Consider the following 144,179-nt stretch of genomic DNA (forward strand, 5'->3'; position numbering starts at 1 on the left):
AGACTGAAACTCAGAAAGGAGGGACAAAGAGCAAATTAGCAAGTGGCAACAGCAAAAGGAAGCCCCCTAGCAGAGAAATGAGGAAGGGAAACAGACTTCCCCTAATATATATCTGGAAGCAGTGTAAAATAGCAGTCCCTATTTTACAACAAAGATGCAAAGTAAAAAGAAATTTTAAAAAATTTTTAAAGCCTTTATGCAGGTCCCAGTGAGAATTCTTTCAGTGTTGCTACTTAACGTGATACTTATGTTACAATCTCATTCTAACAGGAACTGCACTTCTTTTGTCACAAGGGCAATATATAAAATGTAAATGCAATATATATAAAGATATGTAACGTAAAGACTAAGGCGAGCTTTAACAGCAGGTCTTCTGGTTAGAACTGGGTACCTGATGTTCACTTATGAATAAGAAACAAAAGGAGCATACACTTTCTGAAGTTAATTGTAGGTTGGGCTGATAATGCTGACACCTCTGATTTTTCATTTCAGTCTTTTAACTTCCTTTATCCAGACTGATATTTCCCTTTAGCCATAAACGTAGTGACTCACACCATCTAACTTCAAGCTCTACTAATCTCAGTGCCAGGGATAGGAGGGCCAGATCCCTTCTGTTGCTAATAGACCTCCTAAGAGCTAATTGTTAGGTGACTTGAGGTGTCCTTCAGAAGAACCCGTCTTCCTCCTCCACTGACTCTGTACAGAGCCCCTCCTGACCTACATGCCTAGAGTTCATTTGTGGTTTTGCCTTTTTATTTTCCTCAGAGGTGATTTTTAGCCTAAAACCTAAAATAAACAAGTATATTACTACTACCACCTTCAGTACTTTCAGTGACCCTTTCAGTACCCATTATTATACTCCCATACACTATAGGAATCACTAAACCAGGATCTTGTTCAAACGAAATTCTAATGGCTTTACTGAGAAAAGCCTTTTCCCTGTGGGTTTGCTATATATATTTTTTATTTTGAAAATTTCTTTTTTCAGCCAGATGGTTTATTTTAATTAATTCTTATCACAGAGACATCTTTGTCATAAAGTACTTCTAGAACAGATGAGCAGAATTATATAAGTGCTTTTGTTTACAGGATTACTAAAAGAATTACTGTTTCACAGGGGAAGTGCTGTTGTAATTTTATCTTTCATTTTTCCAACATCCTTGACATTTAAAGACGGTTTTAATATTATTATTATTGAATTGCAAAAAAGAAGGGTGTTGAATTTGTATTGATTTTACATGTGTGCTTACAGTCAGAAAGATGGCATTTCAAAACCTTTTCTAAATATGTTTTCTCTTTTCTAGTAAACAATACAGAATACATTCTATCAATGCCAGTGTTTGACTATAGAAGGAAAAATGTTATCTTGCATCATGAAGTATTAAAGAATTTAAGAATGTATTTGCCTTCCATTTGTCTCTATGGACTACAAACCATGATGCCAAGTTCAGTGAATTTGACTATACAAGCACCGAGTCTTTAAAAACAACCTTTGTACTGAAGGTTATCATTTTCTTTTGCAATGCAAGACATAAAAACATTGAAAAGATAACTCAAATATGTAAGTGTTTGTCACACAAGGTCAAAATCATGCCAAGTTTTGATAGGCTTTGTAATTCTGAAGTTTCGTACTAAACAGAAACAATAATTCAAGGTGATCACTGGAAAAAAAAACAACAGAATGATAATGTGCAAAGGAGTCTGGACATACATTTTGTAGGTTTCATTACAAAACAGTTATTTTTACTTCAGATGCAGTCCTGCCCTGACCTACAGGTAGTTGAGACTTTCTTGATCTAAAGATCAAAATCAAGATCGAAAATTCATTGATGCCTCATTATTTGGGTAGGATTTTTTTTTGATAAACAAATTATTCATTAGAACTAGGCCAAAGCCATCAAAGGAATCTCTATCACTGTAATTTATTATGAGATACAGTACAACTTCAGTATTGGTTTTTTTACTACTTAATGGCTTGAATATATATTGAGAGTGCACAATTTTGTAAGCAAAATAAGCAAATATCTTCCAGAAGGAAAACTGCTAATGCACACTACTCCATGGTCTCTATATGCCAGCATGTATCAGCTTTACAAGAACATTTCCTGAAGCATCCAAATCAATTCACCTTATCCAAGATAATTCAGCAACAACCGCTTACCAGTCCACCAAATAACCAGAAGGTATTAGTTTATTGTGACATGTAAAATAGATACAGCTGATGTGATCTCGCTTGGGATATGTAGTGTACATTATTGTAAATTGCTACCAGACTTAATTGGTGAGAATAGGAAAAAAAAACCCCACCTTACATTAGAATGCATGATGTTTCAAAATACAACGACAGGACAGTTCATTGTAAAGGGAAAAAAAAAAAAAAATCACACGGCAACTCCATTCCCCTTCCCGTGAGCTCATCCTGAATGAAGCTGAGGCCTACCAGTCCGCAGCCACCTGGGGGAAGGCTTTGTTGAGGACAGGGCAGAGCTCGGCGCAGGTGACGGGGCCCGAGGCCGTGGGGGCCATTTCACTGACAGAAAAAGGCGGGAGCTGTGCGGCGGAGGCGCGCGGACCCTTCCCGGGGAGAAGCGGGCACGCGCCGCCTGGGGCACGCCGGGAAGGGCCCGGCGCGTGCGGTGCTGTGAGGAACGGCGGGGCGGGCGCCTGAGGCGTGCGAGGCGGCGCGCCGGGGCTCTGCGGCGCGGACGAGGACGCAGCGGAGACGGGGGTCGGGCCCGGCCGGGCCGGCTGTCAGCCCCAGGTAAGGCACAGCAAGGGCAGCCGGTCGTTCGGCGAAACGCGGCTCTCCTCGGGGGCTGGGGCAGGCCCCGAGGCGGGCGCGGCCTGGCGGCACCCCCGAGCAGTGCCGGCGCGGGCCCAGGTCCGTGGCGAGCGGGGCAGTGCGCATTGTACGGCGGGGCTGCTGCTGGCTGTGGTACTGAGCTGTGAGGAGAGCAGCTCCTGAGGTGCTACCGCTCTGATTTTGTTCTCTAGGAGGTTTTGTTTTGTTGTTTTTCTTAAAAAACAAAATAGTATAACTAATAAAAGCTAAATCGGGTGGTTTTTTGAGGAACAAAGAGGTAGATGGCTATGCAGGTTTTATTTGCAAAGTGATTTCATCTTCTGAAAAAGATTGAGATGCTGTTGAGCGAAATAGCGATTCTGTCATTAGGAGAATTTATTTCATTATTTGGCCCAATGTTACTCATGTGGCATTGTGCATTACTTACTGATGTTGGTGTCAAAGGGTGGTTGTGTGTCCTGGCATCACACTGAGCCTGCTGGCAAGTGTCACGTCACTGTGATGTGTCATGCCAGCACCAAAACCATTCCTAGAGGACGTGGCCTTGTCTCTCCTGCTTTCAATGGTGGTGTTCCACTGAGCCGAGGGCTGGCGTTTAGGGGAAGAGGAGCCTTTTTTTGTAGCCTGGTTGGATGGAGGGCTACAAGAAGTTGAAGTTAGCAGTCTTCATCTTGAACTGTCGCTGTTCAACAAAACCGGACTCTTTACTGGTGTGAACTGACAGTGAAGTAGGAGATTTAAGCAGTTAGAAGATGAAAATAGTTCTGGCCTTATAGATGGCAGTGATTCCTAAGGGCTTAGGTCTGCTGTATTAGTATCCTCTGTTAATGTGACAGTCTGTCAAAGACTTTTTTTTCTTGTTTTGGTCCAATTGCTACGTATTTATGTGGAACAAGGATAACAATCTGATTTAGTATGCATTGTTGGCAAGCACTAAAAATGCAGCTTGTACACCTATTTTTTTTTTTTTAATGTTCCTCTGACTTTAAAGCTCTCAAGAGTCATGTAGAAGGAAGGAACTAGTAGGATGTTTTTGTAGACATGAGGAGAGTATTCTGATTGAGATGGGCCTGCTTTTAAAGGGGGATATTTTACAAAATTTTCTAAGTCTGGAATCAAAAGCAATTGCTTGAAAGGCTGCTGACTAACAGGCTTCATATACATTGCTCTAATCAGTGAGATTGCAAGAGGTGATTAAAGCTCAGTGTTTCTGCGAATTATATTGCCATACTTTGTCAGGCAGACCAACATGCCTGAACTGTGACCAGAGGAGCACGTTCACAGCCAATATCCATAGTTGCATAACATGGCAGACACTGTCTGATCAAAATTTTAAAAGAAGTATAGTCAAGAGCAGATCTGCTCTCGTTTCTAAAGCCCTAATGAGCAATTGTAACTGTTACAGTACATAAAATATTAGGCCCTTTCAGTGAAGCTAATGTCAAAACTAAATATTTAATAATGTATTTGCTTTTTTGCAAAGCTTAAAGAAAGGTATTGCTGAATATAAATCTACAGTGATGAAAGTGCCAATAGTTAGTGTTTTTCAGACAATAAAGGCTAGGTATTATAGACCTGTCCTATTTTTTGTTCTTTTTACAAATACAGCTGGTATAGCTTGCACAAAATGGAGATCGGGTATCCATAGCCTGATCCAATTCCTTTTGAAATCCTTTGCTTGCTGTCTCAGTTTAAGTGGCGATAGGACTTTAAAATCACTTACCATCTAGGTAAGTCCTCTTTGGAGCATTGATTTCCCCAAGATCAATTATTATTTTTTTATTTTTTTAAAGTACCTGGGGACTCAACTTTCTTTTTCTTTTCCATCACCAAAATGGGTATGTAATGAAAGTGAAAATGGGGATGAGGAAGCAGGCTTTAAAAGGAAGCAAATAGAAATGGTTTGTATGACATACAGAAGGGTTTTCAAAGTTTAATAAGTATTTTACAGGAATAAGCAACATAATTCTCAAGTGTGGCTGCACTGCAAGAAAGCTAAGAGATTACTTAATCTTTAATCATTCCCATGTCAATTTAGTAATGCTCCCTCTATGCTGAGGAGACTTCTAGAATAGTACCTCTGCCACAAATTTTCCTTGGAGAACTAGTTGACTAATCAATTTCTTCCTTCAGCACACGTGTCCCTCTGAAAAATTTAGCCACCATATCAGTCAGATTCAGATAGTCGAAGTAACAGGACTTTCTTTTGTGATTAATAATATAGATGACGATTCAGTGAATAAATTGAAGAGTCCTGGAAATCCGCATAAATGAAAAAGAAAAGCCTTATTGTTCTATCAAATAAAGCTAGAGAAACTAGAGTCAAAAAAGCAGGCACCTCACTAATGAAAAAAGTAAAAAGAAATATACAGCTTGACAGTCTCCTGTACGATACGTTTTTAATTCATTTCTTGTTCCGTGGACAAGGTGATAACAGTGTTCCAGTTTAATCCAATAACCTATCTCCAAAATGATCAGTGTTCTTATTTCAAGCCTTGGTTCCTTTCTGCTTTGATTCAGCTCATATGGTTCCTACCCTTTGATTCTGTGCTCACCTCTTCTCCATGCAACTTGACCTTTTGCAGCTTTTCTCCCCCCTCCCATTTGCCACACTCCCTTTCTCCTCTCTCTTTCATCTTTCCATACATATTAACTCAGCAGGATTTTTGCTCTAACCTTAATTTTTCTGCATCCCAAAGCTTCACAGCTAAAAGGTTGCTGCTAATCCTCTTTCTATTTCTCTTTCTGTAGAGTGTATTTTATTCATCTGCTTTCATTTCCAGAAATACTTTGTATACATAGACATTTACTCAGACTTGTGTATTCTCCAGAAGAAACCATTTTTCTAAGCCATTTTTAATGCATTTTGAGGATCACCAGAGGTGACAAATGTAGAACTGTATCTATATGAGGAAAACTCTTATTTTTAGTACAGCATTAAAATTGAGAAAAAATTGCATCCCAGCAATCAGGCAGAAGAAATCATTTCTGTTTACCATAGATGAGAAACAGAGATCCTACTATCATTCCAAATCAGTCACAAAATTAAGTGGACAGCATATGGATGAAAGTGCCAGGTTTTCAGTATGCTAAACTCTATTAGGCTAATTATGCAGGTCAGCTTGCCTGAATTTCGAGGTTGGTTAGAGGGCAAAGGTGCTTAAAACTGTTCTAATGTGGCACAGTTCTAGGGCCAAGAAACACTACCCCTTCATGACAACTTTAAGGTAAAAGGCTTGCAGAAGTCTCCTTTGAACCCACAGGCACTGTAGTTTCATTCACAGTTACAGATGGGCTAGACAGAATAGTCCTTGAGGAAGAACTCTAGGAAAAAGCAAAGTTAGAGCAGAAGTTAGAGCTTTTTGCACAGATGGCCACCTCCATAGTAAAGAGAACAATCCATGGGAGAGGATTAGCTTTGACCTTTTTCAGCATGAAGGGTAATGCTTGAAGAAGGCTAGGAAGGATGTCTCCATGGTACCAAATAGTCTGAATGTTTGCATTTTTTTTAATACTATTAATGAAGAAAGTGTTGCAGAAAATGTTTTCTCTTCTATGGAAACTCACTCTCCTGGAATTCAGAGAATATTTATTGGCACTAACACTTCCTTTTTAGTTAGTTTTTTTTCTTTCAGTTGAATTTATTAACCATTTTGAAAATGACAGACATTAATGATCTGCATAAAATCATACGCTTACTTGCATTAAAACAAACCATCCTGCTAGGATACGGCTGTGTAAATTCTCTGAGATCATAAAATTTAATGCAATAAAATAAATGCAATATAAGTTGTTTTTTAGAAAGTGTTAGAACATGTTCTAAAGAAATGAGTTGTATGGAATCGTGAACCTACTGAAGTGAAAAAGCAAAATTCACATTGATGTCAATGAGATGATGGTTCCATCCCATTCAAAACAGGGATTTCAGCATCCCCTTCAAGTAGGCTTTCTCACTAAATGTTTTGACACTATGGAAGACAAAAAATTACTGTCTTCCATTATTAGGAACTATTTACCAGCTGGTGAAAGATTGGGTTCTTAGCTAATGAAATTCATTCACTTTCCCCGGGGGTAGGAGTGGAAGAAAGAAAAAGGAGAAGGTGGTGGGGGGGAAGGTTTTGTGAAGGACAGTCTGTCAGTCCCATTTGATTGTAAGTGGGACAGACAGGGCATTGCTCTGTGAAGTCTGATGCAAAACACCTGCAGAGTACTTTGTCACAGAAGTCAATTTGCCTGCCAGTTTTCAAAGAAAAGCAATTTGAATTAAAGCTATCAGGTTTTGTATCTCTTCTGATCTTTCCACTTTACTTTTACATTTAAGCATGTGCTTGTAAAACAAAAAGATATCACATGGCAAATTTTAATGTTATCTTAGGAAATAATTCCCCTTTGCATTATTTGCTGTCTATTCTTTTTGCCAAGACTCATATCTAATACCTTTTTCAAAGGCTTTACTTCAGAGGAAATGCTAAATGTCTAATCCCCTATGCCCCTCAAAAGTAGTGGTCCTAATATTAGAAAAAAAAAGTTCCTTCTAATAAGCTCCCATTTGGTAAATGTATACTACTATCTGTACTTCTAGAAAAAAAATAATACTGGCAGAAATAATGAAAATAACCCCAGATGACACACACCCCTGCATAGGAGTACAAGAAAAAGCATTTGTTCCTTAGCTTTGTTTCATTAGGTAAAGATGGTTATAGTCTTCACTTCAGGTTGGATAATTGCAAAGGCTGTTGAAATGTTGTGTTCAGGCTCTTTCTCAACTTTTTTCTAACATCTAGTAAAGATGGTCTTATGATGGGAAATCCATCATGAGAGGATGGAGGAAAGTCTTTTGGGAGAGGGCAGAGGAAACCTTTTAGAGTTTTTGTTGAAAGTTTCTCTACATCTTCTTTCTGTAAGAAAGGAGAGAAGATTGTAGTACCTAAAATATCAGTATCTTTTGGCCAGAAAAATTTTGATTCTCCAATAGATTTTTGTCAGGAGCTCTTCAAGAATATATCTAAAGGCTTTCACATACTGATACCTAGGTGTTTTTCATGTTCTGAGACCAGTGTATATAAACACATATATATTTTTTTCAGTAACCAAATGTTAAGCAAATGTTTGCCACATTTTTCCTATGGACTTTTTACAGGGTTTAAAACATGGGGGCACTGAAAGAAATGTGTGTCTGATATGGCATGAAAATAGCTTTATAAAACTAGGCAGCAGATCTGCATGAGCAGAAGGGAAAGAATCATGGATGTGTAATGCATTGTGAACACTGCCCTTTATTGAAATACTTAATATTAGTGTAGCGCTTAGTCAAAGGTAATGTCTAGAAGTATTGTAATATAAATAGAAATGAATTTAAAGTGGAATATGTGACTAGAAACATTCTGAGATATAGAAGACTAGAATTTGGATCAGTACAGTGATGACTGGGTTTATATCTAGAGATGTGAGCCAGAGTAGACGATTAAACACGAATGTTAGAGAGCTTGGGAGCTGATGGCCAGGTCTGTTCCTACTTTTTAGATTACCCCTTTTTTCCCTTCAGGATACCTTGACCTGCTAAATATAGTAACTTCTTCAGTATATCTGAGAGAGAAATTCTAACTTTGTAGTTATTCCTTCTCAATGAGATTTAAGAGACTTTTTTCCTTTATAATTTTTCTCAGGCTCTGGAAAGCAATTCAGTGCCCTTGTTTGATAGTGTTGTCATTAGTTTTTAGTTTCTCTTTTTCTAACAAGCTATTATATACTCAGTCTTAATGTACGATAGAATAAAACCCCCTCTCTTTTCTTGCTATAAGCTTGGAAATGAAAAATAAGACTAATGGTATTCTAGCCAGGGTATGAAATGTTAGTCTATGCTGGGTTAGAGGTCATTACATAATCTGGTATGCAGCAGGACGTGTTAGATTAGAATAGTATTTTCCTCCCCTTCCCAAAGGATTTCATTTCATAAAGCTCTTGCTTTACCTGTTAAGTCTAGATCATTTAAATGTTATTGCTTTCACCAGCAGCAGGTGGAAAAATGCTCATATTATTCTTCTGATACCCTCTGAACCCATTGAAGCAAATTAAGGATGGCACTGATGATCCGTGGTGGTGTTGAAACCTGCAGAAATTTTTTTTTTTCTTATTTGTCCAGGTGTCTGTTTTACATGAATTTGTGTAAGGTCTGCACAAAATTACACGTTAACCTAAGTATGTTTAGGAATCAAAGTAACAGTGCTTGTGGGAGGACAGTTTTATTTTGTGTGGTGTTTTAGTATTTGAAAAGCCAATCCAGTACACAATGGGCCAGATCCTGATTTCCTGTCTGCTATACAAAAGGCTGCGAGGAAGTCAGTTTTCCCCCTCACGAGAATATGTGGGTACTGGTGTGGGCTATTGATCTAAGGGAGTAAAGACAGTCTAAATGCTGGTGCTCAAAAAGCAGCATAAGATCATGGTGTTTCAATGGCCTAAAAATTGCTGCTTATTAGAAGAAGTCTTGGAGCATCTAAGAGCACTGAGCATCTGTGAGACTGCTGAAATTGGAACTGTCCCAGATGGCCCTGATAGCAGCAGTGGGTGAACGAAGTATATCAATGCCACCTCAAACACATTGATCCAATTACACAGAAGCAAGTGAAGTTCAGATGCAGCATAGATTCTGTATCTGTTGTCACTTACAAACATTTGAAGTTTCATTTTTGCCCTCTTTCTTTTTGAGTCTACTTTTCTGGGGGGGAAAAACTGAACATAAACATATGATCCAGATAACCAGACAGAGCAGTGGAAGAAATCATCTGTATTTAAGTACTCTAGTATGGACTCCTTCCCTTTCAAGGGGTTTGTTTGAATCAACATACATCTGCCTGGAAAAAACAGGATTATGCTATTATATCAGCACTACTGAATGCACCATAACACCTGAGGATATTTCTATAAAGTTGGACAGAGACAGTGTTAAGTGCCTGGATCTCTCAGGCAGTCTTGCTATGCCACCCAAGCCTCTAGGGCATTTCACAGCAGTTTTACAAAAAGAATATTTCCATACGTAGCATACTGACAATTATTTTAATTTGTTTAAATTGCCGTAGCCCTCTGGACAGCTTATTTAAAAGCTACACACACTATTATGTGTTCATTCCCTAAAGGTATTTTTACTGCAGGCACATTTGGCATTGAATTAATTATCATTCTAAAATGTACTTTTAGAGTCAGCCTAGTTTAGCTGGATGAAGAAGCTTTGTGGAAGAAATGGTGATTAGAATTTGGGGTCCATAATGGTTTACAAATGTCAGCTCGGTTAGTCACGTATTGAAAGTGGGCCCACTCTCCTGAAATCAACTGAACTGAATCTTTAAACGCTATTAATTGAAACTGCTTATAGTTGTCCTTAGCATCAGTGGAAGCTCACAAGCTTCTCAAATACATCTACATGTTCTTTCTGTTCATTGCAGAAGGGATTTTTGAGGGTTTTTTTGTTGTTTGTTTGTTTTCTAAATTAATTATTCTTTGCTTTTTTTAATTGATCTTTACTTTTTTTAAAATTTAGCTGGTATCTTTTTCTTAACTGAAATCTGTCCTTTCCCAAGTTCCTATTAAAGTACATGGTGTCTCACAACCTTAAACAAGGGCAATAACACCAAAAATCTCTCATGTTGGAGAGAATTCAATGTAAGCAGTGCGATTCAGAGAGAGACATTTCCTAATCTTGTGGCCAGGTAGAGTCACATCATTACTGTGGCTGAGCTCAGATTCAGAAGCGAGTCACAGCCTGGGCAGCATGCCTCCAGAAGCAGTATGAATTAGGAGGCACTCTGTGTAGTTTATTTAGGACTACGTTCTCAGCACTACGTGCATTTTACTCCTGTATAGAGAAGTGCCTGTCTCTGCTGTTTCAGTATACGGACCTGGAATGGTCAGACACGAATTAGAGAAGAGGATGACAAGGCATCAAGTTGTATTGGCTTTAACTGCTATGGAATTGCACATTCATAGGAAATCCATGCTAACTAGTTTTTCTGTTTTAGTTGAGGATTCCTGGTTTATAACTTTGTAATCTCTGAGTAATTGTCTTAAGATTTTTTTTCATAGGGAGCTTCTAAATGTAATGCTGCATTGGTTCAGTTCTCCTGGGTGCAGTTTTGTAGTTGAAAATTTGGCTTCAATTCTCCTGATCAGCTTCAGAATTTGTAAAGTGAAGCAAGGTTAACATTTAAAACTGAACATAAACACATTGTAAAAAAAGCAGCCAAAGAAAGGTCTGTCTCTGGAAAAATCTTGAGTTGGATTCCCATCATGCTCTAGTCATCTCTATCCTGTCCCACCACGGAAATGTCGGAGCTGCTGAGCTCCACAGTGTATCTTTTCAGAGCTGCTTAGCACAGGTATTTCTGTAATTACTATACATTTGGAATAAATATTTTGTTGAACGGTCCTCAAACTTATACTTCCATCTGTGACGATGATACTGATATCAGGGTGGTGAGCTGTGATGAAATGCCTTTAGAAATGAGGGGTGCCAAAAGTAAGCGTAGAATTTCTTGCTTTCATTTGTGTCTCTTCTTACCTTATTTGTAAGAGAAAATACAGCTGATTTCAATTTCAAGGACAAGATGAATCAGTGGAACCTGTGAAAGGGAAGCTAGAAGGGAACAAAAGAGTGAAAAATACAGTAGTTTTCCACATGGCAAGTTCCCAAATACTTGACTGTTAAAACAGATCAGATGAAATAAAATTCTCATGACAAATTGAGGTTATGCTAAATAGTACAATGAAAACATCAGCCTAGTGTTTGGCAGCAGTCAAAAAAGTGAAGCAAATGTTAGGGACTACTTAAAGCTTTCTCTGAGTCTAAGAACAAAACAGAACAGACTATGATTGGATAAATGCATGGGTCATCCACGTCTTGAGCGAGTGTGCAGCTATGGTTCCTCTCTTTAGAAAGGATTTTTTTTAAAACTGAAAAGATTTCGGAGAAGGGAGTGTGATTGAAGATATGGAATGACTTCCATACATGGTAATGCTGAGCAAGCTGAGACTCTTCAACCGAAAGAAAAAAATTCCATGACTCAAGGGGCATGAAGGACTACAAGGTCGTGACTGAAATGGAGAACATGAATAAAGACCCACATTTGCTTTCTTTTCTAATATGAGAACTAGAGGCTATCAAAGAAAGGTAACGGAAGCCAGATTCAAAACAGACAAAATAAAATAGTTCTTTGCACCATGGCTAGTAGATGTATGGAAATACTTGTTGAATGTTGTGGAATCAAAATGTTCATGTGGGCTCAAGAGACTAGACAGAAAATGAAAGGGATTTGTTGTGGGTTACTAAATGAGCAAACCACAACAGGCCCAGAAGAGTTCCTGAGTCAAAGAAGGGTCAGAGGCTGGAAGGAAGAGGAATATTAAGGAAGGTGTCATATGATTTGTTCTTACTTTTTCCTAGATACCTTCTTGTGGTCCCTGTTGGAGAAAGAATGGAGCCAGATGGATGCTAGGTCTGAATCAATACAGTCATTCTTATTTTCACAAACTATTTATTGTTTGAGGTTGTTTAGGGAGACTAATAGTGGTGAAGATCCATAGCAGTGGCCGAATGTTTTCATTCATGTTTGGAATACTTCAAATCAACACAGTATTTATGGGTTTTCTTCAGGAGTCTAAATGGCAGAAGAGAAATATGAGTTTGGAGAAACTAAATAAGTGAAGAACAGATTTTCTGGGTGGGGTGTTAGAATAATGGAAATACTCTTTGCTGTTTGTGACACTGCATTTCAAATCTTTTTAAGCACATCAGTATTTCTGAATTAGTAGTGATCAGAGCTTTTTTTATACCGATCATCAAATCAGATACACATTATTTCCCATAATAGGTTTTAATTGTATATATAGTTCAAAAATGTGCATTAAATTGTAAATAAATTTCAACCCCAAAGGACCTTACCAAAGAGATCTGAAATACAAACTCCAAAAAATATGTTTTTGTAAATGTTAAAAATTTCAAGTCACAAGGAACTGGTGTGAAAAAAACCTTGCTAGCTCAGTACAGCAGCATTTATTTGAATCACCTATACCTGGGTCTGCATTATGATTTTCTAAAGCTTAAAAAAAACACCAAAAACCCCCAAACAAAAACTCTGAAAACTAACTGTATGTCTCCTTTCTTCCTTAGTGTGAGACTTTACATTTATCATAAAAAATAAAAATTCCAGGCAAGCGATTGATCACATAGTATGCAACAACAAACATTGCTGCAGAATTATTTGCTGTCTTAAAAATTTCATTACAGGCAATGTACCGGAGACAAAGAATTCTAGGATTTAGCAACTAAATTGGGGAAAAGATATATTCTAGAAAAGGTTATCAAACCCACCTTTTTTCTAAATAAAAAAAAAAATTCCAGCTTCTGCAAATAATGATTACAATACATTGTGCTCAGAGGATTTTTTTTTTTTTAAATAAATGAGATTACATCTTCAAAGCCAAAAGATGTGTGCTGCCATGCAGCTCCAGTCTTGTTGCATTAGTGGGGTAGCTGAGAATGTTACTAACCTTGCAACACCAAACACATACTGCTTGGGGAATTTTCAAATGGCCTCTACTTTCATTGTGAAATACTATGTTGTCAAAGCCTTTATTAAATATATATATATACATACATGTATATTTCTATATGCGTGTCCCCATCTGTCAGTTTTGCCTGAGATGGTATATTCAGTGAAAACCAGAAAGACCTTCATGCACAGTAAGTAGCTGTAGTCTGAATGTTAGATCAGCAAAAGGAAGATGGAGCCTGGCCTCAGCTTCCTGCTGTATGTAAGACTGGATTTTATATGTTCTCAGACAGTGATATGTAGGCAACTGTATATCACTCACTTAAGCAAGAGTAGGGACAGTCAAGGCAGATTTGTATTTATTTAATGATTTCTTCTCCTCCCTTGTTGGAAATTTTACCCTGCAAACTGTCTTTCTATAAAAATACAGAAATGATCCATGCTACTATGTTGTGCATGAATCTGTAAAATGTGCAGTGTACCCACCTGCAGCTAGAATGTGACCGGAATTTGGTATAGTAATTCTTCTGTGTCTGAACTGGGCAGTATACATGTACTTTCATTATAAATTCTTCAGCAAACATTTCCCCCGTCCTTCCTTGTCCCCAGTAGTTGTCAGTTATGCATGTAAATACACAGTTTATTCACTTTCCGCTCAGTAACTCCAGAGATATGTACTTGATTCTCTGAGAAGGTAGGGGGATACAATATAAAGATCTAACTTGCTAAGGCTGTGAGTAAGGTATGATTCTAGGAGTGCTCTTCCAGTCCCTTGAAATCAGAATGCTTTTGTGATCAGGAATTGCCTTTATTCTCTGAATGAGAGTCTGTAAGCTGCAACTCTTTAAGATCTGGATTTACTGAAGAACTTGAACCTGGCTGTAAAATAGGAATCCAGAACTCTTTGTAAGTATCTGTTTCCTTTCTCTGGAGTCAGCTGCATCAGAACTAAATTCTAATTCACAGGAAATGGGAATAATCTGAGTATGTGAGTAGCAAATCCTGTGAACTCCAGTGTATCTCATAACTCACCCATTTCTAACGCTTTCATGCCGTGATCAGGACTGGAGGTACTTGTACTACAGATTTGCAGCCTGTTACACGCTTTTGACGATAGATGCCTAGGAACATCCTCGTAGAAAGCTGCTCAAATACAGGTGGTTGTGCTGATGAGCACATGCATCCAGGCAGTGGGATCCTGAGCTCGGTGCTTTCCACTTAAGGAAGATCGAGTTTGTAGACGTCAAGACAGTAGCCAATCACCATATTACTGGGTAGGGGCTATCAGCCCCTCTACAGAAGCTGCATGATTGCGAAGAAAAGAAAAATAGTTGCAGGTATCTTGAGATTGAGGATACCGTAGTTCAAAAGCCCTCTACCACAGACTTCATTTCTAGCACCTGCTCCTCTATTATACAGTAGCAAGGGATATAATGGGTTAGATGTAAACAGTGTCAAGTGCATAAACATGAACCCCAAGTTGTTTATCAGAAATCTCAAGATCGTTGTTGTCAATGGTATTTGTGGTCCCAGGAACCCTGCATTTACCTTAAAAATCAGCCTTTCTGCTAATATGCTAATAGTATCAAGGTTCATAAGATCAGCAAGCAGAAATTCTGATTTACATAGCAAGAGGGGAGGGTCTCAGCTGGGATAATATAACCTAATATTTTGAAGTCTAAGTATTAGTTTCATACTTGTGAGTAATTGCATCCATTTGCTTTCTATGTCAAAACACTCAAATAATTTTCTATGCCTGTTGCCAGTCATTAATTTTTCAGGGAGTGTTCTGTGCTTCTCAACTGGCTGTATCATTAGTCATAAACTTCCCTCTTTACAGCTGGAGTTCTGTTTTGACCTACCAGTAGATGCAGGGTTTGTGGATTTCCCCCCCCCCCCCCTTATCGGTTTTGCTTTTGTTATATTTTGTTCCCAGCCTCTACTGGCTCTTCTCAGTCTCAAGCGGGGAGAGCTAAAGTTACATTGTATGTGCGTGTACTGTTACTAAACTGCCACATTACATTCTATTTCTGCTCCAAGATCAGTATATGAAGTGATTGAGACATTCCCAAGTGAAATCTGGAATAAACGATTTTGTGGTTTTGGCAAAATTTCAACAATGTGTCCTACAACAACATTACATTGATATATAGACAGTCTAATAATGTATGACTAGGTTAAATGTAAAAAAAAAACCCAAAACCCAACACCAAAACAAAACAAAAAAACCCTAAAACCTCAGAAACCTTCTTCTCAACCACTCAAATTTTGAAGCTGAGTACATTGACATTTTAGCAAAGAAACCACTGGGAGATCACTTGGGTCTTTTTGTTTGATGGAGACTTTACAGTCAGCTGAGTTTGTCAGTATACAAAATGTATTCAGACACTATGGTCAGATGGTTTTGCTTATGTTTGAATGAGAATGATTTCTTTTCTTTAGCCATTTGGTGGCTTTTCACTATTATGACTAGAAGTGAAAATAAAACTCTGTTTTCTTATCTGATGGCACAGACCTTTTCATCATAGCTTAATTTGTCTCCCGAGCCTAAGCTTCATTCACAGCTAGCATGTTCAATTTAGCCGTGGGCTGAACCATCTACTTTTTTTTTTTTTTTTTTTTTAATAACTGCTATCAATTCTACCTAAAATGCTCTCATATGTATCATTATGTTTTGACTTGGCTTTTCCCTTTCACTTGCTCTTGAAAGTTATCTTTTAGCTGAGGCTTGGGACCTGTGCCTGTCATTGCCCTCCTGAAAAGATCATCTTTGGTTCACTAGCAGGTGATACCTTATCATGATAATTCAGTCACTTTCATATCAGGTTTTTAAAAAAAACAAACAACAAAAACCCGATAAATAAAACCCCCAAAACCCAAAGAATTTTCTCTTCTCTGTAATTTTCTCATTGGAATAATACAGATAATTACAGACACTCTAGGTGATGTTAATGCAGACAGCTACTTGGCTTTATTTTCTCCTTTTATTCAAAAATATTACATGTTATTATTAAGGCAGGGAAAAAAACCCTGAAGTAAAACAATTAAAATGTAATTTAAATGAAGCAATACTTTTGAGAGTTAGGAATTGTACTGAGCAGCTCATTGTGCTGAGCCAAACTGAATTCAATGACAAAACTTTAATGTAGTGTATGGTTTTAAGTAGCCTTATTGTAGCACAGCACTTTCAGAACAAACTTTGGAAAATGAAGGTTTAAGGTGAAGTTTCATATAAATGTACTTCTGCCTCTCCTTAGCCATGTTAGCAGTGGACAGCAGAAATGCAGCTGCAATTGTAAGCTGTACTTGCAGCTTTAAGTGTAAGGACACTTACCTTAAAAGGATTTAATCATCCTAGAGCTGGCTCTTCATTACAGTGAATTGGCTTTAGAAGAAATGCTTTCACACAGCCAAGATTGCACTGTGCAGAGGCTGTGAGCTGAGGCAGCGCTGTCCTGGACTGATGTCCATGCAACACAGTGTAGCGTCCACAGTGTGGGAAAGCAGACTGAGGTGAGAACAGTGTGTGAAGTACACACACAGCAAACAGATTCCCTATGTAAAGACTGGTGTTTTGCATTTTGACCTATGCTGTGTCCTAGTTTCTGTTCCATGAGAGTCAAATGATGTCTTCAGACTGAAGCGTCTCAAGAAAGACAAAGGAAAAGAAAGGCTAGGCTGTCACAGGAAAAGACTGAAATTCAGTTTCATCCTTTAGCTAAGAGGACCCGAATACCCATGACAATCTGTGAGAAGAATATTTCAACCGCCAGGCCTTACAGTGTTAGAACTGAAGTTTCTCTCAGTCTATCTTTTGGAGATGTTCCATTGTGATATGTTTTTATTTGAATTAACATTGCAGATGTAGTCTAGCTTAGATACTCACCTGGGTTGTTGTTGCAGTGAGTATGTGAGATGAAAGTTGACCTCTGTTAAGAAAGAGTTTGAAAGCTCTTCCTATGCCCTGCTTCAAACCACTGTAAATTATAACTCTTCGGTGATACATGGGGCTACTTGTCCTCTTGGTTACCATTGCCACAAAAGGCAACACTGTGCTGCAGCTGTGTGGATCTAATTTCCCCCAAAGCCGTGTCTAAGTAGACAGTGGGGAAGCAACAGCTCTCCCAGATACTGTCACAGGCTCATTTTTAACAGCACTAACAGAAGAGGGGAGAAGTTTGCAGTGAGCACTAATTGTGCTAAATAGAGTTTCCTCAAACAGGCTTCTGGGAGCTCTGCACAAATATCTTGATGAAAGATATCCCTTGAAAGAGGAAGGAAATGAATCCAGGGCTACTATATTCATTCTGAAGTGTCTTTTCAAACGAACCAAAACTATGTAGCAAACTCAAAATCCTATTAAGAGTAGAGATGACTGAAAAGATATGTTTAGGTGTGTTTATTAAATGAAAAAAAACAACAAACAAACCATGAAAGTTACGAGTAGATATATGTTGCTGTCTTTTCATCCTTGATTAGATGATTCTCTAAGTCCTTGTACTTACTGACTTAAAACTGGATTACTATGTGGAAAGTCTTGTATGCCTTTGTCAGCTGTCCTCAGTCTTCCTCTGTCATCTGAATGCTTGTGGGAACAAAACACCAGAGGGATAAAATGGCAGCAGAGACAAATTTATTGAGGTATCCAATTGTGAGTGCATGCGGAATCCTTCTCCATTTCCCTTGCACGCTGCTCAATGTCATCTTTAAATGCTGAAAGTCTCTCCTTAAGTATAGCACTTTGAATCACCACAGGTGGATTGCGTCTGTCATCTTTCTTGATAAGCGCAGTGATGGAAAACATGGTGTATGTATTGGGGGCAGGGAGTTAGGGTACTTGTGACGCACTGAGGAAAACAATAGTTTTGTGGCATCTTGACAGAAGAAGATAACAAACCAATTTCATATTTGCCAACTGAGAATTATAGGCTTGGCCAGGAGTAATATAAGTATCAACTTTTTAATTTGCTGTGTTTTCAGATTTTCTTTTTTTTTTTTTTGTTTTGTCTCCCAAGGAAAGAGACTTCTAGGCAAACGCTTAAGGACATGTAAGAGAATTACACTTTTAATATTATAGTGCTCATTAATTAATGGCTGCAAGAAGTTACTCTGAGACAATTTTTTAAACTTCCTGAAATGATCGTTAATATTTGATGAGAGGAAGAACACTATCTCCTCAAGTAATGAATTGGTGTGTTACGAAACCATGTATCCGGCACAATTCTTGGGCAAAATGTGTTCATTTCTTCGACTCACACTGCTCCCAAATAACTGTAACCTCCATTTAAAGCTATGTTTTCTACCTGCGCAGTACTAAGCTATTGCCTACTATTTTTTACCACTGCCACACCTTTTTGAAGTGGAAGCTGGCTGGTTTGAAACATCCCCTAATTTTGAAAAGTTGATGATGTTAGGCATGCAGTTGAAGGGATTTGTTTGTTCTAGAACAACTTGGGGAATGAGCCTGGGAGATTGAGCCAGACACCTGAGGCACCAGCATATTGTAGCAGGCAGCTGTCTTCTGTGGATCAGCTAGAGGCAGGACAAAGATCTGCTCGGCTGACTTAGTACCTAAGCACAAATGCCTTTGAAAATATTAGTCCTGTAGCTGTGCATGTTGAATCCTTGCAGTATGTGCTAGCTATTGCATTCATAACCAAATAAGTCTAGATAGAATTATCAAAATATATGGGCTCATTAAGAATCTCAACTGCAAGTCATATGGGTTTGTTTGCTTTTTTTTTTGTGTTGGACTGGTTTGAGTGTGCTGCACAAAAAAAAAAAGCTTGCAGTGACCAGATTCTGCTGCCTCTTTTCACTGTTCAGGGTGGGTTTTCTCTAGTTTTCTGTCTTTTTTTTTTTTTTTAACTTTTCATATTGCTCAGATGGTACTGTAGGGAGGTCTTCAGTCTCTGTCCTCCAGTATCTGCTTCAGTGTTTCACCTTTGTCAGGTATTCCATTGTCTGCCTTATTGTCTATTCCCTTCTCTATATTCTTTGTTACCTGTTGAACCAGCTTTCTTAGTGCTCTTTCTCTGGTTTTCTTCCCTTTTCTATAATGCATAATTCATATTCTGTTTTTTTTTTTAAAAAAAAAAAGACAAAAGAAGTCCATGAACTAAACAAGCATTTTGTTGGTGGATTAGGCAGTATAGCGGTCTTGCACAAAACCTATAGAGAATAGCTGATTCCAGTGATGATATGTGGTAGGAAATGCGGGCATGGACCCAGGTCATAATGTCTTCCTTCAACATTGGCAGCTGAATTTTACCTTTAAGGGATGGTGAAGAAGAAAAAGCATAAAGTATACATACTCTTAATATGTCACTAGTTGACCAAGAGAAATATCCATGCCCCAAATTATCAGTTGAAAAAAGCAGTCAGGTTCTTTTCAGATTCAAGGTGGTATCTGGGTACCCAATGTAGAGAACCTTGAAAAGGTATCCAGTTCAGAAGATTAATCAGTCTGGTTAAGTTGGGCATCTAAATTCTATGCAACCTAGAATCTGTAACTGTTTCCAGAAGAAAGTTGAGTCCACTTTGTTATTTTCAGTAGTTCCAATTCATTCAGGTCTCTCAAAATAAACCTTCATTTTCAGTTAATTCAGTTAAGGTTCACCAGGCAAAAATAAAGAAAAGTATTAATTTATTGTTGTCCTGTTTTAATAACAAGACTTATTTTTTTGTATAAAATACACAAGTAATGACTGTACCAGATAAAAGGCATGAATTTCAGAATACCTGAAAATTATTGTAAGAATGATCTTTAATAATTCTACAAGTTATTTTGAACTAATAAGTTATGGTTGTTTTTTTGTTACTGCATTGGTCTCAGTGGACATAATTAATAGTGAAGTTGTTTTTCATTTTTAACAAGAATATTTTCTAGTGCCCCTGAAAGTGAGAGCATTTTTTATAATTAATAATTCTCTCTGTGTAAAAAAAAAAAAAAAAAATTGGCCACATTCTTTGCATGACTGGAAGGCAGCTGCTAAGCATACTGTGAAGTCGTATCTCAAAAACACCATTCTGAATTAAATTCTAAGCTGGTATAAACAGGCATAACTTCATTAAGTTCAGAGGAATTATGTTTGCCTGCTGTAGTCTTGAAATGGCCTTTATTATCATTCAAGATATTAAGCATAGCAGTAAGTCACTGACTTTCTTGCTTTCGAAAAGCTTTTATAGCTTTTGAATGTACTGTAAACAAGAGTGGGGTAGATTGTCAATTTATGATCTAATGGCACCATTTCAACAGAGGTGTGTTATTAAGCAACACAAAGAATCTTTGAGGCTATGCAACTAACTCTGGAGTCATGTGTCTTTTGTTGTGTGACATGATGCAACTAATATACAGATTCATTTTGCTAATTACATGAATAAAGCAAGTGTGGTGGGGGAGACAAAAGAGTATTTCTCTTTCATTTAAATCTATCACTAACAAATATTCTTTTAGGACTAGTTCTCAGCACTTTAGAAAGAACTGTTTGTTCTCATTGGTGATTTGAAAAGCAAGTTAAGACAAAAAACAATACCTTATCCATTAAGGAAGACGACATCTTCCTCCCCCCGCCCCATCCCTGTCTAAGGGTGTAGATTTATGCTGTCTGTGTGCAAATCAATAACTGGTTACTAAGTCATCCTTGCTTGATGTGGCTTTACTTATCTTTTGAAATTTGGGGTTTTTTTGGGGGGGGAGGGGGGGAGAAGGTGGTTGGAATATTTCAGGGAGAAGAAATAAAATCTTTGTCTTGCCCTGTGCCAGTACCTATTTAGAATGAAACTCATGACTGATTTCCTCCCCCCCCCCACAAATTCCTTGGTGTTGAGTGTTTTCTGTTCTACATGCCTGAGGTGTTACAGGTGTTGTTACCTGGTCTAATGACTGTCTTAAGTTCAGGCACCACACTGAGCTAGCAGAAATCTCATGGAAGACTTTGGACAAGTTCACTCTCTGGTCTCTTGAGGCTGTATATTCACCATGCTACAATCACAGATGGAAAAGTACTAAGTGTTCTGGAAAGCTTCTCTCTGTGATAGTGTCAGCTGAGTCTAGAAATGGCAGCTTCAGTAGCCCCAAAAGAGGCTGTAATTGAGCGGTTTCCAGCCTAATGTGACAGGCTTAAGGGATATGAACAGCCTGATGCATTTTGAACAAATCTTCCTGAGAACTATCAGACTGACCGGTTTCTTGAACCTAACTGTATTCAAACCCCTGGCAGTTCTCCCAGCATCGGTATTCAACATACTATACAGGCAGTCTTCCCTCTTCTCTTTGTACCACTGCAGTAGGACATGATAAAGTTCATGTAGCTGTCATTGTAAATAGATGTGAATTAACATGTAATTGTCCATGTTACGAGTTTATAACATGATAGCCTGATACATAGCCCATTGATGTGAATCTCTCCATTGACTGTAATGGATTTTTGATCAGACCCAACAAAATAAAGAAGGAAGACAAAGATAAGAGAAAAGAGCAAAACACAAAAAGTGAGTGAGTCTAAAGGTAGCAGAAGAGTCTCTGCAGAGGTCTGAGTGCTGAACAATAGAAAACCCTCACTTAGTATCCTGCATGGGTTCACAACTGAAAAATATTTGCGGAGTACATTTAACCAAATGGATTTAAGTATACATAATCCATTTACAAAACATTTACAACTATTGTGTAAATTGAGCTCATTGTTTGTATGGTTGTCTCTGCAATCAAACTGTAATCATGTGTAAACTGTGAGCAACCATGTGCAGTTCATATGCAATTATTTACAAACTGGTTTTGTGAAATCCAATTGTATTACCAGTGATAATGAACTTCAGCGTGTAATAGTTTTTTTTTTTTTAACATCTTTAAAATGCTTCAGTGCCTTTCTTCCTATTTTAAGCCCTTATGAATTTAAAAATATATTAACATATACTACACACTTCAGGATTACCTTTCATTTAGTGATGAAGTTCATGCCACAAAATGCAGTGCCTTGCCATAACCTGCTTTTCCTATGCATACTTGATTACTTCAACTCCAGCTCAAATCTGGAGTTTGTACTGTAATTCAGAGTAGCAACTGTGTGGGCTGACAATACAGTGAGAGAAGCTTTAAGCTATACTACTTTCTTCTCGAGGCTGCTAAAAGGTGTTTATTGTTTGCCTCCTTACCAATCCATAAGCTTTTGAACCTTGAACAGTAAGTCAGCGTAGCTTTGCAGGTGGTGAGAAATGAAAAACAGCATTAATGCTATTTCTTTTAAAATTCCTTTTTCTAGTTTCTCTGGGAAGCAAGTCACAAAAACTTCATGAAGTTGTGAAGCCATATGGAAGTTTCATTAATATACTTTTGAGAGGACCTCATTAGTCTCCACTTTACTGCTTAAAACTTTTATGCCAAATCACCATAGTAATGTATCTCCAGCCCATAAACATACAACAATGCTCTCTGATGGGACTCCTTTACCATAGTTTACCCATGCCTCATAAAAAAGAGCAAAATTTACAGCCTTAGCCTTATGTCAAAATATCATAATTTTCACTGACATTTTGTGTACTGTAGATCAGAATGTGGTAGGCAGGCGTTGGAGTCATAATTTTGGAAAGGATGCTTCTACAGGCATAGATCCTGAGGTTCCTTGAGACTCTGTCTTCTGTAAGCTGCTGAAGCTAGGTTATTGAGCTAGCTTTTTCGTTCCCTCACAACCACCTCTGCTGTAGTGAATAGTCCAAAGAAGATGTAAGAGAACAAGCAGCTTTTTTTCCCCACAAGAGTCAATCAGCTGCAGAGTTCTACAAAGAACTGTTTTCCCTGTCCTAGGAATAATCCTCTCCACTAAGAGAGAACTAGCAGAAGAGATCCTGGGGACCAGAAGAGGAAGAGGGAGGAAAAAAAATGCTAAAGCAGGGTCTGAGAAAATACTGGTAAATGTTACGTGAGAAAAGGGAGCCAAACCCATCCTGTTATTAAAATACCTGGAATATAAAGCTACTCCTAGTGCAAACTTCCTCATTTAAATGATAGCTGTTTCTTTCCTTTCATGAGTGTGTAAGTTCATTCAGATTCTTACTGAAAAAATTTTGTATGATCTGTCTTCAAAGAAAAACGTCACAGGACAATAGTCTGCTGCTAGGGGAAAAATGTCAAGGTAAAGTCTGGCCATATATCATCTCTAACGCTGAGGTGCAAGGATTTCAAGGGGGAAGGTATTTATCATGTGATATTGTTCTATTACAATGACTCTATATTTCTGTTCTACCAAGTGATTGATGCATGCTGCGTGTAATCATTCTTTTAGTGCACTAGTATGTCAATTGTTCACTGTAGCGTTGTTAAACAGCTGCATTCAGATTGACTGCAACAAAAGGCTCGTGTTGTTTTCAGCCAATCTGAAAACAGCACATCATGAAAATGCCAGCACATAGGTTCAGTATTTATTCATTAACAGACAGTACAAAAATGCTAGATTATCCATCCCACTACTGAGCAGCTTTCCTAAAAGCTTGTTATAAAGATTATTTGACAACATGGTGTCATGGTTTAACCCCAGCCAGCAACTAAGCACCACACAGCTGCTCACTCACTTTCCCCCGGTGGGATGGGGGAGAAAATCGGAAGGGTAAAAGTGAGAAAACTCGTGGGTTGAGATAAAGACAGTTTAATAGGGAAAGCAAAAGCCGCGCACGCAAGCAAAGCAAAACAAGGAATCCATTCACTCCTTCCCACTGGCAGGCAGGTGTTCAGCCATCTCCAGGAAAGCAGGGCTCCATCACGCATAACAATGACTTGGGAAGACAAACGCCATCACTCCGAACGTGCCCCCCTTCCTTCTTCTTCCCCCAGCTTTATGTACTGAGCGTGACGTCATATGGTGTGGGATATCCCTTAGGTCAGTTGGGGTCAGCTGTCCCAGCCGTGTCCCCTCCCAACTTCTTGTGCACCCCCAGCCTGCTCGCTGGTGGGGTGGGGTGAGAGGCAGAAAAGGCCTTGACCCTGTGTCAGCACTGCTCAGCAGTAACAAAAACATCCCTGTGTTATCAACACTGTTTCCAGCACAAATCCAAAACACAGCCCCATACCAGCTACTGTGAAGAAAATTAACTCTACCCCAGCCAAAACCAGCACACATGCATGGGCAGCATGTGTGAAATATAGAAAACAATGTACACAAAGTAACTGCAATGTATGTGTAGCTTGAGCTTCATTTCAGGAAGTATGTGGAGTGTTTTAGAGTGCATTATCTGCCTAGGCCACTGTCAATAGCTGTATTCCAGCTCTGCCTCTCCTCTGAGCAGAACACAGGACAATTCTGGTCCCAAAGTCACATTAGTAGAGCGCTATGACACATATGAAGCAGCATTTATTGTCACAGTCATGTGCTAATGTGTTTCACTGGTGGTTTGGGTTTTTTTTTCTGAGGGGGAACAGGTTTACATCCCACTGATTAGAAGCGACGGTAGAGCTAGCACTGAACTATCTACATCTCACAGATGTACCTGATAGCTAGAGGGTGTTAGGGTGAACTCCTAGTCAATGTAAATTCTCAGTGATGTCAATAATGATGATCATGTAAACAGCCCGAGAAGCTACTTAAACAAATAAGCTTTCCTTCATTATGAAGTAGAAAAATATAGCAAAAGAGAACTAGTATAAACCTCATTTTTTTTAAAAGATAGGCTATTTTTTTCATGAACAAACATGATGAAGTGATCCTGATTTGTGTGTATGAGTACATTTATTCATGTCTTTGAGTGTGTGTGGAAATACTTACTAGTCAAAGACTTATTTGCAAACTAGAGTTTGTACCGAACTTTTGTCATGTTTTTGCTAGTACCATAACTTTGGAAACAAAATATAGTACTGTTTTGTACTATAGTACTACAAGTACTCATTGATATTAATGATTTAACATTAATGTTAAATAATGCCAAAATTTCATAATACACAGGTGTTTTCATGAATATATAAGAGACTATGTAAATATGATTAAGATCCTTCTGGTTAGATTGGAATCATCTACATACAGTTGTAGAAATACCTACACTTCGTTGTTTTTATTCACTAAGCTATAACTGTACCTAATACTGTGGAACAGGGTTTTTTTTTACAGCTTTGGGTATATTGCTGTGGAAAATCTTGATTCGTTTTTTTTACCTTCCCAAGGTATGGTTGGTTGAGATTTGGGACTTTAGATAAAAATGCTGTCAGCACACTTTTGGGGGATGGTGGAAGAATCACTGAACAAAAATTGTATATGTAATAGAGAGTACAGCTGAAAATGAATCTGAAGGAAAGTGATGCAATTTTATTCCCTCTTCCTTGCATCAGCTTCACTGAGTTTTTACTTTGAGCCATATTGTAATTGTTAATTGTTACCCCATAGTGCAGACTTCACTGCTCCACTGAGCACATGAGACATTGCTCTGAAGGCATTGCCTGAACGAACAATCTGGCATGCAATGGGAATATATCCATTGCATCCCTCTTTAAGAAATGGAAGAATGCCTTCCTTACTGTAAGTTAGTGACTTTTTTTGGCTGGTCCTGCATATTAAGAGAGTATTTAGCTACCACATACTTTTCTCCTAGGAAACAGTCACCAAAAAAAAGAGGCTACAGAGAGAGGTTTTTCAGGGAACTATCATGTGGTTCCCAAAACCCACTTAGCAGGGAGTAAAAGCTAGGGTGAAATGTTTCTTTGCCTTTATTGCCTCCACTGTTGTTCAAGTAAGGACCAGCTATGTTTTTGCCTTGTGTAAAAATCATGCACTGACTACCAGAAAACGGAAATGGGTGTATTTCATTCCATTTAGAAGTGACCTTGCTAGAGAGGGCTTGAAATCTATCAAAATATGCATTTCTATCGTCCTTAAGAGATACTGCTCTTAAGTAATTTCATTGTAATGGAGATAATAATAGGAAAATCATTTGAATCTTTGCTTTTGCAGAGGTATATTTGACTATTATTCTGTCTTTCTACATCAAGAATTGATTGTTCGGGAAACAAGGTCAGTTTGTTTTATTTCAACAACATATTCAAACAGCTAAGCTGATATGACTTCTGTAATACTGCTCCTTCTGTCCCATTACAAGGAAGGAGATAGTGAGTTTAGGTTAGGGTTTTTTGTAGGTAGTGGCTTTTTTTGAAATGTCGTGCACTTTATTCCTTTATAAAGTTTGGAAAGCATTTGAAAACACTTAATCCACCTTCTAATTACATAAATTAATTAGATACAGCAAAATGCGTTTTGGACTTTCAGGCTAGGTTGAAAATGCCATGACTCAAAAACTCAAAATGAAAATCCTGTATATACTCACTTGGACCTCAGATTCGTTCCAAAAATTTTGATATGTTCTCTTTTTACAAGTTAACTTTCTTCACAGTAAAGAATCATCTGTCTGTGAGACTCTTGCTTAACGTGGGATCAAGCGCCTTCTCTCCTGCTGTCACTGTAAAGCATAAACTCTAGATTACATGCAGCTTTGCATTACTGACCTAGCTGCAGGGTGCCACCAAAAGGGTGACTGTCTATTCTCCAGCCTTATCTTTAAACCACATTGTTATCATCATGTGAATTTCTGGTCATCAGGAATCAGGTAAAAATGTGCACAACTGAAAAACCTTTGGTTTAGGACTAGTTGTCAGTCAGATGTGTGAATCATAGTTCTGGAAACCGGGACTGTCCTTTTGGCAGCAGGCCACATTTTTAGAAGATTAAGAAATAATGAAATATGTCACTTTATTCTGCCAGAACGTTTCAGAGCAGCTTTGGGTGCAAATTCACATCCTTTTTGTTTATTTCTCCTTTGTTAGTGGAAGGTTTAAAGTGTCATAAAGTAAATGAGACTCTGGTCTTTGGGTCAAACTGAAGATTTTGGTTAGATACATTACATAGCTTCATATTTTTCATCTTGCTTTTTCATTGTCTCATGCAGAGATGTTGAGCTTCTAACTTTCTGAAAGAAGGGTATTCTTGTACTATTGTTTGCTTCCCTATATCTTTGCACAACAGATTTTCAGTCCCACTAGGCTGGCAAGAATGTTACTTACATTTATTTTTTGTTTTACCACATGCTCTCTCAGGAATTTTCAAGCTTGCAAGACTATGAAAGTATAAAAATGGAAAAGATTGGGAGTTTTAGGCTGCATCAAACATACTTTTCATGGCTTATGCTCTCTGAAAGTCATGCACAATCAGGTTTCAGACAATGTTCAAATATATCTAGAGTCGATATTACATCATTGACTCCATTATCAGCTGTTACAGTCCCAGGGCTGGGAGAAGGAGGCCACATCTTTTTGCCCATGCAGACATCTAAAAATGTTGGCTATTGTGGGATTTCATTTAAATCACATGTGGAAGAACAGGCAGCCTAGAAAAATAGATTTGTTTTGGCCATTGGCGAATTGCAGTTTTGTCAATTTCTCTGGGAACTTTTGACCCACTGTTACTGTTGCTCTTGCAAAAAGAGGGTGAGTGCTCTTGTGTTGGCATTTTCTAGACCATTTCACCAGAAGTCAAGAGAAATGTGGGGAAGAGTAAATCTTGCTTCCCCACTGGAATAGAGTTGATGATTCAGACCAGAGTCTTCCAAGAGTTCTTTGTAAGGGGCAGGACAGCGTGCATGTTGTTGCAGTGATAGGAGTGAGAATCTGCTTACTTTTAGAGTGATGTTCCCCAGAGCGAGTTCTAACACTCAGCATCTGAATTGGCTACTTGGAAAGCATATTTAGATGCTCAAAGTCGAGCACTGGTTTTCTCCTGAGTGCCCGTTTTCCACTAGACTGTGTGATATGCTTGGAAGGTAAATAAAACACATTTTGTATATATTAAAGAACATGTCAGGGATGGGCTGTTCTAGAGAGTGTGGAAGATGTATGTAACATGGCAGTGCACACTACTGAGATGAATCACTTGGGTGAAGCTCACCTCAGCCCTGAGGACAAACACACAACCTATGTCCACTGCTTAGGCTCTCTGTATTTATACAGAGAAGCATAGAGAGAGGCCCTATCTGGATTGGCTGCAGTATTTGAAGGAGAGCAGTTTAGAAACAAGACCGTAGATCACAGAATCGTTGAATGGTTGAGGTAAGAAGGGACCTCTGGAGGTCACCTTGTCCAACCCTTCTGCTCAAGCAGGGTCACCTAGAGCAGGCTGCCCAGGACCAGACAGCTTTTGAGTATCTCCAAAGATGGAGACTCCACAACCTCCCTGGGCAACCTGTGGCAGTGCTCGGTCACCCTCACAGTGAAAAAGCAGTTCCTGACGTTCAGGTAGAACCTCCTGTGTTTCAGTTTGTGCCCATTGCCTCTTGTGCTGTCACTGAGCACCACTGGGAAGAGCCTGGCTCCATCTTCTTTATGCCCTCCATTTAGATATTTATATACATTGAAGAGATCCGCCCCCGAGCCTTCTCTTCTATAGGCTGAACAGTCCCAGCTCTTTCAGCCTTTCCTCATATGAGAGATGCTCCAGTCCTGTAGTCACCTTAGTGGCTCTCCACCAGTATCTCTCTTCTACTGGGGAGCCCAGTACTGGATACTGGATTCCCATGTTTAATTCCCCTCTTTAAACCTGTTGTTTTCATATATGTTATGAACACTTTTTTTTTCTCAGGCACACATACACACATTGTTTTCAGGAAAAACTCTAAACATCCCATTAGAAAATGGCCAGCGAGCCCACAGTTTCCAAGAAAAACATACAGTTTTTGTTATGGTGGTTTGGAAACAAAAGCCCAAACTAATTCTAGCTTGAGCACTGGATCCTCATAAATGAGAACCAGTTTATATAATGGCAAACATCCCCATTTTTACAAAACCTGTACCCCTGCTAGAATGGAATTCTAGACAATTTAATAAGCATTTGATGTTATAACAGATCAGTTTGAATCAATGAAAAAAGTTGTAGCATTTTTCTAGCATGTAGCTTGAGCAGAACTATTTATCTCCGGCTTTTTGGTCTGAGTACAGTAATGCCTTTTCCATCTGATAGGAACTCTTTGAACAGTTGTTCTAACTTTGGGGAAAAAAATCCTCTTCAGACCCTCCAATAGTATCTTCAACAGCCAATAATTAATTTTTTGGAGTGAAAATCATTGTAATGGAATTGACCTTTCCCCATAGCAATAGGTTCAATCACTTCCATCTGTCAAAATCTCTTTGCAGGATTTTAATTAATGGTGAAAAATGTTTGCTCCCGATGTCAATGAGTTATTGAGAATCCCAAATACCTGAGCACTTCATAACATTCTGGCAGTACAAAAAAAAAACCCCTCCAAGATGAGGACAGATTTCCTGGGGCAAAATCTGGAAAGCAGTAGAACCTCTATCTTCTCTCAGTTGATCTTGAAGCCAGAAAATAATGAAAAATCATCAGTCTTCCTCAGCAGGCTAGGAACTGATGAATCCAGCTTTCCAAAGAGAAGTTTTGCAGCAACATGGCCATATTCTTTCAGAGAGCTGTGTGAATTACATATATATGAAAATGGCTTACTCTTCTTCTGCCACCCACATCCTAAAACTGCTAGTGTTAGCAGGAGTAATTGGACTGCTGCCACAGGATTGTAGTCACATCTGTCTTCAATAGTCAGCTGCTCAGATCCTCCCTATATCTTGTTGCCTTTTAAGCAATGTATGTTTTCTCTGGAGGGGAGGCACAAATTCAAGGATAACTTGCATCTTCCTCTTGAGCAGCCCACCGGCTGAGCATTAGCTAGGATGTATCTTGGCCACAGAGAGTGAGCATTAAAAACATTGCTTACACACCACACCTACAGGGCTAGATGGGCACCACAAAGCAGGAAGAATTTGCAGTGTACTGCATGTTTTTGCTGTCTCCTCGGAAACTTCAAGCAAGAAAATTTGTTCCTGAGTTCTTCAAATATGGCATGTCACTTCCATGGACGGTGGAGTGTAAATTCCACAGAGCTGCCTTCACTGTTTTGCTTTTGCGTATCAACATTAAATGGTAAATGCAGTCTCTCCCTTGCTTACATTTCTGTTCCTACAGAGCAGATCATATGACTCATGGCTATTTTAATATCTGATGCTTCTACCCAGCTTTCTGGTATTTCATTATCCTTGTATTTAAGCTAAGACTACTCAGACTTTCATAGCTGCTTACAAACATTAGTCAAATAAGAGTTTGTAGAGATGCCATCTACACAAGTAGAAACATATTTCCAAGTTCTAGTACTGGAATGAGTCTGAACCCTCACAGTGGCTCAGCAATACTCAGAAGCAGCTATCACCATATGTATTGAACATTCTCACCATGTGAAAGCACAGCAGTTATAATGCACTCTGCTTTCAGGTGTGGTTGGTGGTTTCACTTCTTTCTCATTATCCCTGCTAATATCCTCTGTTCTCAACTTCAGGCACATTACAGCAGGCTCAGCCATTGCTGCTAAAAGGTGGCTGTGCACTGCATTTGTATCTCTGTTCACAAAAGTCACGCTGATACTGTAACAAGACAGTGAGGAGGGTTTAGTTTAGACCCAATCTTAGTTATTGAGCAAATAGCAGCAATGCTGCCAGCCTTCATTACATCGCAGAGACAGATGGTCTGGACTGAGAGACCAGCAATTAATGTACAATGTGTTCTTTGTTGGCACTTACCACAAAGGGATTTTTTTGTGTGTATGAACTGTCTTATTCTTAAAGCTTATTTTGTTTTGTAACTCTAGTATATATATGGAGCTGGAGGGAAATAATTCCATGTAGGCATTAAGTGGACGAGTCGTTCTTTCTCTCAGCTTTCATTCAACATTGTAATGACTGAACATAATTTTTAAATTTTGAAATACTCTTTATTGTAGTCAAATCTCCCTAACATATCTTCTGCATTAAAATGAGTTCTTTGCCCTCTAGTATTCCCGTTAAATTGGGAATTTTATAATTCCCATCAGTAAAAAATATTTCTCCTTCCTGCATGATAAGTAGAAATTTAACACATTGGAGTGAATGTATGCATTTGGTCCAGATGCTTGCCTGGGTGAGAATCACTGAAGTTTTGTACTCCACTGACCAGCTGAGAACTTGGCTTATTATTTTTTTACATTATTTTTATTCTCCAGTTCTATTACAGGAACCCTGCTTCATTCACTTAAATAGAATCCAACATGAAATGAGGCAGATGTGTGACTCAAAGCCATGCCTGGCTCCTTGACTATGCCTCAACTATTTTATATCCTGAATGCAAGTTCTTTTGGTTAGAGCTGTATAATTCCGGATATCATTCCCAAGCCTGCAAATCAAAAGACACCAACTTTTCAGGATTCCTGTTGAAGCCAGAATGCCTGTGGATGTGAGTCAATACACGTCTGTCTTGCTTTTTTGCCAGATTCAGGCTATAACTTGAAGCAGAGGTGATGATCTGCGAAACTCATTTCATATTAATACTCCTGCCTCATTTACTTGATAGTATCAGTTCTTTCAATGAAGTTGAAAGGTTTTTTTTAGCTCTGCCTTTGAGGTATTTGGGAACTTATTTGGTCAGGATGGCGAGCCTCAGATACTGAGGAGATAAATATGTGATCGTGTAATCAGATTCTGCATCATGAGCAAGAGATGAGATAATGTTTTAGGATTAATTTTCTGAGATCTCTTCCTTTTCCTCCAACCTTATTTTTTTTTTCTTTTAAAATTGAATTTTATATATGCAATAGAGAAGGGCAGGCAGATAAAAGATTGGACCATAATTATAAGCTATTGTAGATAAAAGTCCAGTTTTCCATTCAGTAAGGCAAATTTCCTTGGGCAAATTCTTCAACAACACAGATAGATGCCTCTTCTTTTATTCCATGCTTGCACTGGCTTTTGTATGAAAAACACTGTTAATACAAGTAGGAATGACTCTTCTGTAAACATTTGTTGTGCAGTCCTCAGATTACGTTATATGGTGTTGCACTGGGAATGTTCTAGTATCAAGCATTTTTCAACCCCAGTTCCTCACTATCAGTGTATGGCTATCTTTCTAAACGACAATGATTGTTGTATAATAAACAGAGAAATATATTTAAGTACTTATTGTTGGCAGATGCTGCTGATATGGTGGCTTTGTCTGACATGGCTTGTAACTTCTAAGATTTGGGGGGTGGGGTGGGTGTTGTGTTGTGTTTTTTTTTTTTTTTTTTTAATTAACAGCTGAAGAAATTCTCAGCTTTTCTTCTTTTGTATTCTGTGGAAAAAGAAATGTGCCTGAGTGCCAGACATACATGACTATAGTGGTGTTCTTCAGCTCATGTCACATTGTTCTTTGTTTCATGGAAGAGATTCATTTTGTGCCTAGGAACTCTAGGAACTGTTTCTTGTAAATTCCCCCCCCCCCCCCAACCCTTTCTCTAGAATTGCTTCATACAGAACTCCAACTCTTAAGCTTCTAAGAAAGCATTTACATTTCTTTGAGTAATACAATTTTCTACTTACTTCCTCACTTGCTGTCCTGTTTTGTAATAGCCTGAAATAAGAAATAAGAGCAACAGCATGAGAATTACCTGGGTTAAGATGTTCTATTTCAACCAGCAGCATATTCCTTTCATCCCTCGCCCATACACACAATGAACAATAACTACAGAGCAATAGCTATTTCTTGGGATACTTCCGATGCTCAAATACAGTTCTCTGAATAAATTAATCAGTCCTGCAACAATCTCACATATTGGACAAAATACATTTTCCACATTTTATACATGGAGAAAAAGGAGACAAAAGAGGCATCGAGTCATAAACCAATCTAGCTAAGCTATCTTCACAGATATCTCATTGAAAGTAAATATTTGTCTTTACTTCTCTTCTACGTTATGGAAGTATTTGTGGTTCTGTGCAGCCCCTGGCTTAAAACATAACTTCAGGACTGCAGTGATTTATGGTTGTCTACAGTGAAGCCTAGGGCTGAGATTATCTACAAGGTCTCAAAGATATCTATTGTGTTTCCTGCATATGGAGTAGAAAATATCTGGCCTGGCACTAAACTATTTGGGGAGACATCCGTATTTATGAGCAGTAGCTCTATTTTAAACTATCTCCCTTCATTACAGAATCCAAAGTCCATGAAAATATTAATTAATTAATTACATGGTACAATCCTCTTAAAACATTTGCTAAATGAAGAGTTTTCTTTTCTATGCAGAATGAGCCCTTTACTACCTTTATTGGGGCTAAAACTCTTGCACTTAAATGTTCAACAGAGCACAAGGCAGTAAGAAATAGAATAGTAAATGCCTTTTCCTCTCTAATGGCACTTCAGACATTTGTCTGGCTTTAACCTTTTGATCTTCAGCCCACACTACTCAGTGATTTTGATGCTGAATCAGAGATTGATTTCAGTGTTTAAAACATATGGATTTACTTTGTATAAAGGAGTTAGAAATTGTCATTGGAGTGGTTTATTCACAAAAAGCAAAGCAAGATGCCTAATGTAAAGAGTTTCCACTTCATTCTCTTGGTACAATGGGGCTATTCCCCACATCACGGATCTCTCTTAGATTAGCAGGAACATGCTAAGTCTGATTTGAGTGGATATGATGGGAGAAGCTGAACTGGGAATGTTAGTAAGCACCTAGTGGTCTGTATATAATGTCAAACCACCTGGTTAATATGGAATGAAGACAATAGGGTATTGCAAGTTAAATTGCCCTTTTCCCCAGGTTTAGTGAGCTTTCTGTCTGCTTTCAATGAACAATGAAATAAACTTAATGTGTGAATTCTGCTCTGTGGTACATACTTGTCTTTTTCCCGTCCTTTATAGGTTATTCGCAGTTACTATTTGTTATTACTCATATTAATTACCAATCATCTCTAGTTACCTGTTGTGTTCTCCCAGCACTATCTGTCAAAAATCAAACCCAAACTGGCTTAATGATTTCATATTAGGATTTGAACTCTCTTTTTATCTCTAGGGCAGTCAGCAAAGAACAAGATCTCTCTGGATTATCTGGATGACTGAGAATCACTTTCTCATTACAGACTAATTTACTATGCTGGAATCTCAGTATACTCTGTTTTACTACCACTGCTTTATGTAGTAGTTGGCGGGAGCATTAACTCAGCTGTTGCCACTTGGAGTGTTTGCCTCATTGATAAAGGCAGTAATTCAGTGCTAGGAGCAGAGCTCAACTCTGTGCCCTGAGATACTGCAGCCCAAACATGAGGAGTAGGCTGTGAGGAATCTTCTCTGTGTTTGTACGTAATACAGAAGATGTCTGCTGAAGATCCTGCATGGAAGAGAGGAAGGGCAAACAGCTGGATACAGAACCTACAACGTCTTGTGGCACTCGTGAACCATCCCTGAAAAAAACTTATTTTAAAATTCCCAATATTTAACATTAAATTTCTGTTTAGTTCAGGGGTAACTAGCATTTTTTATAATGTTAGGAATTTCGACTGACTTTTAACATACAGTCTATTGTCAAAATAGCATTCTACCTTTCTAGAAGAAAAAAGGTTGTTGTGTAGTGTGTTTCGTTTTATACAGGTAAAAAATTCAAGGCCACCGTTTCCTACTCTGTACTTTTCACTGTTCAAAGTCTTAGTGGGAGACCCAAACTTGGATGTCTGTAAGTTTGAAAAGAAAATAATGAATGAAAACAATATTGAGTCTTCATTCAAACAAGGAAGGACAACTTTAACATTGATTTAGAACCCACTTCATAAATAAATAAAATTGGCTTTTTAAAACATTTTAGACCATCATAGTAACGTCAGACAAGGGTTTGTGATTGGCGTAGGAAATGGCTTTTTCTTCAGCTTGGAAGCTATTGCCAACAGAGATGTAGTGACCTTTAGGTTAGTAATATCTGTTTATTTGAAAAAACCTATATTCCTAATAAATGTAGTGTAAAGCAAAGCTAATTCTTCCAAACCACAACTTAGCTCCATTTTATTTTGCATCAAACATGTGATGAGGCTGCCTTAGCCTACATGGAAGTGAGTAAGTGCAAACATGCTTTCAAGCTCCTGCTTGACTGTAGCTTTGTTTTCCCAGTGTGGGCAATGAGGAAAGCTTCCCCCCATCTCCTAGGTGTGGTGCTAACATACCTACTAAGAAATGAAATTCCCATAATTCAGTAACAAAGTAGTTGCTTTGGTCTAAGCTGGTTTAGGTGTATGGGGAGTACAGACAAAGATTACCGTATCCTTCCCTCACTTGTTTGGATAAAGTATAGAAATTCTGTCATATGATCTATTTTATTTTGAGATAATTCCAACCTGCAGCTTGCCTTTCAAAGGCTTTTTTTCTATGTCTCTTTTGCAGTTTAGCTTTGCTAGCTTCCCTTTCCCAAAAGCAAAGCTGTGGCAGGTGCAAAAGAAGGAAAGAGGAGGATGAAGGGGCCCTGCACAGGATGGGACAAGGTAGCCACAAGGAGGAAAGCAACCCTGAGAGTCCTCACGTGAGGGAGAGGATTTGTTTGGCCAGCTATAATACCTACTTCTCTAAAAAAAAAAAGTAGGTGCTGAGGAGGAAATTTGGAATGTGACTCCTGATTGTCTAATGTCTAGCAGCATGACACAGTGACTGTACTGTATTTTCAGATACCTTTTTGAATTCTCACCATGTGCAATACTTGTTTAGCTGTTTTGGAAAACTTCTAGGCATTATGGCAGCAGCAAAAGCCATCTCATACAACTGTCTGTAGTAATTTCTACTGCTAATTTGACCGCCAGTTACTTCAAATGATGACTTGGATGTGGGGTTTTTTGTTGTTCTTTTTTATGTATTTGGGGGGGGGGGGGGGGGGGGGAACAATGACTATGAGCAAAAATAATGTTTTTGGAGAAAGAGGTAACTCACATTTTTAGTAATGGTATACTGATGAATTCTATAGGGTTACTAACGTTAGTGAATATCCTCAAACCTGAAAGATTTTTACAAGCTTGGCCACTTAAAAGCAGTTGAAATTTTTAACAGTGTCTTAAAATGCATGGTCATCAGCAAGATAGAAGGCATATCAGACATGATTTAGTGCTTTTGAAATGTCAAATAACGCCAATGCCTTACAACAATACGAGGGTTTTCATTTCTGTGGCATTTTAAAGAAGTTAACTTTGCAATTTTATTGCAGGATGTAATGTGCAATTGTTAAAACATCATCAAACTGATTGCTTTATTTGATTTAAAATGTCATATTCAGTACGGTGATTTTCACTCATTAACATTAAACTCGGGGAACCATATGTTAAAACAATCTTGTCTATTGAATGAGTACACTCAGTTAAATAATATGAGCAAAAAAAATGTGAGACTTTCTGCTAAGCATTTTTATCTCCATTTTTAAAATCCTCTAAAATTCATTAGGACAAACCTAATCCTACAAATGGTAAATCATTCTATTTATAGATTGCATGGCATTTTGGTATTAAAATGCATAAAATCTGCCAATAGTTTAGAAATGAGGCATTAGCAAAGAGGATTATTGGTCTACCTAAATAATAATACAACCATTAAGGGGATAACATTTTCCAATTGCAATTACATGCCTTAATTTTAAAGAAGCTATCATTTACAATAACTTGGCAGATTCGGTCCATATTTCTTTCACAAATTTATTTCTTCATTATGCCTCAAAACAAATTTATGGTGCATTTATGTTTGTGAAGATAATTTGCTTAGTTTATTGTGAATGGAAATCAGTAATTACATACAATCTCATTTTCTACAGACATAAAGTTAATTCATGGTAGTAATTTTACACAGAATATTAGCCTGTGTTAGTTATGATGAAAATGTTACTGTAATAGAGCATTTGCCACAGTATAATTTCCTTGGACTTGGTGAAAAGGAAATACTGACTTAGTAAATAACACTTAAGTCATTGATTTTGTAATAACTTGTGGTGATTCTAAAGATTTGTTAATGATTATGGAAAAATCCTTATCTGGCCCTAAAATCAGAACCTCCTTTGTGAGTGGAGAATGGAAGCTTATTAAAGGAAAAATAAACACTTCAAGTCTAGTAGCATATATGCCCAACCAGATGCTGGAAGTAAGTCTTTGATGCTGGTGATCAAAGCAATAGATCCAGTTCTCCAAGGAATTTGAATGGAATCTCTTGCTTTAGAGATCTAAAAAAGGACAAAGCTAAATTAGATGTCTGGAGGCAGTGATTTTATATTAACATTCAAGACAATTTTTTGTTATAACCAGTCTTTTCAATCACATGATGTCTGAGGCTAAACCTTTTGTGGCAGGTATTAAAGGAACATATATTCAAAAAAAAAAAAAAGAGATGTCTTATTTTGCTCATATCCTGCTGATGGATGTTTGCCCAGAAGCATGTGTAGTAGTTCAACATAGACCTAAATGTCTTGCTCTGGCCATTTGGGTTTACAGTGCATTCCTATAGTTCTTTGATGGAGATGCCACTTGAGAAGTGTGAGAGAAAAACAAATTACTCATTTTCTTCCCCACCCATTCCACCCCAGTAAAAATTGTTGAAACACAAAAATTTCTCAGGGAAGGGGGAAACAATGAAGGCATACTTGACATTTTATTTGATAGCATTGTAGAGCTATATGCACTGATGGTCTGGCCTTTGAATGTCATGGTATCCAATGGCGAAACTTTGTTGTCCTGTGGAGTGATACAGCTAAGCTGTCATCTACCTGCTTTGTCCTGCCATACACTGAAGCAAATATTTCATTATGCTGCTACGGGAATTACAATTTCCTTGGCTTTGTGAAAGAGTTAAATGAGGATAATTTGCCGCTTTGGAACTACCTACCTTGGGGATTAGGTAATACTAAATAATCATAGTCTTCCAAATATGATGCTACAAGAAAGCTTGTGTACTCCCAGCTGAACAGAAGGAACACAAATTTGTCATTAGCCTTTATATCACAAAATGTATAAAAATGTTACACACTGTAAAATATCTGCCATCTCATTAAAAGTAAATGAGATTTGGCAAACTCTGGATATTTAGAATAAGACTATTACCAAAGTGTTTATGCCGTTAAGAATGAATTAGTTGTAGAATTATTAAAGGAATGTTTGATCTTAAGGACTATTTTAAGTATTGCTTTATATAATCCATAAACTGCTATTACATAGGATTTATGGAAGTATTTAAACATTTAGACTGAACTTGCATTTAAAATGAAAGCACGTGGAGCTCTAGTGGCTTTTGAAAAAGTTGATTTTTCAGGTACAGATACAGTTACGTCATAAAGTATTTCTGACCTAAAGTAATGCTATCAAAAATGACAAATTCCAAGGTCAGTAGTTTCCAAAGTAAGGAGTTGTTTGGTGGTTTTTTTTTTTTTTATAATCTGCCCTAGTTTTTAAATATTCAGCTTAAGACTTGCACCTGATTTCAGCATGCCATGCTCCCCTCGCAAAAGTTAGGTGGGAACCTAATGAAAGAAGCAGTCAGAATGTCATCATTGGAGATGCGTGGCTGAAGAGGCTGAATTTCATAAATTTAAAATGAGAAGGTGGTTAGCTATCCTGCTCTGCGTTGTCTCAGTTAATCATTAAGACTTGTTTTTTCCCTTATCCTTTGCTTTACCAAAAATGGGGAGGGCAGAGGGGTATTTAGATGAAGTATGTGTTTATAACTGTTGAACAGCAGTTGAATTCCAGAGTGAATTCCAGACATATACAACTGAAAGTTCACTACTGACATAACTTACTACCAGGCTGCAGCTGTACAAATCATTGTGTGGCAATTCCATACATATATGTCAAACGTGTAAAAAAACCATTCATATTCTGGAAGAAGATACGCACAAAATAATTCTTGTAGCTTCATATTTGGTCAGGTGTTAAAAGGAAAGAAGCTTCTATTAAGGCTTGGCAAAACCCATGAAACATCAAAACATATTGTTCCCTTTAAAGGAAGTCTAAAAAATTGTATGCGATGTTTTTTGGATCGATATGCAATGAATTCACTTTTGGAAGACCTAAGTTCTATTTTTAGCTTAAAACCTGATCTTTTTCACTTTGAATTGAGATAGTGGGTTTTCTTTTCTCTCCCTGCCACCCCCCCCACCCCCACCCCCCCCGGGTCTTGCATTTTTTGTGTATTGTGTATAAGATGGTTTTATGGCAGAGACAGTCCTGTAATAGGTTCATGCTGTTGCCATCTGACTCATTGATTTTGTTTGGAACTTCTAAGTGCTCCTGAAATACAGATTGTTAAGAACAATCATTATATTCTGTATCTGTGCATTTTCTTCCAGTAAGGTCTTAAAACCTTTAAATTGTGGACGAATATGCATATCACTTAGCACAAAGAGGTTAAATTCTGCTTTAGCAGCAGAAATAAATAGTAGCAGTAACCAGCTGCTTTATAACCTTGCATTTGGACACAGCATAAAACTGAATAAGAAATTATACCTTTGGATCAGTTGTTGACTTATTTTATGAAATAATGAATTATCATCAGCAGCAAGTTTTCAGTGTGTTGTATTGTCTCTCATCTTCTGAGTCTTCCCTTTGTGCTTAGAATTTGAGACTTTATATGGGAGGCTTGAATGCTTAAAGGAAATATCTTTAAATGAATTGTGCCCTGGACCAATTGCTGTGGAAGTGTTAAACTTGACAATTAAAATAGTGAATATCTAGCTTGGTGGAATCAAATGGAAGTCTTAAACAAAAAATCAAACCCCAAAATCCAACAACCCTATGTTAGAAAATTTGTCCTGTAACAGTTTGTGTGTGTACGTATAAAAAAGTATACTGAGATATTTTTCAGTTTCAGATTCCTGATGAGTTCTGTATTTTGCCAGTAGGAATGAATTCCACAGTGTACAATATTCTGCTTCATTTCTAGGGGAGATATTGAGGTGGCAGATATCAGTCTGTTTCTTAAATCTTCACAGTCAGTGGTCTTTTTTTCATCCAGACTCCTATATTGCTGCATATTCAGAGCTCTTAAGTTGTAAGGTTGTCTTTTGAAAGGAATTTTATGTATATAAGTATATACACATTTAGTAGAAAGATAGTTAAAACATTTTGTAAATCAGAATATCTGAAGGGGAAGATAAAAGCAACTGGAGACTGCAACATGTCATTCCAGAATAACTTTTTGTTCGAAGAAATACTTTTATTATTAGTTCAAAATTAACTCAGAAGTGAATATTACTTTGAAGAAAGGCTACATGGACTTTGAAATGATACAGTAGAGCATCAAAACAGTTACAGTAATGGGTTGTGATTATATGGACTTTAACACAGCTAGCTCCTGCTAATAAAGTAGATCTTTCAAGTACAGTGATAATTTTTTTAACAATTACAGAATAGACTTCTTATAACTGAAAAGTAGTTCAAGAGAAACAAAATGAGACTTATTCCACCTCTGCAGTGATCAAAAGATTTAACATTCTGAAGTATTCATTTCACCTTCTGAAAAAAGTGAGGAAAAACTCTGTAGAATGACTGAAATTAAATTTTCAGGCTATTAACAACTTTAAAAAAGGAATCATGACATAAAACTCATTTCCTCTTGCTTCTCATTTTCAAATAATGTACTGTAATTTCTATTAAGGTAGGAGGGTTTTTTAGGAAATGGTTTGGAATGAGCAAACTACCGTTTGGCTGGGAATCTAAATGAATGCAACTTCTTTTATCCCTGTTTCTACTGTTGCTGTAAAAACAGCTGTTACCTTCTGATGCCACCCTAACTTCTCCAAACTAGAAGGAACTGGAAATACTCCACTGAGCCATTACTCGGTTGATTCCAAAGTTATTGAACTTGCTGGAGTTTTCTCATCTATTTCATTTCCGTGTTGTCTGTTGAGGTTAGTCTCATTTGTTAGCAAGCTGTGCTGTATTGCTGTAGTACCTAGTAACCTTAGTCATGGATCAATGTGCTGAACAATGAGCAATCAAGAACAAATGGATGGGCTGTGCCTAGAGAGTTTCAAATCCAAGTGCTTAAAATGCATAACTTCGCTGCTGGTAAATGTGTCCTACAGAAAATACTACATGGCAAAGCTGAACAGATTAATGACAGAGAAATTCCTGTTGCACATTGCTAAGTACGCAGAAGCCACATCTGTCTCCGGGAGTCCCATGAACTGCACAAATGGTTGCAGCCTGAGAGAAAGTCTGGGGAAAGCACCACATATGCTTGCCCTCTTCTTAGCCTCTTTTGAGAGGCTCCAGCCTAACTGGATCTTTCGTTTGACCTGATACAGTTGTTGTGTTCTTATGTTGCTCTCCTTGAAAGATATTCTGTAATGAAGTCATTCACAAAGGCAATGTTTTTTGATGTAGTGAATCAGAGAACTGCAGAAAAAGACACAATCATTCCTGTTAGTTCAAAGAGTAGTTATGTGCCAAAAGAACAGCTTCAGCTCCAGGTACACAGAAGTCTTGCTGCCTCACAGCCACTTCAACTTTCATTAGTTTATTGATTGCTTCCAACTTGCAGAAACAGTTTTGGATTGGAGGCTCAGGCACTGTGAAATGGTTGTTTGATTACTAACAATTTAGGAATTCTGGTGGTTAGCAAAATGAGCAACCCTAACATTGAGACTTTTTGCTGTATTATTCAGGGAGGAAGGGGATCTAAGATGAATATGTACAGACTTTGGCCGCAAATGCATTTAGCAGGGAGCCAGTGTACCAAAACAGTGCAACTCTGTTGTTACTAGAGCCACTTACCTGTTCTGATTATATAATTAAAGCAAAGTAGAAAACTGGCACCAGGGGAGAACCTGACTCCCACATACTTCATTAAGACCTGGAATATTTTTATGGGAGGTTGTGAACCAACAGTTCCCCCCTTCAGAAGGTGGGTATGCACTTGGATCTTCTGCAGCTAACAGTTTAGCTCCTGTACCACTGCTTTTATTAGGCTTTATTAGCCTTCTTAGGTGAAGGATTAGGTATACACTCAGCGTACCAACTGATTGAAACCCATGGATGACAAGGCTGAGTACGTGTAGTGTTGGAAGGTCCTAGCAGCTGTGCAATGCCAGAATTTAGCTTGTTATGCCTTTGCCCATCAATAAAAACATTTTACTGTTTACCAGCAGAAGCTTAAAATTTGTTTCTATGGCACAATGCGCTGTTGTGTAGATTGCCATGCTAGCTGTAAAGGAGCTGAGGCACCGGAGCCGGTATATCTGCACTAGTAAAGTGCTTTGCCCAAGCAAAAATGGAGCAAGCAAAAGAACAAGCTTGGGTGTCTCTTCAAAGCAAGGCACTATACTGTGTCAACAAACTCTAGGGGACTTTATTACTGTCAGGATTAGAAAGGGAATTTGCAAATGATAGAGGGATATAAATGTTGAGGTTTAGAACTTAGGCACCCAAATCCTGTCTTCTAAATCTGGGCTGTTACTGAGAATGCGAGCCTATCTGAGTGGCAGCTTCAGAACTACTGTTATGAACCTGTAATTGTTTTTTCTTCTCTTACGATGCCTGCAGACTTTCCCTGAACATGGACAGGTTTCCTGCAGGTTGCAGGCACATTTTAAAATTAGTAAAATGGAAAATATTTTTTTTTCTGTTGCTTGCTTAGATTCCCCCCCCCCCCATTTAAGGCTATTCTATAGGCCAAAATTTTGCTAAAGCTGGTAAACTCTCCAACTTGCAAATTTCAGGCTAGACTTTAGTTGAGAGTAAACTCTTACAGCCCATATTACAAGTGGGTAGAAGATATTGCCCGGCTCTGTGCCAGGATTCGCCTTAGGAGTTTGTGAAATACCTGGAACAATAATCCTAGTCTGATTTGAGAGGGTTTCTAAATGCTGTTATAATAAAAATACTTATCAACTGATTAGGGCTACTAGTGTCTAAAATTAGTAGGCTATAATCCATACTTTACTATTTTCCTGCCCCCTGTTGTTATAGTTTACTTAGGTTAGTTAAATGTTGTTCACGGATCTCTTCCAATCCACACGCTTTCCTTTCCCTTATGCGTACATATGCAGGAGCTAGTGTCGTAGGCTAGGGATATTCCCTTCCCACATCATGCAAATGATGTGTAATATCTTTGTGCCAGCCTGAGAATTACAGGCAGCCTTGTCATAAATACTTTAAACTTCACTACACCAGTCAGGTGTTTCAGTGAGACTGAAGTGAGTCTCTAATGGCTGATACAACCCTTATTATGTGATTCTGATTTCTCCACAGAATATAAACATGTTTCCTAATTAGGACGAAGACTGTGAATAGGCCATTATCCTTCAGGTTTCCACCAGTCTATTCTGCTGGAGAACAATAAAGGGGCACTGGAAAACAGGTATCAACAAATGAATGTAGAACAGTATATTAAATAGCCCACAGCAAAGTGCTAAGTAAATATGAGTAGATAAATCCTAGGTTATGCTGAAAACTGTAGCATTTGGTTTTGATGGCAGTACACCAACAAGACAATTTTGGGAGCTGCTAGGCTGGCGAGTGGTGGAAGGATCAGGCTTGAGTCAGCCTGTCATACAGTCAGTATTCTCGCAGACTAATGCTGTGATCCCAGGCAAATCCTCTGATCCTCCCTATTTGGGTTGTAAATTCTTGAAAGTGGGGATTGCCTCCCAGGATGTACTTAGACATTGTACAAGCTTAGTCTCTACTGGATAAATCATATCTGCAGTGCATGTGATAATTTAATGGTGGCCTTGGCTACATGTGACCTCTGCCCTAGAGAAACTGTCCATCGTATGCCCAGGGCAGAATTAACATGTACACTTCCATTTTACAATGTGTTCTTGTTTCAAGTCCATTTGCCGTTTACATAGCAGAAATGTGTTCTTGTTAGAGCGGACCATTATGCTCTTACTCATGTGTGGGAGTGTCCTTGTTTGTTGTTCTCAGCTGAGATGGACGATGAGTCCTTCAGAGCAACAATCTGTGCACCAGGCTGGGGCTCTTGATTTAGTGTGATGCATCAGAGGAATCCAGAAGACCTGAAGAGACATTCTGACAGCATCAGTATGTGAAGTGTGAAGCTCTATCTATGTTGTTCTTTTTAGGTTTCTAAATACTTAAATGTGGGGGGCGGGGATAAAGAAAATCAAACCAACAGCATTTAGCTCATTACAGCTTGCCCTTTGCTCTGTCTGGATATAAAGAAACAGTAGAAGGATACTAGGTATTTCAATTTATGTAGTGCAAAGTATGAATACTCATCTGATCTTTGTTTGTGCTGCTGGAAACTTTTTGAAGACTATACCTCGTTGTTTCACATGTACAGAGACAGATCTTTGTCTGGGAGCCTCAGCCTTGGCACAGAGTTTATGAACCTTCCGCCTGAGGATTGGGAGCCTTCAATCTCCAGCATGCTGCACTAATGTTGCTACTTACTGTAATACACAAGGAGCCAAAAGACTCCTGTCTCATAATAGTAAAATGTACTGTCTCTGTAACACAGAGTATTGATACAAAATACACAATAAATATCTTCATCCTCTCCCTCCATTTTGAAGAAGTCTCTGGCAAAGAATAGGGCAAGGTTTTCAATATTTTCCTGTCTCGTTTTGGAGTCACGTCATCGATGCCAAGATCTTTCTGCAGTATCAGTATTCATTTGTGTTTAGTGGGGATGGAATAAGTACAAATGTTCAGAGGAATTTGTACTCATGTTTCATCACTGAAGCACTTGCACCTCTCAGGTCTTTTAATAGAGTTTGGCCCACTTATATACTGGCAACAAAAATCTTTATAAAGGTCTGAAAAGATTTTTTAATTTATTTATTTTAGCTATCTTTATTATTTCTTTTAGCAGAACTATGTTTTTTATAAGGGAATATCCTGCTTGACAGTCTTTCAGAAGCTGTAACTATTCTCTTGGAAAAAGCAGAAGAATAACAGTGTTGAGATTTTGGCATGTAAATTTGATGCCACCTACTTGAAGGCAAATCAAGATAAACAAAGATAAATGATTCGGGCAAAAGCTACCCTTTCTGTCTCTGGCATTAGTAGAACATAGGCTCAGCTCATACTCTGAGGCCAGACAAACTTGCATTGACGTTGTTAATATTGGTGGTACTTTGTTAGTCCCTAGTCTGCAGTAAAAGCTAAGCAAGATTGCATCTAAGCTGGTATTCCTAAGTGGAAGGAAAACCAAGCTAGACTGGAAAAAGAAGAAAGAATGAAGGAAAAGGACATAAAGGAGAGGCTGACAGGAGTTAATATCTCACATTTCAAATTTGAGGCATAACCAAATCTGGCAACATAGGTGAGTTCAAAATACATTGAGGATTGGAAACAAGACTACAGAGTCAGGGCTTCATGCTATAATGCTTGCCAAAGTTCACTTTTTATATTTCTTTCTATTGTATATTGTGGTTTTCATATAAATGATGCCTCCCAAAAGCTGGAAATTTTCTCACAGGTGGCCAAACAGAATTTATTTTGGTGCTTTTATTATGAGCCTCTCTCCCAATTTAGAAAATCTTTCAGCCCCTTTGCATTGCAGCCTCTGATTTTACAAAGTGTCTTTCATTTATCCTACTTTTCGAAACATACGACTGAATTTGGCTTAGTGTTTAATTTGTGTTAACTCTCATAACAATTTGTGCGATAGTGCAAATTAGATAATAGGACTACTTTGAAGTGTAGGCATCTACTCAACAGCTTTGAATGCTGGGCTGCATCCTACCCAACTGAGTTCAGTGAGGTTGTGTACAACTTACAGTACTTCCTGGTGATTTCTGAAACAGAGAGCATGATGCAACTTGGAGGTACCAAACTTGAAGCTCCTTACATTAGCAGGATACTTCCCTGAATGGAGAGGTATTGACAGTACAGAGAATAGTAACAGACCCAAAATTCCTAGTGAAATTACTGAGATGAAACTGTTTATGAACTTTGTAGAAGTTCTGATTTGTTTGGTCTGAGACTTATTTGCAAAGTGAAATCTTAAATGCCTGTGCACACAAAACCGTTACAAGTCAGAAAGCAATGGATTATTGTGTGTGGAAAGCAGCTTCGTTTAAAAAAAAAAAAAAAGTTTCTTTAACTTCTTTCACATGAGAATAATGTAAGTTCTCAAACCATTTTCCTTTCTTCCAAGAAATTTCTAATCAAAGCTTAAATTTTGAACTGATGTTACAAGAGGAAATGAGAAATTGGGAGGGAGGTTGACTTCATAATGCATTAATTCAAAATTCAAGATTTTCATTTTGTTTAGATTCCTTCACCAGCATAAGAAGTAGATGTACATAAAAAATTTTTCCCCCAACTGCAAGCAGAAATCTAGCTTATATGATGGTACTTTATTTACTGACAACCTTTACAGGTATATGAATGAAAAGCCATGGTCTCTTTTCCTCCAGAGGAAATTTCAGTGCCATCCTATCCCCTAATTTAAGTGAATTTTGCTGGTCTCAGCTCACTTCCTAGTAACTCTATTCCATATTAGATATTACTAATAAAAAAAAAAAAGGGACAAATTGACAGCATCTGATAGTAGGAGTCCTTGGAATTGGATTAGCTCCTCAGTCAGGATTGAGATCATTGCTGGGACAATGTAGCAAAATCATTTTATTCAGTGGCCTTTCACAGTAGCTGTATCTGAAAGCCAAAAAGTCTCTGTGCTTCTTATTCAGCGATGTCAGAGAATGTCAGAGCAGAGATGCACAATACATTGGAGTGAAGAAAAGTTATCCCTAATGAGTATTAACTATACTAAGGTTTGTTTTCAGAAGGGTAGACCTCCAGACCTAATCTGGAGGAAGATGGGTTTTGTGGTTTTTGTAATTTTGTAATTGGAAATGAGACGCCGATGACATCAGAATTCCTCTGATTTATTCTTCACTCACATAAATTATCCTGGGGCTTTTGTTCTGTCACTCTGCCATCTGTTTCCCATTGGTTTTAGACTCAGAATTAAATAAGAAAATACTTTTAGGGTAATGTACCTTACAAGACAAGGCAGATACCTTCTCTGCTTTAAGAATTAGAAGTTGAAATAGACAAGCATGCTTAAATATGTTAACCAGCCAGCTCTGATTCTCACAGAAGGTCCACATTCACCTTTCATCTTGTTGGCGTTCTTTGTTGTCTTTTTTTTTTTCGGGCTTTAAACCTAGTCACATTTGTTAACAGTAGAATGGACTATTATTTTATACAGGACTTTACAAGTTGTTTTACCTAAATAGCTCCCAGTGATTTGTAGCTGAAGAAGATTTTTTTGTCTTTCAGCAGTCTTGATTTAAGTCTTCCTGCCCTCATTTACTCATCCATAGTCCGAAAAATATGATTCAGGATTTTAAAATACTGGATGTTATATTTCTTCTTATTTTTCTTCCTTCTTGATCTAACTTGCAAAGCAAAAAACCAAAAAAAACCCCAAGCCTACAAATATGGGACTAAGCTACTATGTTTAGGTATTGTAGACGTGTTTATATACAGTTATTAGACTATTCGTTCCCTAGCTAATAATTTACTACTCATATATATAACTATTTCATCATCTATTTGATATACTTGGAATAAAATTTTTATGTAATGTTATCTATATAGCAGAAACACTGACACGTTTTTGCATACTATCTAAAAGTGAAACAGTCAGTTAAAAGTGTACCAAAGAACTAAATTGGGAAGTGACCTGTTGAAATTTTAAAATTAGGTATTTCTTTGAGCCTGATAAGAAACAATTGCTAGTGTGACGTTCATAACATAAAATTGAATGTTTTTCTGATCTGTGGTATGCTATCAAAATGGAAGTGTCAAAATGAGAGATCTTGTGAAATATTTGCCTCGCAGAGAAAATACTCTTCTGGGAGATACTTAATTTAGAAAAATCTTGCTGGTGGTGAAACACAAACGAGGCAGTACTGATCTACCATTTCAGTCACTCTGATACTATAGTGAAACTGCTCTTGTGTCATTACCTGCTCAGTTAATTTCAGACAAGTATTTTTGATACAAACCTAAAAATTCTTAGTGCTCTCAAAACATGCAAAATCCTAGTCTCCACTGATATTCAGAATTCCCTTCTGTCCATTTATACCTTATATCAAGGCAATAATGTAGCCTTGGATTTAGTTCCAAGCCTTGTTCTTTTAGTCTCCTTTCCAAGTGTATTGAGAAAAAAGCAACAGCCAGTGTTTAATTATCTTCTGCACCAGGAGTTCTGCCCTTGGTGAGTAGAGGATTATTTGCTTCATGTCAGCAATCCAGTGGATTCTCTGTGCACTCTCTGACCCGCTTGCTGAGAATCTGCAATGACAATACAAGCAGAGGACCAGGAAGGTACTCTGCAAAAGAAAGGTGACAGCATCGCTAGTGCTAGCATGAAAAGAGGGAGTGCTATTTTCTCACTTTTTTTTTTTGTTTGTTTGTTATGTTTTGGAGGCCTGCACAATTACAAGAACTAGGGGAGAAACATCATAGCATCCACGCAGTTTAACTGAAACTCTGTGACCTGGAGGGCTTTCCTGCTGTGCCTGACCTTTGTTAAACTGGTTTCAGCTAACCTCTTTGGGATATTGTCAAGCGAAGTGTTCATGCTGCACTTTGTATTTTTAATATTTAGAAATAAGTACTTTTGCACTGAGAAACACTAGTCCCCTAGCTGTTACTGTGCTAGTAGCGATATTAATTTAGTTCAAGATAAAATGTGTGCTGTTAATTTGTTCAGCATTAGCCTTCTTCCAGTTTAGTTACTGGTGGAAGCCAGCTTTCTCTCAACTCGTGTATGTTACAAAAAAGCGAAAGCAAGCTAGCTATTTGTGGGAGTGGGAAAAATTCCAGATGATTTAAATCATATTAATGAAAGAGGAAAGGGAGTTGAGATTCTCATTTTGGATTTAAAGTTAAAGCTATAAGGCAGAGGTTGAAATGCTAAGAACAAGTTTCAGATGAGAAGAATAGTTATGAACTTGATGAATTAATTAGGGTCAAAAATTAAAATATGACTGTGATGCTGTACCTCTGAGTCATTTGAATATACTTGGAAAGGCAGTGAGTAAAAATGCTCAGGCTTACCCAGGCTAAAAATGCCATCATTTTTGGCTGACATAGGGAATATAACTTAAAATGTGTATGTCATTTAAATGCCAGAAATGTCTGATAATTCACAGGAAAATTAAGGCACTTATAATGACAGATCTGTTTTATCAGTGTGATGATGAGAATTGAACCCAAGCCCAGGCATCAAAGCAATTTAGCAGGCTCACCGCTTCATTTGTACTTGTTGTTCCAGTTTTCCTAATCATAGTCGCTTGGGGACTCCGGTATGGGACATGTCATTGTCACTTTTACAGTAAATCCAGACATTCTTTAGCAGCTTCTCTGTAGGTAAGAGTTGCACTGTGTTGTTTTGTTTTTTTCCTCCCTTGTCAGATACATGTGACAGGTTAGCACTGATTTTTGACTACATGCTCCATTTTCACTGCATGCCGAGGCAATTTGCTATCAGTGCACTTTGTTATTTCCTCTGCTTTGTCTTTCTGACCTGCAAGGTGCTTCTCAGCAGTAACTGTTCCTTGAATACAAACATTCTGAAAGCTCTCCAGGCTGCATGCTGTCACTGCGAGTTTGTAGAAGAGTTTTAATCTGTAAGAACTAGATTTCTGTTTAAGTACCCTGTTTTGGCTGCAGGCCAAGTTATTGTTTAACAGTCAAGTTCCACTGAATAGGTAATATCGCTGTTTAGCCTCCAAATGATTAGGGCTGGATGAGCTCAAGAGACACTGGGTGTTTCTGTGCCTGATCGTTCCTCCTGCAGCCTTATGGACTCAGAAATGTGCACACACCTAGAGAACTCCCCAGTGTTTACCTCATCTGTTGGCCTCCCAACCTCTAAAAATGGACAGCAGAGCCTCCCTTAAAAACATGTGGTATTTTCAGTTGCTAAAGGTTTTTTGTTGCTTTTTGGTTTTTACAGAAGTAACTTATTTAGGAGCATTAATGTACTGTTAAGGTAACAAGAGAGAAGGCAACCATAATGATTACTCTGTTTCCTACAGGAACTCACAGAAAATAACCAAAATGAAGATAAAGCTCTGCTAATGTTACTAATAATACACTTGAAAATATTTTCCTTCAGTCTATCTTCTTTTCTTCTATTGAGTATAAAGCCGAGTTAGTAGGTTTGTTCACTTAAGACATATGTATGGGCTTTTTACACCTTTTGGTTGTTTCTTCCATCATTTTGTCCATGATATACCAATCTGTTCTCAGGGCTCTGCTTGCATTTTTTTTCCATGGTGGTGGTTTCTCTTTTTTCAAGCTGCTCTTTCGAAATATCCAGGTTGTCAGGATTGGCTCCTGATAGACTTTCTAGGGGACTCAGTGATGTGGTGGGGATAGATTTTATGGGGAGATTCTAAGCAGCCTGTTGGCTTTATAGATGGAGACTCATATAAAAATGAAAAATAGTTAACCAAGATTCTGTACATCTAGAAATTGAAGTCAGCTGATTTTAATCCCCTGTGTAATACACACACCCTTGTATCCAATTTAAGTGGCATGTAGCATATTTAAATACAATTAATAAGAAGCTAGTAACTTAGAATGGTGGTATTCCTAATAAAACCTGGCTCATCTGTGGAACTCTAGAGCCTTTACACTGTAGTTCTATATTAAATTCTCATTTATTGGGTATTGTCATTTATTAGGTAACAAAGTTCTTATACTCAGTCAGTAGCAGAGCTGGAATCTAAACCTACGCATCCTGATTTCATAACCTGTATTCTAGCCAGTAGCTCTCATTGCTTTCCTCTGGTTTTAGTAGTCAGTAATTCTTTGCTCTAAAATATGTATGTATTTCAATAAATGCATGTATATTACAAAAGGAATGTATAGGCATCTACAGACACAGTGAAATAGACTAAGGAATGCAAATCTGCAGTCTAATAAAGTAAAGCCATTTAACACTATTCTGATTTGCTAAGCAATGCCTAAGCTGAACAATATTATCAGATTCAGCAGCTGCTCTTTTGTTCAGCCACAGGCTGAAATACAGGAGGTAAACAAAAATGGAGTTAAAAACCCACAGCAACAAAGGCTTGAAAAGCTTGATGAAGGCTTTATTTTGCCTCTAAACCTACATCTACTCCACCTGTCAAGCCTTTATTGCTTCAGTGTCTATTAAGGCAACAGACACATGCTTTTGCTGGGGAGTCAGTATGTATCTACTTTTTAACCAGAGGTTGAGTCATTTCCTCAGTGAATATTTTCAGAAGCTTTTGCTTACTGTATTTCTGTTCATCAGATACACAGACTTTAAGGGTGGAAGGGATCAAATGAATTGCATAGTCCTGGACTGCATTAGACCTGCTTCTTTGACTTTGTCCGTGTGGCACAATTCAGTGTACAGTAAGGAAAGCCAAGTTAGCTCAGAGTGAATTAGCTTTCAGGACCTGGGCTATGTAGCTGCGTAAGTGCCCAGAGATTGCCCTGCTTGTCCAGCACAGGGAGAAGGATGTAGAGCAAAGGCATCAGTACTGCTTGTTACACTCAAGCTAGCTTGAGCAGAGTATTGCATTGCATTGCTCTGTGTTCTGTAGAACAGATAGAGCCTTACTTCTTTTGGCATATTTATTCAACTGTTTCCCTCTTGATTTTAGCTTTTGTTGTACAGTAATGGTGATTATCAATAATTTTCATACTTTGTGATTATCTGTCCTGTGGAAAGACAAGACATAGCATTTTCAGCTTTATTTGGCGTAAAAGATACTATTAACCTACTACCTAATGAAGAAAGCTCTCTTCCTGAAAGAAAGGTGATGGGAGTGAGATTATATGTATTTTAAATCATATCCATAATATAAATGTTTACTTTCTTTGTGTATAAAAAGTATATTCTGTCCAGGACTTAAATATTATGTAGAGAGCTGTACATTCAGGTACAAACAACTGATTTTTTTCAATAAATGATGTTATTTAAATAAAATCTCAGTAACAGTGAAAGAGTTTCCTGGCTAAAACATTTTTTGGGATCCATTAACTGAACCAATTCAATAATTTGCTGGAGGGCTCATGTTTGTAATGTAATGCTTATGGCCAGACAGATTTATTATTGACTTAGTTTTTATTAAAAGCAACAGAGAATGTATCAGTAGCTTGCTTGCTGTTAGCCAGTTATTTGAGGAAGGCATCCAGTCGTTATATCAAGAAGGGCATGAATTCTGAACCTGAAAATTGATTGATTCTTAAATGAAATATTTTTAATATTTCATGGGAGGGATTTTTTTGTGGCAAAGTAGTGCATACCACAGTAACTGTCTCCTGGGCAGAAAGAAAACTTGTTTGCTAAAACTTGTCCGAATTCAAGAAGAAAAACCTATTTCTACTACAGCTCTGATTTGTAGCAAATATCTATTTTATCCGCAGCCAGCGTCACCATAGCAGAAAGTGGTACTGCACTAGAGAAACATTGTTCGTATCAAGTTTTGCTACTGGTTTTCAAGAATAGCTACCTGTGCAGCTGTTGAAGGTCTCTTGTAAAGGTCTGAAAGTAACCCATGTGTTAGTTTAGAATAATAAAACTGAAAATTGAAAAATGCAACAAGCAAGTGATCTCATTACAATAACCTGAAAGCTAGGTAGGAAATGCTAAATTGGACGGTGTGTATTACAGGAATTAAGTTGCTGTTGCAAATGAAATTCTTTTAGTCCACACTAGCTGCTAGCTCCTCTTTAACTTTTGACTTGTTTCCAGTATTGACCGTAAACTTGTATTATAAGTATGTATTGCCAGTCTTCATCACAATTCTGTAGTTTCAGTGATGAGAAGGGTGATGTGTAGGAATTTCATAGGCTTAACAGGAATGTAAGCATATAAAAAAATACCTTGAATAGGAAAAAATCTTTTTGCACAAAGGAGATAATACAGTGACAGCAAATATGATTGCAGTAGACTTTTTTTACAGTCCATTACAGCCTCATGAGAGTCTCATGGCTGTTTTCATTCTGATTTAAGAAGCTAAAATTCCCTCAAACACCCCCCGTCCCCCCAATTTATAAAACTTCTCCAGAGAGTGGGAGTATATCCTGATAGAAACTAATTGCTATGGATTAAAAGAACAAGCTTGCAGCCTCCACATATTATATCAGCACTCATAACAGACACCGAGTTTTTTATGAGATGGAAATTGCATTTGAAGTACTCTCAATAGTCATAATCTCTTAGGCTCTCTCAAAACCTGGGTGCAGTGTTATTTTAATGGTGCACAGTGATTGGTTGTGTGGAGGAGGTAAAATTGGTTTGTCACAGATCCAGAAGTGATAAAGCTGATTTTGAAATGGAGATTAAGGCCTTGTGGGGGGGAAATGACAATTTTCTTTAACAGAAGAAATATTTAACGCAGTAATGCTCATTCATTTTCATTTTTATGTGCTTGTTCTGTTCCAGCCAGGTATATCAGAGGTCAAATGCTCTGAGACATAGTTTCTGAAGGATTTTTTTTTCATGCTTAAGTTATCTCAGAACAGAAGGCCCCTCTGTAAGTATGAACAAAATTCATGGATTCATGGATCTTTGTAGTCAGCTTCAAACCTCCAATAACCTATTATCTTGAACTGCTTTCAAAGTGTGAATGATTAGCCTCAAACCTGGGGAAGGAACAGGAATAGATGTGAACTTCGCAAACAGTTTCTGTAAATAACAGCCTAAAACACAGTGGGACCTGTGCACGTAAATGTTTTTATCTCACTCCCAAAGAAAACATATCTGTACAAAGGACACTTGAATATTTCTGACCATTTACAATCTGTATGAAAATTCTCAATGCAGTTAAAAGGAGGTATGTTGGCTGTTAATTACGAGAAATTCATCCACTAATTTCATACTATTTTTAAGATTAAGCATTAAAATTCACTAGGTTTAGGGGAAAAAAAGGGGCAAATATTTTCCCAATGAAGTGATGACACAAAAAAGTCATCTGATCAGTTATTAGAATTTTTTTATTATTTTTTCACCATTCCATCAGGCAAAGTGATATGAGGCAATTAAAAAAAATCTAGAATAAAGACAGACAGTCCCACAGTATGAAAAGGAAACTTTCTCTAAAGGCATACACATGCAACGACAGAGGGAAACAGAACTTCAGCTTTATCAGCCATATCAATATTTTACTGCAGTTACAAATTCACACAGATGCCAAGATATTTTATGTTGCCAAATGGTGCTTTTATTTTGCAGCACATGTTGTGCATTCTTTTTTAGGAGTGAACACATCTGCTTTGACTTCTTCCAATATCCATTTTTCCTTCCCTGCAATTTGGGCTATGAAGATTACAAAGCCATAAATCAGAACCATAGCAAACGCAAGCAATCTGATTTACAAATGCGGTTAATCTTCGCCTTTGCAAATGCTACAAGCAGTGCAAGGAAGCTAGGGAACCCTTGGCTTTGTAGGGTGGCATTTCCTAACCTTTGCAGGAGGGGCTTCCGCAGAGAGAAATGGAAAAAATCTAAGCCTATTTCCCAAATGTTTTTGGCGGTTAGATGAGGACAAAGTCTAGGAGCAACTACTGAACTCTAAATTCTGCTTATGAGAGAGACAAGCAGGTGATCTGATGAGTATGGCTTTTGTTGGTATCCAGCTGGTCTTCATCTTTGTTTCTCATGGAGACTAATTCCTAACTTGTCACTAGTAGAATGTGAACAGAATGACTTTATATAGAACCCTCTGTAGTGCAAAATACCCAAGCATTGCTCGATTCAAAATACCTTCTGTTATTTCTTTCCTGTACCTTCAAGCCAAAGTTTATTTCATACTGTTGAATCTTTGCTACAGTAGCACTTTTGACGGACACAGAGAGAAGATCCTTTTTGAAGGGGAGTGAGCATGCTGGTGAAAAGGTATGAGAAATAGGCTGTGGCTTTTAGGGGTTTGCAGATAACTACTAGAAAAATTGACAAAATTTATTTTTTCACTATGTTAACGTGTAAGACGAATTGGGGTACTTGGTAACCTCAGAATGTTTTTGGAAGATCTAAATTTAATTATAAGAAAACTAATTCAGAATTAAATGCTACAGTGATATGCAAAAGATTATTTAATTTGTTTAATATCATTTATATTGTGATATCTCCATCTTCATGGTAGGTCCCCCTCTTTTGTGAGTTTAAGTTGAGATTCTCATCCTTACATATTTCCTGGTCCATAAAATAAAGATATCCCACGTCACTCTCTGGTACATGATAGAGACTGGCTTGAATTGTAACATTTAGATTTGGGTTTCTAAAGACCCATTCTGCTTCCTTCTAGCACCTTATTAGCCTGTCTGCATGTTATCCTGGCTTCCAGGAGAGGGGCAATTGTGGCTTTCAGGACTTTGAGTAAATAGGAAGGCCAAATGGGTTTTTTTTTAGCTTTTTCTTGCCATTGTCAGCCCTACCCTCCCCCACCAATATTTGTATTCTTACCAAAAAAATGTTTTCTTCTCCCGTGGTGTGGAAAGCTATTTAAGCTGCATTGCTTCCTTCCGCGCTGTCTACCATCTTGTGAAGTTTCAAAAAAGGGGCATGGTGTTGGCCTAGCTAGTCCAAATGGTGGAGGTAAAGCAGCTAATAAAAGTAAAATATTAACATCAAGTCTTCACATTTTCAGAAAAGAATAACATCTATATAAAGGGCTAGAGCAGCTACTCACTGCTAAATACTAATGACGAGTAGCCACTGGCTATTTTTATTTTAGCTGGTTGTTTACATTTGGCTCTTTACTGGAGAAATGCATTAGGAACCGGAGGTTTTTTTTCCCCATAATGCCTCAAGTTAGAATTAAAGTTGCAGGAGTTAATTCATTCTGCTATTAAGCCTTCAGTTACACTGAGGCTTTATCATTCACTGCTAATAAATGGTATTTATAGTTGGCATATACCTCCTGTAGCAACAATAACAAATGTGTTGCCTGAGATAACCTGCTTTATATAGCTGTTAAAAGGCACTTTTCATTCAAGTTTCACAATTTTAAAAATTCATTATAAACCTCTTGAATCCTCCAAGGACTGAAACAATGCGTGGAGCTGGATGTTTAAAGTGCAGACCAGATTTTGAAAAGGGCTCAGAAGAGCCCACAATAGAGATCTGATACTTAAGTATGCTAAGCACACAGCAGCTCCTAATGCAATACTTAGATCTGGATTCTCAAAAGAGTTCAGAAGAACCTTGTGTGCTGAGAGCTTTTGAAACACTGGCCATGACACAACAAGCGCTGCTGGGGACTTTACACTCCTCAATCTGCTAAGTCTGGCTTTGATTTCTCTGGCTCTTAAGCACTTTTGAATGTCTGGACCTAAACAAAGATCTATGCTTTATGTGGGATTATTGCCTTTTATCTAAGAATATCATTATTTCATCCTTTCCTATAATTAAATAAAAAAAAAAAAAAAAATGGCATGATGTAAGATGTCTATAAGCTTATGAGACTGGGTAATATTCTTCTGACCGCTGTGTATCCTCACTTTTCTTGGAAGCCAGCCAGAACAGCATTGTCAATTTTGCCATGTAAGCACAGCTGAGGATCCTGTTTGAGCAAAATAAAAGTTGATAACTCCTGGCTTCCTTCTGGAAGTTTCAGTCTCTGTAGCACTCAGTGCAGTTGAGGGTAAAAATAAGCATGTGCTGTGGCTTGGCAATGAGGTGGGGGAAATTTCTATTCCAAAGGTGTCTGACACGCTTTAAGTAGTTCTCACACCCTTCCACATTGCCAGATCTCGAGTGAGCTGTTTGTGTGGGCGTTACCCAACTGAGAAGACACAGACCTTCTGGGCCAATCAGAGAAGTGAGCAAATGGGATGGAAACTTCTGAAAACACACCAAAAAGTTAAATCCCTGAATATTCTCCATGGAACCAAAACTTGATTAGTTAGCTACTGTTTTTACAGCTCTAGGTCAGAAGAGCAGCAAGTGTAGGTAGCTGGGCCCTGCATGTTGTGTGTCGTTGTTAGAATCATACTGTACGTGTCAGATAAAAAGCAAAGACAGAAGTGTGGTAAAGAGAAAGAGCTCTAGTCCTTGTCTTTGCTCTCCCTGATAGTGAGGATTTCATTTGGATGATTCAGCTTACCACTGCCTACATTTGCTGTGAATCAGTATTGAAGTGTCATGTTGTAGGAGCTGCCTATTGATGGAAACTTAAATTAGCATTAAGGAGCAGCCACAGACTTTGCAAGATAATCTGGCTTTATTTGTGCCTTCCCTTCCTGGCTTCTGTGTGTATATATCTTATTACTAGGGAAAATTACTTTTCTTTGTGCTGCCCTTTAGAATTGTGAACAAATTACACCAGTCCATTGAATGAACAGTAGCACAGAGATTAAACATGGGCGGTGTCAAACTGCTAAAAGTTAGTGTGCTAAACAACCAGGAAAAGCTTTGAAAGGGATGGCAGGGAAGAAGATACTGAATTAATCCTAGTATTGTATGTGACAGTGCAAGGACTTTAATTTGGGGGAGATGCGTTCTGTCAGACCAGGGAAAGGTAAGTTTTGTACCCTTTGGAAGTGGTGCTGGAGAGTCGCTTACTGATGTGCAGAAGGACACACCTCTTAATGGTGGTGCTGATGCCAAATTCAAAGCAGAAGTGTCCTGGAAGGAGTGATGAAATGCATATGTGGGAGTATGGATAACAAAGCTCTAAAAATCCTATTTGATTAAACACAGCATATAGTGGTGTCGAGGATTTAGTCCATATTTGGAGCTGCAGGATTGTGGTTTGCTTGTTATCTTTTTGGTTTTCAAATCTCTTAAATATCTAGGGCCAGGTTAGCCTGTGGTGTAAACTGGGAAATTTCATTTAAGTTGAGAGCTACCTTGAGGTAGGGTGAGATAAGGGTCTGATCCCAGAGTCATTTTCAGCTGGAACAATAAGATGGCTAATGGTTTTTTTTATTTTTGCCCTGGCATCCAATGGCACTTTTGGAAAATGAAATGTATTGCTCCTACATGCTTCTGGACCCTTTGGGGTTTGGGAGTGAAGTGCTAATAGTATGTGGTTCCCTTTATACAGCAGTCCTTTTTTTACAGAGGCTGAGACTGATGCTTTGACTGCTGTGCTTGTAATTAGCAAAGCACCACAGATGTTTTACACCAGTGTCCTGTAAACGGATGCGTTGTCATAAGGGGTATGTGTTTGCAGCTGGCTCAACACAGTGACCGGTATTTGGCTTCAAACTCTGAATTTCAAGCCTTGATGTATGAGACAAAGCATTAGGGAAGTTTGATTGACTTGCTAGTCATTACCGAGATCAAAGGGTTGATTTGTTTGTTTGTTTGTTTGATTTTTTTGCATCAGACTGCTTTATTCTACCACCTGGGCTGGGTTATTTATTGAAAGAACTGCATGCAGGGATGTTAAATTCCAGAGAAAACTCAGCAATCCAACATCATTCTCTATTAGGTAACAGTTGAATGCACTGCCATTATAGGAACTTAAGCACAAGTTTATCTGTTTTTCCTGGGGAAAAGATTTAGCTTTCTGGGTCATCCTTGTATGCAGGCAAATTGTGGTTCTCTCCTTTTGCAGTGGAACACTAGAGGTTTCTGTGGGAAGTCCTACCAGTTTTAATATCATTGTTCCTATCCTGATTCGGAGTGAATAGGCAATACCTTAATACTATAATAGTTGTCAGTAGTTAGGGTGCTGATGAATATGCATGTATTTTTAATTAAAAAACAAAAAAAATCTCCTATTTTCAGAGGCTTACATCCCAGCCATTCCACTGAGGTGGAATAGATTTGTTGTTTTCAAAAATATTTTTGATTTATAAAGTAAAAGACAATCTGTTAATTTGTATTTGCTGAATATATTCTTTGTCTGAAGTCGGTGCCTCTCCAAAATGTATGACTGCTTATGGAGCTTCTAATAGTACGTTGTGTTAATGGTAATAATAACTCATATTTAACTAGGCAGTATCTGTCAGATGGCTTCTTTTCTGAAACTGTGAGGATAGTTGAGCTTTGCAGCATACTGCAAAAAGATCTGGGATCCAGTGTGATTAGCAGGTCTCAGTCTGAGAACTCCAACACTTGCATTTGGCTATGCTAATAATAATAATTGTTCCCTAGTATTATGTTTCATACCATAAAACCCCAGTAATTCTTACTCTACATATAGGTATTTCCAACATTACCTGAAATCAGTAATAGATTAGTAGTGTGGAGTGTTTGTGTTAGTATTGGAAATGGGAAAACATTTACAATTTTTGAAATGAAACATGGTCCTTTGGAAAAGCAAAAACCCTATTTACTGATGCTGCACAATGTTTCAATTGGTCTGTAAATTCTTCTTTTAAAAAAAAAAAAAAACCACATTTCTGAAATAAATTTAGCTGAACTTATATTGCAAGTGTGCAACCTAATCTGAATTAGCTAAATTTCAAACAACTGAAATTTATTTCAGGTAAAACAAAATACTGTGTCCAAAAGCTATTTCTGTATTTTTTATTAAGAAAAGTTACGGGATTTTATGTGAATTGGCTTCTGGCCAAACACTTTGCATTTTCTCAGCTATCCAAAATAAACTATAATGAGATAGCTGAGAGATTATCTCCTCAATGTATCACTGGATCTTCAAACAGAAACTAATTGAAAATGCCCATTCAGAACATTTCCGTGGATTTGGGAACCTTCAGATGAGGTTTCAATACGGAGTATATTACATATCCTAGCATTTAGCTGTTGTTAAGTGACTTTCAAACTGTTGTTTGACATGTAGACTTGCACAATAAAATGTCCCAAATCTTGTAGCTGATGAATAAGCAATAGTGAACTCCAGTATTTTTTCTCTATGCTGTTGCTCCACAATGTACCAGTAATGCACTTTTGTTGGCTGAAAGATTGTATCTTCATTCCAAGAGAGGTAGAAGGCAACTCAGACCGCAGTTTCGAGTTTCTAAATTTCTTAAGTGAAGGGTCCCTTTGCAGAAGGGTCTATCAGAATGCTGGGAAGCTGAATGCTGGGAAGCTGTATTTAATCTACCTTTGTATCGCATGCTTACATCTTTGGCTGTTTGGTTTATGCTTCTTGTCCTTACTACATGGAGTTTGTTTGTCCTTATTTACTTCAGGCACATGCATTTGATTTTCAGATAATCATTCTGTTGCAAAACATGAACCTGTGCCATTATAAGAGGATAGAAAGAATAACTTCTATGGCAATTTGTTAGCCGGATGTAATCTACCTTTTAATCCCACTACAGGTTTCTTTCCTTCAAAGTATTTGCTTTTCCTTTCCCGCGATTTTATGGTGTGTTCCTAAGACCTTTAATATCACCATGATTAATTTTTATCCAGAATCCAAATCTATTACTTTTGCAATTATGAGGATTTGTGTATCTTAATTAGACGAAAAATAAAGCAGTTTTATTCTTCGGATCACAAAATACAGGCTATCGGAGGTAGAGACAAAACCGAAGAAAAGCTATTAAGGACAAAATTATGCCTAACGCTACATGATCATAGGTAGACAGATGTTAGCAGCAAGGTAGCAGATGTCCTACTAGACAGCAATAAATGCACTGGAGGCAAGTACACGTTTCATAACATGGAATTAGAAAATAAGTTGAAGATGCAAACGATATTCCTCCTCTTTGGTTTAGCGAAAAAATGACCTTTATCCCTTGTGTGAGGATCACGTATGGTGCAGATTTCCTAATGCTATTCAGAAAACTAACGAGATTGAAGCATTTTCTTCAGATGCAAATTTTGTTATTTTTATGGTTTTATTTTATGCTTTATGATTATGATTAAGTTTTAATGGTGCCCCCGTTGCAGATCAAATTCTATGTTGCTATAGGGCCGACAAACAAATAAAGTGAATAGGGCTACAAGACCAGCAATGCCAATAAGGTCTTCATAGTAGATGATCATTACACTAAGCCTCCTTTCATTACCCTAGAGATATTTCACCTTCATGGGCGCTGTTCCGTCCCCTGGGAGAAGGGAGCGAGGAGGGTTAGCAATTTCAGTAGGTTTTGGATTTGGCCTGGTGAAATTAAGAAAATTGAAATATTAAGGAGAGGGGAAAAACAAATATTTTGAAAAAATGTGATTATTTGATACCTACAATATAATCAGTATCCAAGAAAAGAAAACCTTTCTTTGGTAACATACTGCTAACCAATAATTTTGAACAAAGAATCAAAAATATTCTTTAAAGTTTCAAGTGGTTAATTATTGGGGTTTTTTAGGCCTACATAGTAGAACTGAATAAAAAAACTGATCAGCTTGCTTCGTGAGCAAAATCGTAAAAGAATTCTGGTACTGCAGATCAGTACAACTGAAATCCAGTTCTGTTACAGCCCAGAGTAGGCAAACAGACTGTCCAAAATCTGCCTGAGTAACATATATGTCTCACAGGCAGTGTTACATCAAACAAACATCAGTTGTCACTTGTTAGGACCATTAACTAGACAAGTCCGAAATAAAACAGACCAGAAAAGATACATCTTACATTCTATAAATTGTGTGGTCTGAGAATCTATTAAAGCTGACAGAGAAGAGGGCTCTGAATTGGTGAGCAGGCTGATTACACCTCGTTCTTTATTCCCTATTGACTTTGGGTATGCCATACCTTTCCATTTCCTAGAGAAATAAATTAAAAGTCAGAAGTAATTTGCCTGATGGAGGGTGCAGGTGGAATTTTGTTCAGACGAGCATTTGCACATTGTGAAATCCAATTTAACCCCTTGATGGGGTATAGCTTATTTTCTTTTGTTGACAGCTTTGTGGCAGCTAAAATAGGAACCTGATTAAATAGAGACAGTGAGAGATTGAGGTCTTGTTCTAACAGCAGGAGGATCAAGGCCTCTAATCTTATCTCCTCGAACACTGAGATGAGCTGAGGATGCTGCCAGAGAGATAAGCTTGGCTATTTTGAGCTATAAAAAGACCCCAAGAAAAGAGAAGAGGTGTGAGGTGGGGGGAGAGGTTTTTCACATACAAAAAGAATACTGCGTTGTTTAAATACATTTGGGTCAAGTGCTTGGAATGTATAGGGTATGATAAAAGCAGTGATTTCATTTTACTGTATGGGTGTACATCAAAGTGCAAATAATAAAGACTTTGCTCCCTCTTTGCAAAGAAAATACGTCTGCAAATTTCTAAATACAATTCATAATTCATAATCTACCAGGAGCACAGTAATAACAGTAGAGGCCAAGTGGGAGGAGACCACTTCTGGCAGAAGTGGAATTGCTTCTTCTTGCAGTCAGACTTTAAAAATATTTTGAATGGAGCAATAACATAAAATTATTGAGGAAAACCTTTTATCAGGTTTAATGTAGAGCTGTCTGTACAGGACTGTTTATTTTTTGCTCATTTGTTTGGAAGTAACCAAAGAAATGATGCAAATTCCATTCCCCTTCTTGTTCTACATATGGTGCAGGGTTTTTACGTTTTCTTGTAATACTTCGTCCCATACCAACTTTCAGGTCGTTAGATAATGGGTAAGAGTGAAGAAAGGAAAGGAATGAGATAGCACTGAGCTTATAATTAGTTCTCCTTTGATTCCTGGAAGAATAAATTGGAAAGGAAAGGCTAGACACAAACATACAAAATAGGTAAGTAAGATATTACACCAAAGTTACCTTTTAAAAAAGTAAGTAAAAAGTTTCCACTTTTGCAATTGTCTTTAATTGGCAAAAGTTTAAAATAACAGTTAAGTCAATTTCATTCAGCTGTGGTCCTGTTTGCTCCTCTGTGGAGCTATGCAGATTCATGCTAGCTGAAGATCTGCTGAGTACATAACATCTAGAGTTTGATTACATAATTTTCTGAGCACATTTTGAAACTCCATTGCCCTGAGTAGTTAAGGATTAGTCTTCAGTGTTAGCTGGCTAAATGGGCTCCTGTTGTCACAGAAGAAAGTACAGCCAAAACATTATGTTCTACCTGGTAGGACCATTCTTCTCTGATCAAACTACCACTGATTCAGTTCCACTATCAACCAGAATGGATTTTGAACTTCAGTTTTTCATTTCTTTTTGTTGTTGTTGTTGTTGTCTGTGTGTGTGTAGTATACTTTTTTACCGTAACACATAGTCAAAGCTCTCCGTCACAACGTGCATTTTTTTTCCCTAGCATGTATTGCCTAGAAGCTTGGTGTATTCAAAGAGATCTCTGATAAATACTTTTTTAAGGGGTTTAAACCGTTGGTTGTTGCCAAGCTGTGCTCTCAGATCCTTGTGATGATTATTAGCATTGATGTACATTTTTAATATGCCTTGATTCTCCTCATCCAGACTCAGGGAGTACATCATTGCAGAGTTAAACTGGACCAGTTGCAATGGTGCACTGATATCCAAAACTTATAATTTTCTTATGGGAATTGTTGCAACAACAGAACAGAAGATCCTATGCAAGAACCACTATGTGCATGTGAGGTCAGAATTTTTCCTGGGTTCCTATGTTTTTTCTTAAGTGTCTTGAAAAAGCATTGTCAAAAAACACTTGCAAATTATCTGTTTTCCTACAATGCTTTTTTGAAAAAAGGAGAAAAATTATTTAGCATTAACAACAGCGTCATATTTCATAAGAGACTTAAGCTTTTGTTGCTTCTTCTGATACGTTCGGAGTAGCGCAGTAATAAATTACTAGTATTGGCTTGACTAGATAGGTACTAGTAGCTAAGTGCTTACCATGTATTCAAATTTAGCTTGTCACTTAACTCTGTTTTATTGCACTCGTATTTGAAGTTTGATACTTAGATTACTTTTAATTGGACAATATTGAGATTGGGAGATATCTATTGATTTGTTTAAAAAAAAAAAAAAAGTAAAAACATTTTTCAGAAAAAAGGGAAGATATGGAAGCAGAAACTGGTATCATTCCCGGAATGGCATACAGTAGGGAGGAGTTCATTAAAAAATGTTGTAAAGCTCTATTAGCTACAGCAGAATCACTCTTCGGACATTGACATTTTCCCTGTTCCACTCTGAATGCCTCGCTTCAGAGGAATTTCAATCAAAAGGGCAACATATTTTAAAAAAAATGAGGGAGATGTAATATAAACAGGCTGAAATGCATATACCCTGCTTTGCTTACGGATTATCATGGGTGATTCCAAGGCTTGGTTTATGCTACACACTAGAACTCAGATCCAATGGGTATGCTGAAGCCCAGGCTGAGCTGAAGGCTAGAATGGGAGGCGGGAGTGACTACCTATGTGTGCTTCCCAGAATTGATATATCAAGATACCACACTATAGAAAAGTTTGCACACGCCTGCTGGTTAGCAATTTAGCTATAAGAGCAGATGCAGAAAAAGAAGAGTATTGGGAACTTCCATTTTCACTAAATCAATTTTCTTGAGGCTAGAGGTTATTCTGGTTCTCACCCTGATGATACATTGTGCCTAAGGGAATTGAAGGGCTTTGGCTGACTTTTTATAAGGATAAATAGACAGAAAACACCTTTTCCCTCCCTTTTAAGTATTTTTCACATACACTGACATTAATTTGACCCTTAGTTTGAAAGGCCAGGTATTAGGAAACATAGAAGGTAATACACGATTTGTAAGTGCCATTTAGTCTTAATTACTAGTGGAATTGCTACATAGTAATCATATGACAGCTAAATATTATTAGGAGTTTGCTCATTATTACTGGAGTTTTGCCACAATCTTTAATGGAAGAAGGACTAAATCTGTTATTTTCATAAGAAAATGTATGCATCAGGCCCTTATTAATTCTGTGCTAGGTGTGAAAAGAGATAGCATAATTTGAGTGATAATTATGGGATATGTGGATTAGTAAATCATCTTCGATCACTGAAGTTGCAATATTGTAGTATCTTTGAAAAAGAACCCATTTTAATATGCACTGAGAGTGTACTTGAAGCAAAGACTGGGCTTTATTTTGTTTCTATTGAAACAAAAGTCAGAAGCAAAATGCTTGATCAGTTTTGTTCAGGAAGGTTTTAATCTACTCCTTAAAGGATGTTACTGGTAATTTGTCTTAAATTATGGACATCAATGCCATATTTCTTTTGTTTTTTTCCTTTACTTTATATTGCATAAATGACAGTCATTCTTAACAGGCTTCAGATAGGATGCTCAAGTACCAAGCAAAGTAGCTAGATTGGCTATAATGCCCTGTGGACAATCATCCTTGTGTCTGAACTGCAGCAAGTGACTAGCACTTTCTTTACACAACCACCACTGACTACAGTAAGGTTGTTTTTTTTGGTTTTGTTATTAAATTGTCCTTGATACACAAGCTGCTTTTTTACAGAGCACAGGAGTTCCACTATTATCACAATCAGTAGTGTATTATTACCTAGGAGGGTCAACACTTTTCTGACAGACTTTGCTCTTCATTCACATGGAAATGGCATTATGGAAATGGCAGACATAATCGAAGATGATAACATCTATGCAATATCCATTCAAATCATAATTACTTATACAATGCAAACCTGCTTACAGGTGCTGTGAGAAACTGTGCTGCTCTATTTCATGCTTTATTCTGAACAGTCTGCCTTGCTCTGTGTGGTTAATAATTTCCCCTAAAAGGGAAGAGAGTGTTTAAAGCAGGTGTGATTATGCCAGCTGATTAGCATTCATTTCTCATTGTCACATCCCGAGAGAGAGGAATTTTTGACACTCCTTTTTTTCCCAACTTATGATTGCTTGATGTGGCAATGCTAGCAACACCCTTTCAGTGTCATCTCTCTTTCTGTTTCTCATTTTTTTGAATTAACATATGTCTATAATATATATCTAGACATATCCCACCAGGTTTTTCGTGGTGTTGTATTTATTTAGCTGTGTATATGCCTACAACCAAATACTCGCATGCACGTATAGACACATGTACAAGTATGGAGATGAGCAAGAAGTGTGATTGCCCTTAGAAGCATTGTAAGGAGACTCTGAAGTGGCACCTAACTCATTTGAAATACCTAGTGACTGTTGACAGTTCTGGGTAAAGGCTGATGCAGAACATTCAAAGAGGTTAATCAAAAGAAAAAGGAGAAACAAACTAGTTAGAGGTGCGATGTCTAACTGTGTGATAGATGCATGAGATCTGTGGAAGAGGATCCTTACTGGCCTTACTGCATCTCATTGCACTTTTATGTCGTCTTCTGTGAGTGTGAAGGACACACTGATGGTTGCTAGCATTTCTATATTCATTCATCAATAAGTGTTTAAATAATTCTCCCTTAATTATGAAACCACAGATCACTGTATTCCTAATGATACTTTGCAGAGTGCCATTTTTATTCTGATTAAATTTTAATCTATGCAGTACATACAGAAGGACCTTTTCCCCTTATAAGTAAACAAATATGTTACTTTAGAGAGATCCTAAACCCTCAGTGCATGAGTCAGATTTGGCAATCTGTTATTATGCTATAAATCTGCTTCCATTGTTTGTTTGCATTATAGCATCTTTTACCCATAGTGTCCTACAAAATAAAATGTTTGCTTGATAACAATAAAACTTCCAACAAATTAATTGCTAGAAGCCTTTGAAAGATAAAGAACATACAAATGATGGCAGATGACTCTTTATCCCTCTCTTTAATTTGTTTTGGGCATTGATTATAGTGTTCGTAATCAGTGGAAGCACTGTTGAGAGTTGAATGGGCTGTGGGCAGGCACTGTGGAAGAGTGATTTAACTGAACTCTATTGTGCAGGAGCCCAGATAGCCTGGTGTGGAGCTTTTACAAGAATAATTGAAAGCTTGCAACATATCACTTCATAATGTGGTTTTGAAATTAATTCACCTCGATGTTGAGTTGCCCCTAAGCCCCACTCCCTCTTTTCTGGATGTAGTTCATGCTACATTTAAACTGGGATCTCTCCAAGTAAAATTGCTGTGCTGCAGTAAACGTCACTATAAACTATGCAGTTTTCCATATCGAACCATTGGTGGAGTGTATATAATAGCTTGACAATTGAATAGGAATTCTCAAGTTTATGACTAGCTAACAAGATCGAAGAAAATGAACAGGGCTCTAGAGCTTGAATGTATTTGCACACCACAGACATTTATTTTGAAATTGTTTTGATTTGCTCTCAGTGTTCATTGTTCGTGAATGGAGGATGCCCTTTACATATTCCCCATCAAAATGATGAAACTACTGGAGTCAAGGATGACAAATGCAATTGGAGATGTACGAGTGAAGCTTTAGGAGTGCAATGATAAAGGCCAGCATGTGTATGATAGGAACTGTTCTTTTGCAGGATTTACAGCACCACTCAGCACATGAGCTGGCCTGTTGCTTCTCCTACTGGCTTCATGATAGGGCATGAACTTCTGTACCGACTGTAGCTTCCAAGCTTATTTGCAAACTATTATCTTGTGAAGTTATAAAAAAAAAATTCTCTCTTTTTCGAACAGCCTGGACCCTGTAGCTCTTTATAAATGTGATAATTATGATCAGAGGGAGCACACTGAAATATTAGACCTATACTAGGATTTAATTACCTGCAGTTTCAAATCAAAGGACAGTTAAAAATGTTCCATGTGTGTTTCAGCTATACAGGAAAAAATAATTCTAGGTTCACTCATTTAGTTTTAGTGATGGGAGTTAAAGCTGTAACATGTGCAAGGTTTGTGTGTAGCTTGCTGTGTGCCACAGCACGCTAAGTGTAACCATTGGGGTGGCTTCAGGCAGCTCCCCTGGCCTTCTAACTGAGCCATTGCACCAGCTGGCTTACCTTTATGTATGTGCACCAGTGTCTGCTCTATCCTGTTCCTGTCATATGTCCCTGAAACGCCTGTCTCAATACAGAAGCTCCCTGGGTAAAAAACAGTCACAGACTTGATTTAAAATATATGTGAACAGCTACAGTTCAAACGAGAGCTATTTCTGGAGACAAGACTCTTGAAGCTACAGAGTTAACATGGGACTTTCCAAATGGATTTAAACTGTCTAGTAAGGCAATTACAACTGGGGAATTGCTACTAAGTCCAATCTTCCTGGAGCCTTGAAAGTACAGATTCTGGCTTCTACTTTACTTTTTTTTCTTTTTTTTTTTAAACTTATCAATTTGGAAATGCATAAAATCTGTAGTGAAAAAGTTTGGACATGTTGAAAAAGATGAGTGAAAAAGAAGGGCATGTTTCCAAAACAACCCAGGTCACTTGGCAAAGTAGGTGAAAACAGTTTGTTTTTTACTTCTGACCAGAAGCATTTCAATATGCTTTCAGTATGAGAGACTTCCGACTTAGAAAAAGTGGCTCTGAAAGTCTTGAAGGTCGTGCTACAAAATCAGTGCAACATGTGCTCCTGCTACGATGCTGTGTGCAACAGGGAGGTACAATGGCCAGGGGATTCTTGATCAGAATAAACGATGCTGTAATGATGTTAGGTCTATCAGACAATGCTGAAATACAAAACATGATATAACCTAACTTCTTAGCACCTCATTTTCTAGTAGAATCTTTTGTTCTAAGCTTGATGCTTATTTCCCCCAGCATGCAGGTGGGTTGCTCTTTCAGAAAGAGATTCACAGCATCCAAGCACTAAATGGAGAGCTGTCTAATCTAGTCACTAGGAAATCACGAGGATGAAGTAGGATTTATGTCTTTTTCCTTGCTGGTAAGATTTAAGTTTAATCTTGGTGTATATATTGTAGAAGGTGGAAATGTGGTTTTGAAATCACTTAGGCAGACAAAGGGAACCTACATCTGCTGCTCATCAGGTGTATGTTGGGACAAATGAAGGGGAAACAGGAGCACCGCTCTCCCCTCCTTTCTCTGCTCCACCTGTTATTTTAAAAGAATGGCAGCGGTCACTGCATTCTCTGTGGGATTTTCCCTGGGTTTTTTGGTAAGGAATGGTTTACGAACTCTTCCAAAGCAAGGCCCACTGGCAATCTAGGTGAAGGAGTGCCTCACTTTTGTGTCCGGATTGGGCTTATGAGTTAGCTAGGAATCAAATTGTTTAATTCTAGAAATACACAAAGGTATACTCTGGGAATCAGTGAAAGTAAATAGTTAAGGTTTCTGTGGAGTAAGGGATTTCTGTATTACCAATAAGACGTTTCCAGTATTTAGGTGCCTAAATTTTATTTCATTCTCACTTTAGCAGCTAAATCCTTTCAAATTTTGGCCCTCTATTGTTTCTGTCATTGACTGTATGTGACTGGAATCCCTTGTTCTTCTCTGAGGTCTGAATTCATTTAATTAAATCAAGATATTAAGGGACTTGGTCAGTCTATAAGTATCTAGAAGGGGTAGTTGGCTCCTTAGTCTAGGAGACAAAGATACAAGAAGATACAATGGCTGTACATTGAAGCTCAATAAGTTTAGTTGAGAAACAAGGTGATTTTTTTTTTTTTTTTTTCCAGTGAAGGTAACTAACAGTTGGAGCAATTTGCCAATGGTTTATTGCATTCTCTGTCAGTTGTGGTTTGTTGGTTTTTTGTTTGTTTGTTTGTTTGGTTGGTTTTTTTAGCTAAGATTGAACTTGGTTTAAGGATTTTGAAAATCCAAATTTAAACAGGGATTAATTGAAGGAATCCTATGGTCTGTCAGTCAGATGTTACCACATCATGTCTGGGCTTTGTCATTCTTGAATTTGTAAGTGCTATTCATTTTAATGGCTGAAGAACTTAGTTTTAACATCCCAGCCGTTTAAAGTATGTAGGTAGATGAATCGAGAGGGACCTCAAAGCCTGGGATTAAGTTGTTTAGCTGTATGTATTTGTAACAATTAATACTGTTGAGGTGAAACTTGGTGTGTGTTAAGAGAGTGTCAGTATCAAGTTGGTGTAAATTAACTTGTAGCTGTTTATTAAAATGTTCTCCCTGAAGCATTATATTGGTTGCTGTTGGAGGTGGAAGTCTGGACCAGATGGACCTTGGTCTGAGTGTGACAGTACAGTGTTCAGTTCAGCTTTGCAGCATTCTGTCCAACGCATCTGTCAGGGAACAGTGTCAAAAGAGGACTTGCATTATATGATTTATTTTTTGTTTTTATATCTACCCATTTTGCTTTGGTAGTAACCCTTTTCCTTCTTAGGAAAAAGATCTTACTTGTGTAAGAAATTGTCAGATTAAAATAGTATTTATTTTATGGGTAAATACTGTTCCTGTAAACTATATCACAGGTGTAGCTGAATAGATACCAGTGCATTTTGGAAGTAAGTTCAATTCTCAAATGCAAACTGACCAGCCTTCCTTTCTGGAGAAGGGATATTGAACATTCTGCACCAGTGCTGTCTTCTTACATGGAAACCTGATTTTTCTTAATTTCATTTCTAGTAAACCAGTTTTATGAGACTCAAAAATTAACATTCAAACCAAACAATTTCCAGTGAATGCAGATCTCTTTTTGAATGTTATCTCCCCCACTAGCCAGAAATGTTGGCAATAATAATTCTGGATCTCTTCTACAATCACTTACCTGTAATTAGGCTTAACAGTATGTGAAAAGTATAGGGTCAGTTTTGGTTTTTAGGTATAAATCAAGCAGTTTTGTCTCTGCAACATTTTAGAATTTGTAAAACAGTTTACAAGTTAGCTCCTACCTAGCTGAATTGCATTACTGCACATCCTCCTTCACCCCACCCCATCATGTCTTCTTCCAGGAGAGCAGCCACCACAGGAAAAACAGCACCACAAGCTTCGTATTAACACTGCCACTACAGATTCCCAAGTGACCATTCAGCTGAATGGAGGTTGATAACTAAGCTAGAAACAAGCTCAGTGGTTGGAATAAAAACAGCATCAGCTTTTCAGATCATACCCTTCTCTAATATGATTAAATTCTGAGTCATAGACCTGGAGTGAGGCATGCTTCCAACTGATGCTGGATTTCCTGAAGGTCAGCTGGAGAGCAGTATATTTCATCAAGTGCAATCTATAGAGTTGCAAGTTTCCTGATTAGGTTTGCACTTGAAGAGCTTCCCAAGGCCTAACTTATTTGGGAAATTGCCCATTTAAGCAATAAAACATAATAACATATGACACTGCTGCTTAATGTTATCATATATGGGAGAGTGCATGTGAAATAGAAAGACAAACTGATTCAGATTCTCCTTTTGCCAAGTTTTGTTAAGTAGTAGCATCAGTTCTCTGGATTGCCCTATTGCTCTTCTAAGATAATGAGTTTGATGAGTAGCATTCAAAATATGTTTGATTCATCTCCCCATACTTATAGTTGTGGATTTACTATTAGATCTCACCAGCCATTTTTTTTAAACTTCCTGAACATCCTATTCCTACTTTTGTTACGTTTTATCACTTTTGTCTGATGCAGATGAGGTAATTCCCATCCCCCCACCACTGGGTGAGCTAACCAAACTGTTCATCAGAAGATGAAGAAGGCAAAAGTCTGCTAGTCATTCAAAGGAAATGCTGTCTTACATCCCCATTTGCTGTCCCGTGATTATACATTGTATGACATGCTAGTTTGGAAAAAGGCTGACAGGGAAGGAAATGAAAATTATATTGATTTGTAGTTAACTTACCTGATCTTCTTAACTAACCAGTTCAAATTGCTTCCCTTTACTGAATATTTCAGGCATTTCCCTTCTAAAAGGTACTTTTATGATGAAATGCAGGAACGTCAACCTTGTCATCCTTATTTATGCTAGAGTACCAGAGAAAAGACCATATTTAAACTTACCTGATATCTCAATAATAGTGATAGAAATAGATAGTCTGCTGTCTCTAATAGGAGGGCAGGGAAGAGTAATGCTGTCTGCAGATGGAGAATTGAGATGTTCTGAATTCTGAAATGTGCACCCCTCTTCTCTTTGTGGTCCTGTGAAAAAAGCCCCCACCTTGATAGAAGCTCCTTCTTCTAAGTAACACTTATAATTGACTTCTAACAACATCTTTAATTTTCTTTTTTTTCTTTTTTCTTTTTTTTTTTTTTTTTGGTGAAACTCACTGACTTAGTCTTTAATTTCTCTTCCTGAAATGCAGTCAACTTTTCTTTCTCCCTTTTAGAGAGAAAGCTCCCCTAAAATTCTCCATCCAACTGGATGGACAATTTTGTCATTAGCATTATAAAGACAGAAGCACTGAAGCATAGTAGATTGTCAGTGGGAAAACTTTTGTATCGGTCATGATCCATCATATCGTCATACAATATCTTACTCTTTTCCATAAATATCAGGTCCTGCAAAATAAGCTTATCCCTGCAAGCTATTTCCCATCTTTGACGTGTTTAAAATAATGAGAGTACAACCTGCATCAGAATATGTCTCTATTTGTTCAGTGTCCCTAAGAAAAAAGAATTGGGGTCTTCTGGAGGTATGTAACCATGTGCAGAAAAGACTTAAGACTGACAGTTCTCTGTGCCAAGAGAAACAGTTATTTAACAATAGGGGTTACTCTTTTTATTTTTTTTTATATATATATATATATATATATATATATATATATAGGCGTGGTGGTGGGAGAAGCTTCTCAGTTGCAACAACAGTTTCCTTCTGGATAGTGAGTAGTTAAAAAAAAAAAGATGTAGCTAAATGTATAATGAAGAAAAATATCAGTTCATTGTTTGGACATAAATATTCCATGCAGTTAGCAATTTTCTTTTCCTATAATAAAGGATGGAAACACTTCTGCTAACGTTATTACTGGCATAGCTCAGAACTCCTATTTTGGACCCCTTAATACAGGTTCCCTAAAACCTAATAGTTAAGGATTAGACCATAGTGAAATTTGGAAGTTATCAACATTTGGTTTTGCCCTCAAATAGAACAAGAAATTGATATTTTCTGAGGTAGAAATATTCTGAAAGATATAGTAATAAATGTTATTTTGACACTTTTATTTAAAATCAAACATTTTGGGATCACTGAAGTAGAAATCATCTCTTTTTTACTGAAATAGCATGGATTATACTGATGTTCTGAAGTGAAAAAAATGGAGTTCATCTAAAGAGCTGATTTCAATGAGTCTTTAATCTCTTCTGGAGTTTCCTGGGAGTGGAAAGGTTCTTGGATCTAAAAACCCTTTACACAGTGTATTCCCAGAAAAAGAAAAATATTTCTTAGAATTCTGGAGTGCTGTTGAGGTGTTGAGAGGACAATCACGTCGGAGAAGGGTAGGCAGAAACAGAAGGAAAACACTGAAAAGAGTTGAGTACAGAGAGACATATACCTTGTACTTAGAGAGAAAACACTTGCAAAAAAATGGGCAAAATGGCTTGAGTCTTCAGTGCTAGAATCAACAGTGGCATATCCTGGAAATTAGTAGATCTTTTGAAAGCCTGACCTTAAGTCTACTTAAAACTAAGCTGACAGATTTTTTTATTTTGAAGACACTAAAGTGTCAAGTGGCTACTCTTCAATACCCATGGGCACATGGGTTTGGTCTGCCTGGGAAGTTCAAATGGAGGTAAACCTCAGATTAAGATAAATGTTAATGAAGATTTCCTTTTTTTTGTAATTTAAGTACATTATCACTTTGAAGCAGGAGAATTTTTTGGAAGTAGTTCTCTAACTTGGGACAACAGCATGCATTGGTGAGAAAAAGAAAACTAAATTTTCTAAAGTCCTATTTGTGTACTCCTCCCACACCTCCACTCCATCCCTTTGAAAAGAATGAAAACAACTAGGAAATCATGTTGGGAATTTGCAGTAGGATTGGAGGAGACATTTCAAAGGACACACTTGTAGATATTTATCTAATATACCCCAAGAATAGTCACATACAAAATCCACATAGGGCTAAAACTAAGCAGACTATTTTCCAGTGGAGGAGTAATTTTCCTCTGCCGCAACTACAGAAATGTTTATGGTCTTACTATATTTTAAAAACTAACATGATTATCTTAAAAGCCAATATGAGGAATTTTTGCACAGACTCCTTTATTTTAGTCAAGGGAAGAATCGCTAGATTGGGGTAAAGAGAGTATTTTCCAGTAATAGGCAGTGAATCTGCTGCTTATTTTATTTTGGGAAATATGATGGATGGAAGATACTTCCTTACTGATATTAAGTACTTTCAAGACTCAGAATGTAAAGGACAATCTCCATCACTTTAAGGAAATGAGTAAACATAATGTTTTTCAAAATACTTAGCTTTACACCTACAAAATATTAAATAATGAAGAGATACAGACTTAGACACTTGCTTAAAGTACAAGATGTACTTTAAGATACAGATACTTAGATGTATCTGTTTTGGAGTTAATATACAAAGCCAATTAGAAAAAATAAGGTGTTAGATTTATACTCTCTGTAACACTTGCCAGGAAGACCTGATGTGGCAAGAAAGCTGGGAAGGCTGTGAACTTTCCTAGTCTCCACGGTCATTCAGTGATCACCGTGAGGAATAGCTCTCCTCCCCTGAAGGTTTCCAATAAAAGTGCAAGCGGTTTAAAAAAAAATCTAAGGCTAAGGATGTCAAAAGCACATAGATAAGTGGAGATATTTTCAACAGTATTATTGAACATATTTTAGGTGTCCAGGTCCTACTGAACTTTAATGATATTTAGGAATCATTTGACATTTATGAAAACCTTATTTGTTTTTGAAATAAATGTGCTGATTTTTTCCATAAGTGTTGAGTAATTGATAGCTTTTTGGGAAAGTCCTTAACAATGTGTATCATAGCTATCTTAAAAGTAGTAACTTCAGTATATGGATGTAGTGGTTTAACCTCAGTCGGCAACTAAGCACCACGCAGCCGCTTGCTCACTCCCCCCCACCAATTCGGGGAGAGAATTGGAAGAGCACAAGTGAGAAAAACTCGTGGGTTGAGATAAAAACAGTTTAATAATTGAAATAAAATGATAATAATCATAATATGATAATAATACACAAAGCAAGTGATGCACAGTACAATTGCTCACCACCCGCCGACCGATGCCCAGCCAGTCCCTGAGCAGCAGCCCCCCCCCCCGGCCAGCTTTCCCCAGTTTATGTACTGAGCATGACGTCCCATGGTATGGAATGTCCCTTTGGCCAGTTGGGGTCAGCTGTCCTGGCTGTGCCCCCTCCCAGCTTCTTGTGCACCTCCAGCCTTCTCAGTCGGTAGAGCATGGGAAACTAAAAAGTCCTTGGCTAGTGTAAGCATTACCTAGCAACAACTAAAACATCGGTGTGTTATCAACATTGTTCTCACCCTAAATCCAAAACACTGTACCAGCTACTAGGAAGGAAATTAACTCTATCCCTGCCGAAACCAGGACAATGGATCATGGGGATTTGTGTAAAGTTAGATGGTCTCTGGTAACGTTCATGAACAACCTTAACAAAAATATCTTGGATGTGACTGTCTCTGAGTAACAGATAAGACTGATACTTGTGTCACTTGCAGGATGTGATTTATACGTTAAAGAGAAAAAATTTGTGACGACATCTGAGGAAGTTGCAGTCAGTCATTAAGAGCTATTTAGAAACCTGATGGTGAAAACTTACTGAAATTTTTCAGAACTGCTTAACTCCCATATAAATAATCTGGTTACCTTTGAGAATTGCCTGTTGTATCCTCAGATAAATATTTTAAATGAAATTAGAGCTAGATCCTCATACAAATATCCATTTTGCAAAGTTCACCTCAGCTTCCATGGATCTGGGGCCTTTATAGATGTAGTGGGCCATGAAAATACAATTTTTCATGCATAACTCCAGTGCAAACCTTTGAAAATCTCTGCCAGAAGTTCCAATGTGCTTACAGTCATTCTCTAGTACCTTTGTTCACGATAAGGTGGTGGTTTTTTTTCCCAATTAACATCTCTAAGGAAGAGTTCACCAAATAACTTGTTCAACATTGGTAGAAGTCTGCTGAGTACTTTAATTGATGTCCATTAAAAGTGCAAAGCTGTTCTGCTATGATCAGACACCCTGAGATGCACCTACAAAGGGTCTTGATTCCATTAATTCAGTGGATGCTGCTTCGTAGGTAATGAAAAATTAAGCAAGCTTTGACCAAACCTTGGGAATATAACTCAGCAGTTAGCAATGGAAACCCAATTAAAATACTTTCCATGTACTTGTTTTTAAATATTCATGCTATTGAACCATTCCCACTTAATGCATAAATGACAACATAATATCCAACTGTAACAGTTGGTGGAAGCCATTTTAAGTAGCAGTTTAACAAACAGAGATGGATTTTAATTTGCAATGCCAGTTGAGCTGTAATAAAAACTAGTATTCCAGCTGTGAAAAAAAAATAAAACACAGCTTGGTTTACAGTTATTTACAGATGTGTAGGGATTTTTTTTTTTTTTCCCCTAAGCCATACAATGGAACCATTTGGTCATTATTCCTTCCCAGAAACATTTGTATCAGATGCCCTTCCTACCCCTAATTTCTGGAATCAAACTCCTAAGAAAATACACATTAAAAGATTATGGCAATTCTTAAGTGTTCATTGATTACAGAATTCAGTTTCCTGTTGCAAATGTTACTGTTCAGTGTTAATATAGCTGTTTACTTGTTTTTATGGACTGTGATGAGCTTCTGTTGACTTTGAGATAAATCCTACACTGCTGTCTTTGAATGATTTCCACGTGTTGGCATTGTTGCTGTCTCCTGGAGTGTTACTGGGATTCTTGCAACTTTGATTTCTGTTTGTTTATCCTTCTCAAAATACCAGCTGCTGGAATCATGGTATTTTGTGAAAGTTTTAGCGCTTTTTCTTTAATAATGAAATTCCCAGTTGCATGAGGGAAAAGTCTGCAAATAAGGGCCAAGCACACCCTTGAAACCTCTTCAGAAAACCCAAAACAAAAAAATCCAAGCTTTTCTTTTCTTCACATTAGGTTAGGGCAAGGAGAAGATAGGATCACCTATTCTAAAGCAAGCCTGGAGGAACGGTTCTCGGTACATTCCACTGAGCAGAAGACGTCGCTAACTAGCACAGTGACCCTTCTGCCCTACTTTTGGCTTTATTTAATACATACAACATTATGATCCTGGAAGATGCATCTGTAGCTAAACATAAGCTCCCATGAACACAATGTTCATTGCCCTGGGAAGGGTTAGAGAAAATACTTTTATTATTTGGATTAAGGAATTTGGCCAGTGAAAGTTTTTTCTCGCTTTTTCAGGTGGTTTTTTTTTTTTTTTTATTTGTTTGTATCAGTATAGTCTTATTAGAGACCAAACAATGGTAAAATGGACTATATCGTAAGCTAAGCACTCAGGGACCTGAAAGTCTGCAAGCAATAAGTATAGCAGCAAAGTTCCCAGGGAGGACAATTTGTAGACCTCATAAGCCTGAAGTGCTTTAACTGAAGCAGTAAAGTTCGGACAAGAAATGGGGACAACTTCAAAGACACTAAGAAGTTGTGATTAGAAGTTTGCAAGAAAACAAAGGGGAGGGAAAAACAGGTACACATCAGGGCTGGAAATAAGGCTTTATTAGAGGATAGGAGAACGATGAACGTTAAGAAGAGGAAATAGCTCTTCTGACCTTGTGTAGGAAATCACATTAATTGTGTTTACCTGATATTTAAGCTTTCTTATTTTAACTACAATTTTTAGAATGGTCACAGGTTTCATTCTAAAGAGCTAAAGTAACATGCAGGACTATGGAAAATATTTCAGTGACAAATGGAGAAGCTGCAAGTAAATGTCTGAATTATAGCCTCCTTAATTGGTAATGACATCAGGAGAGTTTAACATGAGCTACTGTCATCTGAACTGCGTGTGCGTTAAACAGATGAAGAGCACAACAGTAATTTGGCGTACTCATGAATTGTTTGGGAGGAATGAGGAATATGGGGAAAGGTTGAATTGCAGTACAGTGTATGTAAAAACCAGAAATATTCTTGAACACTTCAGCCTACTGCAGGAAAATTGATAGTGTGTCTTGTGGTGGAGAAAAAGGTTAAAAAAATCCCCTGAGAAAACAGTTTTGAAGAATGCAACTTTTATAAAGTGTGAAGGGTTTCAGTTTCACCCCACAAGCAACTGTAAAAAGTTGTTTGTTTTCTCAAGGTTTTTTTCTTGTATTTCAATTTAATTGCCTTTCAAAAGAATAGGTAACAAAGCCTTTTGCATTAGTGCACATCAGGAAAGCAGACTCCTCAAATGCATCAAAACATGTCAGAGTGTGTCCTGGTGTACCATCCAAGCCTGAAGCCCATGTGACTTTATCTGACAAGCGGGAAGCAGGGTCAGGTAGTACTTTGAGTTGCCTGGCCCTGAACTGGTGGGAGAGATGTAGGCTGGCACTGGATCTCAGGACTGATCGGAAGGTTCTTATGCGTAAGCTGAAAGGTCTGCTCTCCTGACACTCTATTTGAAGTGCACCTAAAGAATGCTCCAGCAGAAAGGCTGAAGAGTAATGGCTACTGTCTGCAACCAGGATGAGAACTTCTTTGCCGCAGCTTCCTTTTCTTTCAAACCAATAGATGTCAGTGATGAGTGACCGTTTCGGGAGGAGACTGAGCAATGTTCAAACAGTAGGAGGAACAAATACGAGAGTGTTACATGAAATCTTGACTTGCATGTCAAGAGAGAGATAGGAAAGATGAAGAAAACATGAGGCCTAATTCTCTTCCATCTTTCTGCAAGACTACAACACTAAATAGCCATCTTCTGGGAAAGTACTTGCTCATGACATTCACTGAAAATACTAACTTACTATCCATCACTATCACCTCTCTCATTTCTGGCTTACACCATTGAGATTCCAGGAGAAACTTTTTAGAATTCAAGCTGTTCTCTTTACTGCCTTCAGGGCTGGATTTCTGTCATTCTTAGTTAAAAGCTGGTGGCATGGCATTTTTGCAGAGGGCAACAGTATTACTGCTATGCAGATCACTTAATTATTCCAAGTGTTATGAGTGCAAGTCTCTGAAGATGACAATGTAATGTAGGGAAAGCTGAAATGAGAGGTAATGAAAGGTAGTGAAAAAGTCAGAGGTAGACAAGATGATTCTGTGATGCGAGGTCAAACAAAACAAAACACTTAATAAAGGACTGTGGAGCTGGAATTAGCTAGTATTGCTGAATGGGCCACCAGTGTCACAAAAGCAATATACCCACTAGGAGTAGGGGAATGTAGAATGTCAATGCAGTATAGAGCTAACTCCTCACACTCCCTGGAGGCTGCTTAAAAGCTAACATTGCACCTACTGAAAAAGATTTATCCTGTATTCAGCTGCGATGTGTAAAAGAAAAGATGATGCTTCTTGAGGGAAGTTGCAAAGCAAGCAAACAAAATGCCTGTCACCCCCTAAAAAGAGCTGTCTCAAAATTACAGGCTTTCCTGAATGAAGGATGCAACCAGAGGCATGGACATCTCCATGACATCTTTCACCCCAAATGAAAATATTATTAGAATTTAGGAAAAAAACTTCTACAGAAAATAAGTAAAATTTACCTGATCATTCAGAGCCAGGACCAAACTATTCATTATCAAAATTCCACTTAATGCCTGGGACTAGAATATTGGGTTTACAGGGAAGAGACTATAGGAAACCCTACCACACTGCCTTCATTCTGCACCTCCCTGCCAGGGAACTTGTTGGTAGAGATTATTGTATTTATCATTTGAATTGAGAAGAAACTGCAGTATCTTTCTGGCTTGGACTATGACCCTCCTGTGCTAGGTATTTTACAAACAAAAATTAACAAGACACTCCCTGTCCTCAATCACTTTTAATCTTAAAACAGATAACAGATGGATACAGGCAGATGGCAGAGAAAAAAATCGTGACTAGATCTGATCAAGAATGTTTTCTCATCAAAACCATGGTGATTGATAAGCTCTCCTTCAAAGAATTTGGATTTGACAGTCTTGAGAAAACTTTCAATGAAAAGTAAAGAACAGAATTTCCAGTCAAGGTAAGGGGACCAGCAGAGAATAATAATGAGGTTGTCACTTAAGTGGGCTGTAGCAGATCAAAGTTTAAGTGTTTTGTCTGAATTGGATATGATTTAAATCAGGCTTTCATACTTTCTGTGTGAATACTACCCCTTAACTTCATCTGGAAGAAGGCCCTGCTTATTTTAAATATACACACACATATATATGCATATGTATATATACACAGACACATACACACATACACTAATGAAAAAGTCTTAGATTTGTCTCAGTGTAGAACAAGACTCAGGTTTTCTTGAGGAAACCACTTCCATTTTATGTGTAACCAAAGCTAGTACATGGAGAAGAAGGATGCAGGCAGGGAAAGTATAGAAATAAATTACCTGAAAGGCGAGTATTTAAGTTTTGATCACTAATTTGGCTTCAGCACTAGTCTCAAACTGGTGTAAATTGTTGTAGCTCATCCAGCTACGATGGAGATATTCCAATTTAAATCCTTGGGGTCCACACTTAAATTTCTTTTGAAACATTGGAGAAGAAGGTAGACTTGTAGTGAACCCTTACAGAGGAGTGAACTGTGGACTGTGTAAGGGACTTTCTTACGGATCGCTGTTACCAGAAGGGCGGAACACTTCCTTCTGAGTTTTCTTCCTTTAGTTCTTCATCTCAAAAGAACATTATGTTTCCTCTTCTGAAAGGGGCCTTCAACAGTTTTCAGTAGCGCCTCCTGAGTGTCCTTCATTCGCAGCATTACAGTGGAAATACACCAAGGAGTTTAAACCGAGATGGTAGGAGGATGGCTTAGAAATGGGAAAAACGTTGCGTGCCATAGAAGAAATTATCTTTCTGTTTAAAACTGTGTAAGAAAACTGTTTCTGTAACCTTCAGAGGGTGAAATCTCTGATGAACCAATATCAGACACCCGGTAAAAATGTTTAGCTTAACATGAAATAACCTCTCAAATAATAATAACAACAACAACTTTATTTTTAGGATGTGTGCCATACATTGCTAAGGGTGGAAAAAAAGAAACAGGGATCTCCCTGTCTCATCCCCTACAATTACCCAAAAGTAAAGTTATTTTAAGGCAAATTTTAAGAACGAAATTTCATTTACATATAAATGTACATCTTATTCAGCACTAAACTGGCAATATCAAAGCTAATTGAGGGTAAGTACTAATTGGAAGTCTGATTTGCATAGTTTAACAGTGGAATAGTGTAAATATATGTTGAGATGCAAAATATAATGTGAATCTTAATTCAGTACTAGTATCCCTTTCATTGGTATATGGTTACAATCAATGAATATATCAGTGTTCCTTCTGTTTTGTCATATTGCAGTATTTTGTGTAAAATTAATTTTAGTACATTGAAGCTCCTGTAAAACAGTTTTATTCCTACTCATCGTGATTTTTTTTGAATGAAAACAAACATTTCATGGCTTAGATTAGCTATATTTCTTACATATTTACCGTGTTCAACATTTTATCGACTTAAAAATGTTGCTTGAATTTACTCTGTGACCTAATGGGTCATTTCACCATGAACAGTCATGCACAAGCTTGTGGAAATTTAATCCAAGCTTTGAATGACATTATTTTGAACAAGAGTGTTTTCTTGCAAACCAGATCTACTTCTGTAAGGTAGAATAGAAATAGAAACAAGAGTGAATCTTTTTATTTGTTTGTTTTATTTTGTTTTTGTCTTAACCACAGTGGAACAATCAGTAGTAGACAGTGAAGCTTTCTCCCCTAGCAGAGTACAAATTATTCATTAAGATGTCATAGTTGTGTGTTTTTGGTTTTTTTTTTGAGAAATCCATTTTTTATGTTTTTCAGGCTAAAATGGGATTTGCCTCATTGTACCTCTGTTTTTATTCAGTGTTTAAAAGGTTGTGGTTTGATAAGAAACTTTTTTTAGTTCTTAAAGATTTATGATTCTGTTTTAAAGATTATAAAAAATATTCTTGTTGCAATGAAAAAAAAAAAACCTTTCAGTCTTTATCTGAATTTAATTATCCCAGTAAGAAAAGCTTTAATTTTAACATTTCCTTTTAAGGATTGAAGTTTGTTTCTGTAATTTAGAAGTATGTCTTGTGAAGTAAATTAAAAACACCGTCAGTGTACAGAAAGAGGCACATAATGGGGAATGTAGGCATTTTTCCTATAAATTTATTCTCTGAATTTTGAATTGCTACTAATTTCCTCCCTATAAGATTGGAAATGGGAATAATATAATATCGTCTTTTCTCCAGGGCAGCCATTTAATTGCTGTTAGCAGGCTAAGTCATGTCTAAATACTTAACAGAAAGTAGAAGGAAAACATTGTGCTGACTAGAAGTAAAGGTATTTAGTGATAACATGAGAGAAGACTTTAAAAGAAAAGTTTAACTCCTGAAAAATAGAGGCTTTGGATTTTTGGAAAGAGCTAATCGTGGGAACTTAACTAAAAAGTGACCTGAGTTTATAAAGGAAGTCTTGATTGACTTGCTCCCTCTCCGTGTCATGGAGTCTGTCTTGCTTTCCCTCTTTGTCCATTCAGTTTCCTTCTGGCCCTAAAGTATGCCTCTCTCTTTATGTATCCTGCCTACATTTTTTTGAGGCTTGAGATCCATATAAGTTATCCCAGGTGACACTTAACTTACAGATAATGGTCAAAATCAGACAATATTAATAAAATTATTCTTACTAAATAATATTTATTCTGCCTCTGGAGAAACTTCTTCACAAGCTCTTCTTGCAGACAAATTGGGCTGGACTGGTTTCCTTAGTGTTCAGCCAATTTTTTTCCCCTAATATCATCATCACTGAGTGAGAGCCATGAAGTTTGATGACCCTCCATTGTCTTTTGGTCTGGGACTTACATATACCCAGTCCTACACACAGTGGCACATTTTGTGATACAACAATTTATGACTTGTACATTAGAAAATTCCCTGAACTGTCACAGAAGCAATCCCTTTCCTATCACAGTTAAAAAAAAAACAAAACAAAACAAAAATACATTTCTATTAAATCTGAAGGCTTAGCTAGTATATTTGGAATAAAAACAAAACTGCTATGATAGTTTTCCTTTGACTTTATGGCAGTATGAGAAGGATTAATGCACTGTATGAGCATACTGGATGATAATAAAATAGAAGAATTAAAATCACTTCAACACATTGTGTTGAAAAGATCAACCTTTGAAAATAAGTAAAAATTCAGTCTTAAGTATCGAACGTATGAGTAACTTTTCCTAAGAAAAGCTACTTTTTAAAATGCTCATTATCAGGGTGTAATGGGAGCAAGCACTGCATTGCTAGAGATAACATGTACAGAGGGACAAGAAATTGAAAAGGTGGAGAAAGTCTACAGAAGGTTAAGGGCGGGGGAGATGATCCATCTATCATTTCTGCCACAATAAATCTTCCTTTTTTGAGAGAATAGTGTGACCCCAGAACAATGAGAACAAAATTGCTCTGCTATGCTGTTTCCAGTGTCTTAGTATCACGATGGAAGTCTTACTGATCGTGAACAGGTCATATTTTCTAAGTGTTTATTGTCACAGGAAACATGATTCCTGTGGTTTAGTACAGGGTGCGGAACATTTCTATTTCTAGCAAATAGCAAATCTCTCAAACAAGGATTGTATTTAATTCAAAACTCAACAATAAAATAAAAAAAATGAAATGAAAGATGCAAGATCATCTCTTTAGCCAATAGGTTTCTATTATTCATCAAATCAGAAGGTAAGTCTTTTGTGTCATTTTTTTCAAATAACAACAACAGAAACTAAGCGAAGAAACACCCAGGCACTTCAATTGATGTAACCATGAAGATGGCAGTGCGCTTTGAAAAATAGTATGCCATCTCAGTCTGGAGGTGACAGACTCTGAATGTGGAATGTATGAAAGAAAATGTGTTATGGTGATAGTACAGATGTGCGTAAATGGCATGTATGGATTTGTGTTTCTCTGAAGAACAGTATAGAAATTGAAGCACAATTTCTTTTCAAAAAATTATTTTCACAGAAAATCTAAGAAACTGAGCGGCATCTTGTTTTGATAGGGAAAATATGTATACATGGCACATAGTATATTAGAAGTCATAAATACCATCACTGCTGATCATAATTAGTATTAAACAACACAAACAGATCTAAAAACTTGCATTAATCTCCTTTTCCAAATGCTAGAAGTTGCTCTGTGCTTAATTAAGAGGTAGGATAATCTTGTCTTTATGGCTAGGCTGGAACTGAGTAGGTATTTGAGTCCTGATTCTGCCACATGCTTCCTTTATGATGTTAATCAGAATGCTTTTATCTCTATGTTTTATTTGAAAATTGGACATAACAGTTCTTTTGCTCACAAAAGCAAATATTATATCTTATGCTAATTTTATAGTGAACATTTATGGAGTAAAGCAATTTTATTTCCACCGTACATGGAACTGGGGAGACAATGATTTTTGAATATTGGCCAATTTAAAAAAAAAAAAAAGGTTGGAAAAATGAAATAAAAAAGTGTAAAAGCTCAGCAAACAGTTGAAAGAGAAGCCTGTTCAGAAAACTGATAAAAAAGATCATAGCAGGGAAGGCAAGAAAAGGCCAAATTGTTTACCTTTTGAAAAAAGGAGACTTAGTTTTACCTTGTCTTGATGTCCAAGATATTTCTGATTGCTCTTTAATTTGTAAAAAAGGGATAAGCAGATACAGTGAGTGAAAGCCAAAAATGGACCAATTCAGAGTGGAAATAAAGGGAATGTTTTTAAAAGGCCAGAAGGGTAATCGTTACAGACAGATTAGAATTTCTATCAACTGTAATCTTTTAATGAAGGCTAAACAATTTTCTGAAAGATATTTTATAGCTCAGCAGAAGTGACAGACTTGATGCAAAAATTATCGGTCTGCATCACGAAGAAGGTCAGTCTAGACTGTCCCAATAGTTCATTCTGGCCTTACAATCCATAATTCTATGACTTAATGTTCGAGTCAGGCTGATACCATAATGATGGAGGCCATAGAAGCATGTAAGTTATGCTAACTTACTACAGTCTTGGAAACAGAAAGGCAGAGAGACTGCTTCCAGAAAGCTATCTATGAACAGATCATTGCAATATTTTTCACAAGTTAATTCTGTGAAGGGCATCTTATGTTCTGTAATGACAAGTTCTTGTGCATGACTGTGAATCCATCTGCTTTCTTCTGTGGGTTAGCTGATGAGAGAAAATTGGATTTGTTGGTACAGCGGGTTATGTCTTAGAGGAGTGGTACAAAAATAGGTCACAAAACTGAGAACTAAGCTTGCTTTTTTTTTTTTAATCCCCCCCGATTATTTATTTGCAAAGAATGAACTGCGTAAATTGCCTCCTCACAGATTTGGTCATGTTTACTAAATAATTTCAAAGGAAAGGAAAAACTGTTGTCAGTGCTAGATGTCCTGGATGGAGATGTGGGAGAATGGCCTTTTTCCTAGTGTCCAGGAGCTCAGCTGTTAAAAGAATTCACCTGGAATATGGCAAGTCTGAGATCCTCCTGCCTGGAAGAATTTCAGTTCAAGTTTCTAACCTTCCAGGGGAATGACCTAACCAGCAGGTACCAGGATATTCTGGTAGTGCAGAGATGGAAGCAGCTCCAGGTGAGCTTTCTGATTATCTGCTTCTCACTGTCTCGTTTTGCTATTAATGGATATTTAGGAAGGAGAACTGAAAGTCTTTGCTTAAGTGTAGCTTTTGTGTCAGGGGCATTAGGAGGTAGGAGAAATTAATACCATTTTCTTCTAGCAGTAGAGATAGCTATGGGTTTGCTGTGCTCCTGTGTGCTTTAGCCATGCACCATTCTATATAATTGGATAAGTAGCTTCCCTGGAAATACTGTGAGTCTTAGCCTCCTTTTTCTTTTTTTAAGCTTTTCTTAAGCTATTACTCCAACACTTTGTTTTAGGAGTGGAATGTTGCATGTAGGGTGAAAATGATTTGTTGAATTATTTTGCTATCTCAGAGAGAAAAAAGGAAATTATTTAAAATCCATTTGATCCAAAAGAATATATTGTTTCTTTTTTTTTAGGTCAGCAAATGAAGCAAAAAATGAAAATATTTTTATAGTTCTGTGGGTTTCAGGGCATGGTGAAGATGGAAATAGTCAAATACTTGCTGTTAAAATTCAGAATGTGAATAGTCCTTGTGTCTGTACAGACACTGACTTTACTGGGATTATTTGCATGCTTAAGTATCTCACTAAATCAGAACAGAATAGGCTGGAGTTGATTTTGGTATTGTATTATGCTGAGATAAATAATGATTTGGGTGAAAATAGTGTATCAGTGTAATGAATCATATCCATAATATTTTTAAATTGATTTTTTTTTTTTTTTTAAAGAAAATCCATGGCAGAATTGGACATTTATTCAGGAAAATGGCTCTTCATCTTGTGCCTATGAGAAGCCACAGTTTAACATACAAATATAGGAAAAAAATCAATGCCTTTTTCTGAGTTTCTCCCTGTTTCAAGCCCTTGCGCAATGAAGGTCACATGCACCTTCATTCATCCCTTATCTTCTGACATTTTTCAAGGCATACCTTGCGTTCAGTGTTAATGCCTGGAGCATTGTACGTCCTTAGCACATCCTTCAGGACAATATACAACTCTCTTATCTTCCTGAATTCAGAGACATGCACTGCAGTTTGAGAGGAGGCTGAAAGCTCAGTAAAACAAATGGTCATATAAGGTTAGATACCTTTTGCATTGGTCTTCTTTTCTCTTGACCTAGGCTGCACATTTTCTTTTCTTGTTTCCCATCTGTGTGTTACACACTTGGAATTATTTTAAATCTTACTGTTTCTAGAAGTTAAAAGCACAAAACGTAAGACAAACATGTAAGCTAGAATGCACTTTGCAGAAAGTTTGGATGACTAATATTCATCTATAGAGTAGTACAAGTGACTGTTTGCAGTAGAAAAAGGGAAAAAAAAAATCAGGTCAAACACAACAATTTCTCCACTCTGAGTAATTAGTAACGTTAACATTAATAATTTAAGTACAGTTTTAAACAAAACCTGATTTAAAACAAAGCATTGAAATAAGTAAAATTGTTGAAAATATGTAAAATATTTTCAGAGAAAGATATATTTTCTTGAACATATTTCACATAAGTTCAAGAAAAGTTTTAGTCGATTTGAATCTGTATTGGGCTGTCTTTGGTGCGGGTGGAAGGAAGATTGCATGTGTGTGTTGCAGCAGGTCAACAAGAACTGAAGGTGTCAAATTGATAGCAAAAGTCACTTCAATTACTTTAAACAATATACCTCAAACTATGAAAATTGGAGACCCTACTATTTTTAGGAAACAAATTTTCCCTGCAAGTCTTACGTGTTCTTTTATTTATATTTTCTAACATACCCTCACTAACACGCACACAGAGATTGTTCATGTCCTTCTATACTTCAGAATATGTTACTTTAAGCAGCCTATAACAGATGTAAAATCTAGGCAAGATACTGCATTATTCATTCCAGTCAGATTGAGTTATTGATTACAGCATTTTGAGGTATTCCTGCACTTGCTTTTTTTTCTTCTCCCTCCTAGACTGATAATCTAGAAAATGAAAATGAACAGGGAAAAATAAGAGCATAGTCTTCATTCCATTTTCATTTCTTTGTTAAATTCAATAACACATTAATGAGGCCTTTGTTTTTCTTCATAGCATCACCATTTCCGTATCTTCCACATGGTCATCCCTCAGAGAAGCCTGGCTGCATGCATCGTGTCAACCCTTGGCTTGATACAAAAGTGCAGAATTTTCATTTATAGAGGCACAGCATTTTTTTCCTTCATAAATGCCAAAACTGAATGAAAAATACTCCTTAGAGAATTAGAAAATAATGAATGATTGGCATTTGGTGTACAATTTCTTATTCTAGTGAGATTTTGGCATGCCATTCACTGGGAAATTCAGAGTATTGAATGACATCCACATTTACCAGATGGGCTGTCAAGGCATACTATGTGTCAACACCTTTGCAGAATATCACTTGAAGCCTAATTCCTGTTATTTATGGGCATCCGATTTGGTGTTTCTGAATAAGGTATTATATGTATTTTTTTCCCACTCTAAAGCTGTTCATGTTACTAAAGCTATGGCTTGGTCTCTTCACCCACAAATGGTATCTGTGTGGGGGAACAGGAGTTAGGGGATATACATGGGAGTGCACATGCACCGAGTAAGTGATAGAGTATGCTTAATTCTATGAGGTTCTCTTGCGCTTTCTCACATGTTGGTACCTTAAAGCAATATGGATCCTATGGCATCCAGTAACTAACAGGAATTGGTTCAAAGTCCAGCTGGTGGCAAGTTAAAAGTTATGTTCCTCAGGAGTTGATAATAATAAAGGGCTACGGTTGTTTAAGTATTCAGTAATGACCTGTTTGTTGGGATTAAATCCTCAGCAAGTTGGTGGATGGCACCAAATGGGGTGGAATAGTTGATCTGCTTCATAGCAGAACAGGGCTGCCACTCAAAAAGATATGAACAGGATGAAAAAATGGGCTGACAAAAACTTCCATGAGGTTCAGTAAAGACAAAAGCACCATTCTGCGCATGGGATATAACAACCCTAAGACGTGGTACAGGAAAGGTGTTGTCTAGTTAGAGAACAGCTCTGCATGTGTGCTTTGATAACTTAGTCCCTAGTGTGTGTGAGAGAGAGAGAGATGGGTACTGAGTTTCTAGTACTTCTTACTTTGTGAATATCAGTGGCCACCGAGAGGTGATATTAAGTACAGGTTGGTGTTTGAAATACATAAATGGCGATTAAGGTTTCATTATACCAGTAATTTCCAGCACATTATAGTTCTGGAGAGAACCACAAAATCAAGTGCAACTATGTTATTCCAGATATACAGTGCCTTCTGTGTTCATTACAACAGGATAGATCACAAATGAACCAGTTTCAACCCTCTACTGTTATGCTTTCTGTAAGTTTTCTTTGCTGTCTAAGCAATACCTTATTTGTTGCAATGTAATCCCTCTGCTTGTTGCCCTTATTCACCACAGCCTGGAGAGCGGATAGAATTCTCCATTTGATTTTTTCTTGTTAGCTGTGTTTCTCAGTCTCTGATCATTTTTTTTCTCACTTCTAGATTCTCTCAAATTGGTTCATGTCTCTCCAAGTGTGTTGCCCAAAAGTGGACTTAAATTAACTGAGGACTTGCGAGTGCTGAGCTGAGCTGAGAGATTCCTTTCTGTATCCTGCAGGTCATAGTTTTGCTTATAATCCCAGTATGGTGTTTCCCTTTGTGCAACACCTAAGTGGTGATTGATGTTCAGCTTGCAATCCACTATAACTCCCAAATCCCTTCATATGATACTGCTATCCAACCACTTTATTATGTGGTGATTTATCTAGATTTCTGAATAACAGAGTAGTAGAGTGGTGAACCCAGCTGCCTGGAACAGGTTTCATTCTTGGCCGCTGACCATCTAAATAAATATCTTTAGAAGGTTGTACCAGCTGCTTGTTAGAGCAAATAGCCAAGAGCCAGGCAAATTCTGAGATCAAATCCTAATTAAACTGCTGACTTGCTGCATGACCTTGGGTGGCTACACTCTTTGTGTAGCCATGAGCCTCAAATCAAAACCTCTCAGCTGAACTTCTCTCTGAAGACAGATTAAAAAAAATGTACAAAACAGAACCTAGGTACATCACCAACAGTAACATTCTGTTTGTATTGAACTTCTAACCTGACCCCTGACACTTAATGCAAAATACATCTGCGCCTTCTTATATTCTTCTTGTTCTTATTTGTTTATATGGGTTTGTAGCTGCATTATGATTAACATAGGTACATCCGCACAGGATTATCGAAAGCAGGTTTTTACAGATCTGATTACCTATTTTATCATACAGAAATGTGGAAGGTTTTTTTTGTGCAGCTTGTGTAAGATGATGCATTTTTGTGAGAAAGTGTATTTGCAATAGTGCTCTGTGTATGAGCTTCAACATAGAAGTTTACTGCTAGGCACTACACTAATAAACACTAAGTTGTTAACTTAAGTCATGCTGGACTTAGGCTGTATGCAGAAGGCTAACGAGTTCAGGCACAGCAGGGAAGGAAATGGGGATGAATGACCAATGTACTAACTGCCTGTGAAACTTGAGCTCTAGTAGAAAAACAAGGGGGAGGATATGCGGTTACAAATGTGAAAAATCAAACCACACATCTTTGCATATGGTTTGCCAGGGACCTTGTCTGGAATGTGTTTTAAACGCTAACCATTTATCCAAACAAAACTGTAATATGCCAGTTCGCACAAGCACCAGTTGATACATTTGGCAGCTGAACAGATAGGAAATCTCTGTGAAGTTTGCAGGATTCCCAGTCACAAGGGAGTACCAAATGGAGGCACATCTGCCTTACTGTAACTTGGTCCAGCTGAAGCCCTGCAGTGTGACCCAGCTGATGAATGTATCTGGCTTGGTAGCACTGCACTTCCCAAGCTTGAAGGAAGCGTTTGCTGTCATATGGTTGGAGATCTTACAGATGTGCCCCAAATGGTAACCAGCCAATGTAGTTTTAAAGGTCAGACTGTTTTCAAGAGCCAAATCTTACCATGCTGGCCTCACAGCACTGTTGCATGTGTGGTACCCTCTCATAAAGTGTAATGCAGATGACTATGGAAATAGGTGTGCACCACTGAAAGAGCACTAATTAAGCTTATTATTTACCACACTAGGGATTAAGAAGTAAACGAATAAATAAGATTTGCTACCTTAACAAGTTTTCTCAAATGATATAGAAACACAGAGAAGGGAAATGAGAAGAACAGAGGAGGGTCAGAGGAAGAAGACGGGTGGGAAGGCATGCACTGTTATCTTCTTAGGTTTGCAGTTGCTGGAGGTGGTTGGTTGGCTGGTTAGTTTTTGGCAGGGGGAGCATTTTTGTTTTCATGTGTTGACTGGTACCTAGTGGTTATTGTCATGATGCTGATAAAAGCTATGGGGTATTCAAGTAATGCTTGGTATATCTTTACTACATACTGCAAGGAAGACTGGAAATACTCCAGTTAGCTGTAAACAATCTGTTTTTTTAGTGACAACTAAGGGTCCACTGGGCCAATTTATTCTCCAGTTTCAATATATTTAGAGCTGCTTGGGGAAATCTGTATACTGGGGGATTCTGTGCTATATAGATACTTCCCAGACTAGGTGGTTCAACAGCAGAGTCATACAAGGGTTTTTTGAGTGTTAAATGTAAAAAGGAATCTCTGCTGATCTTGGTAATTCTGCCATGGATATAATGTTGTAAAAGTTTTTCTTCTAAGGTGGAAAGGAAGAATTGGATTATGAACTACACCTGCGTATCCTGCTGATCATGAGCTAGGAAAGCATAAGCAAAGTTTGTGCAAGAGCAGGACTTCTGCTCAGGTGCTGATAGGAACACTGTTATTCTGGAACTTCACAATTAAAATATAGTTCAGTTACAAACATGAACACAAGTTACATACTACCTAGAGTGTTGCATATGAGAGTTAGGTATTTGGAGATGAGGTTTTCAAAAATAGAAGAAATAGAAATGTAAGTGCTTATATTCTTTAATACTAGGCATGGCAGCGTTTGATCTGATTTCTCAGTTTGTGGATCCTTAGGAACTGCAGATGAGTTTCTCATCACCTCTACAGGACCTTCACTACCTTTTTTTGTCCTCTGATACCTGAAACTCCTCTACTTCCATCAGTCGTAATCATGATGTAATTGTGATCTCTCATTTTCCTATAAATGTAAGAAGTTCTCTTGTGTGCTGGAGAAAGGTGCCCCAGTCTGAGGATGCTCAGCCAATCTTCTATACAGGAGGTCCTACTGAGAGATGGAAGTGGCTTTTTGAACAGCAAGGTTTGTATAATATTGTGTTGCTTTGTATGCTGGTTGTATAACGTAGTTCAACGATAGCACTAGAAAATTATTAATTGCCCCTTATTCAAACAGCAGCTGCTTTTGCTAGTGTTTCTGTGATTGTTCTCTAAAGTGATAGCTCCTAAGGTGTGGGCTAAAGAGGGCAGATTCATACCTGGTTTGCTGATCAACTCAGAAATGTGAAATACAGCGTAGCTTTAATGTGGAAGAGCAGCTCTTGCTCACAGAAATTTTTTTACTTGCATTCACTCTCTTTCAACGTTATATCTCTCTCTCTTCCAACTTTCTATTTACATACATACCTACATGTGTGTGTGGAAGTGCTGGGGAGGGGTTATGCATCTATATCTTCAAGTATAGACATTCTTGGTTTTGAACAAAATCTTTCTTTGACTGATTCAGTGACCATTTTCATGAGCAAGCAAAAGTCATGGTGACCCTAGCTACTTTAGGACAAATTTACAAGCAAAAAGTAACTGAGCACAAGCACCTAACAAAGGAGTTACTGAATGGGGAAAGGTCAGTAAACAGTTTGCTAAGCTGACTAATTCCAAAATAATTTAATTTATCCATCGGGTAAGGAGGCCTTACAGAAGTGTACCAAAGCACGTGCTATAGCCGATTTCAGCATAATTTTTATGACAGCAGTTAAAGCTTGAAGTTAAAACATATTTTTAATGCTGATAACACAAACTTGTACAACTGGGCTAATGAAAAGTGTGTTTCCTTTGCATTGTATGAAATTTGTGAGAAATGAAAATTTCCACTAAAAACCTTTTTCACCATCTCACAGTGCTGATACTGTAGTAGTAACTGTATTTCTCATCCAGTTAAGAATCTAATGCTGAGTTTTCCATGCTATTAAGCTGAAAACACTAACTTATCAAAATGTTGCTGTCATTGAATTTAATACTCAAATTAATTTATGGCAGTAAAATCTGAGAGTTGCTAACACTTCTACCATTCTTAGACAATATTATCCTATCTCTTAAAAAAACTACAGCAAATCTCAAGAATAGCTAGTGGCATTATTTATAACTATAATTCTTTTCAGTATGCACCATTGTACCATTTTCACTAATAGTGTCAGTTCCTTTACCAAGGCAGGAAGCCTGTTGGTAAAACCACAACTTCTAAGGATAAATATAATATGAACCAAGATAAGAGCACATGATAATATATCTCTAAGAGCAGGTATCATGCGAAATACTTTAATGACAGCTGAAGAGTATGGAGGTACCATGCAAATGATGATGAGATTCTAGATGGATAACAGCTTGGCATGCATGGGTATGAAATTATCCATGCTAAACCCTCAAGGACAGCCTATCTGCAAATAATAGAGAATTTCTCGGCAAAATATGAACAAGGCAGAATGTTCTCCCTCAGTACTTCATGCAGTATAAACAAGAATGGAAAAATACTGAGGAATAAGCCTGTTTCATCAGTAAAGCTGACTCTCCAAAAAAAGTTGCTAATGCACACCCTTGTGGAGTCCACTCTTTTCACGTAGTTTGCTTGCTGCTCTGTCCAACCATTTACGTCACTAGTTACATTGAATCAATCAGAATGAAAGCATAGACTGCAGAGTCAGCTTACATAGATTCAAACATCTAAACTGATTGAAGGATATGAAATGTCAAGGAAGTTGGAGTTTAGCATTTTATGCTTTCTGAATCTCAAGTTTCATGAATACCGTACAGGCAATTCTAGAATTATTATAGTTATTCCAAACCCAGGAGTAACTGCGGGTCCTGGCTTTTGGCTCTATCTTCTATTTCACTTAGTAATTTTTTAGAACAAAAGTCCTAGGTTTTCATCCCTGTCTGAAAAAAAACCAACCTCCTCGAGTCTGTTTTCTGTGCTAGATGTACAAGACTTAGTAGGTAAAAATATAACTGACTGTAGACAATTTCTTTTGCAGTATAAAAGAAGCAGAATGCTTTCCAACTTATGTACACAGTAGGAAACAATATGTTATTCAAGGCAATTGCTTTCCCCTTGTTTCAAAAAACTGGCAATGAGATTGATATAAACAGTATGTAAAGACAACTGAATCTTAAACGGAGGCAGGTTTTCTGGAACGCCTGTTTAAGTCAGTATGCATAGCAATCACTCATCATCTTTCAGGATTTGACCCCTTATACGAACTGTAAAACTATAAAATGCACAATACACACAAACACACACAAAAAAGAGAAAACAGCAGGCCTTGTACAATGTGGAAGAACAACTGCACTTTGCTAATAGGGATGAAAAGAAGAATGTGCTTTCATTCCAGCCTATCTGTCTGAAATAGCAGTACACCCAATGTTTTCACTGATTCATCTGAATCATATTAAATTCTGAACTCCAGTGAATGCTCATTGCTCATTGTTTTCCCAAATAGCCACATATCATTCTGTTTCATCCAGCCCAAATGATCACAGATGTATTTTAGTTGAGATTTTCAAAACTGTTTGTGTTAGCAGCAGCTGATAACTCTGAATAAAATGTGTCAGATTGCTTTCAGGACCAACCACTTCACTCAAACACAAAGGCAAACGTTTGAGTCTATTTACAGCTTGAAAATTTCCCCATAGAGCACAGCTGTCTTAAGTGCAATTATTTGTATGTAGATTTAGTGGCACTGAGGAGTACCCCTCTTTCCCTACCCTCAAAAGGCTTGAAAGCTGATGACCTAATTTTCTAATCTTTACCCAGGTATTTTATGTGCGTCAGACCAAAGTCTGGCCCATTAAAGTAAACAGGGCATTGCCCTTTAATAGAATCAAGATTACTTGAAAATCCTGTTGAAAACCATTGAGAGTAGCAGTTACTAACCATCTCTCAGCTTTTGACTGAATAAGAATTGGAAGAATATCAAATGGGTCTATTAGAGAATAAGTAGAGACTAAAGCCACACTTAAATGCTGTTATATCTCTAGTCCTGGGTACATAAATAGGACTTGTGTCTCTTTAATTTAGAATTCCTTCTTCGAGGCATCTTTTGAAGTTGGGTTTGTGCTGCCTTGAGAGTTTAGTCCAGTGAGATTAAACTGGGAATGGAGCTAAGAAGGAAACTTCTCTTTAAACAAGGTCAAAAGCGTAAATAGACATTTTATTTCATTCTCCTGAAGTGCATGGCTCAGCTCCAAAGACTTGGAGGTGCTTAGAGCTCGGCAGACGTGGCAGCTGCTTGGGTTTGGGTTTTTTGGTTTTCATGTTACTAAAGCAAGCTCAATCGCAGTCAGATTTTTTTTTTTTTTTTAAATAATTAAACTTGTAATAAGTTTTGTATCAATACAAGTATTAAAGCCCCATTTGTTCCTTAGAAAATGGTAAAGAATGTACTTTCTTGGATGTTTTGAAGACAAACGGTTGATTCGCACATGTTCAGAGTATGTGAACTACTGTTCTGTCTCTGAGTCTCAGCCTAAACAGCAAGAGCAGCAGATCAGGAGAGAAGATGTATATACAATAACTTCTGCTTACATTCAGCCATGCTGATGCTCTGGAACTACATGGAACAGGCACTAATCATAACTGGTGAATTCAGAATTATTCTCATCTGAAGGACAGCCAATAAAAAGCAAACATACACTTCAAAGACTGGCTTCAAATCATAAAATTAGCATAAAATAATATTTCAGAGGTGTCTTGTGTGCTCCTATAGCTGAGGTTAAAAAGGATTTAGCAACATAAACTCCATTTTCCATGGGGGTTTACGAGCGAGACAACTTAAGTTGTTCTGGGTGGAAAAGTAGTCTGTCAGATCCTAGTCCAACGTGCTGTACATATTTCCCATTTTAAAAACAGGAATGCAGGTATCATGCATCTGCAATTGTGTAAATATGAAGGATCAGACTTTCCACTGCTTACTAAAAGCACAGGTGTATGTTAGAATGTATCATTTGCCCTCATGGTTTAATGTGTGTTAGGGCAATGCCAACTAGAAATGGGCATTAGGTTACTTCGGGGGGGACTGTGTACATTTAATAGCCCCCACCCTGACTTCTCCTTTTATTACAGTCCAAAAAACACACATACAGCCTTTTCATCTACTAACAGAACTGCACATACGTTCAGGTTCCCAGCCTTGAGTATTTTATACAACCTGTCTTTTCGACTCCTGATAGTCTCTTTCTATCATGCTATTTTGATGGGTGCTGAGTATTAGCTACAAGATGTTGAGTGCTTTCAAACCAAAGTGAATGGAAAGTAATAATTTTGGGCAAAGACTCTGGCACATTTCAGACCGAGTCCAGGGCATGTTACTTGTCTTTCCCCGAAGGGTGGTTTTTTGTGTATATGCCTGTTTAATATAAATGGTATACATCTTACACATCTTAAATATGTATTTGCACAAGAGCCTGGAACCATTCCAGGAAGAACCATTACACTTTGGTGGTCTATAATACGGATTTTAAAGTATTTATAAATACGTATTTAGCTATCCATCTAGAACAGTTCCTTCAGAGACAGTCTACCTATAATGCACATTTGCAGAACTCCTGTTTAAATACATTATTTACCAGGGGGAGACAAGAAATTGTTTCTTCATACAAATTCCACTTTCTCAGGCAGATATTACACACTCTGAGAAATGTACAAACGTATGATTTTAGGACCTCTAAAATACTACTCAATTCTGCCTGAGCCATTTTACTCCTGCAACTAAACCACAGTCAGGTTCTCATCTGGATTAGCTCCTGTGTTGAAATGTAAGTGTGGCATCAACACTATCAGTGTATTTTCTTTGAAAGAGAATGAGCACATATGAAAGATACAAAAGAAAAAAAAAAAATTAACTGAATACTCACAAATGACCAGTTTTAAGTTACCTGTGACACTTTTTCTTAGATCTAAATTTCTAGCCAAATATGAAAGCAAGTTCTTCCATGGCATTAATATACCACAACATTTTACAATCAACACTTTAAAATGTTTTGCACATTTTAATGTGACTGCTGGTATACCCACATTGTCTCTTTATGAATTGCTGAGCCCAGCCCTTCTGTAACAAGCAGGAAATTTGATAATTTTTTTGTGCAGTTAAGACCCTCTCTTTTAAAACCACTGAAGACTTTTTTTTTTTTTTTAGGAGGTGAGAAGTGTTAACCCTTGCTGTAATGCTATATATTGTCTGTGAGTGACTGTTTTTCTTAATATGTCATGTACGCAGAGATACTCTATATCAGAAATTTTTGAAAAATGTTTTTTCATCAGAAGATATCGGCTTGTCAAAAACAGATCTTTGCTGGAACACACAAGATTTGAAAGAAGCTTTTTTGGATAGGAAAAGCATTTTCTGGATTTGTATTGCTATGTGAAAATCAGAGCAGGGATTTGAACCCGTCTGTTTCACATTCCAGAGCAGTGCTGTGATAAACAGACTACAAGTGGACAGTTTTCATGAGGTTTCCTGGTTTTGTTCCTTTTTAATGGTTTCCTGCTCTTGGTTTCCTAAGATTACTGTTTCAATGCAGAACAGGAGGATTTTGAAATCTCAGTGCTCTATGGGACACTAAAATATATTTTCCCTTCAAATCTGTTTCTAGTAATATTTCTTCACTTGAATCACCCTCTGAGATGCCTCAGATGTAAAACATTACAGTTCAGTTGAACTGAGGATGTGGCTCAAATCTTCTGTGGGATTTTTAAAATGCCCACCATGGATGGTGCGAGGTAAATGCCCTGGGACGGGGGATAAAAAAAAAAAAAAGCAAGCAAGCTTTTTGACTTGTGGAATTATCCCTGTCTCCTAGTAAAAACCTAGCAAATTACTTTCAGCCAATTTGTACTAATTAGTGCTTAATTATCTTCCTATGTGCAGCATCCCTTACTTTGTTTGCATCTATGTAGTTTTCAGTTCGCTACTGTTCTGCATTCACAGTAAAATTTAGAAGTGTCCAATCTGAGTATCACGTTACCTTGCGAACTACTGAATTTTCTTTCTCCTTTGCCTGGTGGCACTACTGCAAAAGAGTTGCTGAATTGGGCAATTTGTTCACTAAAAATAACCAGCTGTTTAGTTATTGCATGAGGTACCCACGATGGTTTCCTTTAGGTAGCTCACTTTCGTCCCGACATAGGAATTCTGGGACGGTGGCTGCACCCCTAGGGCTGAAGTGCTTGTCTTCAAAGGCAAGAGCTGGTGGTTTCGCTGTAAAACACTGCCTCGCAGTAAAATCACTGCTAAATGTAGGTATACTGCATAAAAGTTTTCTATAACATCTAGTTCCTGCATATTATTTTTCCCACTTCCACTGTCCTCAAACTACTTTCCAGTCCTTTTCAAACCCCTCACTTTGCCCTTTTTCTAGATCTTTTTTTTTAATGAACCGCAGCCTACTGTACTTGGCTTAATGGGCCTCTTAACCTGATTTCAGCTTTCTCCAACCTCCCCCCTCATCCTCCTCTGCCTGGTCTTTGTTCCTTTCTTACCTGCTCTATTTATCTGTTATCCCCATCCACATCTTTGTCTCTTTTTTTCACTTCAGCTATTGCTGTACATGTGTCTGTTCTTGAACCAGTCCTCCTTCTCCTCTGCATTTGGACGCCATACAGCAATTCCTAGAAGAATAATTCTGTCTCACTGTAGTTGCTATCTAGGAGAAGAAATGCATCTAATTCTAAATGCAGGTGGACTGTTTTGACAGCAGTAATTATCTGTAGTATTAATGTATAATAATTGTTTGGTATTACTGAAATTAGGAATAAAAACAGTTCATAGTAGCTCAGACATGACTGTCATGTAAAAGTACTGCTGTTAAATCATTTTTTTACATATTCCAGGAAAAAGGGGAAGCTTGAGATTTTATTTTATACTAACAGTTCCCCTTTTTCAATGACTGTTAGGTTCTGTTTTATTCCTGGGTCATTTGGGATTAAAAGACCTTGAAAAATGCCAAGAACCTTTATTCTCTCACAACACTGAATTGAGTGTATTTCTGCAGAGGGTTATAGAATGTAGACAATAATTGTATATATATTTGCTGCTAAAGAAAATACCCCATCAAGAGATAGAAGTGTCACTAACGCGTTGGGATGTTTGAAAGCATCTGAAGCAAGATATTATCTTTAGATAAGGTTCATCCAGCTGAGACAGATTTCAGTATATTCATTAGCTTTAATCTTTGCCCAAATCTCCTTTCTTTGCAATTTAAATTTGGTGTCTTATACTCAGAAAGATTCACATTTCATGAACATCTGAAGTAGCATTACCAATATGAAAAAGTGTTTTGTACATTAATAAAGGATTGTTTTACAACTCATTTCTACAGTATGGGTATTACATGTAGTGTGAGTGCACCATCAAGAAACTTTTTAATGTATTCCTATTAATACGGCTTTTTTTCACCTAACAATCTATCAAAAAGAGAAAATCCTATCAGCATCACTAAATCCTTCTTTAAGGTTTCATTGATCTTAGCCTTAGAACAAGATTATAAAAACAGTCCTACACAGAGATAATGTCTAGAGGATTTTGGCTAATCTCAGCACTCAGATTAGATCTAGTCATATTCGGACACATGGCTATTCTTGTAGATAACATATGCCTACCAGTGTTTACCCTTAATTAAGATGCAATAATTGTTTTTGTTTTCTTTGGTCGTAACAAGAGTAATGCCAAATACATTCATAGACCTTTGATGATAAATGTCTTGTACTCAATGTATAGCATTCCAGGCTCAGGATTGATTTTCCCTGATGAGGAATTCTTTCTAACTGTGAAAACTTGTGCAGTGAATAACGTAATCTTCATGCATCCTAATGTTTCAGACTGTACTTAGGTATTCAGGTCGCTTCTTTATTCTTTAGTTTCCATTCTGCAGAAACTTGTATGTATAAAGATTATTCAAATAGCTTTTTGTCAGTGAGTGAATTATTTTGGGAAGGACAGCACATAAGAAAAATGTGGAAATTACCATAAAAGTTGAAGAAAAGATTTCATTTTCACTGTATCAGTTTTCAGATGTGTCAGGCTGTAAATAGAGTCCTACAAAGACTAAGTTAGCAATATAAAGAAACCAGAATTTAGACTCCAGTGTTAAAATAATAATATGGATAATATTCTATACCTCAAATCTGTCATTTGGTTGCATAACTCTTCATGGATTTTCAAGTTCAGCAAATCATCAGTTTTCAGGGTGCCTTTTTTTTCTCACACGTATGCACATTTATCAGAACATCTACATCTTCTCTTCCTTCTAAATAAAGTCATATGCAGTGATATTTTGGGTTACCTTTTGTTATAAATATATAACGTTATCCAATGCATTACTTTTCATAAGGGAAAACATACGTCTTTGAGGGTGTAACATTTGTTTACAGCTGGCTCTTTTTCTCTGCGAGAACATTTTGCTTTGCATTTTTAGTTAATAGCAAGGGAAAATGGAGAGCAAAATTACTGCTGCATAAACAAACCTGTTACACAAATGCCTTCGATATTCCAAATGACGATGTTAGAGATTGTATGATTTATTTTTTTGCAGAGTCATTTTTGAATAACACAACAGTTGAGCTTACACAGTTTACCAGCCATAGTAATGGCAGAATTATTTAGGGCTCAGTCCTTAAACACATTAAAGTTGATGATTAAAATCCGCTTGGCTTAAGCATTTGCACAATAAGTCCTAGACTGTCAAAGAGATTTGTGTTGTGTAGCTAAAAAGCTACTTTTTTCCAGCAACAAAAGAAGGGGTGTCTTCCAGTAGCAATTTCTGGTAGGAGACTGACAAATATCTTCCTGAAAATGTTTTCAAGTGTATGTTCCTAGTATGTCCTAACTTGCAGTAGGGCTCAAGGACATTATACACATCCTTCTTACACAGATAACATGATATAATTAACTTTATATAAATGAAAGCTGCAGTAGCAACTGAAGCAGTTGCTCTCTTTCCATGTAAATGTTACAATAAAGTATTGTTCTGATGAACCAGCTAAAGTCATGTCTTTATCTATTTCTCTTTAAATTACACAAACTTCAGTATAGTGGTTGTTGTTATTATTTTGTATAATTGCTTTATGTCTCAAAAGTCATTAATGCCCTATTTAAAGCACCTGTTCTAAGTAATGGTGTGTGATGTTAGAAGACAGAAGACAAAGACAGGATGGGTTTTCTTCTACTCATGTTACACAATTGATATACTGAAAATAGCACTTAGCCCGATAAATATTTGTATTATGCTATACTTAAATCTCAAATCACTGAGGTTTTCTTGCCTTTGCTTGATACCTTAGCTACTCTCTTCCCTTTTATTCTTACTCACTGAAGCACATCAGTGTGTTTAACTTTTTGCATCTGCTTCAGACTCAGTGCCCAAGGATATCATTATAATTAAGCCTGTACTATATTCCTGTTTTGCATAAGCATGGCAGTGCATCAGTAGTTTTTCTATTTTTTTTATTTTTCTTTTTTTAATCTGATATTATGTTTGGTATTGTCTCCAAGAAAGTTATCTGTTCATTTCTTACAAAAGATCGCTCATCTTCAGACGTAAGTTGAGGTAGTGGGCCTTACTCTATTCCTGTTATAATTAATGGTAAAACTCCTCGTGACTTCAGACAGGTTCCTATCTCCATATCCATTTTTTTCGATTTCACATCCCTATCCATTTATTTGAGATATTTGAGTAACTTAATCACATTATCCTTTGGTGGGAATGGCTACACTTCATTCATTTTAACGTGGTTCATCTGAGGAATATAAAGATATTAATATTAAATAATCTGCTATGTTTAGCAGATCATAAATTTTATAGTCAACGTATTGCTTGCTTAGCCATGAAATATCCAATGTGTATTCTCCTAATCAGGCTTGTTATACTCACTGAATTGTAGGGCAAGTTTGCAATGTACTTAGGACATAGTGGTTATTGGTTTTAAAAAATCTGAACCAAGGGACCTTTCTGGTTTCTATACCATGGCTCTGCCATGTGGGTGCTGTATAAGCTTGCACAAGTCATGTAACCAACACTAAAACTTAGTAACCGAAGTCAGGAACCTGAGTAAATGGTCTTAGAATCATAGAATCATTAAGGTTGGAAGAGACCTCTAAGATCATCGAGTCCAGCCGTCAACCCAACACCACCATGCCCACTAAACCATGTCCCTAAGCACCTCATCTACACGTCTTTTAAATACCTCCAGGGATGGGGACTCGACCACTTCCCTGGGCAGCCTGGTCCAATGTTTCACCACTCTTTCAGTAAAGAAATTTTTCCTCACGTCCAATCTAAACCTCCCCTGGCGCAACTTGAGGCCATTGCCTCTCGTCCTATCGCTTGTTACTTGGGAGAAGAGACCGACACCCACCTCGCTACAACCTCCTTTCAGGTAGCTGTAGAGAGCGATGAGGTCTCCCCTGAGCCTCCTTTTCTCCAGGCTAAACAGTCCCAGTTCCCTCAGCTGCTCCTCATAAGACTTGTTCTCCAGACCCCTCACCAGCCTCGTTGCCCTTCTCTGGACACGCTCCAGCACCTCAACGTCCTTCTTGTAGTGAGGGGCCCAAAACTGAACACAGTATTCGAGGTGCGGCCTCACCAGTGCCGAGTACAGGGGCACGATCACTTCCCTACTCCTGCTGGCCACACTAGTTCTGATACAGGCCAGGATGCCATTGGCCTTCTTTGCCGCCTGGGCACACTGCCGGCTCATGTTCAGCCGGCTGTCAACCAGCACCCCCAGGTCCTTTTCTGCCAGGCAGCTTTCCAGCCACTCTTCCCCAAGCCTGTAGCGCTGCATGGGGTTGTTGTGGCCGAAGTGCAGGACCCGGCCCTTGGCCTTGTTGAACCTCATACAGTTGGCCTCGGCCCATCGATCCAGCCTGTCCAGGTCCCTCTGCAGAGCCTTCCTACCCTCGAGCAGATCAACACTCCCGCCCAACTTGGTGTCATCTGCAAACTTACTGAGGGTGCACTCGATCCCCTCATCCAGATCATCGATAAAGATATTGAACAAGACCGGCCCCAGTACTGAGCCCTGGGGAACACCGCTCGTGACCGGCTGCCAACTGGATTGAACTCCATTCACCACAACTCTCTGGGCCCGGCCGCCCAGCCAGTTTTTGACCCAGCGCAGAGTACACCTGTCTAAGCCATGAGCCGCCAGCTTCTCGAGGAGAATGCTGTGGGAGACAGTGTCAAAGGCCTTACTGAAGTCCAGGTAGACCACATCCACAGCCTTTCCCTCATCCACTAGGCGGGTCACCTGGTCATAGAAGGAGATCAGGTTGGTCAAGCAGGACCTGCCTGTCATGAATCTGTGCTGGCTGGGCCTGATCCCCTGGTTGTCCTGCTCATGCCTTGTGAGCGCCCTCAAGATGAACCGCTCCATAATCTTCCCCGGCACCGAGGTCAGGCTGACAGGCCTGTAGTTCCCCGGATCCTCCTTCCGGCCCTTCTTGTAGATGGGCGTCACATTGGCAAGCCTCCAGTCGTCCGGGACCTCCCCCGTTAACCAGGACTGCTGATAGATGATGGAGAGTGGCTTGGCGAGCACCTCCGCCAGCTCCCTCAGCACCCTCGGGTGGATCCCATCCGGCCCCATAGACTTGTGAGCATCCAGGTGGTGTAGCAGGTCATTGACTGCTTCCTCTTGGATTACGGGGGGTTCATCCTGCTCGCCGTCCCTGTCTTCCAGCTCAGGGGGCCGTAGTACCCTGAGGATAACTGGTCTGCCTGTTAAAGACTGAGGCAAAGAAGGCATTGAGTACCTCAGCCTTTTCCTCATCCTCGGTGGCAATGTTCCCCCCTGCATCCAATAAGGGATGGAGATTCTCCTTGGCTCTTTTTTTGTCATTAATATATTTGTAAAAACTTTTTTTGTTGTCTCTAACGACAGCAGCCAGATTGTATTCTAGCTGGGCTTTTGCCTTTCTCATTTCCTCTCTGCATGACCTAATGAGATCCCTGTACTCTTCTTGAGTCGCCTGCCCCTTCTTCCACAAGCGGTAAACTCTCCTTTTTTTCCTGAGTCCCAGCAAAAGCTTCCCGTTCAGCCAGGCCGGTCGTCTTCCCCACCCATTCTTCTTACGGCGTACGGGGACAGCCTGCTCCTGCGCCTTTAAGACTTCCTTCTTGAAGATCGTCCAGCCTTCCTGGACCCCTTTGCCCTTCAGGACCGTCTCCCAAGGGACTCTCTCTACCAGCGTCCTGAACAGGCCAAAGTCCGCCCTCTGGAAGTCCGTGGTTGCGGTTTTGCTGCCCCCCCTCCTTACTTCACCAAGAATGGAGAATTCCGCCATTTCATGGTCACTAAGCCCAAGACGGCCTCCGACCACCACATCTCCCACCAGTCCTTCTCTGTTTGTAAACAGCAGGTCGAGCGAGGCACCTCCCCTGGTAGGCTCACTTACCAGCTGTGTCAGGAAGTTGTCTTCCACACACTCCAAGAACCTCCAAGACTGCTTCCTCTCTGCCATGTTGTATTTCCAGCAGGTGTCTGGGAAGTTGAAGTCCCCCACAAGAACAAGGGCTAGCGATTGAGAGACTTCTGCCAGCCGCTTGTAGAACGCTTCATCCGCCCCTTCATCCTGGTTGGGTGGTCTATAACAGACTCCCAGCAGGATATCTGCCTCGTTGGCCTTCCCCCTCATCCTTACCCATAAGGATGGGTATCATCATCACAATCGTTGAACTCTAGACAATCGAAACACTCCCTAACATACAGAGCCACCCCACCGCCTCTCCTTCCTCGCCTGTCCCTTCTGAAGAGTCTATAGCCATCCATTGCAGCACTCCAGTCATGAGAGTCACCCCACCATGTTTCTGTAATGGCGACTAAGTCATATCTCTCCTGCTGCACAATGGCTTCCAGCTCCGAAGTCTTGGTATTGTGGAGGGTCTAAGAACCCAGCAGCCACAGCTAGCCAAGCTGTCAAGTTTTTCGTCTCTATCTCCCCATCAATTAATTCCATTTAACAGTCAGTGGTTAAGCCTGAATGTGTTGGCACAAACTTCAGTTTCCCCTTTGCCATCTCTGGAACGGGGACAATATCTGCACCTAACACTTGGCTGTAAAATGAAAAAAACAAAAGTCATTATGTGATTAATATCTGGGTTTTGGCTTGTGTTGGAGTTTTCTAAAAAAGATTCTTTTAAATATATTTTTTAAAACTGCAGCATATCTACAAGGCACTGATGATGTTTTCCTACTCTGAAAGATGTGTTGTATATTACACATGCAGTAAGACCAAAGCTTTTGAGAAGTATGTGACTTTCTGTGCATACTGTACAGCTGCTTTCTACCTGCACTGACATGCTTTTGGGACACAGTGGATTCATTATACACTGCATAAGGTATAGCTCTTATGCCTGTTTCAGCTTCTTGGAATTACTGGCATAACTGTTCACATAGAAGCCAGCCAGAAGCACTGGACTTGCTTCACAGGCATACATCAGCTATGTAAGATACACACAATTTCCTCCTGAAAGTGAAGGGGATCAGAGACTGAAATATTTTATATTTAGAAATTCACTTGTTTTCACTTTGTTTCTGGCATCTCTGGACATAGCACAGCAGGTCAAAGACATTAGTCTTTTAGGTCTGTAATAAATTCAGAAACAGTGTTAAGGTTTTCAAAATGTAACCAGTCCATATTTCCAAGCAAATATGTGAATGCGTAGGAGCCCTCTTCAGCGTGCAGATGTAGCATGTGCCTCGTAATTTCTGTTGTAGCATGTAAAATATCAAATAAAATTGGACACAGGAGTGGTTAGAAAATAACATTGCAATTGTGAAGGAAACTAAAAATCTAGGCTTTTCTGCACTCTTAAATTGCAAAGTCAAATTTAGATGCAGAAACCTTTCAATTAAATAATTAAGAAGTACCAAATGCTGGGCTGGTTAACATATTTCATTTTTTCATCCTAAGATTTCTGTGCATACCCATTTGTGCATGCATTTGGATGCACAAACACCTAAATACACAGGCTACACAATATTGGCACACAACTCCTCCTCCCCAGTGGCTTTTCATTTGATGCTCTATTCTCTATATAGCTGTAAGCTGGTATATTCATGCCAGACACCACACAAAGGAGATGAAAATCAGGACACAAGTGTTAGCCTTGTTGTTTCCAGTAATACAGCCCAGCTACTGAAATAACCATCTGGAGTGGCTCTTCAGGAAAAGGTATCCAGGGCCTATCAGTGCTTATTGTGTTTGGAAAACTTCAGCGGCTTGAGTAGCATAATGCTTAGTGATGTCTGCTACACTCTAAACATTTTATGTTTTTAGCACAAACTTAATTTATTGTTGACAGTGACAGTCTCTCTGTTTATTTCACTGTGTAATCTTTGTCTGATTTCAAGTATGTCTGTAAATACTCATGCCATTTTGGCAAACAAGTTGTTAGCTCTTTCAAAGGTAAAGACATAAGAGCTCTTTCAAAGGTTAAGTCTTCTGGAGAGCAAAGTGCCTCTTGAAGGCGGAGGCCACTTTTCCTTTCCTTTGAAGATAAACAAAATATGGAGAGTAGCTGGTCATGAACAAAATGATGAGGGTGGCATAACTAAAGCTTATTGAATTTGTGCTGAGAATCCCAAAAATGGCAGTTCCATTCGTTCCACACAGTTTTATCCTCTAATTCCTAATCACAATGCTGTCTTATTGTGCATGATGAAAAGACTAATTTGACTAAATCCATTCATAAATGACAAAATCAATAGTTCTCCTTTTGAAAATCACTCAGCATATAGAATATGAGAATTTATGGTTAGTTTACTGCTGTCATGGATGGGTCTCTCTCTCTCTGGTAGTAACCGATAAAGCAGCTTTTTAAGTCAGACTGTCTCAATAAAGTACTTAAATCCATCTTAACGTACCCCAGGGAAGCAAGTCTGAATTAACCTAGTACCTCAGTTTTGCAACAATAATAAGGTGAAAGGGAGTATGCAGCAGAAACTGATTATAATAAGTGATACAAAAGGAGACAGCAACAATGAGGCAGAAGTAGAATAGGAACTGGGATTAAGGGATCTCTCACCCAGCCATGTGCAAAAATGTTGGAAATTAATGTTGTATTGTTTAGCTAACAGCTGTCAAGTCATTCAAGTCATTGTAATGTGTGGTATGCTTGCTTTCCTCTTCGTCTCACCAAAAGCATATTAGAAATCATATTCTCTTTCTTCTAAAGAATGACAAAGTTAATCCTTCCTTGCATTGCTTTTAAGACAAACTCATAGTAAAGGCTGTCTCTTAAATTTGTCAGTTAGGATATTAACATAGCGTGAAACTTTGACGTTAAACTGGCATTTGATGAACAGGGTTAAAAATCACTTAGGGCCATATTCTTCCTAGCTGTTGTATTTGTGCATAGTAGAAGATGCGGAGGATGCAAATAGGCCCTCATACATTTGTGGTGCTGCTGTAATCAGAGAGAACCCAGCTAAATACTAAGATACATTCTTCTGAGAACGTATGTCACCCAAAGGAGATCATGGAGGAATCCTAGGTTCTTTCTGTTTCATTAAAATAATGTTTTGCCTATAATCATAATACAATAAAATTGAAAAAATGGTAAGAAAAATTTCTTTATTGAAAAGACCTGAAAACCAATATTACCAGACATTCTTAAAATCTAGTATCAGGCAATGCCCGTATCACTCTACTCTGACATCTGTTATTATTTCTCCAATTCCAGTTAACCTGTTTGATCGCTCTCTTTTTATACACAAGTGGTCGTATTAATAAGTTATACTTGGGATTGAAAGGATTTAATAAATTTACTAAAATTTACTAAAAAGCAATGTTTAAAACTTCTATTAAAAATTAAAATTAATCTTTTTTGTGATACCTCAGTATTTCTAAAATTTTGCCTGTGGTAGAAGAGAATCAGAAATCAAAATAGGTTGGTTAGGACATTTTTATCTCTTGTAGATTCAAACGTTGTCCTCAATAAGCAGAAGTTGCACATGATGTCTTTTAGCCCTTGGTGTTCTATGAAAGGTGGAGATAACGATAGATGTTTGGAGTGTTTGCTAGGGAGCAATTGGTTTCGTTCTTACGTGTTCCTTTTGCTCTGATCCTCCCATTTGTGAGATGGGGTAACTGACCCAAATACCATGTGAACAATATGCACTTTTTGAGGACATAGAACAAAGCTTTGCGTACGTTTCTTTGATGTTTATAATCTCTTAGACAGTGCTAAGGCTTTTTTACTTTTTTAGATGTCAGTTGATTCTTATGAAAAAGCAAATCAAATATATTCTTTCAACTGTTGTGTTGTTCTGGTGCTGATTAGCCAGGAAAACCACTGTGTTGGGACCACTCTGGGGAAGGGGTTTCATCCTTTACCAACAACATCCTTTAAAAAAAATCAAAACACATCCACTATTAGATTGTGGTAGTTTTAATGTAGATTAAGAAAGAAGAATATTAAGAAGAATAATTTCATTCAAATCAGAGTAATCTTAATTTTTAGTGTGTAAGTGACTTACGTGAGAAGTAAGAAGCACACGGAGCTTGCAACAAGTGAGGATGCACTTGCACATAACAATGTTGACAATTGTTAGCAAATATACTTCTGAGTCACTGCAAATAGATGTACTGTTGTCCCAGAGAAACTTGTATTCTCTGAGAACGCTGTGGAGCAATACATGCAAATTAAATACTGCCCTGCATCAGCACTTGATTTTAGAAGCATGCTTCCTCTATTTTGAGTGACTCCACTGAAAAAATGCTGCATATGCACTAACTGTTTGAAGTCTTCACCATTCCAGATTTCCAGCAATTAGGGAAAACTCACAACTGTGTAGCAACTGGTTTTTTAAATAACGATCAAAAATTTTGAGAAAGAATTTTCTTAGTAATTTGTTACTGTGGATAAAAGTATGGTGCAAGATGGTACTTACTTAGGAAAGCAAATTGAGTATTTTGTTTCTGAAGTGAATCAAATAGTATCCCTTTACAACTTTGAGCAGCCTTTGAATCATGTGGTAGCTCAGCCCCAGCATTTGCTTCTTGGTGACCTAAGGATGTTTCCATGGTGATCTGCATTTGCTGTTTACCCCAATGCTCAGCTTGGTATGACTAGCAATACTTGAGTGCCCTGAAATTAACCTCTTCAAAATTGAGATACTTACACCTTGTAATCTCTTAATATTCTCACCACTACCACTCTTCTCTGTACTGTCATTTCAAATCCTCTGTGCTCTGCGCAATGTTCTTCTAAAAATTTATTTTTATGATTCACCCTACAAATGAGCACTACTTTGTTACACATCACTTAGTTACACTCTCCTTGTACTCATTATGTCACCCCTTGTGGATAGTGTTGCAAAATATCCAAGATACCTGAAACAAGACAGGTGGGAACATAAAAATTCAATGGAAAAAGTAAAATGAAGTGAAAGAAAATGTTTTCATACCCAAGTATTATTGGCTTTTTATTGATTTTTTCCATCAAGGAAAATTATGTTTAAAGCCCCCTGTTTATCATCATTTATCAGTTCAGTTAAAAAACTAGCAAGCTGAGTTATACCACATAAAGAGTTACTGCTGTGGGTATATTGCCTCTGAGCAGCAGGAACCATTTCATCAGTTCATGCTGTGAGCTCTGTCTACGGAGCCTCTGCAGTACTGCTCCTGGAGGCTCGCTACGAGCAGTAGTCTTGCTTTTCTCGGAGTCGTCTTACTATATGATGTACTTACAGTGAATCACTTCTCAATCCTAGCGGAAAGACCACAGGACTGTTCAATTATTCCTTTTGCTTTCATACTTTTCTAAATTAGGAAAGTTCCTAGACCTTTATACTCCACAAAACAAAACACCCAGTACATGATGAGGCTGAACAAGCAATCATCACTAAGCCATAAATATTCACCTGCACCGATACTAGTCACAGTCTTCGTTATCAGCTGCCAGCTGGTCAGAGGCTAATCCACTGCAGTCTAGCTTTGATCCATTAAAATATTCTTTCTTCATCCAAACTGTCTTAACACGAGAACAGCTTATGTTAGGCTGTTTCCATTAGTTTATAAAATGAAACCAACCTCGACTCAGGCTTTCCACTCACTCCACAGCCCTTCTTTTCCATGCTTTTGGCCTGCTAAAAAAGTGTTTTTCTAATGATTACAAGGGAAAGATCAACTACAAGCAAATTGAAACAGTACATAAGGTGCAGATTCTGTAAACAAATACTATTTTTCTCTAACAAGTGATTTTCTCATCAGTCTGTATTTTGTGTTCTTTCTTTTGGCTGAACTGGGGTCACTCACTTCTGTTGTATTGCTAGCTGTGATTTTTTAAGATTGTCATGATTACATAGCAATAATCTGTCCAACATTTTCTACAGGGCGCTTTCACCTTTATCAGACCCAATTTTCTTGCCTTAACACTTTCTCCCAAATAATATGCTTGCAGCTGTATTTTGGTGGAACTGTAGCTCTTTGGTGCGAAGTTGGTAGTTGAAGAGCCAAATACTGAAGTCTGCACGCTCCATTAGTTTTTACAGGAGCAAAAGTGCGAATCTTCATTTTGTGGATACGAATTCTGACCCTTTTTTTTGTGGTTACGAATTGTGACCCTTTTGTTTTTTTGGGTTTTTTTCTCTCAAAAGCTTCCTCGGCTGAACACTTCAGCTGGCAGTTTACGTTGACAGATTTGTTAGCAGACGGCAGAACAGGAGAACGCCAGGCTGATGATGGGCCTGGAAGGTGAGCACAAAAAGCCTAAAAAGCTGGTACAGCCAGTGAATGAGAAATGAATGCCAGTGATAATAAGATAAGTATCGTTGCCAAAAAGGTATTTTTTTAGCAACTGTTCATTAGAAAGACTGAAAATGATCAGTATCGGCTACTGGAGGCATTTTAAAGGAATCATGACATACCGAAAGTCCACATCGATTGTTTTAACATTCAAGACAAAGGTGCAGAAAGGAGCTATTTAGACAATGACCTGGATAGAGAAAGAAAATCCGAGAAGGAAGGTAAATAGCATGGAGACCGCAAATGCAAGCACTGAAGATATGCACGATTTTCCAGTGATGATAAAAGGGAGAAAGCTTTTAACAGTGTAGCTGTAAGAGCTCAGTTTTCATTATCAAAGATTTTAAAAAAAAGAATAAAATTTTTCTCATGCCTCAGACTTAAAATCCACAGGATGCAAGATGGATAGATGCTGGAGGGTGGATATACATTGATTTCTCAACTAGCTTTTTTATTTGAAAGCCTGTTAAATAAATGCATTTCAAAATGTGGATATTCTTTCTAAAACTTTCAGCAAATGCTGGTTTTATGCCACCATCTCTGAGATGTAAACTATTACAATAGTGCATATTGGCCGCTCAGAACTGGGATGTATTGAGCAGGATTGTTTACAAATACAGAAACAACGAAACCACTTACTATTTAAGAGCATGGGAAGAACTATGAGAGATATGAATATGAAGGCTAACTGAGCGGCTTAGATAAGATAGCTGGAAGGAGGTTTATGTTCTCAGAATAGAAAATAATACATATTTGTATATAATCTGTGGGGTTTTGCAGTCTGAAATAGAGGTATGTGCCAAGTCTGATCTCCTTCACCTTCTAGAGCTTCAGTTAACAGGGCATCAACCTCCACCCACAACACATTAGACATAAGTGTTCTATTTCTAAGGCCAAATTCATTCAACTTCCAGATTTCCACTTGTGTTTAAAATTCAATTTTACATACATATATGGTTTTGTGAAAAATAGCATCAGTATAAAAGCTAGCTCAACCAAAAAGTAAATAATATATATTTTCCGTACTGTTTTCACCATGAATCAATGTTTAAATAGTGGAGAAAGTAATTTTAAAAGCTTCCTGGGATTATTTTTTGAAAGGTGCACAGTTTTAATTTATAATTTCAAATGTGCTGACGATAAGCACACTTTAAAACCTTATGGCACAATGCATTAGGTTACCTAATATTAATTTACTTTTTATAGGTTATTTAATATAGTATTGATTGCATTAGCATTTGGATTAATGACCTTTTAAATGCTGAAAGACTAAAGCAGTTGTCTAGTAAGATGAGAAGACAGTCATGAGGCTGAAATAGTTGGCCAATCAGCTTTTTTAAAATAAATTAAAGATTGTGTAAACCAAAGCAATGTTGAGAATTAGGGCTTTCTAATGAGATCATCAGTTCTAAATCAATACCAACAGGGTACACACTTCTGTTTGATGTTCACTATGTACTTGAGAGAATTTCAGTAATCAATCACTGGCATTCTGACTTGCAGATGCAAAGAAGTCCACCTCAGTTAAATGTTTAAGACTGCAAAGTAGAACTACGCTCAAGTACAAGGAATGTAAATTGGACTGTTTCCAAAATGGAATAGCTGAACTTTCATAATCATGTGTTAAACTCACAGAAAATCATACAGTGGATTGAAATTGAAGCTGATCCTTCGTAAAAATAAGGGGATGCATAATTTGTCTAATCTAAACCTACTCATGAGAAGAATCTCAGCTGCCATTTTCTCTGCTGAGCTCAATATAATTTAGGGGGATAAAAAAATGCAGTCATGACGATGGCAGGGAATTCAGGAGAAAACAAACGGTAAAACCTTTCCCACTCTAAATATGGAATCTGACTGCAGTACTGTCATCTTCAATTGCTTTTGCTGTATCTGCATATCCATTTATTTTCATGGTTATTTCTCTTTGTTTCTTTTTTCTTTCCTTTCCTCTCTGTCACTATGAAGACTTCATGTACTGACTTACAAAAACCTGTGAGCAATTAAGAATATAAAATCAACAATGGGGTAATCACTGCCCTTTACTATTTCACTCTTTATTTTCCAGTATGTTGAATAACTGTTTGCACTTGTGCTCCTTAGAAATACATTACTTTTTTTTTTTTTTAACATACACCAGTTAAAGTACACAGTGAATCCCTTGAATACGTTCTGACTTTTATCAAGTGAGGAAGTCCAGTTGTGACTACTGAATTCTCTGATTGTACAAGACTGATGTATTTGCAGTCCATCCATAAAAGAGAAACAGTGAGGAATCAGGCTATCGTGGCTCTGTGCCTCATGTAAATCCAGTTAGTACAATCTGTGGGGTTTTCCTTTAGTTTTGTTGAAACGACTCATTATTCTTCTATTCTCTGCTGGATATCCCAAATAGCTTTTTTTAGTGGAGTTACTGTTGTTATCCACAGACAAAACTGAAACCGTAATTTGTCCCAAGCACAAGAATTTGTGGAAAGTTATTTCCTATTCTCTTGAGCACTGTGAGTGGATGGGAATTATGTGCTGTACCTCCAGCTGGCAGCACACTGCACAGAGGACAAGGTAGCTTTTAGCCACCTTTGCACTGTCTGGTCTGTGCGTGTAATCCTATATAGCTTAAGCAATGATGGGGATTTTTACCAAAGGCACCAAATGTAGAAAGGGCACAGATAAATGCTGTCTTCAGCTGATTAACCATTCCCTTATGAAGTTTCCGCTGTGTTTGTGAAATTATGGGAAACAGCCTTTTGCTAAAACACCATTAATTTTTAAGTATGGTTTCCAATATGAAATATTTTTATTTTGGCTATTCATTTTTAATGACTGCATAATGCAACTCAGCAAAACTATACAAAGCAAACCAAGAAAAAAACCTAAGCTATTAACATCGAATATTTGCATAAAAACCATGAAATACTGAAGTAAAGACTTTGTAGGTAACTGGCAGTTCATGCAATGAAGACAAAATGTACAGAAACTGCCATTAAAACATCAATTTATCAGAACAAACTTACGGTGCTACATTTACTGCATATCCCCTTCTGGCAGAAAAGTTATTCTTACTTTTAGTTTGGGGATGTAATAATGGAGGTTATTACTAATCTGTTGTGTCTTGGAGCCATGTTCATCAGTTTCCCTGTTGTGAATTCAGTGGATGATCATACCTGGTATCTTATAGCACACTTTTGCCGGTAGCTATGGATGATAGCATTCAGTATGAGTTGGCTGTCCTACCAAGCCCATCAGCTTTAAGTTACTGTAAGCAAATCTCTCGCATGCTTTATCTTAGCCAGGAAATCTCTGCCTTCAAAACACAGATTTGTGCTTTTGCCTATCCATAAAACATACAAACGACCAATTTCACTTTATAATTTCTAAGCTGACAGTAAACACCATGAAAACTTAAAATAAGGTGTTGTTAAAATACTTGTATTGTATGTACATCAAGGCAAATGCATGATCTTATGGAATATCTTTTCAGATGGTCAAAATATATGGTCAAAAATCAGCCACACTTGCATCTGTGGGAGCTGGATTATTTGAAGAGTAGAAGCGTTATACGGCTAGATTCCAAAAACTGGCGAAAGAACAGAACATCTGTAACCAAAGTATGAAAGGAAGCTAGCAATCAATAGAAACATGTTTTACTGCCTTGTTTTAGGATACAGTTCAACATTTGGGGAGGATTAAGTATTTTAAATTATTTTTAAAGATCTTTGAGATTTTGACAATTTCCTTTTCACCTTCACCCAGGGCAACAGGACTCAGTAAGAAGAAGAGAACATAATACAGAATTACATTAGAAAGGACTCCCAATTGTTAACCCAACTAGTCAGGGAAGTCAGGAAACTTATTTATGTATGTGCATTATATACATATATACATAATAGTGAAATAGCATTTGAAGATGTTTTCATAGAAGAACACATTTAACCATATAATGTGAAATATGCAAATTGTTATTTTCCTTTACTAAAGTACTCCAGTTGGCAGTTGTTCAGGGTGCCCTGAAGACCCTTAAAACCTAAGTGAAGGCAACGGTACAACGTGAAGTCAACTCCTAAGCTGCAAAACGAGGGATATATTCATAAATCAGCTTTGTATGTCTCAGACCTCTGAGTGAACTCTACAAGTGTAGTATTATTTAATGATACTACTGGAAATCAGCTTGATACTTTACATGAACTGTACCATGAGAATATATTCATTCCAGGACCACAGTTGATTACGTTCATATTCCTTTGATCTCTGCATTTAACTAACCTAGAAAGTTTAACATAAGGATTGTTTTCCCATTGTTTTATAAAAAGAGAAAGAGTTGGAGTCAGAAGGTGTATGTACACTGATAGACATAATAATAAGCTTATGTATGTGTGTGTGTGTATATGTGTGCATAAATATATGTGTATGTAGATAGTGGACGTTTATTGTCACCAGCTATTTAAGGGTCCATGGATAACGGTCAAACTTAAGTACTAATCTTTGATCTGTTTTTTCCCTCATTGACACCAAGTGCACAGCCATCATTGCCTTCAGGGGGACCTGCGATAGGCTAATCCTAAAGGCTTGTGAAATACAGATTTCCTAATGGTTCAGATGGGACTCTGTGCACTAATTAACATTTTATTTTATGGCAGCCCTTTCTTCTGTCCTATGCCTGTATGCTCCCTTAGTGGAGCGAACAGATGTAGTCACACATCTCTTATGCTTGGCAGAAGACGGATGTCACTCTTTAGAATAAATGTACTTAGTCAACATCAACATCTGTTTGTATGGCTGCCTCCCATGAATGGGGTATGATAATGTTGTCTGGAGAGATTTCTGAATTAGTCATTGCAGGACTTTGCTTACTTTTATGTTGACCAGGCAACAACTTTTTCCTACCTTTTCTTTGATCTTCGTATTCTTTATTTAAGTTTGAAATGTGTAAAATATTTCAGCTTCTAGCTGCTAAAACATTTTTTTGGAAAGTATAATGCAGGATCATTCTGTGAGGGAATCGTACCAGAAGCTAAAATTTGTCCTATTATAATAACTGAATTTTTTTATTCATAAAGCTCAGTTACGTGAAAAAAGACTCAATATTTTGCCTTCAACTTCTCAAACTTTGATGGTGTTATCTTCCTTACTTATAGTACACGAGAGTCACTACGTTCACTTTTAAGTGACCTGAGAAGGTGCTATACACTTCTCATGATAACTAATTGGCGAGTTTTGTCACTATAGATGCATATTCATGTGTGGGGAGGGGGGGGTTTGTGTGACTCAAGGACATCACTCCGTTTCTCTTCAAATGCTTCAGATATATTTACTGAAGCTTTTGGATGATTATTTCAAAATATTATTGTATGCATTAATAATGGGTCTGTGTCATTACCGGGCTTTCTTTTTTTCCTAACATTTAAAAAAGAGGATAGGCATTGGAGGAAACACTTCTCATGGCCCTGTGCCCTGGGGCACACAGTTTTTTCTGTTGTACATTTAATATCTTTCAGCAGTTTTCTGCACACTCAAACATCTAATCTGTGCTGGATTCTGTCGAAGTTCTCTTTTATTTTATATGTTAGGTACACATACATATGCATGCCAGCACATCTCTCTCCTCTCAGACAACCACACCCCCACACACTTCTAATTCTCATCTTAACCTTTCCAGTGAACCAAGGGGGCTTTTTCACTGAAGGCTTTGCAGACTGCATGTGTAATAAATAGGGAGAAAATAATAAGAAAGGAGACTAAGATCATCTGGTTTCCCCACAGAACAAGTCTACTAGGTGTTACTGCAAATTAAAATTCTCACGTAATGCTTCCCATGTGTGCCTCAGGGAGTAGTCCCCATAGGTTCAAGAGTTGCATTCAGTTTCTGTGCCCATTAAATTTTTGTTATCTGATAAACCTGTCAACATATATGTCAAAGAGTGACAGCTCTGACAGTATCCTTGTGATGTTGGCACCTGAACACTGGGAAGTAGAGTGAGACCATCAACTTATTTCATGTAGGCCACAAAGTAACTTGCAGAAGAGTAGAATTTTAACTAACAGTCATGCAAATAAGAAAGACAGTATAAGGAGATTTCACATGAGATCAGGGCCTATACCTGCCTATGTTAGGTCATTAAATTGCCTTTTCCACCTGCTTTTTGGAAAGAAACTAATTAATGCTCTTTTCTTACATGGCTTCAGTCTGGTATTAAGAAGCTCAACATTCCCATTGATGACTAAAATTAAATAATCAGTCTCTCATAAAAAAGGATGTGATTAATTAATAAACATTGAAGAAAATAATTCATTTTCACTTTTAGAAAACATTTTACTGGTAGATATTACGAAGGCAAAGGACATGATGACACATGCAATAAAATGCTGTTAAATTCCACTTCCTCATTTAACTTTTTCTCTCTCTTTTGTTCTCTTTATAGTAAATTCCTCAAAGATCATTTAATTTAATTAAAGTTGAGAAAAGTACCCAATTCAAATAGGAAGGCTAGAGGTGCCTTTTCCTCCACTGTGAAATACCAGTGTGAAGCCAGTGCCAGTTGCCACATTTCACTTTCAGAAAAAGTAGGAATGGCTTCTACCTGGAAGTTGCAAACCCTGCATTTATATTTCCATGTAACCAGGGTTTGTGTTATACTTTACACAGATGTGTGTGTATGTACACACATGTGTAGATTATATAGATCATTTGTACTATATATAGGCCTTTCCTTATATTAAAAATAGACCCACGGTGTTTGACCTCTACTGTTATGCTTGTTGGCAAACCTAGCAAAAGAAATTGGCTTGTCTCTCTTAGGAAAAAAAAATCTTGTTTCCTCCCACGCTAGAAATGGTCCCCTTGACTTTAAAATTGATGCAGTACGTAGTGCTGTGGTATATTTTGTACCAGTTCTGTCACTCAGTAACATTTAGGCCTGTCGGTTGAGTACCATGTACAAATGCTAAATATGATGGATTTGTTTTCAAAACATTTTTAAAAATAAGGAAAAGGTGGAAGGTGCTCTTCGTGAAAGCACAATGTGATGTAATGCAATAAGCTTCTATGCCAAGAGGCTAAATAGAAACTCATGTCCTCAGTATAGGTTATTTGCACTAAACAGTCAAATTTTAAAATTCACTAAGTCTATGAAGATAGATAGAAAAATGTGAATTATTTGTGTATTTAATACATTTTAATATTCAACTTGTGGCTTAGGAATCACTACAGGACTTTTTCAGTTGATCTGTTTCCACATGACATCAGTAGGTCCAATACACCACACTGTTTTTATCAGACATATTTCTTACAGCATCTCTAACATTGGAAATAATTAAGTTTTTTTGATCTAGACTGTTACCTAAATCATGTGACCACTTCAATCACAATTTTAAGGATAGAAAATCACTGGATAAATTGCAGAAAGATATTAGAAGATGCAAAGGATTTCAACACATTTGAATTGCTGCTTATAATATGTTTGCAACTTCTGGAACTGCTTTGATGTTCAGTGTATATGCAATTACTTCTGACACTGAAAGGAGAAACTGCCCTTCATGAATTTTAATCCAATAGCCTTTTGGATTCTCCTCAGCAGCTTTTTCCTGTCTTTTGTTGTTAAAGCAATGCAGACATACTTGAGAAGTGGTTTTCACAATACATTTTAAAAGAATCTACTGCTTGAAAAGTTTACTGGAAAATTTAATTTACATTTTGAAAGCTAAACAAGGAACAGTTAAAAAATTAATGTTGTAAATTGTACATGACATGAAAATGTCTCACTTTTGGTGATAAGACTCATTGATCCACCACTGATTAATTTAAGTGAAACTATTGTAATGATGCTAGTAAAAATTAACAATAAACCAGATTTTCAACATGTTTTATGCGTGTGGCTGAAGTCCTGGTTAGTAGAAAAGGGCTTAGTGCTGTGGGTAAGGTACTGTGGCTTATGTGACTACTCATGTAGTCAAGCAAACAATAAGTCACACACTCTGCCACTACTTTCACGAGCTGAAAGCAGCAATGTCTAAGATTTGAGTTTTTATCTCACTGTTCAGATCAAAAAGGGTTACCGAAAAATCCTCTAATCACCTGTGACGGTAAATAGCTGCTATGAGAAAAGCACTATGATCATCAGTGTGTTGTGCAAAAAATACGTGTTCGGATAACCAAGACAATCAAAAATACTTTTATTTCAGGAAACAGGGAAGAAAACTTTCAGATATGTACTTTGAAGTGTTCAGCAGTCCAGAGGACATCTTTTATTTATCGAGATATATATATTTTTTGCTGCATCACAGTGAACCTCACAATGTAAAATAAAAAACTTTGATATATTTGTTAATGTAAAGGTGGTTGTGGGTAGTTTAGTGAGCTTACCATTCTGTTCTTTACCAACTCGTCAGAAAATATTTTCCTGGGAATTAGCACTGTATGTTTCATTTTCTGCAAAGTGCATCATAGTGCTGTTTCCTCTCTCTGCAGGCGAGAGTACACAGGTCATGGCTGCTCTCACAACTTCTCCCCTACCTCATCCTGCCAAAGAGGTATGTGTCTCATTGCTGGAAATTCATAGTGATGTCTCGTAGGCCTTGCTCACTGTAATCCCTCTATCTCTCCTTGGTTAGAATTGGTAGAGAATGCCATAAAGTTGTTTACAACCCATGTGTAACAGGCCTGTCTTCCACTGTTTCAGCACATGATTTAAATGACACATTTTGGAAGCCTACATCTGTATTTCATCATCTGTTTCTTCAGTGAGAACATAGATACTGTGAGGCTGACGTATCATATATGAGCGTATTTAAGATGCTGTAAAACACCTGGCCACCACCATCTTGACATTCTTGACAGAAACCTTATTTTTTTCATGCAAATCTTGGAGCCCTTAGTGTAAAACTCATACTAAAAAGAAAGAACATCATGTTCAGTAAAGATGTTATGGTCAGTCTCCTAAAAGCATAAGCTTCATCAAGAAGATTCCTATTCCTTTTTTTTCCTAATTTTTTTCCCCCCCTTTGGTAGTAGTGGTCAGTTGAGTAGATTAGTATAATTTCAAATTCTAAACCAGCTGTTGCGATCACCTGATGTCTGGTGCATTGTTTGAAGATACGGCCTAAATGTCATCACACATTTGGGCCCTAGTCTGATTCTTTAGGTAACACAGATGAAGGTTAAATACCATAAAGTTTATTAAACCAGTCTATAACATGTTTAGCAGACATAATCCTCTTTTTTGCAAGTTTTAACAAGCATGTTTTTCCTGCACAAATTCAGGAACAAGCATTTAACTCCCACTGGTTTCAAAGCCATGGGAATTAAGCAGGTGCTTAAAGTTAATGAGGTACTTAATTGCTTTGTAGAACCAAGATGGACTGTTGCATTGCAGGTACAATGAGAAATTGTCACTGATTTCCTTTCTGAGTGAGGAGGTTTTTAAGGATCAAGATCTCAGTTGCAGTCCATCCTTGTACCATTTATGCATAATTTGATGGTTCAAAATTGTGATGTTCTGTTGCGGTCTGGGTGGATTCAAGCTTGAACAAAAGATTTTCTAAGTTTTCTAAATAGTATGACTGAAACCATGGAGGGCTAAGCATTTTATACCACCACTGTTTTAGCAAAATATAGTCTATGCCAAATCATACAGACCAAAAAGGTCTACAGCAGTGAGGTGAGTGGATCGTAAGAACAGACTTTCATCTTGACAGATGGGGCATATTGTCTCAGGGGAGTGGACCAGGGAGAAGGAAAAAGACTGATGGCTAGCAACATGAGTATATTTTTATTGGAAGGAGGCATTTTTATCACAGAAGATAACTTTACATCTGGAAATGTTACATCAGATTATAGCTCTCAGTTGCATTGGTGAAAATCCATTGTTGGTACCCTGTGGCATATGGAGTCATATGCTGGCTGGCCATTGTCATTCCGGGTGAGAGATGATTCAAGCAACTTTACCAGCTATTTTGTTAGAGCCAATACAATCAGATACAAAGCAGGGGGAGTGTTTATTTTTGTCAGAAAACAACGTGGCTGTAGGTGTGGTTGGTCACTGTGTAAACAGCATAGCACAGAGAAGTAGTATGAAAATTCACCTTGAATCATTAATACTGCATTTATGCACTAAATCTTACCCTAATGGAAATCATTTACTATACACATATGCTCTTTAATTAGCATGGCCAACATCTGTTACATTTTCCTCATCTTTAAAAGCACAGAGTAATATTTTACTCTTGCATGCTAATGTTTGTTGTGGCAGCAAAGAATCCACTTCAAGAGGAAAGGCAATTTTTACATTTGTGTCTCAGAGTAACTTTAAACCGTTTATGGTATTTCTATTTAGAATAATTCCAGAGGTGTGTCTATTTATCTTCTGCATTAAAATTCAAGAAAAAGGTTTAGCTTTTGGCTTGCCTTTGGGGCTAAGCTGTGCAGCAGACATGCTTCTCTGAGATAATTTGTTTTCTAATTGCCATTCGTTTGCTGAAATACAATTAAAGTTATTGCTCTAATATTAACATCATCATCTTGATTGCCTTATCAGAATATGAATATGTATTTTTCTTAGTCTGCTTAGAGACATCTTTCACTAACTTTCTCTGAACATGTAGCTCTTAATTAAAGAGAATTTTTAATTCATCTGTAACAGCACTTTTCCAGCAGCTGTTGCCAGTTTGTTGGAGGGTCACACCTTACATTCGTGTCCAGGCTGACATCACATACTGTCATTACACCAGGGCATGTGTTAAACTTGAATACCTGTGCCTTTGAATCAGCTTATACAAATCATTTGGTCTTTGTGTAATTGCCAAAATTAAGTTTGAAAGCAGGCAAATCTAAGTCAAACACAGATTTTATTAAGAACTGGAATATGGCAAGCAGCTGTGTGAAAGCACTGACCAGCCGGTTTATCTAAAGTGCACCAAATGAAAAGGGGCACTCAGGCCGCAAGATGAGAGAGATATTACTCAGTTTACTTAAAAATAATGAGGGAGTGTTACTTAGCAGTACAGCTGTGTGCTCCCCTTATTTTGTTTGTGGTTTAGAGAACCATTTATTTACTATAGTCGAAATAGAACTACCAAAAGAAAATGAGCACAGTTTTATTCTTAAAATAGTCTTTATAAACTTCTTTACTTCGGCTTTCTTTTTAACACTACTTTACAAAGATGTTTAATGAACAGGATTCTTTCAATCAGTAAAAGCAGGAGAATGTTCCAAAATAGTTACATAAATGAACAGGCCACTTGGGATAGCAAAACACAGAGATATAGTGAAGAAGCAGTCCCATTTGGTGATGAAATTGTTCTTTTTACTCTAAGAAATCCTTTTAAAATCTTTTTTTCTCATTTAGTAATTTTCCTTTTATGATAGTGTATCTATTTCCCATACCTCATTAGTTTCTGAGCACATATGAATATCCCACTGAGTTACATAGAAAAATTTTTTTTTAGTATGATAGAAATGCAAAATTGAATCCTAGTTTTAAAAAAATAATAATGAAATTGACATTTATCCTCTAGTGAGCTGTTCTCTAAAATTAATTCAGTGTATAATAATCAGCAAAAATTAATTTGTAATTTATATTATGTAGGGGGTAATTGCTCCATGTTATAGATTTTTGTATTTTAAAACTGAAATAGCAGCCTTTATTGACCTTTCAACAGACATCAGGTAGCAGGGATCAAGTATGTGTTTGTTTTCTCTGGGGGAAAACATTTTTACATATTATTACAGGTTTTTGAAAAATACTGAGGTCTTTGCTTTCCAGTCCTTTTGTTAGCATAAGTAAAATTCATGGGTGTTCTGCATTGCCTCTTTTATGTCATGATAGACGGGCATCTGGCTTTTTAGCCCTGGTCATTCAAATTTTCTTCTGTCTTTGAGCATATTGCTATGAACTGTCCAGTAGCTATTATCTGGACAATCATTCATGTCAGAACTGAAGATAATTATATGGTTGTGGTTGCACAACACATAATAAATGCAAATGTGAGAAGCCTGCCTTGGATTGGGGGGCGGGGGGGGTGATCTGTAAATGTCTGAGGAAAGGAAAAAATAAAGAAAAAAAGAGATTGCTGGAGTTCGTTATGCTAAATGTGTGTCTGCAAAGGAGGATGAACAGTTGACTAGGACCAGCTGTTTGTTTTTCCCCAGACAGGAATTTACATGTTGATTTCAAACCTACACGTAGGTTTGAATTTAGTTTCACACTGTCTTTTATACCTTCATGAGACATTCATTCAGACCAGACCAGATTCACTCTGCAGATTAGTGTGTCCAGAAGTTCTTAACCCGTCTGTTAAATATACTAACACACTTTTATATAGTGTTTTATCCCATGAATAGATAATCATCAGAATTAATACAAGTTCAATAACTGTATCAATGATTCTGCTTTTTGGTGAAGAGTGGCTTCAAGTGACAGAGAAGAATCAACCTACACATAAAAACATTATGTTTAAAAGATGTGCTTCCAGATCACACATTAATAGTATGGTCTGGATTTGGATTTCTAAGCTCTAAATTTTGAGACTTAACATTAATAATATTAGCCTATCATAGTAGGCTTCAGCTGTGCTTTTATAAGTCCATTTAGCAGTAGTTGTTGGCTTCAAAAAAAGCTATGCTGGTAGTCCTTGGAGAGATTTTTCAATTAAAAAAATATCAAAACTGCTAGAAATACTCTGCTGTAATGAAACTTTTAGGAACACTACATCGCCTTATTAGTGCAGCAATCGTGGAAGTTTTTTATGAGAGTCCTGCTATGACAAAATGTATAATACTTATTTAGAAGTTTACACAGAAGTAACTACAAGTCTCGCAGAGCATACAAGCTCTTTCATGTTTCAAGAAACCCGTGTTTCCTATTGCTATGCTACCTCATGTTTGGAATTGCCTAAAGTGCCTTTTTAGTGCATAGATGCTGCATAAAAATCAACTTGCCTCATTGAGTTCAATAAGCAGTTCCAAGGTCAAATGTTATTCAGCTGTAAAATTATCTATTAAATTTTTTTACTAAGGGAAGCCATCTGAGTATTGAAGGACAAGATAATAGTCCATTTACAGAATACAAAAGACTGCATTTTGTTTGTTCAGCACATCATAACAATAGGAATGTGCTTTGCTTCTCAACTTTTATTTATGGCGTTACAAACCGTAGGATGATCCCCAGTTGTCAACAACATATAGTTAGAAACAGAGGACTGTAGAAATGTAGTGTGTACTCTGTATTGTGTATTGTATTCTGCATACAAGTGTATGCAGAATAATTAGACCTGAGAAAAGGGAGGAAAGCTTAAGATTTCTTGAAAATTGCCTAAAACAAGAAATAAAATCAAACAACAACAAAAAAAAGCCATTAAAACTAATGTGTGACCAGAAGATAATTTTGGAAGTTGTTTTTTAGAGCATTGGATATGTATGTGGGGGAGAGAGAGTAAACTAAACTCCTTTGATTCTACATAGAGATAACCAACATTTTCCAACAGATCCTCTTTTTCAGGGAGATGTCTGAGCTGTTGCATTTTTATTTTTGAAATTATTTTTCAAAATAGCTTTTGTATTTTTCTTGGGAGGAAAAAGAACATAAAATTATTTTTTTTCAAAATATTTTAGCAAAGGGCCATTTTTGTTTGAATTTTTTAGTTTTAGTTCTGTATTAGAATTTTTTTGCTAGGAAAATTCAGTCAGTCCTACAAATAAAGCTGTGATCCTCCATGTTCAGGCAGTAAAACCTTAGGCAGAGCATGCTACCTCTCGAAGCCAAGCACTAATAGCCTGTAAGCATGTTGTGTTAACATGTAAGAAAAGAGTAAGTTAAGTCCTTCTCCTACTTCATAGCTGGGAGCCATAAGAAGACTGTTCAGTTCAGAGAGTGAGACTGAGAGAGCAAAACCCTCCCAGGCAGATCAGCAGGGGGTAGAGGAAGCTCCTCAAAGTCTAAAAAGTATTTGCCTGTATTGTACTATCCACTTTTTCCAAAATCATTAATGATATCTTGCTTTAACAGGAAAAACTCCTCTCCAGGTTCCTGTATGCTTGCCTTCCCTCATTAAGGGGCACTTGACTTCCCTCAATCTCTCTCATTAAATCCCAGTCTTCATCAGAAGATTATGATAATTTAGATTACAGCCTTGAGAAATCTTGTTACATTTGAGGGGTCCTGATTCTGCAGTTAGTGTAGTCAGGCTCTAGCAGAGTCCAGCGGATACAAGGTTACGCATAAATCGCTTCTGTCTCCCCTGGGTACAAAGCCGTGGTCAACATTGTGTAGTTGAACTAAATAGCTCAGGATCAGCTGCTCACAATGTCATTTCCTAATGAAAATTTACCAGCTTACTTCAAATATGAACACTCCCATTTCCATTACTTATTTCATTTAGCTAGTTATTTAGCTAGATTTGTCAAAGAAATTCGATAGCAGTTACTGATATTCTGTGCACACACAGTAATCTCCATCTTTGAGATAATGTGTTGAGATAACCATTTTCATGTGAGCAATTACTTGCTCACCTGGTGATTGTAAAAATGTTTCCAAACAAATTGTAACATATTCTCTTCTATTGCACAAGTATTTCCCGTGGGACCATGCCGATAACACAGATGTGGCAGGATAACTAGCATTCTTTTATAATGTAGTAAAATAAATTGTGTTTTTATAGGATGGCCTTAACGTACAGTAACACAAAACTCTTTAGAGAGGCATCAACAGTAAACTGAAGTTTAAAGGAAAATTTTACAGACGAGTTGCAAAGAAGTGGTTGTTTTCAGGGAATGATGAGGTGTGTGACTGAACTACCAATATGAGTTAGGACAAATGAAAGAGTAACTGATAATTATGAAGCATCTTAGCTAAACTGAATGATTTCCATGCCCTTATTTCTGTGATTAAGATTTTATCCATTAGCATACAATTTGTCAGCCTAGACAGACCTAATAGAATAATAGTTACAGCTCTGTATGTTCAGCAAGATGTGGAGAATGGATTGTATCATTTATCTAGTTCTTTCTTGACAACAGCTTAACATTTATTACAGTGGTGTGCACTGCAATATTTCTATCTGACATTAAAATTATGACTTCCGTAATTTTATCATAATTGTTCTTAACTCCTTCTCTGAGAAGTAATAAGCAGTACCCAATCAGAGCAGAAGTGAAGTAGGGAGAGAGAACTTTTATTAGCTTATCTGATTACTATCAATAATAAACTATTACTTTTTTCCTATGACTTTATCATGCTTATGTTCTTTGAGCGGCATGGCTACAACAACTAACTGCAATTAGTAGAACAGCGGTCTCTAGGACAGATAGACAGATAAATAGGCAGTCTGTGCACTCCTGTCCTCAGTATTTCCCTATTAGGTAGTTTTAATCAGTTGTGTACTTTTGTCAGTGTGCTGGCTGAATGTCATTGTAACACTGTCTGAAAATTGGAATTTTAAAATAACATAATCTAGTATCTGTGTTCCCTGTTGCTGTTGCAGAGCGTTGTGGCTCTGCCTCTATTTAATTTGAGGCTTTTACGCATAGAAAATCTTCGTTAATTACAAAGCAAAGCTATTTACAGAATTCTGGTGTAATGAAGAGCTTAAGTAGGCTTTTAATATAGCTGTGTTACCTACTATATTACGTGCAATGTGTCACCTTAACCAGAGGAAGACATTCTCAAACAGTCTGTGTACTGAAAAGCTGATCAGTAATTTTGCTCAGACTGCTAACCCGAAAGAATACTGAATTATAATTTCACAAAGGGAGTATTTCATAAGGCTTCAGTGGAAACTTGGAAATTCTGTTTATGTTTAGTTACATATTTTTCTTACCTGCTTCTAATAGTGCCTCTTTGGTGCATTAGAGCTCTGGAGTTCCCCATTTGTCTACAAGATAATTATACTCATTATCAATGCCATTATCAGGGGCTGTTCTTATCATTCATACCATTTTCCCAACTCAGGGAGGAGTTGCATACCACAATAAGGAACAGGTAGGAAATTCCCAAGTAGGTAATACCCATTTTGAAACAGACTTCTAGGAGAGAGAATGTGATTTACATAGTTGCTTACAAGTGCCAGAATAGGAAAACCAGTCTCAAAACTCAATGGAGTCTTCTTTAAGGCTAAAGTAAGCATAGAGAGGAACACATTATCTACATAAGCTTGTGGGCAGTGGCCTAAGTACAGTGGTGAGAGGCCAACTTCAGGGCCTCAGATGGAGACAAATGCTGTGGCTTCTTCTTCTGACCATGTACCTCGCTCCAGTCTCAGAAGATGGCTGTCGATGAAGGCATTTCATTTGGTGAATTTCTGTGGGGGGCCAGTCCAGAACTTGGAGCCGTAGATGATGATTTCCTCCTCTCTGTCTTGGTTTTTGCTACTGGCAAGTTTTGCACAGCCAGGTATCCTGTGTGGATTCCAGTCAGGGAACAGAATTAGCTCAACTAAAATTTTCCTGTAATTCCTTTGCAGCCTACCAGTTTCATAGTCTTACTGGGCAACAGTAACTGCATTTCAGCAACAAGTGCAGAATTCATGCTTGGATTACTCTTCTTTCTTCAGAGACCTTCTGGGTTTTGGTTGGTTATTTTTTTCCTTTTTTGAAACCTTGGCAAGTAGTTTAGGCCTTTAGATGAAGAGCTGTCCTTCATAACTTGCAGTTAACAACTTTACTATTATTACTTGAAGAAAGGAGTGTTTTTACAGTTAAATCAATATGCCAGTAAAATCAGAACATAGTGAGGACTCTAATGGCTGCAAAGATTTGGAAGTGGTTTTAATGAATACTCAGCAGGCAAGAAAATATGCTTTTATGTTCACTCCAAACAAAAATATACAAGCTGAGGAGAAAAAAGACAGGCTGTAGCCAACCTTATTAAATGAGAAGTGGCTGTGAAATTATTTATTTCATCTAAACTAAATAAGGCCAATTATTGGCTCTCCATATGAAACATAAGAGAAGTTTTCGGTGTGCTTATGAAACAAGGACCTAGTTTGGTAAAGAATTACATAGAGCCAGCTTACAATTAAGTCATGCTTTTTAAAAAAAAAGCTATTATTTTCCTCATAGTTAGACTAATTGCAAGCCATACCCATGACCTTAGGGGCTGAGATCCTGTTCTATTTATATTTTTAGTGTATGTATTTCTATAATGCTATATAATATATATTATTTATAATATAATTTAATACTATGTTAATTATATAGTATTATATTTATTGACATTTACCCAAGAGTAGAACGTTAGTAAGTGTCTTTACACTGAAAAAAATTTCTCCAGCTTGCATAGTGAATCAGGTCTCCTGGTTCCAGGAGACGCAGCTGAAAATGTCCACCATATTCCCAAGAATACATTGTAGAGCTCTGTGAAGAGTCCGAAAAGAGTGGAAGACCATCTCTGTGACACTTCTTCTGAAATCCATTTCTGGAATTTCATTTTTTTCTTTCTAGTCCACTTTCCATGGACCCTCTAAGAGGCTGACTGTCTCGCAGACTGGTATGTCAGGAATAGATGTATGCATAATGTGCCTTCTTACATTTAACTTTCTGTGAAGTCCCAAGTGATTTAAATGATTTAGTTGGCCTCACACCCAGAAGGAAATGAGATGGAGTACATGATGGAGCGGAGTCTGTGGTGGTGGGCAGGTGGCTGTGGAAAAGGGGCAGAGGGATGGCCTAGTAAGAGAAAGGACTGTGCAGTACCTCAGGCAGAAGTTCAAGCCCTGTAATTTGAAAGGCGATTTCAAGTCCCTGTTCTGCTATACACTGTGTGTGAACTTCGACAAACCACTTAGTCCCTATGTGCTTCAGCTCTCTGTCTGTAAAATGGATATAATAGCATTTACCTGCCCATGAGGTTACTGTGAGGACAGCTTCATTAAAAGGTGCGAGCAACTCGCAAACTATTACAATAGATGCACATAAGCACAGCAGCACAAAGCTGGGGTCACCTCTGGACTCAGCAAAACAAACACACAAGCATTTTAGGTGTGGTTTTGCGGGTTTTTTTGGGGAAAAAAAAAGTGAAAACTTTTGAACAAAATGTGAAACTTTTGAACAAAAATAAACACATGAACATGGAAAAGAAGTTCTTAAACTATAGTCAGAAAAATAATTTCCAGACCAGTTTGGAAAGCCTAAACAAACACTGTAACATCTGTTTCCTGAGTTATTGATGGAGTCTGTCATCAGGCTCATGTCTTCCAAAACTTTGTATCTTTCTGGGTGGTTTCAGAAGTCAGAAAAAAAATGGATAGTTGTCATTCTGGAAAAAAGTATACCTTTTAACATGAAGCTTATATGTGGCATAACTATAAAGCAAATAATAAGGAACTTGTATTACACTGTTCGAATGCTGCTAACCAAGTGGTAAAATTACTTGTCTTATTTATTAGCAGTAGCAATAGCCTTTCCGTACCTCCATTTACTATAGCAGAAGAAAGATATCAAACTACTGTTATTTTAAATGGCAGAGTCTGAAACTAAGTATTTAACAATGGGGAAATGTTCATTGCTGTCAGTATTATTGCCTATAAGTAAGCAGGCACCAAGACTTACTGTTTGTGGTCTGGTATAAACACATTAACTAACTAATCTATGCTTCTCACTAAGAGTTATTTTATTTACAGTGATCTTTATAATATCAGCCTATCTCTTGCTAAAGCATGACTATCTCTGAGGTTGTCTGCAGCAGCCTGACTGCTAACATCTTACCCGTAATATTAATTATCTCGAAATATTACTGCGCCATTGGTGAAGCCAGACACGGAGTTCCTTGGAAGAGCAAAAAGGAAAAATGTAACCCTCACCTTTCTTTCTCTCCATAGTCTGAGGAATGTGGGGTAGGGGAAGGGGATCAAGTGCTACTTTCTCCTATAAAAACAGAGTCTGCTATTTTTAGAGTTGCTTTAACTGGCCAGTTCTTATAAAAATTAATTTGAACTGGGTGGTAAAATCAAATTGATAGCTGGAAAAAGAAGCCGGAGCTTGGAGAGATGTGGGTTCAAAGTCTCTGTTCTGTTCTAGCCTTTCTGTAGGAATCTGGGCAAATCAGTCAGGGCTAAATTCACCAGAGTCCAAACTTTAGATACTCAAAATTCTTAGCTAAAGCCTAAGTCTGGAAGCACCTAACATCCAGTGTGTCAAAGTTTCTACCAGTGATGTTTGGGGTTTTTTTAACAAACACAGTTAACAATCTAGAAACACTTTTGGAAACGGCTAATTTTGATACAGACGAGAGTCCTGAAAAAGGTGTGAAACTGCTTTTTACATCACAATAAAAGATGTAATTTCAAAATATGTTCTAGTGTTTCCTTGTGTCTCTTAGTGGCTCCTTGTGTCAGATAAACAACCCAATCTGATTATATTAAAAACTACTAATGTTAGCTGTCAGCTGCTTTATACCTTCTGAGTGCATTGAGCTTGGTGACAGGATAAAAAGATTTTCCTATAATGGCAAACGAGTGAATTGCAGTCATTTGGGAGCTGCAGACTGTTCCTTCAGCAAAAGACTGGATGCTCCATTTAATTCGTTGTGCTTCACTAGAAAAAATAGTGCAGTCATTAAAACATCAGAATTCTAAGTTCCAAGATACCTGCTTCTTTTTTGAATTACAGCATGTGTAGAACATGAGACTTGACAATATTTCACCCTGATTATACTTTTGTAATTTGCAGACAATCTGTGGGGGACAGGGAAGCTCTGGGTATTATTGATTTACACTGTTGAGATCAATGTTATAAGCATATTTGCATTTGTAAAATAGATGGAATAGCTTTATTCTTCTCCCTGAAGTCTTAAATCAATGTGAAGCTTGTTTTCTTCTTTGCTTCTTTTTTGCTCTTTATTACAAAAATTGAAAAACTCACAATAAAATATTAAGATATGCATATAGCCTAGTCTGCCACTGCTTGCACTGTGCTCTGAGTAAGGAACACCATACAGGTATTTCATATCAGCAATATATTTTTAATCACATCCTCTGTAGGACAATATCCCAGAGTGTTATATGACAAATCATAAAATATTACAAAGACAATGACTGCAGTGGGGGAGGGGGGATTATTTAGAGAAGCAAAGGCTTCATTTTGTTTTCCAAAGCATTCTGTTGCGCAGTAAATTAAATATCAGATGCAAGAATTTCATATGGCAGTCACAATACCCTCCAGTGCCCTCACACACCACAGAAGGTGAAGGCAAATGCTTATATAGCATGGACACAAGCGAAGGAGCCATCACTGTAATAAGCATACAGAGCTTTTTCACCACTAATTCTTCCTTTTCAAAATACAACCATTTTAATATTATGGACATAGGTTTGCTCTTCCTTCTTAGATTTTATTAGCAACAACAACAGGCATTGTTTGTGTGCAGTACTGTGTTCAACTTTAGCAAAGAGCTTTGTTTTGTCTTCCAAGGACCCCACTCAGGCAACTGTGAGGGTACAGATGTTTACTCCCAAGCTGTGTTTGGATAATCATGTTTTCAGTACACTCCACTGATGAACATTGTTCCCATGTCACATTTGTTGGCTTCCAAGTACCTCGCCTTCTAATAGGTTTTGAGCTTTAATTGGAAGGTCTGTTGTGTAATTACAGATCTGGTTTCATGGTGTAGCATTCTAGCAGTTGTCTTAACTTCTTGTGTCCTCACTGCTTTTTATGCTTCTTATGATTTAGTTTCTCACATTTGAGGAACTCTGAAGGCTATTTGTAATGTTTAGAGAATGAAGAATAAGAAACCAATGAGATGGCTTATCTACCCAGATTTTTGGTTTTTCTCCGTCACCTTCTCCTCCTCCCTTTCTCCCTGCTTTCTAGCATGCAACTGGATACAAAATTGATCTGACCATGTCATATTAGTCTCATTACAAAATAATTTTGTACAAAAGACTGGCAATAATAACAAATACATGCACACACCTGACTGCATATCTTTACACTCTTTGGTCTCTCTTAATGTGCAGCAATTTGGAGAGATTGTAGAATTGTTCTTCTCTCTCCTTTTTACTACAGTTCCATTGAAGAGTCCAAAAATTCATGAGATTCTTTTTTCCCTTTATTGTAAGAAGTTCATTTAGAACTTAGCAATGAATAACAGATGCTTAAATAATTCTCTCCAATACTGTGTCATTGAACCTTGTCTTGTGTGATGTGCCTTCATTCAGCTTTGCGTAATCCCCCTCCCTGTCTTCTCGCCTTGTACATCCTAAGAAATTGTGTCGTTTCCAAATTTTATGTCCTCACTGTTCATCTTATTTACCAGTTGTTCTGAGTTCTATTATGAACGTTTAGGAACTCTAATTGTTAAACTTGAAATCTTAAATACTGCAAAGAACTTGCAAAGACCCTCCACACGGGAGTGAATTTCACCAGACTCTCTCTTAGAATATAGATGTTGGGTTCCTTATAATTATTTCCTAAAGCAGTTTCATCTGTGCATGTCTCTGAGAGGCTTACCTGACCAACTGTCATTTTATTTGGAATTCTGGGACAGCTCTCAGCTCACTCTAAAGCTGTGTCAATCTTCAGGTACTGTTATTTCTTGATCCTCTTTTATATGAAACCGATTCCCTTTGATACCTATCTGGCATTTTTTTATATAGTTTTATTTTCTTTTGGTGTCATTCCCTGGCAAAAAATATTTTATGTTCTATATCTCTTTTCCCCACTATAGTACTCCTTTCATCCCTTACAAACCTTTTGTCTTTTCTTATGCATATTATAAAAACAATCTGATATACAATTTCAGCTTATCCCTTTTTCTGTTATCATTGTTACAGTCTTTTAACCTCATTTACTCCTATGTACCACTGTGTTTGTGAGTGTTTTCGCTCCTTAACCTTTGATTACTTTTTGCAGTTAGACATTTTATTATGGTATTTGCTGCTGAATGTCATGCTATGTACTACCCTCTAGGACATAACGTTAATGCCCAGAAACAATTTTTCTTCTGTATCTTCTTCCTTCATTTCTATATCCCATTTCCTTTTACCCAACACTTACATGACTTTTCTAAAGCTCCAGTTCAATGTCCTCACTTAGAACTCTTCCACTTTTACGATAAAAAATGAAAATAATTGAGCTATTTTTGAACTAGCGACTTCATCGCGTCTGGCTTTCTGCCAAATTTCATTGATTCTCTTTTAGTTTTTCTTTTTCATTACATTGTGTGCAAATTCTACTTATAATACTATGCCATACTTGAGTGATTCCTTCCTCGTCAGAATTTATATCAAATGGACTGAAAACTGTGATCACTAACTGTACTTTCATATCTATGTTGTTTGGTTTTGATTAACATTTGGTCAAATGTCTCTTTCAAATCATTGGTTCTTCCTGCCAAATTTTTCCTTCGTTACCTTAATTCTGTATTATAGCTGTATCTCCATAACGCACATATTGCTAGACATTACCTGGTGTACATTTCAAATGTAAACCTTTTCCTTTGCATCTTACAGTATTCTCATTTAATGTCTTAAGATTTGTACAACACTCTGCTATCTTCAGAACATAGCACCAGTGTCTTTATTCCAGGTATGAAGGCAACACACCTTTGGCTGAATCACAGTAAGTAATAAGATTTCTTAAGGTCAGTAAAAGAAAAAATGCTGAAAAAATTTTGCCCGGTATCTTGAAAACTTATTGATACAAGTCTAAGCGTCATTCAACTAATGCACATGCGTTCCGTGTATGGTTAAATGTCCAGTCATGTAGGGTTGAAATAATGAATGTTAACTCTATGTTTTTGTTTTGGTAAATTAAAACTTTCAAGTGGTGATGTCCAGATTAAACTGGATTTCTTCTGCGTTACATAAGAAATGTTTTATCAGCTCTGACTCCTGAATTGTGCCTTAAGGTCTTTGATCAACATGGATTAAAAAATCTAGGAAGGATTCTCTTGAAAAAAATCTTTAACAAATGGTAGATTTGTATGTGTGTTAACAGAGGGTCTTTGATGGCAGTTCAGCAATCTGGAAGTTAAAATCTTCTAACAACCACTTCTAAGTAAGCACCATATTTTGCATTTGGTAAGAGACTGGCTGACATCTCTTCTTGTATACTGTTGTTGTTCTTCTAGTATGTTTTTGCCACAACTTTAAAAAACAAGCAGGCCAAGAGGATAAGCAACATTTGCAGAGAGATTATAAGAGATTATATAAGGTGTAGGTATGTATCTGCATGTTCTGCACATTGACCCCTAGGGAACCGGAGATTTACTTAACCTCTTGCCTTATATGAAGCTTTCCAAACACAGCTACAGCAGGTTACTCTGTGAAAGAGACTTATATTTCATTATTATAAAGTCTGTTCAGGAGATTACAAATTCTGAAACAAAACCTCTTCATTTAAAAAATTCTCTGTGGAAAACTAATAGGGAATAAACACTTTGTGAGAAAAGAAAATAAAGGCAAATACAAATTTTTCTGTCATCCTGATTAAAAGCAGGTTGTGAAACAATCTAGAAAAGAATTATCATTAAAAATAAAATATACTTAAAAGGTAAAATGATGTTAATAGGCTGCTGATAAATTAAAAATAAAATACTGTACATCTTCCTGCATTTTGTGTTTAGGTGAAATGATGTCCCGTTAGGACCATGAGCAAAGCATGTATTAATTTCAAATTCTCAAGGTTAGTAAATATTTTAGCAGTATAATATTCCTACTGACTTAGAACATCAGAATTTACCTTTTATACATTACTCTCAATTTCATTGACAAATTGATGTAACTTCTCAATGCAGTCATAGTTACAGGAATTATGATTCAAGAAGTCAACATTGGCAAGGTATGACAGTCAGTTACTAGTTAAATCCTACATTTAAATGCAGGAAAAAAACAGCTACCTTGTTTCTTAAATTTAGATACTTTGGAGTAATCGCTGTTGGAACATGAGTGTTTTAGGGGACGATAATTACTACTGCATACAGAAGGCATTTTCCAGTACCCTGCATCTTGCAGAAGACTGCAAGAAAGCATAATTGGCATTTTACTGATACTTGCAATGGAAGTAAGATGAGCTATTGTTTGGGGAATCATCTTTTTCAGATGATCACTCATGTAAAGATGAATTACAGCAGGATCCACCATTCTGTGTCCTGGATTGAGCCCATGTTCATATCTTTGTGAAGGGCCTTACTAAGGTAGCAATGGAACGATTCCTGTAAATTTTAATAGAGTCAACCAAAAGGGTTTTTTGCTTTTTGTTTGTTTGTTTTTTTCCTTAGGATCCCTTGGATGGTAGGATGGAGGCCCAAGACAGTCAGGGACTAAAACTGCCACTGAAGAGTGACCAAATAGTCACTCTTGTGATACTTGTCCCCAAAAGGTTTGATTTTTGTAGCTATGAGGTTTTTTGCTCTTAATTCCACGCTTGTTCACAGCATGCCTGGCATGCAAACTTTACTTTCATGGTAGCATATGGGAATTTTACCCTGTCATAAGTGCACACAATTACCAACAGGTATCAGTTTCAGATGATAATCTGGGTCTAGCAGTTGAGAGGCAGCTTCTTAAAGTGCCAGTGTGCTCATCCTCAGGACAGGCTTTGCTTGGACAAATCCTCAGAGCCTCATGAGGCTCATGCACATTCAAAGCCCTGGTCTTGTTCTGCTCCCTCCAATTTGCTGCTTTATGCGAGTTGTGTTTCAAACGAGCTGTGCATTAGAGTGATTTCCATGCAGATGTCATGTTTATCAGAATGAGAGCAAACCATCTATGCATGCTGACTTCGCTCTAATTGTACTCAGAAGCAACAGGTGCTTTGACTTTTTTATGAGACTGAGTGCTGATGGCAGAGTGCCAGCAAATAGAGAAGAGGCAAACAACTATCTGCTTCATTATCTCATGACAGTGGACTCTACCCCCTCCCTATCCGTTTTGTTCATTATCAAATATACCAGGGAAGGAGGATCTGGTTAATCAAAGGAGAAATAGCTGCTTGGGCTACAGCCAATCCAGAGTGATCACTTCTCTTTGTTATTTACAGCACGGGGAGTCCCTGCTTGTCCTGTCCACATTCTCATTTCATTTGAAATGAGTTTCAAACAGCCACTGCAAGTATCAGGGTATAAAAAGAGGGGGAGAGGGGAAAAAAGGAACAGAGATCTTAACAGTGACAGAGGAGGTTGAGGAATGGAAAGATAACAGGTTCTAGGGAGCCAAGTGTTCATGATGGAGGTGGGGAAGTTGAAGGAGAAGAGGTCCATTGGCCTTGCAGAGAAGGTAGCACAACCCTGGAACATTCTTTTGGCTTGTCGTTGAAAACGGAAAGAAACAGCAGCCCCCGTAATGTCAAATATCAGTGATTCAAGTGTTGTTGCTATAGTAATGTGCTGGAGGAAGCAACCTGATATGCATATTTGAGATTTGCTGTAGGATACAATCTATCAATGTTGACCCATGAAAACAAACAAACTGGCTGAAAATACAGTCTTGCCGAAATCTGTGAATCCACATGGAACTACTGTTTCTTGTATGATTGTGTATAGCTTACCATTTATCCACGTTATCAGAGGAGAGGTAAGAAAGTAGGAGGGACACAGACACGGGCCTTGGGACACAGACACGGGCCTTGGGGAAACTCACTCCTCTTGCGTTTGTAGCACCAGTAACATACATTGTTTTCACCTTGTTCCTCTCTTGTCATCCTCTCCATTGTGCGTTCTCACTGCTATCAGTCCGTTATTCTCCAGCCTACCTTCTAACCCTCTGATTCATTGACTGTTTTTTACCTTTTGATAGCAGTGATGTCCCTCTTTGCTACGGAGCCATTTTTATTGCACCCTTTATCCTAATCAACTCCTCCATTTTTCACAGTCTTTCTCACATTTTCTAAATTTCATTTTTCCTACTGATTGACTCACTCTTTCCTCTCCAACTAATCGTTTCATTTTTTTCCTTCGCTGTGAAGAAGACATTGCCAAAATGTCACCTCTAATCTTGTTTCCCATTTCTAGCATGTAATTTATTAATCCTCTCTCTCCCTTTTCTCCCTTTTATTGAGCAGCCTACATGCTAATACAGCTCAAGTTTTATTTTCAGATTGTCAAATAAATAATTTCACAAGTCTGAAGAGTAGGGGGGAAATAAAAAAGAGCTTTGAAATAATGATCACCCCTGTCTTTCTGCCAAGGCATTTGCTTTTAGATCTACACAAATCACTTTATTCAGGGATGATATAGCTGTCCTATATCAGTTAAATTAATTATTGGATAGGGTATTTAAGGAGCTAAGGTGAAAAGCCAGCCTTTGTCTGATTGATAAAGAACCACTACATAAAACCTTCATATCACTATAACTCTGGTCTCTTAAAAATAATATTCCTCCCACCACCACTTAAATCTGTATTGTTGTTCGGTGGGGCTTTGGGGGGGCTTCCCCCCGCCCCCCCCTTGTCACTTTGGTTTTAAGAAGAGTTTTGATTGGCATCTTGCATTGGTAAGCTGATAGCCTTTTTCTAGCTCTTGTGAACACTTTCACTGTATCTCTAAGTCAAAAGGAAAGAGAAAACTATCAGTTCTTTTTGAGCAGAGATGAATGACCATAAAATACAAGCACAGCTTGGTCTTGGTGCCAGGCCTGCTTTAAAGTGCAATATGATTTACTGATAGATTTTTTACTGTTGCAGTGTTCAATGGGAAAAGAATCATTACTCCCCAATTTAACAACTACACTGTCCTCACAGAGCCTAAGACACTGTGTATGCCTTTCTCATTTTTTGGCATGTTTCTTGTGACTTTAAGTCTTTTTATCAGAGGTGCTAACTTTGCTATAGGAGATCATATGGATCTCCTGTATGTGGAGAAGATGCACTGTGACCTTTTTCAAATTAGATATCTAGTGTATACTTCCGTGACTGCAGGGTAGTTTCTTATACTGCACCAATCTGGTAGCATAAATGCAAGCATTTAGCGAAATATTTAATGTCATTTTCAATAATGAATGTAGGTCCATGCTAAGATCTTCTAAGCATTACACATCCCTAAACCTGGTTCCTTGCCTGAGAGCACAATTTTCACCTCCCAAGATAGGTATCCATGTTCCCAAAAAATATATGGACTCATAATGCACAGGGAAGGCCTGTTCAGGAGATTGATTGCAGTTTCTACACTAGCCTGGCATGTAATGAGGAGACAGGCAGGTAGAACTGCAGCTCTGTGGTTAGAGATGGATGTCATCTTGTGCCCTAGGATTACCAGTGCTAAACCTTACCACTGACTTCAGCACTCAGTCAGGATTAGCTGCTTTTGTAACCCAGGTTGTGTTACTTTCCATGAAATAAATGTGCGTAGAAAGCAAATGGTGTAAATATGACTCTATCACTGAGATAATTAAGCAGCTACACACATTTAGTATCTGTTACTGTCCAGCTTTTGTGGAAGTATTAGTATCACTGATGGGCAGCTGAGCATCTGCACATGCAATAGCCATAGATACAGGAAAATACCATGTCAGGCAGGTAAGTCCAGTATTTAAGTACCTTTGAGACTGTAAAGATCTTTCTTGGTTGCTGATCAACTCTATAGGCACTTAAATTCTTGAAATGTTTGTACCTGATCCTCTGCATGCAGATTCGAGCTTACTCTGCCTTCATTCAGGACAGCCCATCTAGCTTCAGTTAGCGCCAAGGTGAGCTACTAGGCTTGAGAAAGGGTTTACTGGCTCAGGTTCAATGCTGCGCTAGTGTGACTACATTACATCTGGTAGTTTTCGAGTAAGGGCAGAGCAGGCTCATCTCTGCAACGAAGTAACTGTATAGATAGAGAGTCTCTCTCCACCCATTACACTCTCCAGATACCCATTTCTGCTTCTAGGCACATCCAAAGGCACTTCATTTTTGACAGTGCTAAGTTTCTGGGTATTTTGCTCTTGTTTAATCCTGTTAATAGTTTATACTGCCTGATTTACCTCACTTGTGTGGGCCTCACTGGACAGTGAGTCTCGGAAGGAACCTTCAACATTAATGTATTGGTCTGACATGAAAGAGGCAGGCTGGCTGATCAGTGGGAGAAACAGCTTTTGCCACCCAGCCTAGAACATTTGTTATTTTGGAGACTGAGTTTCTAGGATTGCGATTAGAGGAGGAGTAGGTTAGCTTTGTGTCACTTACGAGAGTGCCTGAAACATCAGGTATAGCACATTTTGGGGCAGGACTTCCTCAACCCAAGCTGTTTAAGCTATATTACATTTACCGTATTTACCTTATTACATTTACATAAGCTATAAAGCATTTAAAAATTAACTGGGGAAGCAAATGTGAGCTAACATTTCTTTTACTCACATTACTGCTCTGCTTATTAGAGTCAGTCACTCGCTTGTGCTCTTTCCCCTGATTCAGTGATCAGGTAAGTACTTCCTACAAAATGAAAGAGCTTCAACAGGAGCCACAGAGATGCAGTTTGGTGCTCTAGTCAGTGCACAGAAGAGGAAGGGAAGCCGGGGAAGCTTCATGTTTTATGTACAACCTGATATTGCAGACATGGTCTTAGAATGATGCCACATGTCCTGCATGTGAGAGACGAAATACCCGACTTGTACATCCCAGCACGCTGAGATGTGAGCTGTGTGCCTAATTACTTGATATTTGCAATATTTAGGCAAACATTCTCAAAAACAATCAGTTTGTTAAGGACTTGGTGAAAACCTAAAGGATTTAGCTTCTTCCTGGTGAATGCAGGTTTTAGTTTACAATTTTGTGGCTAAAATGCCCAGGTCTTTTTATAGCTCTGCTGCAGGTGTTTAACATGGGTACAGTTCAGGCCACATTTCACTCCATGGGATTTCCGTGTGACAGTGCCAGTTCACGCCCAAGTCTGGTGGCTTAGATATGTCATACCTTTTTCATTCCAGTGGGCTGGAAGCCTGAGTGCCCTACTCAGAACTGTAGTTTGCACTAGACAGCAGGTCACTTAGGAATTAAGTACTAATTATTAAAGTCTTTCTGCCTTCCTAAAGTAACTTGTTTTTTCATCCCACATGTGGGTGGAGATGCAGTGTGAAATTTTTCAGACTGAACAGATTCTAAAGTAATCCCTCCTGGAGTATGCAGATCACACAGAGCTGGGAAGTGACTGCAGATCATAGACATATGACATATTTAAATATGAGCAATCAGAAATTCATGGACACTGCTATAGATGTTCTGCTTTTGGGAACAACAACAGTAAGGAAGACTGCTACTTAAAGGAAACGCAAGTGTTCTCCAGTGCCAGAAAAGTAAAAATCAACAAACATCACAACCTGGTATATCTATCTGCTGCACTACTGACATGTACAAATAACGAAGAGCTCAAATGCTTACTACCAATATCTGTTACCTCCTTGCAAATGTGACAGTTTTCTCTGCCAGTGTTTGTCAAGCTACCATGAGTTGCATTCATATTCCATATGGATATGTATTTTTTCTTTGTTTTCCTTTGACATTAATGCTCTGGCAGAGCTTTCTACGTAGTAAAGCAAGGAAATTAACTTACATTTGCTGGCTTGCTAAAGTAAATTAGCTACACTTTTGACTTTCTGTGGTTTTACTCTGAATGGGAGAAGCAATAAAAATGAAATAAGGCTAATCACTGTTGTTCTGTGGTTTTCTCTGTGGTGTGTTAAGAGGAGAAGAACCCATAACGAAAACCCATGAGTTCATATCTGCTTAAAACAGGTCTCTAATTAGCTTCTATAATCGATCTCCCTGCTCTAGCAGGTGAACCAGGTAATTATCTTGTTTATACTGTAGGTGAGTCACAAAATGCTAGATAGCTTTCTCTGTATCTTTAAAAGATAATGCATTGTAACAAGTGTTCCCAATATGAATGAACCACTGTCATAAGCCATACCATCTGTTTCACACGCAGCGATGCGAGATCTCATTTTATTCTTTGTTACAAAGAGCTTCAGACATCAAAGAACTGTCCCTTTGACCACTGTCTCAATCAAAGGATTTTACCTAGACAAATCTTTACTTCCCATTATGATTTCAGTGCTGCAGAATATCAGGTGTTTCCTTGTATGAAGAGGAGGAATCTAGTCACCGGTGCTTTTTTTAAGGGCCAAATCTTGTCACTGTTCACTTCCCATGGGCCTTTTGAGTAGCATAGAAACTCCAAACTCAGCAGTTAATTAGAGGTTAGTTACTTAGGGCCTGAGGCTTTGCAGACAGACTGTGGTGCACTATAGAATGTAGGTCTTTCATTCAATATGATGTGTCTGTCTGTTACGTTCCAGAAGGTGAAGTAGAAATATCTTGGTTAAATGCATGGTTAGGATTAAGTTGATGTATATGGAGCACTGTCTCAGTATGTTTAATTGCTCATAGAAAAATCCCTAAGTCTGACATATTTTTGAGTCTTATCTATTCTCATGTTATTCAATCTGTGCTTTATTTACATAATACAGATATTTCTCTTTCTTGCAGGTTGTCTCATAGTAAGCTCTACAAAGGAATAATCCCTTTTGACAACCTTTAAAGGGTCACAGCTGTATTTGAAGCCTGTGACCAGTAGCACTAATAATGGTGTATTTGCAAAGAGAGGACATATAGTGCAGTTCTTCCTAGTATAATGTGGAAGTGTTTCATCTCTTTTGTGCTAGAGAAGAGGCTTCTTGCTTGTGGTGAATGGCTGAAATATGAGACTACATGTTTTCCGTAATCATTAAAACAATAGTGTACCAGCTTCTCTCCAAGCTAAAAACAATCCTGTCATGGGCATGCCCATTTTCCTCTTCTCCTTGATAACTGAATTCAAAATTCCCATAAATAAGGTCTTTTTTTTTTTTTTCATTTTTCATAGACCTGTCCCTAGCAAATTTAGTTTCAAGGTCTTTTATTTCTATTTCTAAAGTAATTATCCTCTGGGCCTCTTCCTTTCTTCCTGATATGATGCTAGACTAATTATTCTTCTCCTAATGAATGCCTGAAATGGATCCCATATGGTGGCATATGTGCCTTCAGATGGAAGCTTCGTTTGAATAAAATAAGAAAATTCTTCTCTTGGGGCTTTCTTAAATTTTTCATTCTGTAACAATGAGTGAAATCTCTGTCTTGGGGATAGATGCAGCCAACTTGCTTTCTATTACACTTCGAGCTTTCTCTGAACTGGAGATTTCCCTGTCTCTCTCTCTTGCTATGGCCATCCGCAGCTCTTACTCCACATTGTCACAAAGACTACTTGAATGAGTCAAAGCATCATTACATTTGACCTGAAAGCCATTTTTGTTTCCTTAAAAAATACTATGTATACCATTATTTCTCTTACAGTTCTTTGTCACCTTTCTCTAGACCTACCCCACAGCATGCAATGCCCTTTTTTATTGCCTTTAGGGCTCAATCCACACAGTGACTTTTTTGTACAATTACCTGAGAAATAAGAGACTAATCCCAGTTTATTTCTTTGCGTGTGATGACTTGAACCCACAGTTCCCAGCAGAATGCTTTATCTGTCAGATTACTGAGTATTCTATGGTGCATGTCAGTCTTTGTATCTATATGAGAACAAGTCCATTAAATGCATAAATGTAAAATGAAGGTCTTCGGGTCTCAGCATTGTAAGCACTGCACTGGCAGTGACAGCACCAGAAGCACCAGAAGGAATGGCTGCTCCCTATTTTTGGAAATGCAGTGTAAATTTACACTGCACTTGGTTCCCTATCACCTCTAAGAAGTATTGGTAAAACATCCAATGAAACCTAGTGCTGCCTCTTTACCTTTCTCTAACGTGATAGAAAGGTTATAATGACAAATTATTATTTATATTGTGGTAGACTATAGAAGTCCTGGTCATGGATATGTACAACCTTGTGTTGAGAGCTGTGGAATGGAGAGTATTTTCACCAACTTTAAAATCAGGTAAAAATAGGGTCATTGATACTATTTTTTGCAACCATATATAAGTAAAACAAGTCACACTGATACATTAAGCTTACATCAAACAAATTAAAAAATGTGAGACATTCTAACTCTGCCATCCAAACTGTTAACAAATTCAGGCTTTTTATTGCTTAAGATCCATAATTTTTCTATAAATTTAACTTTAATTCTGTTGTGTTTTCTGTATGACTTAGTGTTTTATTTATGGAAATCTCTGATATGTCATTTTGTTCTTAAACACAAAACATTTTTCTGCATACTAATCACTGAAGTAGACATGGGGAAATTTGTGTTCTGAACTTCCAGCTACCACAACACATTGTGCTTGAGTCTACTAAGCAATACTGTAGTGAATGAGTAAGATTGCGTCTTCTAATTATGTAGGTGATGCTAATGGCCTGGACCAGTCTGAAGCAGGGTTGTGATTTGATACTTCTGCATAAAAGATATGCCAAAAGGGAAATATTTGTAGACAAATGAAAGAGAAAGTGAAATGCTGTTTTAAAAAACACTCATTCTGCATAAAGTTATTTTAGTAGTGTACCACTTGAATCATGCTAATCGCTTGCGAAAACATGATCATTTTATCTGATGTATATATTTGTTCTTGCTTTCAGAGACACAATGGGGAAATACTTTATTGATTTTCATTAGAACATTTAATCCCAAGTTGATAAAGAAAAGGACAGTAACTAACTGTGCCACTATTAATATCGAGCTCTACTTGGATTTAAAAAAGACGTTCAGCAATGTGTGAATCTGCAATCAGGGAGAATGTTAGAATAGGAAAAAACGCCTGATTTTAAGAAGTGCTATGAGGCCCGAGTTTCTGTTTAAATGGAAAGAGTGTTTGCCTCTGGATGGTCTCAGCCTGAGAATATCAAGCCAACAGCTTTGCAAAATACATACTGTACTTTTGTGAATAAGCTTATTTTTTACTTGCTGGCAGTTTCTTGTTTTGTTTTCCTTCTATGAATGAGTAATTGTTGGCATTCCAATAACCCAGCTCAGGCTTTAAAATAACAAACCACCAAACAGATTTTAGCTCCTTTAACAATCTTCAAGCTTGCACATTCTTGTAAGGCATAATCCTTGATTTGGATTTGTTCTATTTTGCTCCATTTTGTCCTATTCTGTACAGAATTTTCTGATATACTTGTGAAGGTTTTTAACAGACCAAACCTGGAAGAGTCCCCAGTGATCTGTTCAATAGCTTGTGTCCTCTACCTGACTTTCAATCACTTGCTACAAATAACCAAGGGAACATAAACCATTTTAGGGGATAATAATTTATCTTTTGCAGAACAGTTGGTTTCTTTTCTTTCACTGACTCAATGCAGTGACCATACAGAATGCTTAATTCATAGTTCAGACAGCAGTTTCTTGTTCAGCTTTCTTATTAAAGTCACAGTGTCATTTTCTGACAGGGCGGTATTTGCATATATAAGCTTGATGAAAGGCCAGTAACCAACAGGGCTAGGGGAAGGGGTCGTTTTTATCCGTATCTCAATACTGGTTGTTTTTCCTGCTGGAAGTTGGTTCTGAACACTCTCTTTAACAAGATACGCTGCTGAAGGTAATAAATAACTCTGAGAACCTGGGCAGCAGTAGCTTTTCTTAGAAAACCAAAGCTTTCAATGTTGGCTACTTAAAGTTAGGCCCCTAAATTCATTGTTAAGTACTCAAAGCAAATTGCTATGATGATGAAAAATTCCACTTAGCCACAAATCTAATTCTGACAATGTGAGCTGTGAGTACTCAGAGCCTTGTAGAAGCAGACCACTTTGATCTATGTAATCAAATTTGGCATTTTGTCTCTACTTAGATCTATCTGGGAGCGATGTTTCAGGAATATTGTTCAGGCAATATCAAGTGC

The sequence above is a fragment of the Aptenodytes patagonicus genome, chromosome 11 (assembly GCF_965638725.1).
Source record: "Aptenodytes patagonicus chromosome 11, bAptPat1.pri.cur, whole genome shotgun sequence".
In the NCBI taxonomy this organism is placed as follows: domain Eukaryota; kingdom Metazoa; phylum Chordata; class Aves; order Sphenisciformes; family Spheniscidae; genus Aptenodytes; species Aptenodytes patagonicus.